This window comes from Hetaerina americana, unplaced genomic scaffold (assembly GCF_022747635.1).
Source record: "Hetaerina americana unplaced genomic scaffold, ioHetAmer1.1.p SCAF_214, whole genome shotgun sequence".
Classification (NCBI taxonomy): Eukaryota; Metazoa; Arthropoda; class Insecta; order Odonata; family Calopterygidae; genus Hetaerina; species Hetaerina americana.
The window spans coordinates 1-144,179 of record NW_027286780.1 but is presented as its reverse complement, the minus strand read 5'-3'; the positions used below and the strand labels follow the sequence as shown (position 1 = coordinate 144,179).

Below are 144,179 nucleotides of genomic sequence, written 5' to 3'. Positions count from 1 at the left end.
GTGCCACCCAAAATTTGGGAGGAGTACATCATCAATATAATCTACTGCATCTTCATATTCTGATGTGGGGGTTATTTTAAAGTAAACTCTAAAAGAATGCCAAGTTCATTTTTAAAGCACAGCGTAAGATAAGTGATGAGGTGGTATGCTGGAGGACCTAAGAGCTCTACATTTCATGATATAAATGGCTGAAACGAGCACGGATATGAAAGTGAGTTGGCATTAACTGAGGGCAATGTGGTTAGGTAACTGACGCAGTCTCCCTGGTCTCCATTCTTTCCCATCTCCTTGAGGAAGTGTGGATGGAGGAATAATGATGCCGGTGAAGAACTTCCCGTCTTGACTTAACCTTCGGGCCGGGCATCCCGATAAAAAAAAATCGCCAAACGGTGGAGAAAAATGAGGATTGTGGGAAGGAGTTGGAGGGAAGGAAGGCTATGTGTTTACAGGGGCACCGAGGCTTGACGGGCGGCGGGTTGAGGTAGTGGACGGGGGGGGGGTCCTGAGCATCCATTCCCACCCACATCCCCTTCAGATGGAGAGGGGTGGTGGATTCACGGGAGATGAGGAGAGGGGAGAGAGGGGCGGAAAGAGGATTCCACAAAGGCAGGAGTACGTGTCCTGGAGTCGCCTATTCCTCTGTGGGCTCGACTTCGCCCCGAAAGTTATTTCTAAACCGCGTAAATTTCTTTTCCTCGCATTAGTCACGCAACCCTTGGAGCGTGACGGTTTACAATACCGCTAACGTCGATGCTAATCACGGTTGAAGTAAACAAGCCGAATCGTTGTTATAAACCGGTTTTATTTCCAGAAAAAAGTCTTTATGTAAATTTAATTGCACGTGTATTTTGGTTGGAATGTTCAATCTGTCCTTGCGGCGAACGTACTTCCGATGGACTTTTTCGTACAACCGAACTCTTTGTTCCAAGAAAGTCTGTGGACCCACCCTCGGCGTTTGTGAGGTAATAGAACACATGCCTTTCTCGCTACTCGTGCATTTGATAGCTAATCGTATACACACCCTGACACTCATGCCACATTGAACTGCTCTTCAATTACGCATTCTTGGTAGTAATAACATTCATACATTCCGTTATTCTACAAAATCATGTGTGCCCATAGATCAGTAGAAAACGCGCTGTTATTTTTCCACAAAAACTATAAGAAAAAATCATTTGACTACATTAATAACAACGATGCAAAACACATAGGCTTACGAATATACATAATTTGCAATATAGCTCCGAAGGAAGTATTTGCCAATGAATAGAGCTGTGGCAAAGGGTTTCATAAAAAGTTAGTTGGGGTTGCTTTCCATTGCGATTCATTGATCGGTAAGCCCCAATAGGATGTGGTCGTAATGCACACAAGCATCCTGTGTATAGGTAGGAATGTTGGAGTGCACGAGTGTGTCGTAGATACCCTCAGTGGGAAGAGTTAATGTGGTATCGACTTCGTTTCGCTGGCCTTTCTGGAAGTTTCCAAGGCGTGCGTTTGGATTCCACTGGACCTGAGTATTCCCAAGAATTGACGTACTTAAAATGTAATCCCAAGGTTTATAATTCAAAATAAGAATGATAGTAGGTATAGCATAAATATTTTCTCCAGCAGGAAGGTTTCGTCGCTCACAGGGTCAATGTAATATAAAGCCATTGTGGAGTTAAACTGCATTCAGATAATCATTATTTTGATTAAATTTTATTCAATAAAACTGGTTAAGGCACTGAAATGAAAAACATCAGATTAGGACAGTTTATTCATTATTGTAATAAAGGAGGGTTTTCGAATGCAACAATGCCTAAGTCCATAAATCATTCGCCTTGACCAGGATCCCTGTCCAGGAAAAATTCCTTCTCCCCCTAGAGAAGACGGTGGTTTTACCACCGAAAATTCGGAATACGTGTGAGTCTCATTTTTTGAGTTTTTCTGTGCTTGTTTACTTGTCCTATCTTGATGTACGTCATTATTCAAATCCGTGAGACTTTCATTCAAGTTATATGCATATATATATACATATATATATATATAATAATTATTATTATTAGGTAATCTACCGGTTCAGGTAGGTTTTTGGATGGACACAGCTACTAAATAAATAAATATATATATATATATTATATATATATATATATATATATATATATATATATATATATATATATATATATATATATATGTATACATGCATCATATTTAAGTCCTCCAGCCCGATCCTCCTGTTTGTGCCACACCTAACAAAATATCGGACTTAGGCTCAAATGATCCAGGAGTATTCAGTCCCTTTTTGTTCCTGGATCCTTTCCCATTGAAACGGAGACGAGAGAGCTTTGCGTGCACTATTTAAGCGATTTTTGTCGAGATAAATGCGACTGGAAATGATGTTCCTCACGTCTCCTATTCGGTCTGAAAGATGATCTGTCAGGTTGGAGCGATGAAAGGTTTTTGGGTGGTCTGTGGAAAATGCTCCTTAAGAAGTGTATCATTAGCAGCTCTCTGATCTTAATAGCCTTTCATCCTCCAGGAAGTGAAGACAAAAATCACCTCAAGACGTTCTGGTGCTCAACGAGTCCCCGTAACAATGGTGGAGAGCTCGTGAATCGCTTATTACGTCATTACGGCGGAAATATTCCGCCCACCCGAGCGAGCGTAGGAATAACGATACACTTAAGTTCATCCCAGGCACGCGGCGGGATAAAGTTCAAATGAGGGGAAGGGTGTGAGAAACATTCAGAGCATTCGCTCCTCCTGAGAGACTCTCTTTAACAACGTTATGCGGTTTTCCACCGATAACCTTCGTGGCTGAAAAATAAAGTTTATTCTTGGCCCGCATCGTCGGGGACAACATCGAAGCAGCAACAAATAGAAGTCGTAGGAAATACACAAATATTTTCTAAAGCTTTCCCCTCACTCATTCACACATCCTATGAAACGTTCCTCGCAACTCATCTGCCAGGTGTTATTCATTATAATTTTGCGTCACGGATCAGAGTGAAACGTTTTAAGAGGAACACTTCACATATCTTATTCTCATTACTTAGGATTTTATTTCATTCAACTGAAGATATCAAAGTTTCGACGTTTGTAAAATATATGTTTTAAAGGCAGCATTGCATTCGTGACATGTAATGATATAATGGATGGAAATCAATGAACGACAGCAGGAGTCTTCCAGATTAGGGTTGGGTTTTTTTTTTAAATTCTATAATATTGGGGACAAAATTTATCGATGGGACGTGAAATTACAGTTTCAAGCGCTTGCGAGACGAAAATGAACGCAACAGAACTCAAGCGATGGAATTTAAAAATCCAAACGACTAAAAGCGTTGTGTGTGTATGTAAAAAAACCATATGAATGCTAGTGCATTACATTTATTCATTACCGCCGTGTATTCTAATCCCACGCCTCCCGTCCGTCTTCATCCAATTCCTGAGCGAAATATTCGATCGAACTTACACGGGCTGTAATATTTAAAATGGTGATTTAAATTCCGATCTGGAATGAATGGAAATGAATGCGATGATGAATGGCGAGTCGTAATGAGTATGAATAAGCGGAAATCAATGGAGGTTGTTATGGCTTCCTCGTCATGAGGTCTGCTTTGAAATTCGGAACGAATTCCTTTCGAGCTGCCTTCATTGAGAGTGAGATTGTGGCCGTGGAGCCGAGGGGGTGCGTTTCAAATGGGGATTTTTAAAGCCCTTCCGTGGGAACGAATCACCGCTGGGGAACGTGTGAATCCACTCCAATAGACCACTAGAATGCATCGCGGTCATCAGTCGCTGAAACAACACGAGAGGGGACGCCCATCCCGCACGCAACGACGCTGGTTTAAGCAGGCGGAAATGAAAGGAGCGTGGAAAAGGTGACGAGGCGGATGTATTTTATTCCTCGTCCGTCAACGTCATGTTTAAAAAGCATTGGGTTTTTTTTTTATTGTGTGGACTTTAATTGGAGGCAGCGAGCTATTCCGCAATGTGATACGCTGACAATATCGCCGAAGAGATATTTTTCGGTTCACCAGTATATATGCACGGAAGCGGGCTTCTACACGGTAGTGGGAACGGATTTTAAGGAATGGAAGCCGGTGCTCACTCAAGGGAGAGCACTGTGTATATACGTATGCCGTTAAAACCAGGAAATACACTTTATATCGTGAGCTATTCTCCATTTTATTATGGTGCGAATCTTACAGATTAGATCAATTAAAAAAATAACTTTATTTTCTTAACTTTATTTTAAAATGATAACTTTTATTTTCTGATTTAGTTATATCATTTCATTCAAGGTATAATATCTATTGAAGGAAGGTTTTGAACGTTCCGTAAAGACTTATATCTTCTAATCATCACGAGAACTTCCTTTTGTTAGCCCAAAATTATTTATTTCTTAATTTCTTCGTAACTTCTGCCTGCCCTCTTATTATACGATTTTGCATCTAGAGATATAATCGTTGAAAAAACGTTTATTTTTATTGCGGACATAAAAAAAATCCTCCCCTGACTAGCATACGTTCCGAAGATGTTAACATAATAAAATATTCAGTTTATTCTACGTTAATTTGACACTGCAGCCCTGCACCTATGCTTTGCGAAGAGAACCATTATTATTACAAAATATTATCAAATAAGTATGCTAATAATTATCACCATTGATACTAGAAACATTTCGTCACTCATGATTATTCCATTCTGAATCAAAGAACCACTGTCTTGTCGCTTGGTCAGTTTTTTGTCGAATGCATGAAATAACTAGACACGTGGCGACTCACTTCATCGTGCCATTGACCGTGTATCTCCTCAGAATGATGGCATTCGTGTTCTACACATAAAAGCTATCCTGCGACATTCTTTTAATACTTATCGAAGGAAAATTAGTCTATTACCAGGATAGGATACATGAGTTTTCGTTTTCTATGCTATTGAGTATATGATAATCAATCCCGTTTCTATAGATAATTTTTAGATGAAATAATGAACTCGATTTCTTTCAACTTATCTTGCAATTTAAATTATTTATTTATTCTGCAGCTATTCCACCCTTGCGAAATAGATTGTTTTTAGGACGGAACATATTTTATTATAAAATAATTAATTTGCGAATTAACTTCATGCGATGATATTACTATTTTTGGTTAGCACGCCAACGTTTACTGGATCAGCTCTTATACGATAGACGAAAATGTTCCATCAGTTTGCCGACGCTAACTTAATCGATGATAAATGAAAAAAATGCAAAAATAGTGACAAAGAGGGAATCAGTGACGGCTCTCTATCTCTTCCTATTACCGCTTGCAGCATCCCTTTGCCTCTCATCCACTCGTCCTGCTTCCTCCGAATATTTTCGAACAACCGTGTCTCTTCCCCTAACATGCCTTGAGCTTCATTTTTGTTTTCCTTTCTGCTCATTTCACTTTTGCCATTCTTCTTCACACCCACATCTCTAAATATATCCAGAAATAAATAATGAGTTATTTTAATATGAAGCATTGGGTTTTTTTGGATATTTTTTTAAGAATATTTTTTGGTCATGCTACGACTAAGGAGTACAGAAGTGTGGAGTGCTAAGACCTATTAAATACCTAATCTATCCCTGAAGTAGTCTGCTGTTAGAACTTCTATTACTCCTTAAAAATGTTTTCTCTATAACATGGAAAAAATGAGCCTTTAAGAACTGTTTACATTGAAATGGACAAAGTAAATGATAAGAATTCTTTACTATTCAATCGATCCTTTTTAGCTGAGCCTTATCTTCCGATTTGAAGCATCGAATCCAATTAATAGCATCAATTTAGTATCAATGGTATTTATACTGCCGCTTTATATTGATTTTCCTATAATCATTTCAAATGTCGATCCCGCCTATCTTCACGCCTTAAGAAAACTTCTGTGCTTGCGGAGAAGGTGAATATACTTCGTGCTTCCTCCAGATTACGAACCTACGAGGGTCATCCGGAAAGTAGTACCCGTTCGTGCCGCATGAAGTGCTGACGACGCGAGTAGCCGCTGGACGAGGTCAGATAGCTTCAGTGGCTTGTCTGCCTTCTCTGAGCCAAGTTGCGTGACGCTAGCATTGCCTGTGTTGTTTCTGTGATTGTTTACAATGTTTAAAAAAATTGAGAACGCCGCCAGTTGTGAAGTGAGGGCAGTGATTAAATTCCTCAATGCAAGAAACGTTCGCCCATGTGATATTCATCGCCAATTAAAGGAGGTGTATGGAGACAATGTAATGGACGAGTCGTCTGTTCGGCGGTGGTGTCGCAACTTCAACATGGGGAGGGGGAACACACACGACGATGAGCGTTCGGAGAGACCGTCTGTCATTACAGACCAACTGGTGAGCTCAGTTGACGAATTCGTGAGGAACGATCGGCGCGTCACAATTGATGACATCTGTGAGCATTTTCCCAATGTTTCTCGAACAATTGTTCATGAAATTGTTAAACACCATCTGCATTATGCAAAAATTTGTGCAAGATGGGTCCCTCGCGTATCTCAATGAGCTGGCGGCGAAGGACTATGCAGCAGGAATACAGAAACTTGTCACACGTTATGACAAATGCCTTAATTTGCTTGGAGATTATGTTGAGAAGTAGTTTAAAGTATCCTCTTTCAAATAAAATTTTTTATGTTTGTTAATATTTACTTTTGTCTTTTTATTTCACGAACGGGTACTACTTTCCGGATGACCCTCGTATTTCGATGATGCATCCCAGAAGTTCGGACTGGCTGCTGCCGAGTTGGGACGCTTTGCCCGCTGGCGGTCTCCCTCGTTGAATTCAGTGACCTCCACTCAACACACCATAGGGAAAAGAGCGCCCGAGTTGAATTTTTACCTGTTTATCTTTCCGCGGCCATCTCGATGCCAATTATAACACAGCCTACGCAACGCGCGTCGACTTTCGGGCGAGTACGCACGCACAGAGGGGGAAGCGCGGGGGGAGGGGAAGAGGAACTGTTACTTAATCGCCGGAGCGTGGGACACGCTGGGAATGTTTTCCACTACACTTGGTCCCTCCTCGCAATTTTTTTCATCCCTCCCCCATCCCCTCCCCTACACATTCCCACAATCCTTTCCGACTCGTCCGAAAGCAGGACGACCCAACAGGAGGCCTTTACTCGCTAATGTGAGAGGATGAATAAAAAAAACACCTCGTCGGGTGGATGTTGGCAATGGGTGGATGGTAGGGGGGTGGCAGGGACGTTGGGTGGTGGTTGGGAGGAGGACACCCTCGGGGCGACGACGAGAACGACCTGGAAACGGGTACGTCTGGGTCGGGGGAGGTACAGGTGACCGGGCCCAAGCGGAATTATTCGTGAAAATACGAAGGGCTGAAAGTAATGTGTACAAACACGAACTGGTCGTCTGGAACCGTAAAAAAAAAATATCTGATACTGTTATGCAGTTGACGTGTTCAAGAAATTCCAAAAGATCATTCTGTTGGAGGCAATATTTTACACGTACCGTAGCCATTAACGGTTCCAGGCAGTTACTTTACGGGTGCTTCGAAAATTTCTCCAGTGTGGCGGACCGGCAGTTTAATTTCAAGGTGGGAGGACTCACAGGGTTACTGACTGAGAAGGGCGCATTGTATAATTTCGGAAAATGAGCTGTTTTCATTGGAGCCATTGGAAAGGCTCACGGTGTTTAATTCAGAAAAAGAAGATTCTTCTGAAATAGAAGATAAGCCTCTGAAAACGTTTTCCCACTCTGGCACATGACAGGCCACTTTAGTGAAAAGCGCTTCAAGCTTTAGTGTTCGCGTTCCCCTGAATGTTCGTTGATACAACTGAGGGCAAAGGAAGAAGTAACGAAATTAGGAATTTTCATTAAAACAATTGACTGTTCTCCTCACGCGGACAACTAAGGAAGTGGATTGTATAATATCGAAAAATAGCCTTACAACATTTTTCCTTCGGAAGTAAGTCTTCAGGAATTTTCTTCCCAATACTTCAGCACAGGAATAACCCTTCGAAGTGCTACTTCTGGGAAATTAAATGGAATTTAAAATCAAGCCTTTCATCTAGTTCTGCGAAATACTTCGCAGACCGCTGCAAGGGTGTATGGTGGAGGGTGTTAGAGTGCCAGCTTCTTGAATATACACTTAGACATAGAAACACACTCGCACATACACATAAATACACATAAATACACGTTCACTTCTAAATATCGAGCCCATTGAGGCTTTTGAATACTAACTGGATCCTTTTGTTTCGAATCCTGGTGATGACTCCGAATACTGCGAGCTCATCCCAAGCCATGTAATTTTTTTTATGCCAGAAGTTATTGGGGAAGCTCATGCGGAGATAGGAATGGAACTCGTCTCCACACTATGCCACATACTTACGGATTGTGTTAGTGCCAGGTGAGGTTCTATTTATAAAGTCGTATATCAAAACGAAACTTAAGGTTGATGAAATTAGCAAATAGAAATTAATTTTTTCCCTTAAAATCGCCTTTGAAGTCATTAAATTGATAAGGCTCGTGATGTCAGTCACACGTGCACCTAATTATATTTTGTAATCACGATATGCCTCTTTGTAACGACTGTAATATTATCCTTTCACTTTGTTCTTTCCGAGAGATTTTTATTGACATGATATAGAAAAACGGAAAGTACCCCTATATCGCCGTATTTTGTAACACTTTGTGCTGAAACAATTTGAATAGTGAAACTTACTGAGCGTACCTAAATACGTAACTCGAAGTGAGTCTTGAGAAATATTTCAGTCACATTATAAAATGAAAATAGTTGGAGTCCATTTTTTATCGCGGGCTATATTTATTTCTCGACAATAGAGCAGGTATTTCATCGAAGTCGTATAGAGGGTAATTAGCTATACTTGGAGGTCTACTTTGTGGCTATATTGGAATGAAATTCTTGTTGAATTTTACCGGCGATGAAAGTTCCTCTCGTACAGAAAGCATGCATGTTTAAGCATGAAAACTGAAGTGCACGTAAACGCATCCATCCCCAAGTTTATGACCCTGATATACTTCGCTGGCGTTCTCCAAGAGCTCGTTTACGTTCTAAAAATGTTCATTACGAGTAGTGCACGCCTCGTGTGGAATCGTCCCATACCACACGCCCTGGCGGTGGCTTGCGGGATCCCACGTTAATGTGGATGGAGATCGTTTGTGTCTTGATTGCAGTACAAAAAATAAGTATACACCTGTACAAACATGAGGTACTCACGCTCAAATTGGTGTGAATAAAATTCTTTCCTGCAGCACGTACTTCAAACTACATAAACGTGATGATATTACTGAGACTGAATGGTATCATAAATTCTGTCCACACTGGACAAATATTTAAATAATTCATTGACATATACTACATTTATCATGTTTTTAGGCTTAAACTATTGTGATCGCGACTGGTATTTCCGTGGTTCCATTCAAGTATATCATCCAAAAAAATAATTTCGTATTATCATCACGGATTAATTTGTGGAAAAATTTTGCAATAAAGATTAAATGAATTCGAATCACGTTCTTTCGATTGTGCCTACACAAGACATCGATTATACAATTATTATTACGAGCTTAAGGATTACATTTTTTTTCGAATGGGCATACAATTTGGATGGCAACAAAAATATTTTTCATGGACCAGTTGTCGTTGGAAGACTGAAATGCGTATACTGCGTTGTAATTTTAAAATTCAGCATTTAACATGAAATGTGGTTTCTAGTGAATTTAATCTGAGGTAATTTGAACGCGTGTTGGCCACAAAATATATTGTACTGCAGTGCCAAGAGGTTTCTTTTTTGTAAATTACGATCTTTTGTTGCATAACCAGTAGGTAATATGAAAATTTTACTTTTTATATTATATACATGAAGGATTAATTTTTTATCGCAAGATAGATGAATTTAAAGTGACATTGCACTGATAAAAATGAAATAGTGCTTTAAAGATTATCACTTAAAATACTGAATGAGTTTCCAAATCTTAATGGCTCAGTAAAAATATCAGATTTCCCATGAGAATGGGTCGGGGTCGTGGTTTCTCCGCAATTTCAAATTTTTAGGAATTCTGGAAGAGTTTTGTTATATTTACGAATACGCGGTTTCCCACCCAACACCCTGACCTACTAATTATGGAACTCTCGAAACTTTGACCATTCGGAGAACCTTCTAACCGAAAATTACGTTACTGGCAACCTTGAAGGGTTCTTAAGAGCGCCTTCGATCCATAAATTTTAAATGTTTGTGTTTTCTCTTGAATCTAGAATTCTTGCGTTTAATAAGTGCTGTCCTTTCAAATTCGGATAAGGTCATCGAGGTCATACGACCACACCAAAAAGTCAGCCCAAAAAAGTCCAAAGTGAAGATACAATATCTTTGCTCAGGGATTCGATCCCCGACACCATGGGTTTGGAAGATGGCAGAGTTACCCGCCAGGATGACCGGTGGGCGCGGCTTCTAACAGAGACCGATACAATTTTGTATGTAAGCAAGGTTTTTCGTGCTTTACATTTTTTCTATGGCTCACAATATTCAATCATATAATCGTAATTCCAGAGGGTAACGTGTTACCACGAACGTTTCCAATCCCACCGGAAGCAATGAGTGTGAATTGGATATAAGAGAGCCGTGAAATATCTCCCAGCATTTCCGAAAATTCATCCCGCGAGACGCACGGAATCGTTCTCTCACCACCCGGCAATTGTCACGAGAAGGAAATCAAGAATGGGGGCTGAGGATGAGAGCAAATAAAAAAAGAAACAATCGAGGGAATACCACAACGACCGCGGACCATAGCGACCGCCTTTGCGTCCCGCCGCCTCGACGGCGCATGCGTGGACTTTCCGGGATCACTCACCTTTCCCGCTTCTCTGGGAAATCGGAAGGATCGTGGGTGGGTGGGTGTAAAGCGCCTCTCTCAGCTTCCTCTGTCCCTCTTTCACCGAAACCCGGCGCACAAGATTGCCTGCGTCTTCTTCACGACCAAAACACTGGCAACAAACGGTGTGGGCGAACCAAGACTGACCACAAGGGCAGAGCAGGTGAGCGTATTTATACCCCCGACCCTGGGTTGTACCGTTCCTCAAAGGGGGCAGGAGGCTCCGCCGGTGAGAGAGACGACCGGATTGGTGTTGGGGAGCTCGTCTTGTGCGGTGGGGGGGGGGTGCGGGGAGGACGTTTCTTCTTCGTCTTCCCGGGAGTGTGAGGAGTTCGGGAGAGGGAGGGGGTATGGGGAAGTGGGAAGGAGCGTGGCCGGGGGGAGTCATTGCCTCCATGGGAGGGGTAGGAGGAGCATGAGGGAGGAGGTGGGGGTCGAGGAAGAAGGATTCGTATCACGCGTGAAGGGCTGTGGGTGGGGAGGGGGTGACCACGGGTGGAAGACACTCAGGAGGTGGCCGGGATAGTTTGCCAAGCCGAGGGCCGCATAAATAGTCGAGATATTAGCGCCTTTTCAAAGGCGGAGCCTTGGCCACGAAAAGAAAAGCTTTTCTCTCCGCATTCATGGTGCCGGAGTTAATTAAAACGAACAATAAACGAATTGCGACAACAGAGAAGGCCCCCTTCGGTTTCCTTCACCGCTTCCTTCGAGTTTGCACTTGCGTTACCGCTCCTTCGGCGGAAGACTGTACCACGCTTCTTCCGCGAGCTGGAATCTTAATTTATGGTACTCTTTTATCTTTCCATTAGTCTGTCACCCTCATGATTGTGCCATTGTGGTTGGTGTGGGGAAAAAATATTCTGCTGCCCTTTCGTCGGATTCAAATTCACTTTTCTCAGGTATGACTCTTGTGAGCACGTCGTGAATTTTTGCGGATATTGTCCTCTTCATGATTTTTCATTCGCGGAGTCATCATAAAGATCTCTTTTTGTTTGTTTCCATCCGAGGCTCTCTCAGTGGAAGGGCGCGAAGCACCTGGCACACCCATTCAAACTTCCTTGCGGGACCTCGCTCGTATTTCCTCGAAGTTATTCTCCTGGTGACGGACGCTCATCATCCAGCACGCAATAATTTATGTAGTCTGAGTCAAGAGCGGATCTAGACAAAATGTAATGATTGGGGGCCTTATAAAATATTATTAACAATAATTTTAAAACTTATTTCCTGAAAAGGAAAGTTTAAATCTGTTTCGAGCGTTTCGACTGGGTATTTTCATTATAAATTGTATTAAAGCCAAAGACATTCCTCTAATAAGAGGCCACATGACCCAACCCCTCTGGACCTGCCCTTACTTGAGTCGCAGAATGATGCCCTAGAGAAAATAGCGTGAAGTAATACATCGGAGCAATGAATTTATCATATACTGTTGATAGAAGCGTGATTGGATAACATGGTTAACCTTCAGTTACTCTCATAATAATAATGTAATGCAATTAAGTGGCTTTGAATATATTAAGATAAACCGTTACCCTATGGAACCGGTGTGTAGATTCATATCATGAATAACCTGTTTTAGCCGATGCAAATTTATCTGCGGATAACGAATGCTCATAGATTTCACAGCCGCTATCTCTCTCATCAACGTAAAAATTTAACGTGTCTATTCGAGATCGAAGACTCAATGCATTGGAATGATTTCCAGGATTAAATTAAATTGCAGTTCGACAGTATGCTAGTGCAAAAATCAAAGTAAAATTATCAAGTACAAATAACTCTATTCATACCTGTAAGTGTATATAAATGTATAAATAGATTTATTTGTACAGTCTGGCCTCAGACAAGGCCGAAAGCTTAAACTTTCTGAAATATTAGTGTCTTTTTACGTGTTATCTATTTTATTTTTGTACCATCGAAACGTTATATGTATGTATATATATATATATATATATATATGTATATATATATATGTATATATATATATATATGTATGTATATATATATGTACGAGGGTCATCCGGAAAGTAGTACCCGTTCGTGAAATAAAAAGACAAAAGTAAATATTAACAAACATAAAAAATTTTATTTGAAAGAGGATACTTTAAACTACTTCTCAACATAATCTCCAAGCAAATTAAGGCATTTGTCATAACGTGTGACAAGTTTCTGTATTCCTGCTGCATAGTCCTTCGCCGCCAGCTCATTGAGATACGCGAGGGACCCATCTTGCACAAATTTTTGCATAATGCAGATGGTGTTTAACAATTTCATGAACAATTGTTCGAGAAACATTGGGAAAATGCTCACAGATGTCATCAATTGTGACGCGCCGATCGTTCCTCACGAATTCGTCAACTGAGCTCACCAGTTGGTCTGTAATGACAGACGGTCTCTCCGAACGCTCATCGTCGTGTGTGTTCCCCCTCCCCATGTTGAAGTTGCGACACCACCGCCGAACAGACGACTCGTCCATTACATTGTCTCCATACACCTCCTTTAATTGGCGATGAATATCACATGGGCGAACGTTTCTTGCATTGAGGAATTTAATCACTGCCCTCACTTCACAACTGGCGGCGTTCTCAATTTTTTTAAACATTGTAAACAATCACAGAAACAACACAGGCAATGCTAGCGTCACGCAACTTGGCTCAGAGAAGGCAGACAAGCCACTGAAGCTATCTGACCTCGTCCAGCGGCTACTCGCGTCGTCAGCACTTCATGCGGCACGAACGGGTACTACTTTCCGGATGACCCTCGTATATATATATATATGTATGTATATATATATATATATATATATATATATATATATATATATATATATATATATATATATATATATATGTATATATATATGTATGTATATATATATATATATGTATATATATATGTATGTATATATATATATATATATGATTACTTCTATATCTTCAGAGGAAGACGGATTGTTTCCGTCGAAATATCAAGAAAATACGTGTGAGTGTTCTCTTTTTTTGTGTTTCTATATTATGTGTTACTGTGTATTGTACTATTCGGCACTTCCGTGTTACGTCTATGAAAGCCCGGAGGAAATTTTAGTAGTATACCCGGAGGAAATTTTAAGAGACACACGGTAGGTTTTTGAAGATCGAAATGAAAAAGGAGAACTCATTAAAGTGGCTAGATTTCCGAATAATCAAGCTTTAAATAGGCATTGGTATTGCTATTAGTTGTGAGCGAAATGCAGAGTCATTGTGTTATGCGTGCAATGAAAATCAATCATCACAACAAGAAGGTAATCAGTACTCAGGGAATAGGCAAGTTAATTTAAACATTAATATCGGAGGGAATAAACTAGATAATGTAGAACCAATCACCCACGTAGAAAATGTGTGAGACAAAGATAGGCAAAGCAGTTCGAGCGTTATTAGCGGAATTTTTAGATAAAGACGCTTTAACAGGAAGGAGAAGGTTTCTGATAGGGATATTTTGAGTTAAGATTTTCAAATAAAAGTCGATTACAAATTTTTATATGCAGGGCAATTATGAACAGCCGGGGAACTTGGACTTTTAGGCAATACTTTTAGGCGTAGGTTGGATGCTTTAGAAATGGGGGGTCTTGGAAGGAATGGAAAAAACTAAAATGGAGACAAAATGAACCACATGAAGGAATTCTAAGCAAGGTTAGTGTAACAGAGAAGGCTGTTGAGAGGAATTGGAAGAAGTCAGGACTCGGATTTCAGTTACGCTATATTAAACTTAGATTCAGATTTAGGAATAGCGTAATTGATTCGAACAATTTCCCGGGAGATGATGCGAATTCTGATAATAATATAAGGCTTATAAAGTGTGACGTCAGATTCATGAAGATAAAACAGGGAAGATGGATGAGGAAATGGAATGTGCAAACATTAATCGAGACGAAAAGGAAGGAAAAGAGGAAGCAGTGGAAATATTAATGAGTGAGGACATAGAGACGGGTAATGTAGAAGGAAGATGGTTTTCTAAAAAGGGATATCAATGCCCGCGAATAAAACTATAGGAACAGTAAATAGGAAAATGACCATGAAATCATGGATTTCAGATGAGTTGATGAAGAATATAGACATGAGAAGGAAATGGGAGATTGTAGACACAGATGAGAAAGAAGGAAGTAGAAAGAGTTGAATAATAAACTGAGGCAGGAAACTAATACGGCCAAAGAAGAGTAATGCAGGACGCAGAGCTAGGATATTGAGAGTTTATCAAGGAAGGGTGAAATGTGTGCTCTCTACAGATAGGTTGAAGCACTCACTGTCAGGAAGTAAGAAAGGAAAATCTGTGGACTCTATTAAAGATTAGGCAAGAGAATTTATTATTGACCCAGGAAAGATTCAAGAGGGGTGGAAAAAATTATTGAGGACATATACGGTAATAATATTAAGCCAACAAGCTTAAACATGGAAAGTGAATAGGAAGTAGATGAGGATAGCTTACAGGTAGGTCTAGACACACTTGATGGCGTGATAGATAAGGGAATTGAAATCAAATAAGGCCGTAGAGGTAAATAACATTCCGGCGCAACTACTTGAAGGTTAAGGAAAACGTGGAAAAATAATTCTATGGACTAATTCGTAGCATTACTGTAGGAAGAATTTGGCCGGAAGACTTCGTCATATCAGTGTTAGTTACTATTCCAAAAATGAGAAAGGCGGCCTATGTGAGGAAAACAGAACAATAAGTTTGGTTTCGCTCGCAGCTATAGAGGTTTTCAGGATTATTAACAAGAGAATGGAGAGCAGGGTAAATGATTACTTTGGGGATGATCAATTTTGGGTAATTTCATAGTAGTAATGAAGACACTAATAGAGAGGAATATAGAATACAATCAGGGCATATTTTCCTAATTCTTAGATTTGGGAAAGGCTTTTGATAGAGTGTATTGGGAAAAATAATGAGTATATTGCAGAAAATAGGAATAGATTGGAGGGACAGGAAGCTAATCCGCAACATGTACGTCTCAGACTGCTCAGGTGCGAATGGGGGACGGAGAGTCTGGATGGGCAGTGTTAGGAAGAGGTGTAAGGAAGAATTGCCCATTATCGCGGGTGCTGTTCAACGTAAACATATGTGGAGGAAATGATTGAATACGGAAAATGCAGAAGCAGTAGATGGAGGGATAGGGGATTTGTTTGTAATCTGCATATGTTTGTCTCAGAATGCTCACGAGTGAGTGGCGGATTCATTGTAAAGCCGTAGGAAATGATCAAAGAGGCATGTGAAGGAATAGAGATGGGACTGATATTCGGTGGAGTAGACAAAATCTGTTTGGTTTGCGCTTAAATAAGCTTTAATTAGCCATTTAACCAAGGAGTTACACGAACTTGTTGAGTGCATTAGAAAATCAAAGTGATAGGCATGAGATAAGAATCAATCTAAGTGAATCAAAGATTATGAGGCTTTATAAAAGGAAGACGGCTAAGTTAATATCTGAGTGCCAAAACTATAGCAGGTGGTGTTACCTTTTTTTTACCTTTTTTGGAATATTTTTGAACTAAGATGGTGTATGTAGTATTTATTTATTTAACGACTTTATTGAGGCGAAATTGAGATTTCATAGTCCTTATTTCACCTAAACCTTATAAATTACATTGAAGACAATCACAAACAACAAAGCTTTAGGAAGAGGAAAATCCATATAGGCGGGGATCGAACCCGCGACCTTTGGGTTGCTGCCACTGGGGCCGGCAATAAGAGGTAGAGACACGAGAAGAAGAATTGTGCTAGAGAAAGAAGCTTTCACAAGACTTAGTCGATGGCAGAGGCGCTTAAATAGAATGTTAAGAAAATATTAGTGGATATTTTTCGGGGAGGGGAAGAATAGGTCTGTTGGACGGAATCAAGGTAGGTATAGGCACGCAGAATAAAGGACGGGTTTATTCCAGTGTGGAGTTTCTATGTTGTCTTGCAAGGCAAGGATAAGAAATGTAGAGGTGTCAAGTAAGTATCCAACCAAACGTACCTCAAACAGTAGAATACCACATAATTACCGCGCATACCACACAATTACTGCGTAACTATGTATGATAAGTCTGGAAACTTAGAAATTTCAACTCGAAATTAAACTTTGCAAGTAAGTTCAATCCTGCGGTTTTATACTGCTATGGTAATGAAGGCAATAATCCCACACAACTTCAACGGGCAGGACTATTTCTATTACTAGAAAGATAAAAGTAGAGCAAATGAAACGTACTCCTGATTATCTTAAACATTAGTTTTGCCGTCGCCTTCATGCCTGATCAAACCCCATGGGTATTTTTATTCGTATTATACATGTATATGGAAATTTTACCTTGAAAATATGTTTTCTGCCATTTAATATTCAATGCTGCCGGAATTCGTGGTCTGTTCAAAAGTTTCCCGAACTATGTAAATAGCACCCTTCCAGTTGGTTACTTTATAATCCGATTGGAATCGTTGTGAAACTTTCCAAAACACTATCTTTAACCTTTTTTGTTGATATCTTGTTTTGCTGATTACCTACGGCCGTTAATGTGAAGCGGTGTTGGTGGTGTGCGGCGTAAAATCGGATCCGCGGAAATTAGCTCTTTGAAGGAGCAGCGATGTTCTGTGAAATTCCGAGTGAAATTCTACCAATACTCTACAGAAACCGTTGAATCTTTTGCCGAATCTAATGGCGAGGATGCTATGAAACGTACCGCGAGTTATGAGTGGTTTACACGTTTCAAAAAGGGAAGACGAAGAGTGTTCCGGAAGACCATCAACCTTGACTGATGACCTGAAAATGAACGACCTCGTTCTCGCAAATCGACGTTTGACTGACAGGGAATTTGCCAATTTGAAATATTGATGATGCATCGAGTCGCCGCCAAATTCGTGCCTCGCCTGATGACACCAGACTAGAAACACAATCGAGTTCAAGTCGTTCAGGAACTATTTTATAGAGCTGAAGAGAATGAAACCTTCTTATCCAGGATCATTACAGGTGATGATTCAAGGATTTATTAACTATTATTGACCCCTAGAGTTGTGCTGGTGGGAGCGGTGATAATTGCTCCTGGTAGGGCCACCCAAGCCAGAAAGGTCGAAGGTTAGGAACCAGACGGAAGGTAGTCCACGCAGTGTCTATGCCTCAATGAAGCGGCTGCAAAGGCGGACCTTAGTGTGGCGGCCATTGAGTGATGGTGTCAGGTTAAAAAAATTACTGAGGAAGGCAACGGGAAACCGCCTCAATTTTTTCCGAAGATTTTTTCCTGGACAGTATACAGAATATGAGTCCTGGCAACTACGGGACTCGGCTCAGTCGGCCGTGTGTCCTACCCGGCAGCGGTAGAGGCGAGGCTTCCGCGGTCGTCATCTCACGAAAGTCGTGAAAAGCAACACCGACAGTAGCAGCACGGAACACGCAGCAGAAAAAGACCGGTTAATTATCTAATAATAGTTATGTTTTTTTTGGTCGAGGTATGTTTTTAATGGACATAAGTACCAAATAAATACCTTGTCTCTCCTAACAGAACACAACCCCATATCCCAATTTACAAAAAGTCCATCTTCATCTCCGTATACTTTCTTCCTCCCTTAATTCCGTCCATCATCCCTATCATATTCCTGCCCCTTCCTCGTTTGCCTTACAATCTCCGCAGTCTTCAAAATCTCATTGCCAATCAATATGCTTTGCATTCGTTTTTCTTGTCTCCTTATGAGTTCTCCCAGCGATCCCCACTCCTTCTCCCCCATCCATAGCACTTCCCCATTTGTTTTCCTTTCTTTTCACTCCACATTCTCCATCCTTCTCCCCACCCACATTTCAAAAGCCTCCATTCAACGCCTATCATCCTGTTGCAATGACCATGTTTCCGCGCCGTATATAACTACACTCCTTACCAAAGTTTTAACGAGCCTTTTCTTAACATCCCTACTCAACTTGTCAACTGTAATATATTCTCTCCTGCTTGTGAAAGATATCTTTTTCTAGCGCAATTCTTCTCCCTACGTCCCGACAACTTTGACCATATTGTTTCAAAAACACTTTCCATGCACGTAAATTGTTCCCCCTGCTTTGCCCTCCTATTTTAATGTTTTACTTAGCCTTTCTCTTTCTGAAAAACCGCGTAACTTTTGTTTTATGTTCATTTATTTTCATCCCATACCTATCGCACTGAATTTTCAATGTACTCAGCAATGCTTGCAATGCCGTCTGCCAGGCAAACTGAAGCTTGATCATCAGCAAACCTAACTGATTTTGCGAATTCCCCACCGAATTACATTTTTATCTCCAGTTCTTCCCATGCTTCTTTGATCATTTCCTCTACATGTACGTTGAACAAAACCGGTGATAATGGACGACCCTACCTTATACCTCATCTTAACATTGCCTCTCCGGACCCCACTCGTACCTGAGCAGTCTGAGACATGTGCACATTGAGGATTAATCTCCAATCACTCCAATATATTCCTATTGTTTACAATATATTCATTAGTTTTTCCAAATCCACTCTATCAAACGCCTTTTCGAAATCTACGAAGCAGGCAAATACGTCCTGATTGTATTCTATGCCCTTCTCGATTAGTGATCTAATTGCTGCAATAGCATCATGCGTGCCCCTCCCCTTACTGAACCCAAACTGAGCATTCCCTGAGTACTAATTTTCAATACTTTCCATACTCTTGTTGATGATTGATGGATAAGACATTGCAACAAAAGCGCAATCTTCACAATGGATTTTTGAAACCACCCCCCACCCTAAAAATGGTCGAAAATTTCGCTCGAATGTCCAAGTGATTTTGACTGTTTTTTTTCGATTCAAAAGGGGTTGTGCATCATGATACCAACCTGAAGGCCAGACAAACTACACGGAATACTACCTGGGGGTTAGGAAATGCTTATGAAGGAGAATCAGGCGAACATGGCTTGAACTTTGGTGGGGCGGCGGGTGGTTTTTTCACCACGACAACGCGCCAGCTCATTCTTCTCTCACAACTCGAGTGAGTTTTTAGCCAAAACCAGACCGCTGTGCTTCCCTACCCAAACCTACTCAACAGTAATGGCCCCATGTGACTTTTTCCCATTTCTAAATTAAAAACCCCGGCCAAAGGAAAAAGATGTATCACTATACTAAGAGAAAAATTTGACGGAGGAGCTTACGAGCATTCTGGAAGAAGCGTTCCAGGACTGTTTCAAAAAGTGGTAACACCGTACGGATAAGTGTATACGTCGGGAAGGAGACCACTTTGAAGGGTAGCCTTGCCAATAATTTGTTAATAAGGTTTTTTTTAGTATAAAGTTGGGTAAATCTTTGAACAGACCTCGTAATTACTCGTCATTTGTAGCCACAAGACTAATAGCATGCTTGGACTCAATTTCAATCCAATTCGAAACCAATATGCCCTTCACAGACGACTTCTATATTTCAATGACTGGTGTGCTAGCATAACTTATGTACTCTTGAAACTACGGGCTATTGTGTGTATATATATATATATATATATATATATATATATATATATATATATATATATATATATATATATATACAGTGCTAAAATAATTATATGCGCTAGCGTTGTATGCCATGCTAATTAAAATTACATGAAGCTGAATTCTTAATTCATAATAAAGGTGCGGGTGTATATCCTTTGTTCACCTCGTATAATTATTCAAGCATCAATAGCAATTTTAAAATTTCGTTTCTTCGCAGGATATATAAAAGGACGAAAAATAACTATTTATCATGAAATAGTTTAGACTTATGGATGTTACATGCAATTTCTACAATTTTCAATTCTTCACGCATCGTGAGAACAATGTACGGTGGGACGGATATAAAGCGAAATAAATCTTTGGATATAGAAAGCCTTCATTTTGGTAGATCAGTTTGAGATTGTCTCTCCCCTTCTATCTAACACCGTCGTAGTCGGGAAGCGGCAAAGAGGAGGAAGAGTTATGCAGGGCTAGTCGTTGGGCCGAGCCTCAGGTCCCCTGGGAGGAAGGAGACACCAGCATTTGTCATGTGAGAAACTGGTATCACACGAAACTACTTGGGATATACTAAGGACGGACAGGGCGGAGAAGAGGCCTCTCCTTCACTTCTGCGGGTCAGAGAAAGAAAACCCCTTCGCATTCCGATTGCTCTCCCTCGGTTCGATCGAAGATCCTTTCTTGAAAATGGAGATAATATATCCTTGGCTTCCTTTTGAAAGAACCAACGTCAAGCGCGATATCACTTGAGAAAATTGCGATCGAATGTGAAATGTGTTGCCCGTTTATCAGTGGCAGTGGTCATGGATTGTGATATATTTACGGAAATTGATTTCTTACACTTTGGCCGTTTTGAAGGGAAATTTTTGCTTATTAAGGACTTTGAAAAATGTATAAGTACTAACTAGGAATAGGAGAAAGTAATATATTCTCCGTTCAAAATCGAGTGAAGAAGTAATATTTCGTCGGTTAATTTTAGAATATTTAAATCCAATGAAAAAGCGTACCTGTATTTGAGACCATTTGTTACTTGTGATGGCCGTGAAATGATGATTTTTGAATGTGTACAGAATAATGAAGAAAGAGTTATATTTCTAAGGATAATGGTTGGGATAGCTGGAGCATGTCGTTCAATGCATGTAAAGACAAGGTCAATCTTTATAGGCTTGTGAAAGTAATGCATTTTGTTACATACGGATACTAATCTGTCAGGAAACATTCATGTGGGTGTTCTCATTAGACATAGCTACAGTAGGTGCACCACGGAACCCCTATTTTAAGAGTCCGATCAATTCAAAACTGTTTTTTCCAAAAAGTATGCTCAGCTTCATTTCAGGATGCTCATCATTTCTTCAGGTGACTTCAAATAAATGTTTGAAAGTTATATTTTTATATTTTGTAGTTTGTGAGTTTTTAAAATTTTTCCGTATTTTACCAATTAGTTTGTGCATTTTGCTGTGATATTTTAACAACATTTTTTTCAAAATTGCGGTGCGGAAAATCTTAATTTTCAAACACTACGCAAGGAACTGAAGAGATAGAAACGTGCGAAATATGACAGACTGCAAAATAAGAGTAGAAATGATACAAGTAGAAGCCATCTGTTAGTTGTTAGCATTCAAGGGAAAGCGTTAGAGGATTTCGCGTACGGAAATTGCAGTATTCACCCACCGAAGGTCATACTCACAGGTTAGAGCAGATCTCACCCTGTACGTAGACCAGCGGCGGGTGACATTGACACCCTAGGGGCTACAGCACAGAAATTGGAGTTTTCCAGGAATCATTTCAGTCATCACCCGGATTGACAACCTTGACTCTCCGTTAAGTAGATAAAAACTCCTCCCAGAAGTTTTCCATCATATTGTAGCAGAATGCAAGTAGTGAGAACTGAATGAAACTAAGATGTAGAAGAAGGAAATATCAAGGGGAATTTTGGTAATTTAAATAAAATGAACGAAGGAGCGAACGATGATTTCTATTAAGTCAAATGTGATCTTTAATATTTTTTATTCACTTAATTTTTATCTTCAAAAATTTAACTTAATGCTATAGCTATAAATATTTTAAATTTTTATTTTTTTGTGATGCTTTATCATAAGCTTAATGTGCAATATTACTGTGGTACAAGTGTCATTGTTTTGTCACCTGTATTGCATCAGTGGCAGCCGTTGTCAGTTTAATAAAGTTTAGTTAATCTACGTATGATTCGGGTGATGAAAAACGCTTACGAGGAATATGTTTTTTCACATCGGGGAACAAGAAACAGGGGCTAGATCTGAACAATTGGGAAGATGACGAAACACACCTATGATCGATATTCGCGAGATGATCGAGATTTCGCGGTGGTTTTCGCAAAACCCATCTATTTCAGCATATTAAATTTTCTGCAGATCTGATGTTACTCAACTTTTTTCGGCGATATTCCCTAGCAAATGGCAGCTGCAGTGTTAAGAGTAGTGAATGTGAGTCCTACCGTAAAAGTAGTGGATGGAACCCGGTTCCTATTCCTTTGAAATTGATTGTATCCCCTCTTCAAACATTCAAAACGACCTTATACCTGTGCGTAAGTGGAGAAAAGATTCTTCCTTCGGCCCCTGTAGCATTACATAGAGCTCGCTGGACGATTTGTTCAAGAAAAATCAAAATATCAATGCAGCATCGCTTGTTACCTCAATCGTTGCTGTCAGCGAACTGAACATGTTTCAACTTGCAACGGCGAGGGCTGATGCAATACTGGAGTTAAAATAATTATATTTGTGCCACTCATGTTTGCTTGATGAATTATGCACCATAAATTATGAGAATACAAATGTCATGATCACTCTTCATTTTACAGGTCTCGCAGGTGATGTAAATGGGAAGAGAGTTCACAAATATAAAATACATCACAAATATGCACGATATATCAATTGAAATTGTACAAGTTGCTAATTTCAGCCCAAGGTTTAATGTATTCTAAAACGCAGGAACTTAAATAATTAACAGAATAAAAGGGTTGTAGATATATACATAAAATGTATATATATATATATATATATATATATATACATATATGGTTGGGTGTGTGTGTGTGAGCATAAAATATTATGTAGTGTTATCGTATCATACGATGAAATGCTGTTAAAGAAAGATATGTACCTTACCTTATTTATAACTCAGTCTTTTTATTGATGAAAATACCTTTGTAGGAAGTAATACATTAATAGTGTATTAAAAATAATATATTTTAATCTTTTACGCACAAATTATGGACGTGAAAATTAATCCTTCAAAAACCTCCGCAGAAAAACGCCCGAGTAAAGTAATATATATGCGAGAGTGGGAATGTGGCAATACGCGGAATTATTAAAGTAGTTTTATTTGTAATAAGGAAGCATCGGACCATGCGAAATATTTATATGCGATTCAAATATTGGGCAATATCACTCATGAAACGATGAGAATCTCTGGGCATTCATCCCGGCAGCATTCATCCCTGTGAATTGTATAAAAGATTATTCAGAGTGGAAGGCGCTGAAGGAGTTATTGGAAAAATGGTACTTGAGTCCGTTTCCGAGTCATGTTTTTTCCCTCCGACGTTTCCAAGTTCAACTTTGTCATCCATCGTCTTCGGTGGAGGGGTCTTAGTTGAAAGGAACGGGTATCTTCCGAGGAGTGTTTGAAGTACGAGTCAGAATAGGAAATCCGTGAAAAGGGAGTGGTGTTTAGTAGCCATGCCAGCGAAAGAGACAGAGGGCTGCCATTTCTACATATCATTCACCTCTTTGACGGCCTTGGCTACCCACTCCCCCTACCCCCAGGTACACTGGGCTGCTTTTGTTAGTGGATTCTCCACTCTTGGACGGCCGTCCAGTGAAGTTAAATGCGAGCCCCAAAGGCATTAGATTAAGGTGTGGGCCCATTACCATTACTCTTGGGCTTGTTTTGTTTGATTCTCAAACCGTCATTCTTGGGGATATACTATTTTTCTTTTTCGTCGGTTGTAGCTATTTCTGCATCAAATCTTAAACTGCAGGATGTGCTCGCAGCTTCTAAACGTGAGAACCAAAAGTCATTTCCATGTATCATATGAAGAATCAAAGAAAGTGAATGATGGATTCAGAAATATTTTGATTAATGTCGTTGGATTGTAATTGTAATTATGTAAGAAGTGGTACTATACGTACGTGAGAAAATTCACACCATCCGAAAATAAATTTTCTTCATCCGATCACCCTCCCTTTGTATCCAATATACTGACACGCTTTTGTTTATGTCTTGCTACGTATAATAGGGAATCCAAAATTTGGCAATATTTTGTCACAAAAATTAATATTTCACAAAACACATGCAAAGGTATCATGCTCTTCCAACATGAATTCTTTTGGTGTAGTCGAAAGTTTACATGCTATGTGTGGGATCATAAAACAAGAATCTTGATATGTCCATGTAATCAAATATATTTCGCTCTTTATTACATCCACTCCGTGATATGTTTGTAAAGGTTTTGGAATGCAAGGTAGCTGTTGTTTGAAATGTGATAGAAGCAACGTGAGTGAATGGGATTAGCTTGCGGTCATATGGCCGTCAAGATGTAAGTGGACGAACGAATTGGTAAATGAGCAAGCCGAAATCAAAGTTGTTTCTAGCGACATTTCAATTCTCCGACGATAAAACGCATTGGGTGTTTGATATCACCCCTTTGTTGGATATTTGCCACTGTCTTCAACTGAATAAAAAACGATTTCACGGCCTTGATGCGTAATACTTGTACTTTATTTTCCAAAGGATCTTTTCCCTAAGTTCTTAAGAATAACAAAAAGATTAAGATAAATGTTGGATATTCTTAACAGCAACTGTCTCTGCATCGCAATGCCCTCTATTTACCTTACAATGGAGATCAATGAATAACACAATAAAATCTATATGTGAAATTTATATAGAAGATGTCACCTTGGATGATCTTGAAATTGCTCAAATGTTTTGTCGGTTTGTATAGAAGCTGAAGCTGAAATATTAATTTCATCATCTTATGGCCTATTTAATTTATATGAATTCATATGCAATTTATAATTTACAAAAGTAATCAACGTATTTAATCACAGAAGTGATGTGCCCCAAGGGATAATGTATTTTCACACTCAGGAAACTCGCAGTTTGCGTGATGCAATTGGGTTTCGATGAAATTTTACATGTTTCAGAATAAAAGACGCCCTGGGCTGAAATTTTTACTCATGTTCTTCTTTGATTCATAATATGTCTCATGAATCTTATAAATGCAATGTTTTAAAGGGTGGATCGAACATAACTACAAACTAGGTTCGTGCATTGGGACACTGCAATTATTATAATAAGGTTAATATTGGTAACTGACAGAACGAGCTTTTATAGGAGATGTATTTCAACTTGTTATTTATAAAATTTTAAAATTCGCTATTTCATTTCCTTAGTGATTCAGATTCATAATGTCAATCAAGATTCATAGATTCATAATGTCAAACAAGTCCGAGACCATTAACAATCAAAGATGAAAAAACGGCTTTGTATTGTTTGTCTTGCAATGAAATTGATGAAATCAAATGCTGTCCTATTTGGTTCAATCAAGGTTTTTGACTCCTTGAATCATCCTGACGAATTTGCGACGGCTAAACTCTCCCAATCGGTGAGCTGCTGTTTTAATTCACATTTTCCCGATTTCAACCAAACAGTAAAAGATAATATAAGAAAGTTTCCAGGCTTTTTCCTACCTCATTAGTGGCTCCTCAGGGCTCAGTTATTGGACCGGTATTATACTCTATACCTATGAAAGAACTTATCGATAGATATCCATAGCGAAGAAGTAGATAAATCACTGCGTTATCATTTTACGCTGATTTTCTGCAAATTCACGTAATTATTCTCCAATCGACATTGACAATCTTGCAAGAGTGAAGGCTTTGTTGGACAGGGATCGCAGATTAAGTGTTCTCATGGTTTCTGATGAACCTGGCATCCCTAAAAGTGATTTGCATCGGCTTGTGACCGAAAATATGGTCATGAGAAATGTGCGGGAGAAGTTGGTGCCGCGAGTGCTCTAGGACGATGGAAAAGGAAACTTGCACGCGGACCTGCATAGAGCTTCTCAACCATGGGAGTGAGGATTCAGATTTCTTAGACAATGCCCCACCAGACTTCTTCCTCTGCCCCCGCCTCAAATCCGTGCTGAAATGATGTCACCCCGACTCGGTGGAAGCGTTACAACAAGCCGTGACGAGGGAACTTTTCAGAATCCCGGGCGCCGTCTTCCAGAAGGCGTACGAGACGTGGAAAACCCGCTGGTAGTGGAGAGGACGCACAAGGGCACCCCTTCGAAGACTTTTCATTGAATGTATCAGTTCTGGCAATAAAATTTTTTCAATCGACTCAATCCTACTACTTTTGGGATAGACCTTCTATAAGGCGAGGAAGGAAGGAAGTTACTCGCAGGCGTTCGAAGGATACAGTAGAATGGGGAAGATACAGAGGAAAGAGGTGACAGGATGGGGAAATGCTAGGTAGAAAATCGGAAAGTAAGCTGCTTTGGTATGACATCAAAGTGAGGAGAGAATATCTGTACTGGGGAAAGAAAAATTGCAGGAAAAAAGGTTACATGCGGTGTGGAATTGCTATGGAAGCCCATAGCGAAGCGTGATTCTTCTCAAGACTCTAAACCCAACTTTAGCACAGTAGGTAACCTTTATTAATAGTGATTGCCTTCCGTATTTTTAAAATTTTCTCATATGATGAACACCTTCCGCAAAGTTAACGTCGCCAGACATCCATTATACGCGGAGAGCTCTCTTGAAATCACACAATGGACGGGAAACACCACAGAGCGATTAGATTTGGTTTAGGTACGTTCGGAGAGAGCTTTGAAAGGGATCCGGAGGTTGGACAGAGCAAAAGGGTGGATCGAGATTATGAGAAATCCATTCCATTCGCGGAGAGAACTTTTTTTTTAAGGTTCGAATTCCGCGTTCGTGATCTCCCCTCATCTCCGCGCCCTCCTCCTCAACTCCATACAATCCTTCCCATATCCACCGCGATGTGATTTATGTGATTTTTACGGCAGGACCGTTGAACCCCCTCCCCCCAGGGATCCCGAGTTGTAAATTTAGCGATACGATGCATCTCGACTCAAAAGGCTTCGGAAACGCGACCCGTTAGCTTTTTGCAGAGGACTTAGTGCAGGATTACACAGTTGTATCGAAAGGAGTCACAAAATCAAAATGGAAGCTCTTCTCTGTCGTATTTGGCAGTTTTTCCGTTAACCAAATGATCCGCCGAACCTGTATTCCTATAATAAAAAGGAAATTTATTAACTGCTAATTGCCGATAAAAATAGGTGACAGTTTGAGAACTGCTGGGTACCGTAATCAAGCATGATTCCTTGGAATTTGACGTGCAAGAATATATTTGAACCTAATGTTGAATTGATGACATTATAAAGTAATTATATATATATATATATATATATATGTATATATATATATATATATATATATATATATATTTAAGGTAATCTACCGGTTAAGGTAGGTTTTTCGATGGACACAACCACCAAACAAATATTTTGTGACTACTAACAAAACACAACCCTAAATTCTACTCTACACCAGGTCCCTCTTCATCTCTGAGTACTTTCTTCCGCCCTTCATCCCGTCCAACATCCCTATCCTGTTCCTTCCCTTTCCTCTTTTGCCCAACATTCTACCCTCTATCACAGTCTTCAACATCCCACTGCCGGTCAACACCCCCTTCATCCACTTTTCCTGCCTCCATAGGATTGCTCCCAACAAACCCCTCTCTTCGCCCACCATACCAAGTACTTCCTCATTTGTTTTCTTCTCTGTCCATTTCACCTTCTCCATTCTTCTCCACACCCACATTTCAAAAGCCTCCAGTCTACGTCTATCCTCCTGCTTCAATGACCACGTTTCCGCGCCGTACATAGCTACGCTCCATATCAAAGTTTTTACGAGTCTTTTCTTAACATCCTTGCTCAAAGTCCCCGTCATCAACTCCCTCCTCCTCGTGAAAGCCTCTTTGCCTAGCGCAATTCTTCTCCTTACGTCCCTACTACTTTGACCGTGTTGGTCCAAAACACTACCGAGATACGTAAACTGTTCTACCTGCTCTAGTTTTTGCCCTCCTATTTTAATGTTAAGCTTGCCCTTTTTCTTTCTAGAAAATCGCATAACCTTTGTTTTATTAATATTAATTCTCATCCCATACCTGTCGCACTGAATTTCCAATTCACTCAGCAATGCTTGCAGCCCCTTGGCTGACTGACAAACTAAAGCTTGGTCATCAGCAAACCTAACTGATTTTACGAATTCCCCGCCCACTTTCATTCCTACCTCTAGTTCTTCCCGTGCCTCTTTGATCATTTCCTCTGCATACAGGTTGAACAGCAACGGTGATAATGGGCAACCCTGCCTTACACCCCTTCCTAACACTGCCCATCCTGACTCCCCGTTTCCCACCCGCACCTGAGCAGTCTGAGACATGTACAGGTTGCGGATTAGCCTCCTTTCCCTCCAATCTATTCCTATTTTCTGCAGAATACTCATTAGTTTTTCCCAATTCACTCTATCAAACGCTTTTTCGAAATCTACGAAACAGGCAAATACCTCCTGGTTGTGTTCTATATTCCTCTCGATTAATAATCTCATTACTGCAATGGCATCACGCGTACCTCTCCCCTTCCTAAACCCAAACTGATCATCCCCTAAGTAATCATTTGCCCTACTCTCTATCCTTTTGTTTATGATCCTGAGAACAACTTTAGCTGCGTGGGATATCAAACTAATTGTCCTATAGTCCTCACATGACGTGGCCTTTACCTTTTTCGGAATCGGAACTAAAACTGCTCTCACAAAGTCTTCCGGCCAGATTCCCTCCTCATAAATGCTACGGATCAGCCCATATAGCCTCTTCCTCCCACATTTTCCTAAGCATTTTAAAAGTTCCACGGGAATGTTATCTACCCCCACGGCCTTATTTAGTTTCATCTCCCTTAATGCCCTTTCTATCTCATTGTCTAGTATGCCTGGACCTAAGCTGTCTTCCTCTACGTCATTTTCTTTTTCAATGTCTAACTGTGTTGGTCTGAGTTCTTTACTATACAGTTCGTAGTATATATATATATATATATATATATATATATATATATATATATATATATATATTTTCATATATACTTACATATATGTATATATATATTAAACTTGGACAGCAACAAACAATATAAGAACACATAAAAAGAACACACATGTTATTTCCTAATAATTTTGCTCCGTCTTCCTCGGAAGAAGCAGTAGTACTACTGTGCGTATGAATAAATAAATATATATATATATATATATATCCTTACGGTACAGTAAGTTATATATATATATATATATATATACAAATATTATCGAAATAGAATGCTCTTCGATGATGCACAAATATATAAAAATATTGGTATAGATTTTTAAAACACAGAAACACAAAGAAAGGACACTCATATATATATAGTTTTGAAGTTTCAACGGCATGGCCGTCATCATCAGAATGTCGTTCTCGGGGTAAGGGTGGAAATGATATGTGTGGGAGGGGTGTCATATACATGTGTGTGTGTGTGTGTGTTTACATATGCACTTGTGTGCAGACTCGTGTATATACGAGGGTAGGCTGAAAGGTTTTCGACCTAACAAAGATACAAGGCATTTTTTCTGAAATTTTCTGAGGTCGGAAACTTTTCAGACCACCCTCGTAGATCTACACACACACATATTTATAACACATAACTTGATTTATTTTTTTCTAACAAAAATGTTCGGCTTTGAATTTTCCAATTTCAACTGTAGAAAGTTTGAAGCAAATTTATCTCACTTGATTGGTGATATGTAATTCCATACACGTTACATGTCGTTTTGACGGAGGATAACACAGTTTAATACATGATTAGTTCAATAAATATTAGCCAAAAAATTGTTTTTCGCATAATTATTCTGCAAAATTAACTGTTTTGCTATATTGCAAAAATAATGTGTATTTTTTACATGTCACTAGTGCTATAGATTTTACTGCAGTATTGCTTCCGCAGGAGCTACTTTCAAGCTGAGATATGTTAAGTTACGGTGATAGGGGTAACACGTGACGCTGCATTGAAATTGTGCATTGGCTGAATAAATCGTTAGCGGATGCTTGTGTGACCCTGCAGGAGGCTTTTAGGGGGTGCGGGGGTTCCTATATTAAAGTCTGAAGACGGTTTTAAACGCTTAGAGGGGAACAATCAATTTCAATGAAAGATGGACATGTGGCATTAATTATTGCTCTTATGGAAGTAACCTTTAACACTACTGCTCCTATTGTGAGAGAAAAATCGTTGAATGTCGTTGACGCAGTATCAGAAACACTAAAATTTCATTGGGTGCCACTTTTCTGGGTAAGAAAAATTTCTCATAAAAACGTGTTTGTGAGAGTTGGGTTCCAAGAATTCTCATACTTAGCCAAAGGATGTTCGCGTGTTGGTTTGGATGTAGTTGAATTTGATGCTACAGGAAATGAGGAGTTTCTTTCGAAGGTTATCACTATAGATGAAACTTGGCTGTATTATTTTGACCCTGAGAGCAAACAGCAAAGCTCTATGTGGAAATCTCCGGCATCACCAACGCCAGACAAAGCCAAAGTGGTTACTTCTATCGTGAAAGTTATTGCCATATATGATATTTTCGATATTCACAGAATGGTGTATGAGCATGTCGTACCGGCTTGCATACAACTGTGAATTAAGCATACCTTAGGGATGTACTTGGAATTCTCCAGGGTCATATCAATCGATAAAGGTCACATTTCAAGGCAACAGACTGGATGCTGCACCAAGATACGAGGCCGCACATTGTAAATATTGTTGCTCTTGAATATCTCGCGAAAATCACTGTGAAGTGAATTGGTTATCCTTCCTATCATCTAGAACTATCCCTAAGGTACTTTTTTGTGTTCCTCAATGTAATGAAACGTCATGGAAAGGGTTTTTCACCATCAGAAGCAGCAGTAAAGGGTACCTAGGCGACTTTCAAGGACTTATCAAAACATGCTGCCAGTATGTCTTCGATGATTGGAAAATAGTTACAAAATGTGCTTGCATCTAATAGGTACTAATTTCAGAAGGGCCATCAAAATTTTAAGGATCATTAAAGGCGATTTGTTGAAAAGAATATATGATCCATCTTAATGGAACATATCTCTTATTTAAGTATAAATAAATACAAGAAAGGAAAATTGAAGGGAAGATCCCGCGAGGAAAACCAAGAGATAAATTCGTTGGACAAATTAAGGAGGATATAAAACAAAAAAAGCTATCAGGAGGTGAGGGAATTAACGCGGAATAGAGAAAAATGGAGGGCTTAATGGACCAATTTTAATATTAAAATACTGATAATAATGAAATAAATTCATTTGGAAGCTCAAAATGAATATATGGTTAATTGTTATCGAGCCAAGAGTAAAAATATAAAACGTACTCTAGATCCAACTATCTAGATTGTACAATTTACCATGAATATAGCTGGATAGTTTATCTAAATTAGGGTATCATTTCTATCAGCAATTGGGTATCGTTAAACAGCTTGTACCCGCTGCTTGAGCTCATAAAAATCCGCATGTGGTTGAGAGTGGAGTTGAGAAACGGGTATTGCTCATTTGCATTAATTAAGTATGAAAATGGTAATTATATTTTTATCAGACGGATATAAATGTAATCTTAAATTGGATCTGATTTACGCTGCAGTACCTACCGTGAGGAAACACGCTGCTATTACCACTTCGAACTACCACAACCTTTAGTCTATTTTATTTGTAACAACTGAGTGTATTTGATTTGAAGAGACTGTAGGTATAAGATATGATTATTTGCGACCAGTTCAAATAAAGATTCGATGACTTGGTTTCCACTTAATTTCAAGGGTAATGCTAGGTATATGGTACCGTAATATATATTCCATTACAGTGCTCGTCGGCCTGAAACATACTATTTCTTGCTTATTATTTAATTTCAGATCTTTTCGTGGCATCCGCGTATAACTGTAAACAAATTAATCATGTACAACACACCAAGATTACTTACAGTTTTCACATTTGCCTTCGGTATTTAGCTCGTATTTTTTTCAACCGGTTTTCGAATTAAAAATGAGGAATGCCTCTTTAGTAACTACATTTGCATTAATAACAGTTAGTATTCCTACTGCATCTTTGCGAAGAATCCAAAGTGGTTGATTATTAATACGGTATCTTTTAGAATGCTATTATTTAAGCAGAATTAACAACAGATCAGTTCGCACTGCACTAAAATGAATCAAGTCTTTAAGAGATTGGATGGGAGTATTATTTTCTCGAATCCATGCAATAAAAATGCTTTGTGGTGTCCCTCTGAAAAAAAATGGGAAGAGCAGGAACGTATTAAAAAAATGGCATCGGTACTTAAAAGTCGAGATCGAGCAATAAGCGCAAAACTCAGAATGCCATGCTGATGCGTGTTCTCCATGTTACTATTTCGAGTGGAGTCAATGACACAGATGGAAAAAATAGTGAAAATTGTCGAAGCAATAGAGATGAAGCGTCATAGATGAATACTACGGTAATCATTGACGGTTCATGGAGCTAACCTGGAAATTCTTAGAAAAATATCCTTAGATATCCTAAGAAAAAGAAATATTGGGCCAACCAAAACAAGGAAACTTTGATATTTAGGTTATAACATGAGAAATTAACACAAGTATGATTTATTGCAGTGCATAGTGAAAGGGGAGCGAAAGGAGAAGATTAGGAGAAAGAGGATTGTCGTGAGGGGTAGAATACCAAGGCTAAAGGACTTGGAAACCTGGTTCACCATGACAGTATGTAGCTGCTATGTATCCGTGAAGCTGTAAATAAAGATAAATTTGCCAATATTATCGCCAACGACTGGAACAGATAGGCACACAAACAAGAAGATCTTCTAGATTAAATTTTTTCCCAGAATCTCGGAGATTGTAATGCGTGTATTCGTTCTGTTTTAGGGTGGCCGTAATCTCACGATCAATTTCGGAATTGGAACAGATACTTAGAATGAACTGATCTTTTCAGTCGACATCACGGTATCAATACGTAGTCATGGACACCTCAAATTTCTCACCGTCAAATTATCCTTCCAACTCGCTAATAAAAATCATTGTTCTCTGTCATATACATGTACATCATTTAAATTCCAGAATTAGGTTTAGTTGGTGTTCAAGGTGCGTGAATAGTATTTTACCCCCATCCCTCAAAGTTTATTATGACATTCGCGAATTTGGAACGTGTAAAATGACTGAACCAAATAGACTTTAGGGCTGTACTTACAGAAAGTTAGTAAAGAGAAGAAGAATTATGAAAAGAGAAAATACTCGTATGAAACAATATGTTGCCGCAAAAGTCTTGCTTGCGTCAGTTAATATAAATATTAATTTTCCTTTTTAGGTAGGTTACGAAACAATAAATAACATATTGACATAAGTAAACATATTGAAGTAAGTCATCTGATTTACATACTGCCGTGGTCTGGAAGGGATTGTCGAGGCTGTGAACTCATGAAATTTTAATGCCCGTTCTTGTGCTTCTCATTCATTCCGAGTGCGTATTAAGTCCATAGCTTCCTCATTCAGTTAATAAGGGAAATAAGGCACTAGGAGGGATAAATATGATCCGTTGTACCTCAATTGCCACTTTCCTTTGCTCCAAAGGCAAAAAAATTCAGATTTGCTATAGTCTACCTTTATTTACGGGGTGGACAAAAATACTTGAAAATGAAAAATATACGAGTCTCAAGAAGGATAATTTTAATATCAGCCTTGCTACGTAATTTTTTTATTGATGTCGAGAATAACCGCCATTTATGTTGGCAACAAGCCTGGGTAGCACTAGCGGCTGATAGGGATGGACCCTTTATTTCTTGTATGACACTTCGATTTATGAAACGGTAATTTTAAGTAATATTAAAGATATTATGAACGGAGGGAGGGGACTAAAGGTGTAAATACTAGAGTCCCTCGACCTAAGAATTTTTGAACTCTAGGATACGACCTAAATCTTACCCTTCTTGTGGACGGTAATGAATTTATAGCATAATTTTAAATTAATTTAAATTGCCGTTATCACATGACATAATGTACAGTTGAGAGTGGGTCAGTCTCATGTGGAAAAAGATTGGGAAATGATTAGGCTTCAATATGACGCCCGTTGTCAATTTTCCACGATTAATGCGATAGCAATTTTGCACTAATTTATTCCATACATTTTTGGGATGAAAATAAGACAAAGCTTCTGACACGTTATTTTTCACCAATAAATTTATCCTCCTTGGGATCAAGCCTAAGGATCCAAGTATAATCCTAAATATGCCCCATATTCAATGTCATTAGAATAATGTGTATATCGCGCCTCAGCTGGCTCCGTCATGCTCGCGCAGTGGGAGTGGATGTGAAATAAATTGGATGTAGGTGTGTGATTGATGGCAGGAGTCACCTGGAGACCGGCTAACTAACCAACCTGGCTTCGTACACGGCCAACTAGAGTTCACGGTCCTTGCAAGAGTCTCGAAAGTCATACATCATCAAGCTGACCGGAAAGTGGAAGGATGAGGTCACGAAGGGGACAGTGTAGTACAAAAGACGTCGAAGGGCTTCCGACGGCAACTCCGCCAGACTGCAGAGGGCACTTGAATAATTTATGAGTGCGTCACGAGCACCCTCCCTACTCCCCACCCACCCACCCACCCTCACCCTCCTCCCCCCTCCCCACTCCTCGTCGATCCCATAGAAATCGTGCACAGCCAAAGCACAGTGTGGAACATGGCACTTGTACGAATTATTAATAGACGCCGACACTCACCAAGGACGCGGGGTAATTTCTCCACTGCAATTGGAAATATCACCCATCAAAGGAAACGGCTCCGTGCTTTTGCGCACCAATTATACACGGATCCCTCCTTGGATGTCGCAGAAGTCATTCTGGAATACTCTCTCTTCCACGAATATTTCCGGTTAATATTTTTCCCGAAAGTTTCTAATCCTGAAACGAATTTTATCTTTGTAAACTGTTCTTTTCGCTACGCTGAGGGCATCGGCTTATCATTTTTTCCCTAATGTCCAATGCAGCGATGTGTGAGGAAATATATGTATTGTACTCATTGAAACTGTTGACATTGGGAATAAATTCCCTTGGTAATAACACCAAGAGTATTATTAGGAGTCAAGCGGGCGGATGCAGCTTAATACACGATTGAGTGGAAACGTGAAGCATTAAAAAGAAAAATCGTATGATTTGCCCTGGAATCGAATCTGTTTCACCGATTTGTCTGGTGCTCAGACTGCTTCGCCCACCAAACCGTCTCGGAGGTAACTGATCAAAACTCGCGACGGGCGGGCAATTGGGAGATCCTTGTGAGCCATTCGTGATCCAATCAGATAGCTTTTTCATGGCGGTTAGTATTCACTCGTGCGACATTGGGATAAATTGAGTTGGTTTTCATGAGTATAAGTCACTTCGGGCTACCGTTTTCATTTACTTTTAAGAATTTTTGCTGGGTAGATTTTGCTGGGTGGATTTTGATCACGTGAGAGAGCGAGGAAAGGTATCCCACCTTTCTCGCAAACCCGGCGGCGGTATTTTCTGAACCTTGAAGAAAGGCGCCAAAGCGATCACGTTGTTTTAAAGTCCCACAAAAATAGACGACTCACTTCACCCGAAGAGCTCCGTGGCAATCGGACTATCGATCGAAACTCGACTCCCACCGGGAACGGAACCCGATCCCCCGGCACACCAGGAAACCGGTACACTACATGGTAAACTAATCATAATCCTAATTAATGCTAGCCGTCGATTAAAATTAATCCATTTTATAATCCTCACTTTCAACTCAACATAAGAGGTACTTTCATGTTTCAATGGATGAAATGTTTGCGAGTTGGGTTGGATACTCGCTGACTACATTCGGTAGCAAAAATTTCATCAAATCGTTCGGGCTTTTAAGCGGACGGCAGGGGGATCCAGTCAACATTTTCGCGTCCCAAATGTTTCGCGTTAGCTCTTTCAGTTAATAATAAATGAAAAAAAATGAGTCGGCGGGCGCCGCAGGACTAGGAACTCCGCAGCGTTAAAAATAAAAATCTGGAGGATGCGTCGGTCACTTCCCTCCGTAACTCTCTCTCTCGCTCAGATGAGAGTGCTGCCGCCGGTCCGGTGTGAGTCGCCAAAGTAATGAGTTGGTTAAGCAGAGTGGCCTTGACTTCTTAGCTCATAGCCATGTGAAGATGGCGAACACCATTTCCCTAGGAAAAGAAGAAACTACCCGTGAGGAATTTCACGACCTCGCGAAGTTCATGAATAATGACCCGTCAATATTCAAATGAATGCCTTTGGATTCAGAGGTATGGAAATGGGGTGAAAGATGAAAATAAATAAATGCTCCTATTAGAACATGTCGGCATGTCGTGCGTTATTCTAGAATACCTCCTTCCATCCTTCCTTAAAAAAATGTCTCATCGTAGTAGGTGTCCGCCCCTTAAAGTCTAATTGAGTGGTGGAAAACGCCAAAGGTAGTTCTCAAAATTTAGTTGTCCTCAGCCCCTTCTAATACCTAAAGTTTATAAGCATCTTAACGAGCTTCGGTTAATACCGACACAATTAATAGCGTTTTGACTTGAGCTAAGAGTTCTGGTTTTTTTTCTACCAGAATTCATGACAACTACCGTGGACAATGAGTCAATAACGATCGACTAGTAAATCATGTGTACTAATTTGTTAGACTCTTGAAACGATTCCAGCAAAATTTTTCTTTTCCTTTGCAGTGCATCTCAAAATACTATTTTATTATCTTGTGAATCCGTAATGTTTGACACGCATTATGCACAACAGTCTGAAAATAAAAATTGGTTTTGGAATCGTCGAGGAATAATGATCGAGCGTACTGGTAAAAAATACAATGGAATGCTGACCGAGAGGCAATGGGATGCTGAAAGCGATAGCACTTCTGGGAAAGAAAGGTAAATGGAGGAAATGAATGGGCATTTTGGATGGAATTAAGGGAGGTAGGAAGTATGAAGAGCTAAATGACGAGTTTAGTGATATGGGGAAGAAGAATCAAGTTTTAAGTTTGCTGCGTCTTAGGAGTAGTGTGTAGTCCCAGGGGCCGTCAAAAACCTACCCTAAATCTTTAGATAAATTATAATAAAAATACTAGGGAGGTTATTTTTCTAAGTTCGGCCCGATAAAATAAAGTAAAATTTATTCGTTGTAAAAAGTTTTTATTGTGGTTTTAGTGTCCTGCAAACCTGCTTCACTTTTTCACATACACAATCTCCGTTCACCTCCAAGTACTTTTTGTAACGTTGCAAAGGCTTATTTAATCTCTCAGCACAGTTCGCCGCCTGGGAATTGAACCAATTGTCAACTGTGGGTTATTGAGTTCCTCGTCATCTTCAAACCGTTGTCCTCCAAGCCACGGTTACAATTGGAAGAAGAGAAAATAGTCGCTAGGTGCAAGGTCGGGACTGGAGATAGGGGTCCAGAAATGCTCGTCCACTCTACATTATTTGACCTTTGTGTTGGCCAGCAAGCATTTTTGGTGCCCACCTTGCAAATAGTTTTTGATATTAGTGATTTTCTGTAACAACTGTGCAAATAGTGGGGCGTCCAACAAGAGGAATTTTATCCACCAGAACAATAATTCTCAATCGTCGATCGGATCGCAGTTCTTGGTCCACTTGTTGAATGATTTCATTGGTCTGGATACTGGACCTGCCACGCCGCCCTTCATCGTGCATATTCGTGTGGCCGTTTTTAAAGTCTCGATACCATTGTCTAAAATGACCTTCACTCATTACTGTTGGCCGATAAACTAGGCACAACTCCCAATGAATTAAGGCAGTTGAATATCTTTTTGCACGCAAAAATCTAATCACAGGTCTCACTTCACAACTGGCGAGAGGAACGATTTTCACGGACGTGTTGCTATCTGCGTTTACCGACAGGGAAACGGCTACTAAATTAAAACAGTAACTTCTGCTGCTTCAGAAGCAACCCTGAGAGGCCCTGAGACCCTGAAGAGGCTTGTTGCCTAAAACAGGGCTTCCCAGTAGGTGCACTACACCTACTTGGATAAAAAAATATATATTGAAAAAGGATTATTGATGTAGTGTGCCACGTCAACTTTTTAATAATAATATCTTTGGTAATGGTCAGACATCGCAAGGTTGGGTTGGCAAGCATTCTCTCTCCTGTTCAAATTTCTTTGCAGGAAAGAGAAATGTGACAATCTTTTGACATTCACTTGTACAAATATAAAAAAAAAAGAATTTAAAACATGTTAAGAATGGTAAGGGCAGTTTTCAGCTTGTAAATGTAATATTCTTTTGGCCTCTAAATGAATGCCTGTTGGTCGTTGACGCACATTCGGAAACTCCAGAATTGAGAAGAACGTACGAAAAGTAAAATAATATTCAGAAATATCTTTCCAAAAGCACGCGAGTGGAAGTTATAAATATCTTGGAATTTGAATTTATAGCCTGATAATTGTAGCATTTGTGCGGCTGTGATCCCTGGATAAAGACGCATTTGACATATGCTCCGTTGTCTGGACTAGAATATCTAAAACTTCCAACCTCACCTTCCTCCGAAATCCATTGTTTTACGACTCGGCGGAGCGCCACTAAAACATACGATAGATTTACACCCCTGAGTAGATAACACTCCGCAGGTACTCTCACTATCTGCAGTAATTTATTTATATATTTTTAAAGGTCCCGTTCAGTGCGAATCGGCATTGAACGATGCCAACACTCAATTACACGCGGGACGCCTGGAAGAATATGAGCGCGTGATTTAACCAGATTCATCGTGCGCATCCCCCGGCTTCGAACCCTTTTTGACGATGCCCTCGTGACGGTGAGCACAAGGGGAGGGGGGAGGGGAAAGGAGAGTAGTGAGAGGGAGAGGGGAGATGGTCGCTAGCTACCCATTCCCCGACATGCCCTCCCTCCCTCCCGCAAGGACTGTTCGTGCCCGTAAATGGCGAAGGATCCTGCATTCAAACACGGCCGGCCACTCCGAGACCCTCAATCTGTAGCTCTTTGCGGGAGATGCACTCGTCTCTCTCCCTCTTCCCTTTTTTTTCACTTACGTCCGCTCGCGCTGTCTTATTTTTGTTTTTATCTCTGGGTAACAAAGGTAGCAAACATCTGAACCTGGCGGGGGGTGCGGGGGGGGGGGAGAGGAAGTTTAACGTGGGAAGCCCTTGGCGATTCGAACATGGCGTGCCATTCCCCATCGCCCCAGCGTGCCCGCTGGGGCGATGGGGAATGGGGAAGGTCCCCGCCCGATGCTTGCTCGGATGAATCAAAGACGTGATTAGCGGAAAAAAGAGCGTTCGGTGTGAGTAGGTCTCTGAAATTCACTCCCGGTCCCGGTCCCGATTCGCGTTCGTTCGAATTCTTGCGTTTTGTGCAGCACAGTTACGCTCTCAGTTCCCCCGCTTACGCAAGTACCGCGAGTTGAATATTTTTCAAAGAATTCCACGCCGAAATTATGGTGTTCGAGTAGTAGTAGTAGTTTTGAGGGGAGGCGACCGACAGCTAAGGTCATTAAAAGATGGAGGGAGAAGGATTTGCTACTTCCTGGCTGCGTAGGTTAATAACCTTTCTGCTGCCTCTTTTTGAACGAGTATTGAATGATGGATCACGAATTTCCCGGTGGCGTAATTGAAAGGTTTCGTGTGTGTTTTCTTTGAATCTTTCTTCCGTCTCGACTTAACGAGAGGTCGATGCTTTAGTCTCCAAGGGACCCCATTATTAGGGGACAGATTCATGCGTCATCGAATTTGCACCCTACTTTAAGCCGGAAGCGGGAACTTAAAAAGAAAGAAGACAGCATTCGCAATTGAAGCTTCAACCAAAACAGCTGACAATTTTCTTTTTATTTTTGAAACTGTTCTCTCGAAGCAAAAAGATTTACACGAAAAGACGCGACGAAAACTTATACTATAACATAAATAAAAATTGTATTGACGCGTGTCCTGGAAAATTGTAAAGGAAGTAGAATTAACTTCGATTTCGGTATATATTTATGTGGATTTGGAGAAGGGTTAGAAATGAATTCGATAGGAAGGCAAACAAGGGGGGTTTCAATGATGTAGATGGCGAGAGTAAGTCGATATAAAATATTAATGGAAGATAACGAATAATTTGTACGGATAAATGCAATTATTTGAATTGGTAGTAACCTACGAGCTTAGTGTGAGTTTGTGATGAGCCCTGGCCCAACACACCACTGCACTCGTAAGCCCTTATTAACGAACTATCCTTAAGCTCCAAACTGCATATTACGATAATTCGTAATTTGGCTCTGCATACTTTATAACTCCCACAATTCCGCCCAAAATTCCTATTTATCTCCTCCCCTTACCTTGCTTTCGGAGGATTCCCTGCTCTAGCACCGCTTTCGGCATCCCATTCCATCTCATTGTCAGTACCTATCTCCTGAATCTACTTGTCGTGCCTTCTCCGAAATTCTCCCGATAACCTCCTTTCTTCCCCTACAATACCCAGAACTTCAACGTTGGCTTTCCTTTTCGTCAATTTCATTTTCTCTCTTCTTCTCCACGCCTTCATCCCGGAAAACTCCATTGAACACTCATCCTCTTGCCTAAATGACCAAGTTTCCGAGCCGTCCAAAAACTACGTTCCAAAATGGACGGGACAGATAAATGCAAAAACTTTGGAAACGCAAACCTCACGGCACGTTCGTCAAAGACCATGGGACTCTACATCTACCAAAAAATGCAACCTAAATAAAGGAATTCCTTGCGCAAGGCGTTTGGGTGCTGGAAAAGTAGGGAAACAAGGGAACTTCATTGTCCTCTAATGTTGTTTGCAGAGATCCAAATGGAAGGGAATCAGTAGAAATCCGTTAAAACGCGAACAACGCGATAATGCAATAATAAATATTGAATCGAATTAATGATTTCGATGCAACAATATCAAAATGTAAAAATCATTCGCGTTGACTGGGAGGGTTCACTACTGGGATGAGGCGAATGATTTTTACACCTTGAAATTGTAGCATTGTAGTACCCATTAGCGGATGACTCCGTTAAAAGTTACTGTTACGGCATCCCTCTCAGTTTCTCAGAATACAAAATAATAATAATAATGATAATAATAATAGACATCATTTTTAGCATACAGTTTCAGGCAATTTTTCGAACTAAGGATAGCACACAGATATATCTGTTTCCTTAAAGAAATAATATTATCACATACACATATGTTTTGGATTACACTCAATTATCTTCTGAGATCATTCCCTTCGATTTGATATGTGTAGTGTTGCATTGAGTAGACCTGAGATTCATTATGGAACATAGAAGAGACTTGAGAATTGGCCTTTGGCACGCCCTTGTAAACCTGTTACCGAGCCGTAAGTTGTGAGCGAAAACAAGCCATGGCAGGACGTGAAAACTTCAGCTCACTCGTTAGAGACTTCAAAATAATAGGCGCCGTCAAACACTTAGCTGAAGTCAGACAGGACGTGCAAGACGACTTTACGTTTACCAACAGAGGCCGGAATGTCATCGGCTACCATCATTAAAACTGATTTGATGATATACCCTTTGCGGAATCCTGATTGGAAGTTTCGAGCAACTTATTACATTGAGAGGTAGAATTTGATAATAGCACCGGCTATCTTTTTCTTACAAAAAATTAATTATAAGGCACTATCAGTAAAAAGATGTGATGGCAATACTATATAATTTAATACGAACTTCTCGGGAGGTTTGACAGTGAATGATGAGTAGACTGGGTGTTAGTTAAATAACATAAATGGATGAAGCAGGTCGTGGTTAGTCTAATAATTTAAGATCTCCATAGCTTTGTCAAACAGAATTCTTAATGAAGCAGTTATTAATGATAAAATTAATATAAAAGTAGAGGTGGTGGCTAAAATAGTGACTTTTATACGTCTCGTAGATGATAGATGCACGTAGGGTTGTCCCTATTCGGGGGATTAGAGATTTCTATTGTTTAAACCTGAAGCTGTAGAGTTTTGTCGGTGAAGCTACAGGGAAATTCGGAGAAGGTTCAGGCTGAGTCGGGAGGTTTAGCTACTGTTAACAATGTGTGCGGTGGTTTTGAGTCGTGCGTATTAAGCTCCTCAACGGTAAATGTGAGCTTTGGGGCATCACGTCTGGGGCTTAGTGAGCTCTGCGCGCGTCACAGCTTATTCCTTTTTGCTCTGGCGTTTGGCAATTGAGGCAGAGGCAAGGGAAGGATGCGGGAGTGAGGAATTGCTTTGAGGGTGGGAGAGTGGCGAGGGAACAAATGTCCATCGCCGAGCGGAATTCCAGTATTAACCTGTTTTTTTTGCGGAGCTATTTCTATAATGCATGCAACTCAACTCGCTTGTTCGCGAATTGAAGCGCATGAATTTAAAAGTCTCTGGTATGCTCATTTTCCAACAAGTATGTGTCACAGATTACTTGATTTATTATTTTGGTTTTCGAACGTCTTGGCGTGAATTTTTTTCACGATCGGTAATTTCCCCCCACCCTCTCCGGTCTCCCTCTGAGAAGGGAATCTATGTCCAAGTCGATACAGTAGTGCATTGAATAAAGTATCGTTTTAAAAATCCCATCTAGTTATTTTATAAACCATTCGCTGCTTTTGAAATTTACAGCTAAATGTAATACGATAATAGTGTGACCTTTTGAACTTATTTTTCTGCGCCAATTTGTATGCCTCCCATGCAAGTCAATGTGAGTTACTTGATTAGATGAAACCCGCACATGTCTGAATTGGGAGTAAAATATTCTTGAAATGCATAATAGGAGTAGTGATAGCATTAAAGATATAGCAATTCCGTTCGTAAGATAATTTTAGACTCGCGAGTATTGATGTGCACAAGGAGTATTGAAAGGCATGACAAACAAAAGACAAGTTTCACGAGAAGGAAATCATTGTATCGTACGTCTATCATCGGTCCTTGATTACCAACATGCTCACTCCTTGTGGGACACTTGTTCGTTTGGATTCCCTTAAATGAGGGAAATGACAGATTCTCCTTCTTACAGGAAATAAACCTTTCAAGACGATTCCTGCCTCTATTTTTTTGAAAATATGTCTCTACACCCTAGCCTTCACCAATTAAAATTGGCAATCCCTCCACTTTCCACTTCACCAGGCCCCTCGCCGTAAAATTTCAAAGCTGTTCGATTCCGACCGTTCTTAAACTTCTAGAATCATCCATTCAAAGTCCCTGGACTAACTCGTCCCCAAATTTAGTTCCTGTCACGGAAATCAACTTAGTCTATGCCTGGGAGAGCCATATATACAAAGAATTATCTTGGTATTCGTCCGCATATTCGTCTTGAGACATTTCCTATCAATAACCCGAAAAGCGGCATTGATAACATCAGCCGAGCTAGATAAGTGACAACGGTTGATGGGTGAATGGTGAGTTTCCGGGATATCGTCACCACTTGGTTCCAAAATCAGGCGTGCCCCATGAAATTGAAGCATCAATAAATTATGGAAAACTGAGTCCAATCATAAATGTATAGAGTACAAATGATACAACTTCTGCATAAACGATCATTAATTGCCTGTTAATTTTACGAAAGTTTCATCCAAATGAGATTTGATGCCATTCCATTAAGTTAGGGCGAAAGTATTATCCCACATAACATTGACCTCTGTGAGGATATGGATTTATTTTTCTCCGAGCAGAGGCTGTTGATGAAATAAAAGGGAAATACGAGGGCTATTCGAAAAGTAAGATATCCTATTTTTTTTCATGAAAAATCAAATTTATTCTCAACTTTGTGTGCATCGTAGGAAAGGCTGGGCATTTAGCTATTTTTCTACATAGTCGCCTTGACGATCAATCACTTTTTGTATCCTTGATGTGTGTGTATTCGAAATCAGGATTGAAGCTCGGAACGTTCTTATATACGAGAAATACACAGTTTGTTCCCGATTACTGAAGAATTTTGGAGGATTTTACTTAGTTCGGAATTCTGTGCCGTTTAAATTTTCCCAATACTGGACACAATTTTGTAAGTACTTATTGGTATGTCACATGGAACATTGGACCGAAATGCTTCGGAGAATTTTTCGAAATACAATTAAGTTGACTCGCGATTAAAATGTACGCGAATTGCCGACTTATATACATATTAATTATATAAGTCGGAAATATATATCTGACATTTCTCTTAGCAGAGGAGAGGGAAAGAGCAGTGGAGTGAGTTGGTATGAACAAATTGTGGGATGTATGGGAAGAGATGAGGGATGTCTGTTCCCTCCACTGCTGAGAGAAGATTGCTATCATACCATTTTATGACCACGTTTTGCTATAGTGTTATGATGAGAGGGCCTCGGATGTCAGAATTTCCTACACTTTCGAGTACTTTGTGTTATGTGTGTGTATGAGAGAGAGAGTAAATGTAGGAGAGGTGTCCGAGAAATTTCACGACACGGAAAGAATTTTATCGTCTCTCACTTTAGATAGCGTGGATTTTTGATTAACCTTGACCCCACGAAAGTTTTCCTACCCTTGGAAGTTTTCAGTTTTGATGTGTCTGTCCTGGGTAGGTTTGATCTTGCAAATTGAACATTCAAATTTACTCTTTAAGACTATAGACTGTGTAACCTTCATTTTTCATGCCTGGATAGGATATTGTAAGAAATGTTTGGTGAAGTTACTACTTCTTGAGCATCACCGGGATGCTATTCAGAGAGACCCAAAACGCCACCCACCAAAAATGAAATTTGCGAAACAACACAAATATATAGGAATGATGATGCAGGTGAATTAGTGTCCACCTTATTCCAAATGAATGAATTTTGCCAATCATTTCATTGTTTAAAGTTAGAATATTCCTAAACTATAAAAAATATGTTTTGCATTTTGCTTTCTTCTTGTAATAATTTATTTTTACTAATAGATAATTTCAATTCAAAATATTTTTTACCTATTGACCGTAATTTTTTGTCTTTATCTTAACCACTTTGCTAATAACTGCATGTTGAAATAATGACTTTTATAATAGTATGTGCATTTAATTAATTAATTTTTCGTCGATGATTTCCCCCTGTTCAGTGCTAAGCAGCAATATTTCATGAGTGACCTCTTCTATTGATGTAAATTTGCAAGCTATCTCTCTCATTCAATCTCTATGCTACCTTCAAAGATACAACGAGAAGTTCTTCATTTAGCACAACCCTTGGGCAGTTCCCCGAATTGATTGCAGTGGCTTGGAGGGCTCTTTCACATTCATACCAAAATTCATGGTTTGGAATTCAATGTTGCTTATTAATAGGTTCCTGCTGCACAGGTATCTTCATGTCCCTCTCTCATTCTTTTTTCATTCAGATAAGTAAAAATGAGCATTTTTTCATGATTATGCATGCATTTTTTTAAATTTTAACTACAAAAAGGTTAGCTATAAAATCTTTTCAATTTGAGTTATTTCTTTCTAGCTTAAAATTTTTCAAATATTTAAATGAATTCGAGATCTCCAACCCATACTGTTCGCTATACATTGGGAATAAGGACAGGGTTATTTGTGTCGTAGACGGTTCCAGATTTCTTTTGAATTCTCCCATATAAAATTTGGGTATCCAAAGTCTGGGAGTGTTTTCAAGTTGGATATAAATTGTGTTCAGTTTATAACCAACGAATTCATTTAAACTAAAGCATTTATAATGATTTCCCTAGACATTTGTGCAAATGCATCAAAATTTTTACTGTAAATTTTGTGAGTCCATTTAATATCATTTTTTGCATTACAGCAGTTATGATATCTTGATAGATAGATTTGGGCGAAATTGAGACCAAATGGTCCCTTCTTGATAGCATATACGCAAGCCTTAATTCACTTTTATTGCCAAAATCAGCTAAATATTCTTTGGGACATTTTTGGTTTCTCTTCCCAGCAAATTACATACCTTGAATCTACAATGCAGTAATCAGCTAGGAAGTCTAAAAGTTAATTAGTAAGAGAAAACATCTGTTGACATGGAAGTACATTAGCCATCACATTGTAATGAGTGTACTTGAGCTCCAAACACTTCCTTGCAGACACTTTCATCAAATAGTTAATAAGGGTTTATTTCCACACTACAATGTTTATAATTATTACTCTACTAATCATTTGAACAAATGACATTTGCTCAGCTGTATTGGAAGAATTAGTAATTGCAACCTAATATGCTTAATAGTTCTAGTTTTGATAAAAAAATCAAGTTTTCATATGGCGAACTATTCACCACTACAGTAATCAAACAGAAGGTTGGTTTGATAAGTGAGGATGGAGTGAAAATTTATGTAGTGGATTCTTGAAAAATGATTGTCAATAAGACTCAGACAATAAATCCACATTTACCTTTAATCCTGGTTGAAAAACTTGCTCAGTTATCAATCAATCAAACAAATCAGTGAATCAAAAATATCCTTATTAAAAAACTTTATTTTTCAAAAATATTAATCCTTAGGCTTCCGCGCCGTCTATCTGATGAATCCATGCTCATTTCCGGGAATTACCGTCGCGTAGTTTAGTTGGTGGACAACTGTTAGAAAGAGCCAATCAGAGAGCTCCCGGCCAGCCAGCGTCTCCTATATATAGCGGCCAAAACGCAACGCACATCAAAATATTCAACGCCATTCTAACACTGGGCTACTACCCATTGAAATGGAGAAGAATGGTCACGGTAATGCTCCCTAAACCGGGCAAAGACTCCAAGAAAGCAGAAAACTACAGACCAATCAGCCTCACAAGCAATCTGGCCAAATGGTTCGAGAGAATTATAGTAAGAAGAATGACAAATGTATTTGAAAACAACGGTGTGTTGCCCCAACACCAGTATGGATTTCGCCCAGGGAGATGCACGGTAGATCCAATGGCACTCCTCACCACCGAGACAGCAGAAGCCATCAACCAAAGAAAATTCATGGCGGCCCTTTTCTTGGATATCGAGAGGGCCTTCGACCATGTTTGGCACAGAGGGCTGTTTTATAAGTTGTCAATGATGCAGGGAGTCACCCCCACACTCATGCGACTAATGAATACTTTTCTCTCCGACAGGGCAGCCAGGGTGAAAGTAGGGAAAACCTTCTCCTCCACCTTTTTCCCCGCAACAGGTGTCCCACAAGGCACCGTGCTGTCGCCGCTGCTCTTCGCACTATACTGCTGGGATATGCCGACTGACAACAAACCGAAGCGCAAAGTGACAACAGCGCAGTACGCAGACGACACTGCCATTTGGGCATCGGCACGCAGCGCAGACCTGGCCATTACAAATCTACAGGAGCAAACACTTGAGTTAGAAGAATGGTTCAGGAAGTGGCGATTAAGGCCCAACCCGAACAAATCTACACTTATGTTATTTAGGAGCCACTTGGACCGAAGGATGGTAGGGTTGCCACTGCCCACCATTGGGCTATGGCGACACCGAATCCCGACGTCCAAATCAGTAAAATACCTGGGCGTCACATTGGACAGCCACCTCACCTTCGGCGAGCATATCTGGGATGTGTGGGCAAGATGCAGCCGCAGGAGTGGATTATTGAGAGCTGTCAGGGCGAGAGGGAAAGGGGTCTCCGCAGAGTGCGGCCTGCTCCTATACAAGGCGTTTGTTCGTCCGGTTATGGAGTACGCCGCTCTGGCAATCCTTCCCTTTAATATAACCCACATGAATGTATGGGCCGCCCTGGAGAGGAGAATCCTTAGATAGCTGCATCTTCTAGAACCAACACACCCGAGCTCTGAAGTCTATTCCACCACTAATACTGAACCTCTCCTCCACAGGCTATGCCGTCTACGAGCACGTGCAGCGAACCGGATTGTCAACTTCAACGAAACACTGCTAAAGGAAATGTTGCAGAGTACCAGTGCTGTCCTGGGGAAGCGCCCAAAACAGAAACTCCTCTCTCCGGCGCGGATCATATGTGAACAACTGCATCTATACTACCCAGATATACAGCTGCCACTACATCGGATTGGCTACCCACTACCGATTCCAGTGACCCTTCGCCCCTACGAAGACAACCCCCTAGTCAAAAAGAAAAGAAGAAAACGAAGGGAGCAGAGAGAAGAATCAACACAAAAACAAACCAGAGCCAGTGTATAAGTGAATGTGTCCAAAGACGTTATTTAACTATTTATATATATATAATTATTTATACTTATTTATTTATTTATTTATACTTATTTATTTCTGTTATCAAAGTTAAAGAAGTGTTGTCAAAGTTACGAAGAACGTTATCTTTTGGCGGCCTGCGGAGGGTTTTACGGGTTTCCCCTCCGCCTAGGGCAAATGCCGGGCCAATGCTACCCCGTGAAAAGAGAAAAGAGAAAATTTCTGCAATGGCTGATCCAAAGACATTCGCCAGCAATTTTTAGACCCTGAAGAGGCATGTTGCCTATAACAGGGCTTCCTTGTCAGTTGTACAATACTGTTATAACTCTGTTAAATTTATCTGTTAAATGTCTATATTTATTGTTACCTCTGTACAACTACTTGGAAAAATAAACACCTTTTGAACTTGAACCTGAACTTGAACAACGCACATCACTTCGACCTGAAGACGCCTCCAGGACTGGGAGCGAAACAGTTGTCCACCAACTAAACTACGAGACGGTAATTCCCGGAAATAAGCATGTTTTCAAAAATATTGTTGATTTCCCTCCCATGGACTACCACCTTGACGTGGTGGAAGGGTTCGTGTGTTGCGATGACCCCTAGAGCTGTGCTTGCAGGAGCAATTATCATTGCTCCTGCCAGCACAGTTGCTAAGACGCCTGACCCTAGTTGTGCAGCCAGTGATGCAGGTTGAGTGATGGTGTCACATTAATAACACTATTGAGAAAGGTAGCAGGAAACCACCTCTATTATTAATCCAATGGTTTTCATGACAGACAGTAAAGAGAAAATGAGTCATGGCAACTACGGGACTCGACCCAATCGGCCGTGTGTCGTGCCTGGTGACAAGAGAGTCAAGATTTCGGCAGTCGTCAACTCACGAAACCCTTGGAAAGCAAAACTTACAGCAGCAGCACAGAAGACACAGAAGAAGACCGAATCAGTTAGAAAAGGAACTTGGAACGTTTGGACAATGTTGAGGAAAAAGGAAATATATGTAGATATTTCAGGTCTATGCAAGGTCAGATTGAAGGATAGCGGGGATTACTGGAGTGATAGTTACAGAATGATTTACAGCGGAGGGAATGAAACAATTCACGCCTCTAACCTACAACAGAGGGGTTACTTACCAATACCGCTGGAAAAAATATTCCCGCTATTTAAAACGCTTAAAAATCGTGCGAGAAAGCGAAAAGGGAGGTTCAGGAAACTTCTCAACAAAGAGTAAAATTGAAGGTCATCGACAAGCCAAGAGTTGTCTGCTCGCGATAACCTGGCCAACACTCGCTTGTCTTCTTGCGCCTTAAGGTCGTCCAGTCCAATTGAGATAGCGCGAAAGGTGATGTTTACTCCGGGAGGGCAATGCTGAAATGGTACAGAGAGGGAAAAGGGAGAATGGTGGAGAGGAAAGGCGAGTTTTCACTCTTATACTCGAGTAGGCGAGCTTGCTCCCATCTGTTTGATTGCACCCGATATTGAGCTATTTCAAAATTATTTTAGGTTATGCATATATTCGGCTCTCTTTCTTCCCATCCCCTTCTCTGTAAGGGTCTGTGATAAATTTATCTCCATTTTCCTCACCCTCACATATAAAGCTGCGCAATCATCATTGTATGGAATTTGTACCTTTCCACCAAAGAAAAATAACGAAGCCACACAATTTTGATGGAAGCGCTTTTCACTGCCATCATCTACAGCTGATTTCAATTATTTTTTCTGCAATTAAATTTTAATTTTAGTTTTATTTAGTACTCTGCGAGTAATCACTGCCCTTGGTGCGTGACGGTGGGTGATTACACTCCAGACTACCCTTGACCCAAAACACCTTTCCCTCCTACAACGGTCCGGCAAACATTTTATTCTGATCCCTTATCGTTGGTGGGAAAAATTACATCTTACATCTATTTCTTCTGCACCTAATATCTCAAATTTAATTGGTATGAGATCTCTCCTACCGTGCAACGATGGGGCTTGTAATACAAGTACACCACCAAGTATGGTATTTTTTTGAAATTAAATGAAACAAAGGTTCCTACACTCTTTTGAAAGGCTTACAAGTTCTTGGACAATTCTGAGCGATATTTTCGTACGTGAACATTGGGCCAACGTCGTTCTTTGGTGATAAAAGCTCACAAAGATTTTCTTCATTAAAATTATTGAAACAATGCAGTAATAAATCTATGGTAAGATTTTAGGCCCGTACCGAGAGTCACGTTAAGTCTTCGCACTCATTTGCCGTGATCGCTTGTACTTCCTACAGAGAGTGGAAAAAAGCCTCATCCGAATTCAAAACTTCCTTGTTTGAACGACCAAAGAAAGGGAACCTTTGCCTTCTTCGCATAGACTACCTTCAAAAAGGAGATATAAATCCTTCCTACCTTCTCACCTGTGTCTGTAAAGGCTCGCTTCGTAGGAAATACCCTCGGTACAGGCCACCCCACCCATGTCAACAATAAGGAGACTTAATGAAATGGTCCACACCACCGAAAATCCTTGGGTCAAATTTTAAGTATAGCAGCCCCAACTCACTCCGTTTGAAAGGGAAGCCTACTTACTTGGGACACGGCTTGAACCACACTTAGTCACTGCGATACCATGGTCGAATGCACCCGCGCTCATTGAAATCACTCCCACCCCTTCACTTATTTCCCCTTCCACGTTCGAAGCCATCGGATAGGTCAACGTGAAAGGACCTCCACCCCCAACAAACTTATCCCCCCCTTCCTTATCCCCTCCTCTTCACTCATTTCACCATTCCAACGCACTCATCGGCCAGGTCTTCTGGAGTGGGCGAGTTTTTCCCCTCTTTCATTCTTGTCCCCTCCTCTCTCCCTCTAACCCTCCTCCCTCACATCCCCTCCCTGTCCCAGACGGGCGTCATTGTCTCCCAGTATACTTGCTCGCTCTCCGCCACTTCCCGTGCCCGCATCATCCAGCTTGTAAATACCTGCATTCCTCCATATCGCCTTTTTGCCTACATTGCTTTCCTTCGCTACTGGCAGCCTTCCTTCCTCCCTTCTCTCGAGTGGAGGTCTCTGGAAGCATTCTGTTCGTGGCTGCGGAGGGAGGACGAGGAGTCAATGGCGGAGTGAGGGAAGATCGAGCCGCTCCGGTGGGTCAATGGAATTACTGGATGCTGCTCCGCGCATTCCAGGTGGACTTGAATGAGTTTCAACAACTCTCGCCGTCGATTTTTATCTTAATAATCGATCCGAAGGGATTTTTTTAAATATGACAATGATTGTACAGCTCAGGATGAACTCTCTTAGCCCGCGTGAACCTCTAGAATCCAGTAAATGGGAACATTCAAAACATATCTCTGTCTTATAATATTTTTTTCCTCAATTTATGAATACCACATAATATTTCTATTTTAATTTCAGATTTCTCCAAATATATCGACTAGGATTTCATTCCGGGGACCACTTGACAGTGCGTAAAATTTCGGTTTTCTAGACTACCACGTCGCATCATTCTATTGGGAATATTAAATTAATACGTTCATCAAATTTTTGGAGCAGTTACTTGGCAAGGAAAGATCCAGGCAGATAAGTATGCTCATTCTTGTCTCTTTTCATGTACTCAAGTTGAAATTCGTTCTAAGTGAAGATAATTACTCGTCGAATTATATATGACCTGGTATAAAATTTGTAACTTATAACAATCGTTACATTATATCAAATTTTAAAGAATTTTTTTGTTTTCTTAGTTACTGCATCATCAGCATAACCCTGGTGTCACAATTTGTGTGCTCTCAACTGAAAGAAGCTAACTCGGATGTGTGCTAGACCATATGAGGTTGGCTGAGGCAGAAGAGGGACAGGGGAGAGAGCAAGATTTACACTGCAAGTAATGATGTAAGCTATTTTCAAACTTTATATATTTTATCCCTTATGTGAAAATTTGGAGGTATGTATTTGACTTCAAGATCTTTGCAGTGCTTCTACAAGTAGTAGTGAGCGTTTTATATAGTTAGTGGCATGTCCCAATCCAAAGAGGACAATTGGTTCTTCAATAAATTGTAAGCATTTTATTTTGCTATTCAAATTTTGATTGGGTTTTCTTTTTTTCTTTCTCAAATGAATATTTCAATCGAAGAAAAAATTCCAAATCAATCTCATATTTCCCTTTAACTGGCTGGATGCAAGTTATCTAATGTGCTCTGTGAAATGAAGTTTTCTTTGAACCTTTGCATAAACTTAAGTTAGAACACAGGTGTGGTACTGTCTTTGTCTTATAATTTATTTTACAAATCACAACAAACCTTATGTTGATTGAGGGATTGTGGTTAGGATATTTTCTCTCCAATGAGTTCAAGGATGGTTTGGACACTTTTTCTAAGGAATTAAGGAGCTGTTTATTGAGCTATTGTTAGCAAAAGGTTAAAATAATCAGAGTTTATTTTAAATTCAATGGTCTTCATGGCCTCATAGTAATGATGTGAAGATGTCTCTGATTTTCCTTAGTTTTGTCCATTTGAATTTTCACTTCCATGAGTTTGTGGCTTCTATGATGAGTTTGTTAGAATCAGCTCTCAATGTTCATTAAGTTTGCCTTTCCAAATTACATCTCAAGTAAAGGCCACTCTGCACACAATATGCAATCACCAAAAAAGAGAATTCCTTGTTTTTTCAATGTCTCAATTGTGTTATTGCAAGTGACAGTTGAGTTCTGTATGAATGGGCAATGTAAAAGACTTGCCACATTAACCTTTCACCTTGTAAATGCCTCCTGGGATGTTTTGAGTTACAAAATTCTTTGGATCAATTGTAAAACTGCTTTCAGACCAGATAGACCAAAGCAGTTGAAAACCGAGGATGACTAATTCATCATTTCCCAGTCATTACCTAACCCTCTGTTACTTCAATTAACACCTTAAACTCCTCTGTTACCTATTTTCTTACCTCTGTATCAGCCCCAGCCCCATCTCTCCGCATCCTTCTTTCAAATTTTTGCTTTTTTTCTGTACTTGCCTATTTTTTCATTACCTTGGTTTTCTCGGTCATATTGTCCATGAAAGTCATTCCATCTGCTGCAGAATCTCACCGAAAGGTAATCTATAATGAACATGATGTTTTGCCTTTCAAGTGATGATTCCTGGAACTTGCATGTCTGCATTGAAAGCAATGATTAATTATAGCTTACTTCTTTTGAAATTTCACTGTTATTTACAAACTCTTCTTACTGACATTTATGCAGACTTGCCTGGAGTGAAAATTATTATACTTTATCTGAGTTGAGAGAATTATTCAATCTTACTTACTCAAAGGGATCATTGAGTTACAAATCAGTTATGTCTATAGACTTAAACACTCTGGTTCTCATGGACGTATGGATTGTGATCCCAAATGGGGCTTTTGAAGGGTTTTATGTGGGATTGCCAGCTGAAATATACTAAAAATGGTAATGGTTTTTAAGCAATTTGGATTTCAATCAGCATCATGGTTTGAATAATATCATAATTTAAAATATTTGGTAAAACCATTAAGACAATTCAAAGAGCAAATTTTCTGTTACTTCTAAGAGGGAAAAGAGTTCTTTGCTACTCCCAACAATACTTGCCTTGGATATATCCTCCAAAAGTGTTCTTAAATGTTTTAGCACTGAAGTGTTTTTTTATTTGAATAGCTGAGGGATTGAGAGATATGACCAGAGTTATTTTGGTATAAGGCTGAATGGAGAAGGCAGAAGGGAAGGTGAAAGACTTGTCATGGGACTTCTGAGGGAACAAACGAGATGCAGTTGGCAGGGCACCTTCTCCATCACAGTTTATTTTTCTCCATTCCTTCCATTTCTCCCTTCTTTTGCATTTCCTGTCTTCTCTAAGCCCTCCATCACCACAATTCATTGAGAGAAAATTGGTGATAGACAGTGGATTGGTGCTGTTTGGTGTCACATCAGTTGTATTACTGCAAGGAATATGATCATGATCTATTTTCATAATTTCTTTGACAGAGAAAAGTTTTGACTATAGATTTTTCATATCCTCTTGGGAATCATGAATATAATTTCTCTGGACAAACTTTTTCCCCTTAATACTTGCAAATTTCCACTAGGTAGGCCATTAAATAAAAATTTTGATGAAAAAAATAAATGGTTCACCTACATGGGCTAGAGGGTATTTGTAGTAATTAAAAAAAAATTTTTGCAGTCAGAGTTAAACTTCAAAAATGTCTGATTTTGGAATTCGTTGCCGTTGTAGCTTTCAAATAGTGATGTAATGGTTATGACTTATCCTATAGCTGCTTCTGAAGACTGATTGTTGCAGTGTAACAGTGGTAAAAGCAAGCAGTTATAGCGATCACCTGCGGGCAGTATTCATGGCAATGGTGGTGAATTTTTGAAGGAAGTGGGTCTCACTATTGATTAAATAAATCCCAATATATAATGATTGTTTATAATTTGATACCCTCTGTTGATAGTGCTCAATTAAATTTCTTTTCGTCCTTGTTGAGGACATGAATTTCACGAAAGTTCAGTGACAAGAGCTTTAGCCAAGGGATATCACAGATTATTTCATGTGAACCTTGGGTTGCTTCCTCATGTGATTCCTCCAGAAGGATATAAATGTCATTGAAATGGTAGATTTTTGCTACCTAATGAATGGCAAATATGGTAACGGTGGCAATGCTAAGTTTCATCTGTTAATCTTAGTTCCATGTCCAATCCAATTTGTGCCAAGTATGAACAAGGAGATATTCAAATTTCAAAGAAACTGCGGGAGATGCCATAACAGCGACTTATAACAGAGTCATCTGCTAATAAGAGTATGCGTTTCAATGCAACAATTTCAGATCGTAAAAATCATTCACCTGATTTTTACGCTCTAAAATTGTTGCATTGAAGGAGAGATTCTCAAATGTGTATTCGAAAATGTTAAGAGACAATAATTTATTGAAATGAAGATAGTTGGATCTGTAAGGGGGTTAAAAACTGTTTCTTTCCTGCCAGACTATAATTTACTTTGTGTGAGAAACTGCCTCATTGATCTGAAATCAAAACAATGCAATTTTGAAGGCTGGTTTGATAAGAGAGATCTCCTTAATTTAATGAATATTACTTGAACCATTCGTGGAATTCACTCGACAGGATAATAAGAAAGGCCTAGTTCCATTCCTTGAGCCAGCTCTGGTTTCCCAAAGAGATCTGGTTTAATGACTAATTGCACATGTAATCAATCAGTCTATATCGGTCTATGAAGAATTTTGAATGAAATAATTTTCAAATATGCACATTTGTTATGCTAAATTTTGTTAATCTTAATGGAAGGTATTTTTTACAGAAAGTGAGTCAGTGTCAGTTTATAAACTAAATGCTTTCAACATTTGTAATAAGTGTCAAAATTTTGCCGGTCTGATGGTAAAGGACTTAATTAATTTAATTAAAGAAATTAAATGAACCTAGTAGTCTGGGAGTAGTGCTGGTCTGCTGACTGGAGGGCCTGGGTTCAATTTGGAGTCATGTCTCTAAGGCACCCTCGGCTCCAACCAAGCTGTTTTTTTAGGGCAACAGATCTTCTTGGGAAACCATAACCAGCACAGGGAAAGGCACTGACCCCCCCTACCCTGATGTGTGAATTTTGACATCCCATTGGCCTTAGTATTGAGTGAACTCTACCATCACTAACCAAACAGACCTTCGGGTTGGTTACTGTAATTTTTTGTGGTTTATATCACTGTGTTGCCAAGTATTTAGTAGTTTTTCCTGGTGTGGCTTGATTATTCCTTTGTTTTTATAATTAACAGATTTATTCCTATTTGATGTAATCCAATCTCTAACATGAAGCATGTAAATAAAGACTTTTACTATCTATTTGTAGAATAATGAAATGCTTTAAGAAATATTTAACAGGCAGCCATTCATATTTTTAGCTGCCAGAAACCAGCTGCAATCGATAGATCAAATGAACAGAAAGGTAGGTAGGTGACTGTGGTTGTAAATATTACAGCCGAGTTTGAGCTGATTAAATTGAAGTGTGATTTAATGTTTAATTATTCAAGTTGGAAATACAGTAAATAAACCCTAGAGTTTTTTGCAATAAAGTTACCATAGTGAAGAATATATTTGAGTGGCTCTTCAAAATGGTCCTCAAAAACCCATGACACCCAAAGACTCTTAATCACTCACTCGTACAAAAATTGGCGTACTTTCATTCGATTTTTATTTCAAATGTTTCTTTGAATTAACAATTGCTGGGTATAAGGGTTAATGTTCTCCAATCTTTCTAAGAGCTTTTTCCCCTCCTCTGTTTTCCACAAGTTTCTCAAGGTCCGATTCTTAAATCTTCAAACTGGATAATTGAATCTGAATGGAGAGGTGCAATGAATTATGAAGAGTATTGATCACATTTTGAAACAATCTAGCATTATCCACTCCTACTTTGAGTCAAATTTTTTTGTTTTGGCAAACAAGTTCCCAAAAAAATTCCAATTAAATTAAGATTAAACCCTGCCATTTGTATAAGATATTATTTAGATCTGTAATTGGCAGGTTAATCTGGTCCAGTAAATTACAGTTCATTAAGTTTTGATCCACTGTTACCCAATTCATAATCCTTATTTTGATGTCATATTCGTACAAATCAAACCTACGACTTGATTATAATCTTATTTGTTTTAACTTCCTTGGTATCTTATTTTTATTTGATTGCTACATTTCCTACAGTTCTTTAGCATAGGTCTAATAATAATAATTATTATTACATTAATCTACCGGTAAAGATAGGTTTATGATAAAAATCAGCTACCAAACAGTGCAGCAACAACTTCCTTACCCCATCTAACTAAACAACCCAACATCCAACCCTACAGTAGACCCCGCTTCAATTTATGCATACCTCCTTATTCCATTCTGTCTAATATGCCTCTACTATTACTTACTACCCCTTCCTTGCCTAACAATCTCCCCTCTATTACAATTTTCAGCACCCCATTGCTAATCAAAGAGGTCTGCATCCACCATTCCTGCCTAATTATTCCCAGTATTCCCCTCTCTTCTCCCATGATTTATAATAATTCCGAGTTAGTGGGCTAATAATATGCAGTTGGGAAATTCATTACAATCTAAATTCCATATGCCTGTGTAACTAATCAAATTAATTTTTATTAGGTTTTTAATTTGAATCCCATTGATATGTAAGCATAAATAATTTCAGAATATGACCTACTTGGTGACGTAGGGATAGTAGTTTGTGAAGTAAATTTTATAATACAATGAAAAGCATACGTAATAATTTTTCCACATTGTGTAAGAGATTAAATTATTACTTCAACTTTTCACATAGACAAAATATTCTCTGAAAATTTTCAAATGTACGAAATTTGAATTTGGGCGAAATCCAAATAAACTTAATGGGAGCTGAGGTGTTATTAACCCTGGAATATAAGGGACATGGGTTTTGTCAAAGCCAAAGTCTCTTCAGAAACAGTTTTGTCTGCTGCATTGATTAAGAAGACTTATTTAGCCGACACTTTTGTATTCTATTTCTTTGAAATTAATAAAGATTTTGAATATATTCTTGCATTATTGATTTTCAATTATAATTAAAATTTTTACCATGGCTGGAGTAATAATGTGAAAGCTGTAACCAGTTCAATGGATAAAATTATGGAGAGCAACTGTACCATTAAAACAGTGTTGAAATCAAGTTCTTCAGGAATTTTTTGGAAAATGCTTTTATTAAAGTGTTTTGGATAAAATATAACTCTGCCTTACTGCACAACTGCCCGATTCCGTTGATAAAAAATTTAATAAATTACTGAATATAAAGTAGGAGATATTACAACCTATAAGGGTTGCCGCCCCATTATTAATTTGAGCATTTAAAAAAACCATAAACACAGTAATCAACCCGAAGGTTGGTTTGGTAAGTAATGGCGGAGTTCATCCAGTACTAAGCCCAACGGCATGTGAAATTCACACATCAGGGTAGGGGGGGCAGGTCCTTTCCCTGTGGCGGTTATGGTTTCCCAGGAAGATCTGGTACCCAAAAAATCTCATAGCTTGGGTGGAGCTGCAGGTGCCCAGAGACTTGCCTGGGAATCGAACCCGGGACCGTCCGGTCAGTGCTCTACCCCCTGGAATACCTCGTTAATATTTAAATTCCTTATGAAAATGAGAATGTGCAGGAAGTAATCGGAAGGGCGCGTTATATTTATATTAAACGTGCCATAAGGTGGAACGAATCCCATTTAGCCAGATACGAAATACACAATGCATTTTGAATGGTCACGTAAAAATTGAATTTCGAAATAACACATCGGTGTCTCTAGTGGGAAAAGGATGTACTAGGATGTGCTGGTAGTTGAGAAGGTGACAAATAGTGAAGGCATGCGCCATCTGTTGGCTGTATCTTCAACCAATCCGTTAATTAATTTTTGGTTCATTAATTTTCAGTCAATTGTCGCCAGAGATTTTGACGGTGGGTTCAGGACGCCGCAGGAGATCAGGAAAACAATTAAATATTGAATATTTTTGTGAAAAGGGCTGCCATTTTTTCCGGCGCCCCGCCGCCCGGCTGGAAAAAATGGCAGCCCTCCTCGCAATAATATTCAATATTTAATTGTTTTCCCGATCTCCCGCGGCGTCCTGAACCTACCGTCAAAATCTCTGGTTAACATTTTGTGCATAATAGCGAATCGAAAATATTTTGCAAAAAAAAAATTTCGGCTGCAAAAATAAATCGTAGTAACATGGTCTATAGTCTCGCTTCCGTATTCCACCTCTTATCCCCCAGGCTACCGGGTTTCTTGTAAGTTTTGGGTTCAAAACTAGAACATATTCTGCAAAACTACGGACTTAGCCGATTTTTTCTCAAAATCAACTCGAACTCGGCAAGGCTCTCTCACCCGACTAATCCAAGGCATCTGCCTGCCTGGACGCTTCTCTCGCTGGCGAGGGGCTCTGGACTTAGAATATTTTTCGCTGGTCTCGGGACTTATACGAATATGAATATTTTCTCGGGGAGGCTTAGCACCTCACCTTGAGCCTCACGATACTCAGAGACGGCTCGTGAGCGGTTGGCCCTCGATGGAGCTACTCTTTCTTTGAAGCGTGAGCCGGTTCTTGGAATGTTATATTCGATACCATGCTTTTTTGCATCTTATTATTGGACTTCGTTCAGTTCGGTGCATGACGTATTTTTTACCCGGTGCGGGCAAATGAAGCTCATATGTTTGTTGTAATCACGAAGTACCTCTTCAAAACCAAAGAACAATTGATCCGAGTGCACACAATGTTGCTATGCATCATAGGATATATTTTATTTACAATAATATGACAATTTAGGCTGCCAACATAAGGATTAAGGCATCTTTTCATATTTTACATATGCTACTCATATTTTTTACGCATATTAACTATTTAATGCTGATAATTGAAATAATGCCTTTCGCGGTTTTTTGGCTTTTAAACAATCATTTCAATAATTTGTTTCGAATAGATATTTGCAGGAAATTACGACATTCCATTTTAGACAAGTTAAACTATATACTTGTAATTCTGGTTCAATTCATAACGGATTGAATAACCCGCATTGCCGAATGTATGGCAGAGGTTGTAATATTCTGACGGCCATATTTTCTGGCGATTGTTAGAATATATTCATTTACAGTTATCTGTACTTAAGATAATTCAAATCATTTTTTACAGTGCCCAATTACGCTCAGAAAAAAATTTTTAGATGAATTCTTGTAGTTCTCTTTAATTCCTAAGCAGCATATTAAGGAAAAATTAGTCATTCAAAAGTTACACAAAGGATTTAAAAAATAGACAAAATTATTGTTTCTCTTATCTTTATTACTCAAATAAATTTGTTGAGATAAAATTTGAATTAGAAATTGCATCAGTATTCCAAATATCCTTTTTTAGCCAAGACATTTTACTGAAACACCCTCATAGCCACTATCCACAAAGTTAGTGGTGGAGGAGTTCCAGTCTATTCAAAGGCTTCATTTAAGGCTGACATCCACATGAAGTGCACTTCTTTAGATGCTGACAGCACTGTCCAACTTGGCACCACCGAGGAAATATACACCTTTGTTCCTTATTTTCTTCGATGAAAAAGCTTGCTGATCAACCTTGATTCCCACGGATGCTCCTCATCTCACCTAGCATAAGCATCCAATGGGAATAGAACCTGAGGGAAAACAAAATATGATTATGAATTTTAAGTTAATGTGTTTTTTTGAACTAATTTTAGGATGTTTTAAGCAAAAATAAATATTTGTGTATTCAAAATGGCTAAAGAAATTTTTACAGATTTAAGATTGAAAGATTAGTTCCCCTTTAAAAATAAAAATGGAAACTTTCACCTGAAATCAATACATATAACCACATTGAAATACCAGAGATATTAAGCTTTAATTAAAATGGAAATGAATTTCATACAAATGGTATTTTAGTGAAACAAATGCAATGCTTTCATGCCAATTTATTGGAAATTCTTTGATTAACAACTGCTGCTACTTCATTTCAGCATTTTATTTATTTAAAACTAATGAGTTGAACACCTTAATCAATGGTTTAGAATGGTTTGCTGAAATGAATAACTTCAGATCATCACCCATAAATACCATGTAAGAAATTTGAATCTGAAATGCATTAATATGTTTGTGCATGTTAATCAAATGAATTTTTTTAAAGCATTAATATTGCAAAGATTTCAAAATATTGTCATAAATGTGGAAATTATAACATTAAGTTATAATAACAATGGAATCTCTTTCCTTTCAAGAAAAGGGAGATGAGGTACAATGTAACAACATATTTCACTGTATCAAAACTTTATTTAATGAAAAATCACCCAGGCTAATGATTAAGTTCACAACATGCTTTACAGACTTGCTGATGGATTCATAGTTTTTTTCTAAAGGAGCTCCAACCATTGCTTCCTCTCACCTGCCCATGTGAGCTATATGTATGTCCCAAAAAGGTGACCAAATATGAACCAAGGAATGAAGAAGATTGGGATGTAGGAATTAGGACAGAATGAAAGCAGAGTAGTGTGTGCTGGGCGAGTCCAAGGCAGGAAAGGTGGGAAAACAAAGAGGGTAAACAAGGAAATGTCTTCCCAGTTGTCAATCATAACATCTACCTTGCTTAATATCCTTTGGAAAATAGCACTTGTTCAAACAAATTGTGTTGTTATACCATCACTTAAAACAGTTGCTAATGACAGACCCAGATGGAATGACAGATGGGAATGAAAATTAAAGAAAAGCAGAAAAAAATCAAATGGGAATGAAATTAAAACAAGTTTGCAGCATGTTAGGAGAGGGGGGAGAAGTTTTTTGGGAATAATTTGAAGAAAGTGGGAATTATTGCAGGGCATATTGACTGGAAATAAAAACTCTGCGAGTGATAGAAGGGAGAATGCCGGGTATAAAAGCTAGAAAGAAGTAAGTTAGATTTATGTTTAAAGGGTGTGTCAGCAGCTAAGGTCATTTTGCATCACTGTCAATTAATTTAAGAAAATAATGCTTGTAGGGAAACTAAGGCATTTTAGATTAAAAGGCAGAATGAATGGAAAGAGTTGATACTTTGGATGAAATTGAAAGTAGGTGTTAAACTTGTGTTATGGAAAACCTGACGCCCAGTAGACATCACAGCTTTGACAGAAATGACCTAATGGCCATCACGGGAGGAAAACCACTAGCAAACATCCATAGCAGAATGTCTCCATCACCGAAGACCATCATTCATGGGAGAAATCTTTTAACCATCTGGTGAAATCACAAATTGCCTCAAAAATTGGAAAGAATGAAAAAAGAAATTGCACATATAGTAACTAAAGCAATGAGTGCACAAATAATATTTTTATCATTCACAGACCATACATATCATGTACGTCAGAGTCTTCAAACAAAAATTTTCAAAATATATTTCAGCACTATGAACATGCTTAAAAAAAGAGTATGTAATAAAAACTATGCATTATGATTACTTCGTGTGAAGGTTTGCATGGCATTGAATTGCTTGTCTTTGCATTTCCGGGTTCTCAATCCAAGTTCGTTGTCTTTAGGTGATGACAGTTTTGCTGGCCATCCTGCCTTCAGGTTGAAGGTATTATTTGAAGCTCTTGTCCGCTTTATAAATGGCTGGTAGTCAAGTACTGCGCTCTGATTGGATAGTCCTTTTCTACACACTGTTTAATGGATATCTCTCGTCCATGTTGATATTTCTTGGTCTTGGACAAGAAAGCTTTGAGAAATACCTTCCACCTGAAGATACAGGCAGGATGACCAGCGAAACTGTTATCACCAATAGACAGCCAATGTGGATGGAGAACCCAGAAATGCAAAAAAAAAAGCATTACAGTTATTTGTCATTTAAAAATTCATTCAATGAAAAATTACACTTCATCAGAAGGAATTTCCCGAGTTTCAATTTGAAACCACACTTTATTACTCATTTTCAATGAGTTTGGTATTGTGTTAAATTATTACACCCATTACCATTAGGATTTCATATGAAATTGCTGATTTATGATAATTTTTGTGGATGTTATGATTTCTAGTTGAATATGAATAAATATTGCCATTTGCATGAAAGATATGGATATTATTTATGATTAAGATAGACCGGGCAAATATATATTACATAGAAGGAATGGTAAGAAAATTTAAATTTTTTGAATAATGCCTATATGGTTGAAGATAATTTTGTACGACATGCATCCAGACTATCCCCAGAACACTATTCCATATGATTCCCCTGAAGAAAAATGTAGAGTGATACACGAGTTTTAATAGCCTCTAGAGACTTGTGCAGGAACCAAATAGTGTACATCAAAGTGTGCAGTTTATAACAGATAACTAACATCAATATTCCATGCACCAGTTTATTAAACATGTTGACCTAAAACCTTGATATTGAATATATAAATAATTATTTCTCATTGAGATAGGTAGCTAAGTATGTAGCTGAGACAGTTTCAGCTACAGTGATAGTGTTAAAAATTTACTTAGTTTGGTGACCTTTAGTGATTTAATTAATTTTTCTATTGACATTTTGTCAACATGCATTTTATAAGAAGGAAATTGGCAAAAATTGACATAATAATTAATCCATCTCACAAAAGGTGATTCTTATTGAAATAATTTTTCAATGCAAAGAAAAGATGAAAGAATAATAAGAGCAACTCTAACATGACATTTCACATTATTTAGAGTAATTTAAATTTTCATTAGCTTTCATAGTGATTTATTTATCTCTTAGATAAATTCGTCAAGTTTTATGCATAACATTTACTGTGGGTAAAAATACTTTGTTAAATTAAGGTGAGGAATTAAAGCTAATTCTGATTTTATTGGAATTTTTTCAATTTGGTTTAGCTTAACTCATTTAAAAATATATTACACACAAAGCAGGGGGTGTGGTAGTCCAAAGGGTAGCATGTTGGTTTACTGCCCGGGAGGCCCGAATTTGATTCAGAGCGATGCCTCTTGAGACCCTCTGCCCTTCATTCATTCTGTGTGATTTTTTGGGTACCAGGCCTTCCTGGGAAACCACAAAGTGGCACAAGAAAAGGAACTGGCCCCCATTATTACCCTGTTGATTAGTGAATGTGACATAAAATTCAGCTTATTACTAGGAGGGTATATCAACGCCAACCTACGAGTTTATTAATGTTGTTGAATGAAGATACTTAGTCAAATTTAAAAATCAAACTAACCAAATGATTAAGCAAGAGTAACCACTATGATCAGCACAAACATTGATTTTTATAAATATGAGAGTACAACTCACCTCACAAAGGCCTAAGGCATGAAGTTTCACAGAATACCTTGCACCCGGTTGCAAAGGTGTTTGGCAAATTAGGGCATCATGCCAAAATTAAGGAACAGATGAGGCAGTTCATTTCCTTCGGCTGCCTGTGGTTTGCAGGTTGAGCCATCTGAAAATAATAGAATTACAGTAAAGCTGGGAATTTTCCAAATAGACCAGGAATTAGGCCTGGCCTTCTGAGTTAAACTGATCTCTTGGCTACCACACTTCCCAGAAGAAATAATTGCATACTCAATTTCCACCATAAGATTATGTTAATTTAATGATGAAAATTGACTTTTTTCAATAAATAATAAGATATAAACAATCCTGTATCATTGGGATGATTACAAAATGGGTTTCTTTGGTTACTTTTTGCATTGTTTTTCCAAAGATTCGATGCTTTCAGCATGGGCTACTCTAAAAAAAAGCCAATTGGAATCTGTAATTGCACCTTAGGTTTCATAAAACTGATAAGTTTCAAAGTCATATTAATACAAAAAATCTACACAAACTCACTTGATTTAGCAGATATTACATATTTAAGTAGTGGTGTCTCAATCTTTGGCCACCACCAGAAATAGGTGTTATATTTTACAAGTAAGTTTTCACTGTGGAATGATATTTTAATCAGGTAAAATATTTCACAATAAAAGGAAAAACATACTTTTGACTGATATTACTAAATAATAAAACTTAACTCCTAAATAATATATTGGTTCTTCGGGAAATAAAAGTTTCAAGTTGGTATTGGAAAGAGACTAAAATACAGCCACTTCACATCTCAACTTCGTCAAAAAAAGAATACCCGACACATACTACAATAAATCCTTCCGTTCCACATTCATTCTACCTCCCTCCATTCCACCCAACATCCCTAGTATATTCCTTCACTCACCTGTCTTGACTAACGTTCTCCTGTTTAATACACTCAATATCAGGCTTGATTGCATGGAAATTTGTTTTTGAATGAAAGGAGAATGCAATGTATTTCCCGAAAGCTTTATTTGCTACATCTAATTTCAACACAGGTATCATCTAAAGGTACCCACAGATAATGAATTTACATTGAAATCAGGTGTCGTTAATGCAAAGTTTTGTGGAAAATAAACAGTAATCTTTTATTCATTGGATCTATAACAGTGTCTACGTTTACACCATTTCTATTTGCCACGACAAAATATAAGTAATTCATCATCCTACTTATAGTACTTGGGAAGTGAATGAAAATATTTGACAAATTGTCACAGCACAGCCAGAGCAACCTTAAGTTCTAAGATTTTACCCCTATTTTCTCCTCTCGGTAGCAGGTGGACATTTTTTCAGGGGATTTTCCTGCAATAGGCCTAAGATGAAATGACGAGGGAAGCTTGACATTTTTCAGCCCCGGAATGACCATCTGAGGCGTATCTGTAGAGAAAGCAATTTCAAAATAGTATTTTTTAAGACTGACAAAATTAAGGAATCTGTGGCTAATTTCAGCCAGCTGCACCGGTTGCTTTGCTATCCTTATAAGGATTCCTGGGAAATACATTCTAGTCGCTCGCAAACCCGACGCTAGATTTGAGCGCACGGCCTCAGTGCTTGGATGGCGAGCACGATACTAATTAGGGTGCCACCGTCGCGTACGAAGGAATGAACTACAAAACTCAGGTTTAATTTTAATCTACTTAACCCGCGAACGAATCGCGCAGTCCCTCCCCATTTCGAATCACATGCCAAGCGAGGGGTAGACCAGAGAGTAATCCGATTATAAATTGTGGAGCGTCTTCAATGGCGAAGAATTGGACGGCGCAAATCGAAATTTCAATGTGTGTAGACACAAGAATTGGAAGCTACCGCGGCCGTGATTGAAACCTCAGTATCGACGAGGATCGACAATATTTATAATTTTAGGGGAGGGGGCCGAAATCCGCTGTCATTAGCGCCATTAGGGGTGGATGGGAAACGAGGAAGGGTGGAGAGAAACCTGACGTCGGCAGTAGTCCACTTTCAACGAAAGGCGCCGAGGGGTCCGCAGTTTAACGTATCAAACGACGGACGGTGTACTCATTCCGAGTGCTCTCCACAAAGCACCATATTAGGGATCGAGACACCACTGAAAAATGCCTGCCTTACTAGGATTCAAACCAGGATACCTCTGGGTGGGAAGCCAGTACGTTACCCACCACAACATCCCGATCCCCAATGATGACAATTACCGGACCATCATTAATACATCACCAGGACAATAACCAACGACAATCGAGTCAAGCTGAAGATCGGATTTACCGCGTATAAAAACTCTTTCATGCTCCGAGTATGTATATCCGGATGCCAGCAAGAGAAAGCACATTTCAAAATTAATTTTGTAGGCTGAATACATACGTACCAATATGCAACCGTCAATTTTGGAAGGTGGCCCAAAGATATAGATAATCGAAACCTGGTAATTTGAAACTTGATACACTGAACACGTTTATGAAGATGCTTAATCTACGACTGTATGCCACTCACCAATGCTATAGAATTGCCCGTGATTTCGACCGCTTGGTCATCTCCTGAGTAGCTCGATGATATGCCCTCACGGGTTCCACGAGCTCCGGGACAGCGATGAGACCATCCGCTAGATTTAAGCATAGTAAGCAGCGGAGGAAAAGAAACTAGTGATGGGCCAGCCTGGATGAGCCGACTGGCTTATTCCAGCTCTCAAAGCTAACTGACGAGACAAAATGCCCTTCGGCATGGCTGGGGGGAATTTGAGGGGAAGGTGGGGAAGGCTAGGGGGGTTTATTGAGGGGGAGACTTCGCACATGAGAGAGTGAAATCGAATTGGTACAACGGAAAAGGAGGCGGAGGGAATTGTCAGCCCATTTCAATTCCGAAAGTGCGCAATTCGCATATCTTCGCAGGAATTTACACTGGAGCGAACTGGAGCCCTGCAGTTAACCGCTCCCTTCCTCGCCGAAAGCTTGGGTGCCCAGTGCACAGCTGCCTCCAAGACCACCAGACAATGTAATTGCGTGCCCCTTCAGAAATGCGCGCGCGTCATTAACCGAGCTATCGTATGACCAACCAGTGAATCCAGACTTGGGTCTCATTGCTAGTCCATGACTATACCAATACATGCCGTAACACACATGTCAGTAAATGGTAATGCTAATGTCTTGCGACTCGGAAAATAATTTGCAAGTTCCAATTAAATTGGCGAAAATTTGCTGTAAGGAAAATTTCATCAGGAACTCGGTAAAATAAATATGTTGGGAACTACTTTCCTCAGCAGGTAGTATGGACCTGAATATTTCCTTAGTTTTCTTTGACTTTATTACATAAGGGCATGGCACCTTGCACATTACGGTGAGGGTGGGTTTGATGGAGGATCAGAGTCGAGGGGGAGGAAGGGTTGAGGCACAGGCATTGCTCATCCCGCCGCAAAAGTGCGATGAGCAACCGCGTCCCATCCGACGGACTGTGCAGTACACAGGGATATTCTTGGGTAGCATTCAATATCTCTTTCGCGGTGATTCAATCATTTCTTTGGTTGGTCTCAATCCCCCTACCCTTATGCGGGTAGGGGTATTGAGAATTCTCCCGCAGTATCCTTGCTTGTTGTAAGAGGCGATTAAAAAGGCGGGGAGGCATACCCGAAAACTTACCCCTGGTAAGAAAGGGATTCCAAACAGTCTAATGGATTTACTGTCTGCGTACGGCCATACCATCTAGCCTGCAATCCACATGGGTGTTTGCCGCACCTGGGAGAACCGTAAGCGAGAGAAGGGAATCCCGGAGGGAGGGCGCTCTGGTTCCCAACCCGGTTTTGGAAATCTGGTATGGACCAGGGAGTAATATTCCTCTCCGGCCCTGGATTTCGGGAAAACGGGTGTGCACTCCCAGTCAATTGGCATTCGCCGCGTTAATACTATATATTTTGAAAGAAGATTGGAAGTGGGACCTTTTCTTTCCGAAATTCTTTCATTAGGTCCTCCAAAGTCATCGCTTCAAAAACCGAGCATAACGTTTCTGAACATGAGGTAGCTTGGGATGTACATGGGTTTGGTGGTTTTTCTGCTCCTTGGGTCTATTCTTTTCTGCACTCAACCTCTCTCATTCTACTGACACTTTGCTATGATAAACTTAGTGGCGTATCCAAAATATTAGAGCAGCTAGGCTGGGTGCTTGGAGCGAAGGTTAAATTACAGATTAAATCTCTTGCACACATTAGATGGACATCTCTTTAGAAGCGATGTTGAAAATGTCCCCCATCATACTACGGTAGGAGAGATTATGCCAATAAAATTAGAGAGATCAAGAGTAGAACAAATGGATTTAAGATGTAATTTTCTCCACGAACGATAAGGCATCAGAATAACATTGTCCGATCGTGGTAAGGTAATATTCAGGTTCAAATTAGCCTGGTGTCTATTCACCCCCTTACACACACCCTAACATTGGCTTGCAGGGTACTAAAATAAACTAATAGAAACGTGGAACCCATCATACCAAAATTTTTCCACACCTGACATTTCGTGCAAAATTTAAAACAATACTTTGAAGTCTATGGCCTCAACAGGTTTGCAAATTTTTATTCGTTGATCACTCAAAAACATACGGTGGATTGAGTTGTATCATGAGATTGGTAAGGCATATATGCCTCGGAATCTCTGATGGTATGGGAGTGATTCGGGATTTCCAGGAGGGGCGCGTGCCTCTCCCCTTCATAACCCTAACTGATCATCCCTTATGTAATCATTTGCTCTGCTCTCTGTCGTTTACTTAATGATCCTGAGAACCACTTTAGCTGCTGCACTTTATCAAACTTATTGCTCTGTAGCCCACACATGATGTAGCCTTCACCTTTTTTGGAATGCCCTTTCTATCTCATCATTGAGTACACCTGAACTTAAGCTATCTGAATCTACCTCATATTCTCTTTCTGTCTACGCTTGCTGGCCTAAGTTCTTTACCTTACACATCTTCTATATATTCCTTCCATCTTTCTTGGATCCTTTCTGTTACAACTATTATTTTACCCAACTTATCTCTAGCAGTTGTCAAAAAGTTTCCCTCCTTACTTCTTGTTAGTGTTTTAATCTTCTTGCATAGCTCACCAATATCACCCTTCCTCTGCAGACTTTCTGCATCCTTGCACTGGGTCTTCCACCATGCTATTTTTGCTTCATTCATTAACCATCTCAAATTATTACTTAACTCTATGCGCCTCCATTTGCCTCTGTGTTTACATTCTTCCATTTTCTTCTCTCATTTATCTTTGTAATCATCTCATCCATGATTTCCTAGTCCTTTTCATGTTGACAGTTCCTATAATTTCTTTTGCGGCTTTCAATATCCCTTTGTTGACACATTCCCATTTTTCCTTGCTAGTAATCAGCTCTTTTCTCTCATCCATGATTTTCTCCACAGGCTACCGATACCCCTTCCTAGTCAATGATTCAACATTCCACTTCCTAACCTACCTAATCTTTTTGAATCAGATGCTACATGTCATCACTATAAAATTGTGATCAGAGTCCACATCTGCTCCCGGGAAATTATGCTAATTAATTGTTGTTCTTAAATCTGTGCCTAACCATAATGTAATCTAACAGATACCTTTCTAAGCCACCTGGCATTTTCCATGTATACCTATGCCTTTTGTGGTGCCTAAACCAAGTGTTGGTGATGACTAACCTGTTTCCAGCAGAATTCAACTGCTTTCTCCTCACGGTCAATCCATGCACCTAAACTGAAGTCCCCCACCTCATCACCACCTCTTCCTTCACTTACCATCACAGTCCAATCCCCCATCACCATCAAATATTTCCCTGCAGGAACACATGCAATTACGTCCCTTGACTGATCGTATACCCTATCAACTTCTTTCTCCTTATGATTGCTTGGTGGCATGTGGACCTGAACAATGGCCAAGTTCATCAGTTCCAATTTGACCTCCAATAGTAATATTCCATCCGTTGCTGGCCCTAAATTGACTACATTTCTTCCTTTTTAATCAATATTATGGCAACCCCTCACTGACTTTTCTGTATAACTTGATAGCTAATAGTTATGGTTCCTAACACCAGCTATCCTTCCATCTCACCTTGTATAGACCTGAAACATCTATGTTTCCTCTTTTCATCTCTCGCTTTATATTATCTAATTTTTCTGTCCTCAGCATTGCTCTAACATTCCAAGTTCTAACTAACTAATTAACTAACTATATAGTTATTCTAACTAATGCGATCTTTGTCTGTTTCTTCTGGGCTACTGCTGTTGGTTTAGCTCTGTGTGATGACGATTGAGGAAGCCTTGCCTCCCCCACTGCTGGGCATGACACACGGCCAATTGGTTCGAGTCCCATATCCCATAGTTGCCAGGACTGATTTTCTTTATACGATCCTTCATGAAAATATTGTGATTAATTATTGGGGTGGTATCCTGTTGCCTTCCTCAATAGTATTTTTAAAGTGACACCATCACTGAATGGCCGGCCCACTGCGGTCAGATGCCTTTGCAGCCACCTTACTGAGGAACAGATGCTGAGCCGACTCCTTGCGTATTGCTCCTAATCTTCGACTCTCATGGGTGACCCTAACAGGAGCAAAGCAAATATGATTGCTCCCACCAGCAAAGCTCTAAGGGCCATCAAAATGTATAAGCCCTTCCATCATGTCAAGGTTGTAAACCATGGGAGGGTGAAAAGGGATAGAGGAGTTTTGTAATCAGGAACCCAAAGCAAGGCATAATTAATAGTTAGCAAAAATGACTTTATTCTTCGATACTGTATGAACATTAATCACTAATTGATGGAATTTGTGACAACTTGTTTCAACATAATGTAGGAGATCATTATAAACCATCTGAATACATCATAGAGGAGTGAAAAATGATATAATTTTACCCAGTCCCACATATCAACATCAAGCCATGCAACCATTCATTGTAAATGATTGCAGTATTTTGGCTGAATAATGCTTCTGGTACCTACTAGAAGTCTCTGATGGCCAGATTTGTATTGGTGTTGAGTGGATAATCTAAAGTACAAAGATTTACACAATGAGGTAACTTCTACCAAGTATAAAATCTTAATATGAGAGCCATTTTGTCAAAAATATGCCTTATCCAGCCAACTGGAAATCCAAAACACTGAATCTTCCAATCACTACAAAATGCATGATCAATGCAGGTAAAATATTCTCTCCCTTGCAGATCTGCAATGTATCATATTGTTAAGCCATATATACATGAGTAAATCCAATTGTTTTTGCTTTATGTGCAATATTATATGCAGTCATGTGCATGTGTAATTGCATATTACATGTGACCAAAAATTGGAAGATTAAGGCTCAAATCTCAAATGATTATGTATCACTTGGTGAATTACCACATTATCATGCATTTAAACTTGAACAGGTGAACATGACTCCATTTAACATTCTGTTGCAATATTTTGTGTGTAATTATTAGCATTAGATATCTAACAGGTGAGTTTTCAGAACATAGACATTAGGAAGTGCAATATCCCTTCAGTGATGAGAATACAGTTGCCACTTACACCATGAACCCATATGATTAGTTTGATTTGTTAGATGAAATATTCTTTCAAGTAACAGTATTACATTGATTGAAAAATTTAACAATCCTTTATGTTACAATATCATCTTCATATAATTATTTATAAAAGGTGATATTCAAATTTAATCATTAAGTTATGGTTGCAATGACCTGCTTTGGCATGAGGTAGTCCCAAGAATTAAAAGAATAAAATATCAGCAAGAATATCTCACGGCTTAAGTAAAATGAGTTAAGACGATCCCAAACCAAAAGAACAATACATTCAAACAATGGAATGCAAGGTATGTGAGTGAAAACTCAATCCTATAATAATCTGGTTAACAAACCTCTTCAAGAGAGGCATAAAAACCCAATGCATTTCCATGATGAGTCTATTCAGAGGTTCACAGTTATGAAATAAATAATATATAATACATTTTAAAGAGTCTAGATCAGGAAAAATGACTAAGTATTTCCAGAAATTATAACTGCAGTTTCACACTTGCATTTTATCACAGCTCTTTCCTCTTTTTTTTATCCAAAATGGAACTTCTTGGACTCTTCATAGTCTTCAATGTAAAAAATTTCAATAGACAAAAAAAGCAAACACCACAGCCATGCAGAATATGGAGTCCTGCAATGATAAGCAAAAGAGATAAATGACACTTCACAAACTTTATACCCATTCCACTATGTCAGACTTGTCAATGATTTGATCAATTATTCAACAGTTCTGTTTTAGAAACCATAAACATAGAATTTTACACGAACTGGAAAGCCAGGAGTATTTTTTTATAATGCTACTCAAGAGATCAAAGCCAAAGGTATTTATAATGCTACTGAAGAGAATAGATTAACATAGTTTCCTCACGTTTACAAGCAAGCCACATTTCTGCCAGGCAATTCTTCACACATTTCTGGAGTAGATGTAAAATTTCCCTAAAGGCTGTATGCAATTCCTTTTGAAAAAGGTCCTTGCAGCATCATTTCACAATGCAGTCCATTACATAACCCAGACAATGTGTTAAGTAAATACCTTTTGACAGATGTAATGCAAAACCTATAATTAATAAACACCATGACGTGATGCACCACTATAAATATATTTTAACCAATTTGCATGCATTTAACTGCCACAGTAAAAACAAATATCTAATGACCAGTTCTGCAAAAAATATGTTCATGATTATTTTACCTGCTGAATACAGGAGAATACCTCCTTGAAACATGCAGGAAGATTGTTACACATTAATGCATGCACTCAACAAGAATCAACTCATACAACTGTATCAGCTGAGTTAGTCATTTTTATGGGGGTAAATAAAACATATGTGCATATATAATAGTCACTTTCTATAGCACAGATAGAGAAAATGAATCTTGGCAACTATGGCACTTGTCACACTGGACTCTGTTTTGGCTAGTGGCAAGGGAGGCAAGGCCCTATAGTTGTCATCACAAGAAATTCTGGCACAACTCAGCTGAAAGCAGAGATAAACAAGACATGATAGAGGACACCAACTGTTAAGATAGGGATACATAAAATTTTAGAAAAATTATGAGAGGGGAGCCAGAAAACATTAGAATACTACATCCATTATAGAATATTACTCCTACCAGAACATTAATGATATTCTATTATCATAAAACTAATCCACTATGGTATACACAAATAAACATACTCTCTTCCAATAGTGTAATTTTCAAGTTAAAGAAATGAAATAAATAACAGGATGATTACCGATAATAGGAAAATAATCTGAGCATAGGTATGCTGTATGAAGCACATATTATTATGCTTTTTTAATTCAGCTATAAACCTAACTTTTGAAATTGCTTGAATGGTAACAAGGGAGAATTAAGCTAAAAAAAGCTCTCAGCACTGCCTATATTCGCAAATGCTGCTATGATAGCAGTGCGTAGAGATGCGACATTAGGGTGCGTCGTCTTATTGGTAACTCTTTCGACTATGCTGCAAACATAATAGTCGAGGGGGTTCAAGTCTGGGCTACCCGGGGGCCAGAACTCCTTTGACCAGAACATGTAAATATTTTCTGAATGCTAGTTTTGGACTAAATGACTCATATTAGCTGGTCCACCATCCTGTTGAAAGACATTGTGTCCCCCTGTGGCCACAGTTACCATCGATGGTTTCACAACATTCTTCAAAAGTTGCAGATAGACTTATTTTGTGATAATTTGCCACTTTTCAAAGTAACGTGGCAGCATGCTATCACCCTCACTGGACACAACACCCAGGATGTGAACACTAGCCAGAAACTTTGTTTGAGCTACAATTGGGATGTTTTCGGGGTTGTGGGAGAGTCAGTGATCATTTCTACGGTTGATCTTTGTGTCAACGGTGAAAATTTTTCATCAGAAAAGAATTTGATTCGCCCTGGGGCTTCATTTTTTAGAAAACACAATAGAAGGTTGCAGCGAGCAATCCGCTTTGTTCTGGCAGCCTCAGACAGTATCTGTCGCACCTTTATTGTGTATGACTTGTATCATAGGCCTTCCTCTGCTATCCGATGCATTGTTTGCTCACTAATATTCAATTCTGATGCCAATTTCCTCAGCGATCGCCCTGGGTCCTCTGAAATCAGCACTTGAGCCTTGTCGATGACTGCCGCAGTTTGTGACATGCATTTCCTTGAATGAGGTTTCCTCCCTGGGTTAGCGAAACCTTCCCCAGACTTCTCTGAAGCACTATCCTTAGCCACAATATCATAAAAGTTGATTTGTGATACCCAAAGAATCAAACTATTGCAATGGGCGAACACCCAGCGCAAACACTTCCGATAATAGTGGCTCTTCGATTGTACTCCGAAATTGTACATAACATCTCGGTCATTCTGAGGTGATGCCTGTCTACTAGATGCCTATAGTTTTCAAGAACGCTGATGGCGACCTCCAGTGGAACTACAATATGGTGGTAAATTCAAATTGAAACTTTCCCGGAGATAGATGCCGCACAGTATAGCAATTAATGATTCTAACAACAAGTAGGCAGTGCATGGTTAAGCAAATTTTCATTACAGCCCACATGTAGCAGATTTGTAATCCTATGGGAAAGTATAAATAATTTTCCTGAAGAAAAACGTGATGAGAGTAATAGAGAGAATATAATACTATCAGCATGTATTTTATTTTGTTTCACAGATTTTGAGATGGTGTTTAATACACCATACAGCCCCAACTTTGCAGCTAATGATACCACCTTTCTCCAAAACTGAAAGTTTTTAGGCAAGAACAAACTTTGAAAATGATGATAAACTGAATGTGGTTCTTACTAACTGGTTCAAAAACTTGGGTGAACCGAATACGAAGCAGGGAATCAAACAGTTGTATAATTCTATGATGAGGGTTTGAATTTGAATAACGATTATCCAAAAAAGTAGCTTAAGACTCATTTAAGTAATTAAAATAATTTGTTTCAATATATCTACTACTAAAGTGTACAGAAAAAAGCATCATTTACTTTCCAAATGACCCATTTATATGCAGAGGTTATGGTAGGATTTAGGGAGGTAGAGGAAGGGCTGGAGACAAGATTGAAGTAGATGGTGACTATAAAAGCAGTTAGGTTTGTGAAAGATCAAGCTTTAGTTAGCCAGTCAGCCAAGGAATTACAATCATTACCAAGCACATAAGAAATCAGTGTGATAGATATAGGATAAGAATCAATGAAAACAAAGATTGAGATTTTCGAGAAGAAGGAAGGCTAAGTCAAAAATTAGAGTGGAAAAACTAGAGAAAGTAGAACAGTTTACATATCTTGGAAATGTTTCGGACCAAGATGGTTCACATAATAGGGACATCAGATGTATTTGGCAAAGAAGGTTTCACAAGGGCGATGAAAGAGATGCCGAGTAAAGATTTTGACAGGGAAGTCAAGTTGTTCGTTGGCGGTGGGGTAACATCCTCATCTGCCAAACTAAGGGTCGTGGGTTTGATTCTTGCTTGGGTGGGTTTTTCCTCCACCTACGGCTTGGGTGTTTATAATAGTGTCCGTTGTGATCAATGTTAATAGCCTGATGTAAAGGCCAAAAAGTACTGTTTTCGGACTAATGCTAAATAAATAAAATGTTAAGATGTCAAGAACAGATTAGTTGTTTTGAAAGATGGTTTAGTATGGCATGGAAATATGGGTGCTGAAGCAAGACTATTGGAAGCTTTTTAGATGCTGCAGTGGGAAATATGGAAAAGGTAAAATGGATGGAAAGGAAATCACACAAAGAAGTACTCACTATGTACAGGGAGGAGAGAGGATTGTTGAGAGAAATCCAGAGGCAGGAAAGATGGATCCAAAGCATTTGATTGGAGGTGAGATGCTGAAGAATGTGATACAGGGGAGAATATTAGGCAAGTGAAGTGAGGGATGAAAATTATATAGATGTTGCATGGAATGAAGGGAGGTAGTACGCATGTGGAATGGAGAACGGATGAATGCAGTGTTAGGCATCAGGTTGTGTCTTTTCAGTGTTAACAAAAACCTACCTTTAACAGTAAACTGCCAAATAATAATACTAATTAAGGTAAAAGCAACCATATCTCCAAAGTCATTGTCACTCTTAAAGGATTTTTGGGGGTTATATTGGGATATGGTAGTTATGGTGGGCCACGGTAGTCCTGGGGCAGTCCTGAGCGTTGGACTACTGATTGAAGGGCCCGGGTTTGATTCCCAGGCAAACCTCTCTGGGCACCCTTAGCTTCACCCAAGCTATGTAATTTTTCGGGTACCAGATCTTCCTGGGTAACCAAAACCGGCAAAGGGAAAGGCACTGGCCCCCCTACCCTGATGCGTGAATATCACACACTGTATAGGGCTTAGTACTGGGTGAACTCTACCATCACCTACCAAACTGACCTTCGGGTTGGTTATTGTGTTTTGTATTGAGATATCATTACATTGTTAAATTTGAAAAAGTATCAAACCTGGCAGACTGCATAGCCATCTTAATCATTTTTTAGGTGGCCAAATGGATAATTTTAAAATTAAGCAAAATATACTACTTAGAAAGCATATATAAAAGAATTAGGCCAACCATAATTTCAAGTGCAAAAGTGACAATACTTTTTAATCCAGGGCATTATATTGTCTAGAGTGAAGTACTGATTGTTGTAGCATGTAGTAATCACTCAATTACCTGAATCAAACTTTCTGCACAAATATATATGATGGAATCACATGAATACAGAATTTTCAAGTACAAATATCACAGTAAAAAGATTAAAAAATCTTTATCAAGAAGAAATTGTGAATGAAGCAGTCCCTTCTGATGCCTCAACCCCAAGTAATAATAATTTCATTGCTACAATCAATATCAATATTATTTCTTCATTAAGCCAATGAGAGCCAGAGCTTAGATCTAGCTTTTAGAAAATTAAAATGCATAATTGTCAAATCAACCTACTCTATTCATAACAACAAAGGTTCACAATACTTCTCTACTTTAATATGTTACGGAACAGAGTTGACATTTAATGTAAAATTGCAATGATACAAATAATGGAATACTTACTCCAATATAAACATCTGAGGCATAATTGTCACAGTCAGCATCCCACAAGCATCGTGTCCCTGTTCTTACACCAGCTCCAATCTGTTCCCCCAGTATTACTTGAACAACATATTTATACCGTGGAAATCCAAGTTCTGCAGAGGAAATAATTATTGTCACGTTGTTTATTTTAAACAATATTTGTACACTATATGTTAGTGTGGACAGTACATGAATCACTCCACGTAAACAGGGACATACCATAAAAATGTAAAATACTCGCCATTTTACTTCTCAATGATACAGTTAGAAAGTCCAGGGACTATTCTGAACAATGCAATTACAATGCAAACAGTATTTCCACATAGGTCTAACCAATGCACAAAACATGGTTTTCAAGCAAGTGACAATCCTAAAATCATTTGAATCCAGAAAACCTAGACTTTTATGATTTATTCAAGATATTATCATAATGAAGAATAAAATTAAGACATGAGTCGAGGACTATAATTAAATCTTCGGATCACTCAGTTGAAAGTGAAATACAAGAGATTTTGTTAAACTCAATAAAACATTTTTTAAGGTTCAACGTTAATGAATGTGATTCATACCAAGATTGTAACTTGAGCAAAGAATGCTCAAATTTTTCACACTTCCACAATTACAGATTTAATTAGGAGAAACAATTTGAATTCACCAACTAATAAAAGGATTATTATTTTAGGACAGTACACAAACTATAATTTTAGTATCAAATGTAAACTATTCCAAATATCATTAATAAAAATATTCAATAAATTGTTACCACATTTACAGAAAATACTTTGTGTTTTTGGCAGACAAAAGGTATTGTACCATCGTTAGTTCAGCACATCTCCAAATTTTACAATTGTTTTCTCTCAAATTGAAAATATGTAGTCCAATATTATGATTGTGTTGCACAAATATATCTGCAACTAAAATTTAAAACACTTCGCATATTTTAAAATAAATTTGAGGCCAAAACATTACTTTGATTTTGCTTCTGATGCCATCAAGAGTACCTTTCCCATTACCCAAGGCAAAAATGTGCCCAGGGCACTCAAAACCTGATGTTTCTTCCATAATAGCAAGCCTCTGTTTCAGGGCAGCACCATCATAAAATATTTTTAACTCCATCAAACTATGGAAATTGGTCTTTAATTTGTTAACAAAGTACATTGAGAGAATATTTATCATGTTACATGGTTAAAAATTAGGGTAAACTGGTAAGATCTTATCTCCAAATAATGCTTAAGCTGTAAGTAATTTTTGTTAATTAATAATTATTATTAATTGAATAATAATTGTTAATATTTTGTGGAGACTTGATTCCATGCTGATTTATATTTGTCTGACATTTCATTTACAGTTATGTACCGGGGGTTTTCCCATACATAAATGATTTTATTATTATTATTCCAATATTTGCGAGAAAAACTTTACTTTTCAAGGAAAAAACCTACTCGCCAGTACTGGCTAAAGGTGTATCAATCAGGAGTCATGAGTCAGAAGAAAAAAATGTAAAGAGTTTTGCTGTCGGGGAATTTACCGACAAAAATGTGAGGTGCTCCTGCCAAGTCACAACAATTGATGATGATTAATATGAAGTCGACAATTTGAGAAAGCAGGATGAAATCGTCATGTTATTTATTTATCCTATTATGAAAGAAAAAACCCAGATTTTGAGAACTGATATGATGAGTAGGCCAGCAACATGAATTTTAAAAAGAGATGGCTATATTTACCACAACCTTGATCCAAGCAAATGCTTGAAAATGTTTTTTTGTAAATAATTTAAAATTTTAAAAGATCTTTCTAATTATTAATTGAGTAGATAAAATCATGAAAAACATTTTTTTGTAGTGTTTACTACCCCTTCATTGAAAGCGCTTAGCTGTGTGCTTAGTATTATTCTGGAATAATAAAATACCAAATTGTTAAAAAAATACAGTCTAATTATTTTTGAGAAGTTTGAAATTTTGCACTTGAAGAAAATGCACATAATTGTCAAACGTCGAATCCATTACCACCATGTCCTGTCCATTACTTTCACTGTAAAGCACAGATAAATGATAACATAAGACAGAAGGATTCCATGACACTAAGCCAAGTAACAAGCCAACTTACTCCTGATTTTTCTTCTCTAATTGTGGCTCGACAACAAAAAAAATGTATACATATCATATTTATAAACACCATACATCCTTAAGTCCCATTGGTTCCTTTTCTTGTTTTTGTAGATGAATTAAAAATTAAGACTAACAACTTTATTCATTCATAATAATGGGATGTGAAGTATGTGCCTAACTATGGTTATAACGTTTGCTAATGAAGTTACAAAAATAACACGGGTAGGCAATGAACTTTTAAGATGTATACGTTAGTCTCATCCTACTTTTCAAGATATATCATGGCAAAGATAATATGGAAAAAACTGGAGGTAGAAATGGAAAAAGGAGGGGAATCCATACTTACAAAAAGTTACAATGTTAAAAGTAAAAGTTACAATGATTGCTCAGCACATTATGAAATCAAAGTGATGAATGAGCTGAGAATCGATCACAACTAAGGCAATAAGTTTTTCAAGATAAAGGAGGGATAAGTTAGACATTAAAATAAAAGGGCATTAATTGGAAGTCGAGTAGGGATATCGAAGCGAGTAGGGATCGAGTAGCGATGTCGAAGATTCTAGGAATCTTTTGATTTGTGGGTTAGTAGGATGAAAAGAGTGAAATTAACCAAAATGAAAACAAAATAAATTGTACCATGCACAGTGGAAGAGGGTGGCTCGTTGGAGCAAAGGAGGCAAGAAAATTGTATGCTAAGCGCGACTGACGATGGAGCATTGAATATAGTGACAGAATGGAGAACGTTAGACAAACTATGAAGGAGTATAAATAGGATAAGTATGTTTGACATGAAGAAGAGGGGCAGACTGCATTCGGAAAGAAAGGGTTCATTGTAATTTTTGGTTCTATGCTGTACCTTTCTAAATGAGACTAATGAGGCGGCGGTTGTTTTGTGTCAATCCAAAACCTGCCACACAGTAATTATGTCCCATCAATTACCTACATGCTCTTTCATAACTTACCCATGACCTTCCGCTTCACAAGCTGGGCAATATTACTCGACAGCATGGAGGGGTCTGAATCAGCATAAATTTTTCCTACAAGTTCCTCTCGCAATACAGTGTGTATGATATCTTTTACTGTCGAAGGCCTAAATCTGGAAACACACAATGGTGATTAGAAATTCATATTCCAATAAAAAATTAGCATATACGAAAGAGTATCAAATACCTATCTCTTATATGTGGACGCATTTTAAATTGTCCATCCGAGAGATCACCTTCATTTCTTGAACGTTCAGAATCTTCTGTAGTCCCACCTCCATTAGAAATACTCTTTTCTGTGTTAACGTCACCTCGATCGCCACTTTCCATTTTTCTGACAGAATCCTTTCCCTTACACTAATTATTATTCGAAATGATACGAAATAAAATCGCAACTAAGAGAATCCCCACTTTTTCAATGGTTGTATCACGACCTGTTTGTTTACCATTATTCTTTTGTTTTCGCGGCTAATCTGGTTTACGGAAAAGTTAATAGATGGTATAGTTGAAGCAGGCTTCACCATTAACCCGCGAGAATTTAAATGCTCTATTTACTATAGTTTCATTTTAATTCTTTTGGAAAGTAAATACTAATTTAAAGATGATGTGGTAAACTATTCGGTCCGAAAGTTTATCGGAGCTGTCTAGGTTCAAGTGATGCTAACAGAAGCTTTATATTTTTGTAATTATATAGAATTAGAGCATTCCAACTATATACGTGTAAGCATCACAAACTATGTAAAATTGCCTCATCTGTATTGCTTAATATGACATCCCACACAAATAATATATATTGAGAACAGAAATAACATCATATATCATAAAGCAGCATTGCTGTGCATCAGTTGTTTCAAAATTTGATCAATAATTTTCTTCAAGTGAACAATGGCAATAACATTGATGACGTTGATTTTATGTTAATAATCAGCACTGAAAAAAGCTTGGAATCTAAGCTCAACTTATTTCCTTTAAGAGCAGTTTTCAGATCCTCATAGCATTTTGCGCCACGATAAAGTCCATACTAACTTTTTTTTGTCTATATCATTTGTAACTGTCATCAATGCACTCCACAAATATATCTTTTGCCAATTCTATTCTTCCCCTAATATCACGACTCAAATGTCCACTTTACTCCCAGTCACAGCCTCCCTAATGCTGGGTACAATACCCAACTAATTTGGCCAAGTCCCATAGTTACCAGGATTCAGTATCCAATTAATCCTGTCCATGTTGCCATGGCCCTGGGGTCATAGGTGATAATTGCTGTCAGGCAGGATTTGCAAACCAGGCGTGGGGATGAAGAAATAAATACTTACAATAGCATACTTTCAGAATTAGTTCATTTATTCGGAATAACTAGGGTTAGATTTTGAAGGCTTTGAACCATTAATAGTAGGTGCAGGGGTGCTCCTGGATGGCAGTGTTGCCAATGGCCAGATGTAGAGCAGTTGTTAATGGAGCAACTGCAATGGAGGGTGAAATAGTATCTCTGACAATGAAATATTCCAGAGGGTTCCATGGGAGAGGAAATATAGGATACTTATGATGTCCATCCCTAGGCATCATTTACAGGAGGTTTTGACAGTGGCTAAAAGGACCAACTCATTTGGGGTTTAAGAGTGACAGTGCATGAAATGTGAATGTAATACTATTTGCTTATCCAATTAATTGTTGAACCTTTAGGTTCATTAGATATATGTCTCTCTGACCTAAATCATCCCATTCGTAATAAGCCTCTTGAAGTGCCTGAACATGACCAGTCATATCCTAAATTTACTATTAGGCTGAGTGATCATCTTTTGGCCAAAGAACTCCTTTGAGCAGGGGGTTTCAAAATGTCACCTTCTATTGTGCTTCTTCACCTGGAATCACAATTTCATGAACTTCTCTTTCTTTTCATTCTTCACTTCTCCTGTAAACAAACCATACTGTTGAGCACCTCTTCTGGTTTGTTTTGGTTCAAAACTAGGTATTCTTGGGGTCAACCAAATATGTATTAATTATTTTAAGCTTTTGTTTCAAAATTTGGACCTATATTGAAATAATGTAGTAAAATTATGTTAAGTGAACATGTGCATTTATTTGGCATAATAATTTTCAGAGATGTTTTATAAAGGTATCTTGTATTTTCAACTTGAATGTAATGTCTTTTATGATTTCATCTCAAATCAGAAAATTCTTCATTTCATTGGTTTCTACAAGTTTCTACAAGTTTCTACAATTTCTACGTTATTTTGAGAGTGATGCCTTCAGGTGGTCCTGTATTCAGTGTTTGAAAGTTTACAAACAAATAAAAGTTTTCATGGTTAGTTTTTGTTTTCATAATGTTAACAAATGTTTTCAGAGTATAAATGTTGATTTTAATACCTATTTTAATTTGACATTAGGGTAGGCAACAGTTGATTTATTATATAATGAATTCAATCAATATATTAGTAAAACACACCGAATGGGGTTTGCAAACATTAGCAATTCTAGTGCAAATACCATTAACAAGAGTTAATTTGAGTAAAAGGCTGTCATGAATTCAAGAAACTTTATTTTACTTTGAGTATGCTCCAAATCTCTCATTTTTGTCTTTCAAAATTGCTTGTAAATAATAATAAACAACTATAAATATTTTTAGGCTCTTCATTTGTGTCCTTGTGATAGAAATTTTGCTTCTCATATTTCGATTTTACAAGTTAGACACAATTATTATATAACATCACATATGATATAACAATTTGCATTCCATTTTCCATAGATTGAAACTGTTGTTTAAAAAGTCTAATCTATCTTGGCCCATCACATTTCAAGAGGTCATTTAAAAATATAACAGTTTGTGTGTATTTTTATTTTATAATAAATATTGATCTCAGCCTCAAAAATTTTACATCAATCATGTTTCAAATCATGTAATGAGCAGGATTAATTTGAAGATTTTTAATTAACATGAGTTTGTACTGGTGGCTCTTGAAGTGGGATTAATACATGTATGTTCATTGAGTTTCACTTTGGGATAGGCCACCATCACAACCATTGATGATCAGAGGTTGGGATTTCTATTAATTAAACCATTTCATAATTACTCCATCACCTGAAATAGGTGATTTAAACTTCTTCATGTTCCTAAAGCACTTTCACATAGTTCATGATTGTTGTTTATTTAAATGTTGAGGTTGGAATCACGTTCACCTTTTTTTTGGAATAATCACAGCTCATTCGATGTAGGATGCATCCAGAATTACAATGAAGGCCTTCTCCACTTTGTGAGGTAAACTTTCAATGTGCACGGAAAAGTTCTTTCTTCATTACGATGAAATTCTTCTATGCATCAGGATCATAAACTATTGAAGATTTCTTCATTTCCACCATAGGCATGATGCCATTTTCCTAAAACAAAAATATGTACAAATATTACTACCATATATTTTTTAATTTTTCTTAGTGAGTGAATATTAGATTTGAGTCCAAATTATTTTTAGTTTGTATACCTAGATCAATCAAAGGTAAATAATTTTATGATTGAAGTTTTATTTAATATAACTCATCTTATGAATCACAGGCAACAGTAAACATATTTGGCAGAAAAATATTTTTAAATGGGTGAAATATTTATTGAAATCATTATTTAGATAGTATTTATTTGCTGATGAAATAACGCCAGAAAAAATATTTGACAAAAATGAATAATTCAACTGTAAACATCCAGATGTTCGGAGGTTTTGGTTTTTTCATATTTATGGTTTTTACTTATAGTTTCATTAAAATATTATAGATTATATTAGTACAGTATGTTGCTATGTAGGTGGTTATGTGATATAAAATCTTAGCTTATTTTTTTTTCTCAGTGTAAAAAGACATTTCTGAAGTAAATGTGTGGGTGCATGTTTATAAAACGTTTAATATTTGTTATTGGTGGGTGAGCCCTAGGATCCTGGTCATTTCCATTTATCTATCTCCAGATCTCCCAGGCGAAGCACCGTTGGAGTTACACGACACACGTACCTAATAAGGGTTTAATCTGAGAAGAACAAAGCAGTTTGACTCATCAATCACCATGAATTATCCTCAATGATTAGAAACCATAGCTAAAATGTTATATTTGAAAACTTGTATCTTAATAATTTCAAAATACATAAATAAGTTCAAAATATATCAATTAAGATGAAAGAAATGTATTAATTTTTATTAATATTTAGAATACAACTACCTGTATCACAGCACAGAAATATAAACTTTAATTTAGATTATTTATTTCTGATTTCACGCATTAATTTTTTGTGCAATGCCAACTTAAGTTGGTAGGTTTTTCCTGTTCCAAATTTAAGTAATAGTGATTAATTTGAAATTCATTATAATTGATTTCCATATAGAGTTAATGTTTACATTACAATTCCTACGTATAGCAATATTTTTGGAAATGTAGAAAGGTCTGAATAAAGCCAGGGAACCTTTGCCTTGAAAGGTAGGTACATAATATTATCATACTCTATACTCCTGCTCTCCTTGGACAGTTTAAATATAGAAATTGATCTTGTAAATGGTGGTTGTGTAGAGCAATAAATGAGAGCTCATGACTCTCGAAGACTATAAATCTGTAGATAAATGTAATGTTGAGTTACAAGAAATAATACTACCCTACCAGCCTGGGTGGTATTGGAGTAAATGACCTCTGTTGTTCCAGAGGTTAGGTCGTGGGCTTGAATCTTGACTAGGTGGGTTTTACTCCTCTTGCTGCTTGTGTTTGTAATTTTCAAATTAATGTTGTTTGAATGGACTTTAAATAAATAAAATTATAATAAAAAAAATAAAAAAAATGAATAATTGGTATATTGAAGAAAATATGTTATTCTATTGCCTACATATTAGTAGTTGTAGACAATATAACCTTGATGGCATTCAGTATAATTATGCATAGCTAACACTAACAAGAGTACATTTGGTTATAACCCAGAGCTCACCGCATGTGGCTTGGGATCTGGTTTTAGACTGGCACACCCTTAGGAAAGACTCTTGGTTCATTTGCAAAGCATGCTGCTTTCTTTCACTATAGAGGGAATGATATGGTGGCAATGCCAATATCCAGATCATTAGAATAGCATCCTCAAAATACATGGACGGTATGAAATAATGTGAGATTGGTGGCCAGATATGAGAGAGAAATAGAAAAAAGAGTTTCCTAATAATTTAGAATTTTTTAACTGTTTTTATCTTGAGATGTAATGGCATGAGGGAAATATCTTGAAATAAATAGTAAAGTGGATAATTGTGAGCAAATATCGATTGAAATCATTCACACAAAACATATTTCACTACAGTTAATCTGTATATGCATTAGAAAATATGATATTCCAGGTTTCAATTAACTTATAGAAGTTATAAACGAAATTTCCTTTTATTTGCACCTTGCACTATATTTGTATTGAAGAGAATGTCTTTAGTGAAAGTGGAGTGAAAACTTGAAAAACCAGCCTGGATAAACCAATGCTTTTCCCGACAACAGTGAAGTATTTATGCTGACAGAATTCAACCTGTGGCACAAAATCAAAGAAATCTATTGCCTAATCCTTCTGCGGATGTTAGGAGTGAAGTAGAATGCTATTCATATGGAACTTTTTATATAGCCATATACTTTACACCTCTGACTTGGGCTTTGGGCACTTAGGGATTCAACTTGATGTATAGCTTCCCATTGCATTTAGATTCTTCATTAATGAATTCATGTTGTTGTAGCTACTCATTAAAAGTGAACTAAGCCATAAAACCTCTGCTTCAATATCAAGAGTAAAGGATGGTTGAGAGCAGCATGGAATGCTGCATGCACACAATTGTGAAATGGAATGATTAGGAAATATAAAATAGATAAAATAAAAAAAATGAGCTCTACTTGTCAAACAGAGTAAAAGAGCCTGAAGCATCGACAAATGCCCTTTCAATGAAATTTCATTATGACCTTCCTACAACCCCTAGAAATTTTAAATATGTAATCATGCTTCCTCCTGATTTGAAAGCATCTCCTTCAAATAATTTCAAGTGTAATCATAAAGCATACTCGCTCATTAAACCTTAGTACTCTGCGGATGAATTTGTTGCAATATGCAAAGAAAAGTCTAAAATGTTGTGTGTAAAATATCCCTATGTAATGTAAATAACCTTTCTTTTCCATGTGATTCATACTAACAAAATTGATGTATATTTTTTGTTTTATGACAAAACCATGTTATATCAGCTTATGGTAAGTAAAGCAAATAAATAAATAAACTAAAAATCATATGGACACAGTACACATTTAAAGTCATCATTGGTCTCTTTGATTTTTTTGAACTTTAGTTATGATAAAAATGATTGGGTGTTTACCCCATAAACAGCAGCACAACAATCAGGTCCAGAATAATTATGATAAAAATAAGCATTATACTATCTTCAGGTTGAAAAAATAGAGGGAAAATGAAAATATATAATACATCTAATTGTAACATCAAAATGGTGTTAGTAATTAACAAAGTGGAGAAGCAGATGGGGCCATCTTTTGCAAGACATAAGTGCATAATAGATATAGTTGTAGTCTATTAAACTGCCTGTATTTAATAAAGCTACTTTATTCAAAGAACCAGAAACAGAAAGTAGGTAGTATGAAACAAATAGGATGTCTCAAAACAATGTCCTTGGTCTGACTATGATTAACTCTTGCAAGACATGGAATACTAAAGAGAGAATGAAAAATATACTACCATTATATTATCAAATAACGACTGAAGTCAACCAAAATACAAGGAACAAATTAATTTACAGATTATGAACATTAATTCCTCAGGATTTATTCATGCTTTCAAAAATAGTTTGAAAGTTTCTACTTAAGTAGCAGTAGTTATTAGGGGACACAACTGACAGCTAAGAATATGTGTGCCATCAGAATAGGTGAGTAATTTGGTAGGGGTAATTCCCAGTCAATAGTGGTCAGAAGCCTGGCCTTGGCATTTACCTAATCGTAATGAGAGGTGCCAAGGGTCCAAAATGTAAAGCCCCATCCAAAGATGGCATTCTCCACTTGAAGTGGTCTTCACATAGCACCCTAAATGGGATATGGGATACCAGTGAAAAAGCGTAAGACTTCCAGGATTTAAACCAGACCCCTGGGGTTGTAAGCCAATAAAATAGCCACTGCATCATCTTAACCCCCGGCTTCTAATTGATAGCTGTCTTAATATTCTTCCTTGACTCCTCTCAAAGGTAGAAATAATATTGTTGGCAAGAATTTAAATCAGGAAATGTTGAACAGACCATCAATATTTCAATCAGAGTACCACTGGAGGGGAAACATGGGGAGAAGCAAGTACTCATCAGTAGAGGATCTAGGTAACCTTTTGAAGGGGAGGAGGTAATTAGGGGGGTTCATTTTAATATATGAAAAAATAATTTTATAAACTAATATACATTTGAAAATCATGTTAAATTTTAAACTGATCACAATAATTTTAAGACCAATATAGACTCTGAAGAAGATAATTTATTTGGGGGACAGCATTCATTCAATATTAGTTTCTGATATATTATTAATGATTATTTTTAATTTTATCAGAGGCAAACATTTTCTCCAAAGGGGGCATGACCTTCTTCCTGAATCCATCCCAGTCTTAACATACTGATATTACGATTTGAAAGAAAATTGGTGGGATTTAAGTGACTTTTCCAATATACTGATTACCTGCTTTTGGAAGTAGTTGGGCATTGTAGAATGTATCTCCCTAATGGATGGAGCAAATATTGGAAGAACCATCTCCAAAATTTGTCCAATATAAAAGACTTTGTCCAATATATGAACACCATAGCTAAACATTTGCTTGTGACTTGGAAATGCCTCTCAACTGGCTGTGTACTTAAACCCATCACCATTCATGCTTCCTCCTTCCTTCTGGTGGGTATTTGATTCACTAGAAGTGAATCACTGCAAGAGACCTACCCCACATTGTCACTGAAAGAACTCATTCAAGGTGTACTTTGCTTAGCCACCAGAATATCATTGACAACATTGAACTTTTTTATAATTTTAAATGGAGTACAACTTTCAACTCTGCGCAAGCTAAGGCCACTAATATATTTGTCAAGGCCTTAAAATATGGACTGATAAACATCTTATATATCTTCAAGATACTTTTACTACATTTTCTTTTTTTCAAAGAATAGTAATTATTAGATAGACTTTCAAATTATGCTAACCACTAGTGAATTGGAATAATTTAAAGTTATAACTTGGTAAGTCATTTCCTAGAATCACATTTCTTACATGATTTCATTATAATTGGCTTTAATTTTGAAGAGTCTAACATTACAAAAAATTGCTTAAATGAGATAATTTCAGCATGACATTTTTACCCATAGCCTATGAGTAATTTGGGATTAATTTTATTATTCTCGATGATTCAATGAAGTGATTCAATTGTATGCAAGTGAGACTTAAGCTCAGAAACTGTCATTAAATTTGACCTAGGCTGGATATGCATGCCTCCGATGACCACCTACTTAAGTTAAAGCCTCCTTAGTTGTTATGAGTGGACCTTATAATAATAATAATAATAATAATAATATTTATTGGTTCCTATAAGACATGTTTGTAACAAGTATGGAGCACATTACATTGTCAGCACATATTCTTTGCAGACATCAAAGTGGGTATAACAGAGTCAGCACATATCTCATTAATAAAAATATAAATAAGTGCACTGAGTAAAAAACCCAAAATGGGTGTCGGAAGCAATAAGAGGAGTATGTTCATAGCGTAACTTATGCAGAATTACCTAGAGGAATTGACATGAATTCATCAACATAATAGCATGATGATCACAAAGGAATTGATATAGTTTAGACTTAAATAACTAACAGTTTTATATTTCCTTTAATTTTTCTCGATAGTACTTTCAAGAATTTCACCCAGCATATCCAAGGTATATAGCAAATATGGATGAGTTGTGGGCAGTTATTCTACCATTTCTTGTGCTATACCTACATATATCATCATTGGCTTTCAAATTGAACATGACTTTGTTTTTCTGCACAAAGATTATATTATGGAATATATACAAATATCAAAGAGTTAGAATGTTGAAACTTTTAAAGTAAAGTCTAACGTTAGGGGGAAGTCCAATCTCTCCAATCCCTTCATATGATATGCAGTCTCAGAACTTCGGTCATGTATCTCACAACTTCTGGCCATGATTTGAGATTAATGTGAACTGAATGTGATTAACTGAATGTGTTGGTCTGGACAAGTTGAAACCATCACAGTTCACTACAGAATGTCCACTTAATACAAAAGACTTTTAAAAGTTTCAGGTTTTTTAATATTGTAGAGTGGTATCACACTTTACCATTTGTGGGTTTTAACCTGTAGATCTAAGGTACCTGAGTAAAACCAGTTGCAATTTCCTTTGAAAATAAAGATCTAGCATCCATCTCACTTAACCACATTTTAAAAAGTTAATTATGTACCCACCTGAAACAAGTCAATCATTTTTACTCTCTACCTATTGGGGAAATCTAATAAGCTTTGTGCTCTAGAATATACTAAATAAGCAGCATTGAATAAGGAGTTCTAAATCTCATAATGGAGCTATTCTATTTATTTTTACATTCTGAGACAATAAGGGATCAGACTAGTGTCATTCAGGTTTGTGCTTTTTTGAGTGGAACTTTTCTTTATGAATGGAAGGTTTAGAGACTTACTGATAATTTAATATGTAGCGTAATGAGAGATTGATTTTTAGGGTGAATGTATTAAAGAGTTGGAATTTATTTTAATGAAGGAGGGAAATGCTTTTCAAGGAAATGTTTGAATCTGATGTCAGTAAAGGAATAAGGTCATTGGGATTATTCCTAAAATATAACTGGAGAGAAGTTACATTTGAGAAAATAAACCATTAAAATGGAATTGTTCTAATAGAAACATTTTTCTTATGATTAATACACAAGCCAAATTTAGCTATACATTTTATTTTATCTAAAAATGACTGAATGAATACAATGTTAAAGTAATAGGCAAAAAGATGTTATAAAATTCCTATAATGAGATTGGACATGTTTTAAAGTGTGACATCAAAAGCAAACAAATTACAAAATTTAAATGAAGAATGGTCATCAAAATATTTAAAATTATTTTTTAAGAACAAAAATATAATTATTGAGGATGATATATTGCTATACCAATTGATTTTTCTTGGAGCAAGTAGTCTCATGGAGTGAAATTATTTATGTACTTAGTTTTGTTGTCACTCATATCTCACTGTCATTCTTGTGCTTTGGGAAGCTTGTAATTGCTGAGAGCTACATAATAGGTATACTCCATTACCTGAAAGCTTAAGATTATGTTTCTCAAATAACAGAAACTGTAGGTTAAGGTAGTGTTTTCTTTTATTTTATTAAAACCTGATTTATATTTTGACATTGTGTGAACTCTTCACACTAAATTTAAAATAATTACTGCACTACTGAATATCAAATAAATAGGCATGGATTACGTTGAATTTCAAGTATCTGTGCCATTTAATAAACTACATCTAAAGGGGTAAGACATGCATAAAAATTTGTTATGAAATATGCTGCTGATAAATATATGCATGAAATGTTTGCAAATAAAATTTTCAGGTATGATGGAATTCTCTTAATTAGGTATTGATAATTAAAAATACTTAGATACTTGTTAAGGAATGTCTTTGTGATTATTAATATAGATCCTCATATGCCAGCCAATTGGGCAGAGAGATGCCTAATGAAATTTGACATGTGCATCTTGAAAAAACAACAAATGACAATGACTGAAATTCTTTGAACATCTCAAAAACCTAATCCCTTGTGTATATAGTACTACCCTAACATTTACTCATATACTATATGGCTATTTTTAATGCTTCCACTTAAAATACTCCTACGAGAAAACTAAAAATGAATTTCTTGCAGCCTGTAAACAAGTAGGCCTAAGAAAGGAAAGCAAGGGATATTTCATTACTTGAAAATAATTGATATTGCTAGAGGCATTGAAAACATCCTTTACTGAAATATTATATAAATACATATGGGTCTTTATATTTGCCGTTGAACTCACCAAAGCCTATGGTTGTCATCTTTCCAAAGACAATGAAAATAAAATGATGTAATGGCTAAAAACCTATTAGCCTAATGAGACATGTTTTGCAAATATTTTTAGAATTAAAGGATTGAAAATAGACGGAAGGGATGGGCAAGATGCATGCTTAATCAATTATGAAAAACATAACCAGGGGCAATGTGATAAACATGCTGATATTCAGAAAACCTCTTGAAATTACAATTAAGAAATGTGAGTAATCAGCAGAATACTGTACTAACACCTCTGGAAATGTGGATACCAACTGAAATGCTACTTAGTTGATTTGAAGCATTAGAGATGCTTCGAAGCAGAAGATTTCTGGAGATTTGGTTGATGAGAGAATGGAAGAAATGAAGGCATCATGACTTGTGCATAGAAAGAGACCTATTCTATAAAAACTATATAAATCCAAAAAGGGTTTATACAAATTTTGAACAACGAACAATACCAAAAAAAAGTCAAGATATTTACTCTTGTCTTTTGAGAGAAGTTTCATAGAAGGTGCAGTGCTGGAGTAAGAAGGATCTTCTAAATGAGAAATAGCAATGATGAAATCGATAGAGAGTACCTGATATGAAATATTTGGATGAGAAATATAAAGAATGCAGTTACATCTTTTAATGATAAATGCTAATCCATGGGAGTGATCACTGATCATCTGGTCAATAGCTACAGCTGGATCATTAGTAATCTTACCTATGTGAACAAGCAGTGCCTCAAAAAACTGTAAATGGCTATCATCCTAATCCATTACTATTATGTGTATCACAACTTATAGACAACTAAACTTCTGAAGAGCTTTATATTTCCCTAAGGTTTTTCTTGAAAATTCTCTTTGTTTCATATTAGTCATGTAAACGGATCATTGATGGAAAAATTATTATGCAAGATGTGAACAATAACTTCACATCAATTATTAATTAGAGAAATGGTATATCACTATCCAAGGAGAAAAACTAGAAAAAAAATCTGAAATCACACAATAGCATGAATGAGATGAATTTGAGGTTGTACAGGCGGTACTCAAGGACAGATTTATCACAACATAGTAGGTTCTTTAATATGTATATGAGGACTTAACTCATGACTCTATAGTATTCATTTAATGCTACTTTACCTTTCTTTGGGATTTGGATTGATTTATCCAATAATAAGCATAATTCTCTTTAATCTGTCTTCTAGTTAGACTTTTTCCTTATAAATAAATAATTTTAAAAAATCTTTGCTCAATTTTTCTTTATACTCTTCAGTAAACCTGTGGAGGTATTATCTATCAATACAGCCTTATTCTCCCTCTCTCATAACACTTTTTCTATCTCAATATGCATTATTTCAGGGCCCAGCCATCTTTCTCCCCATCACATTGGAACAATTCAGATATTATATAATCCTATTGTGTTTGCCCATATTTCCCACAGTCTTTTTCCCATCTTGCTATCTTACTCCAGAATGTAAGCTGTTATTTTCTGCATAGCATTTTATTTCTCTAAAATAACCAACCCATATCTCTTTAACATTAGGTCAACATATTCTTGGCCTCCCCTGAATCTCTTTTGATTCCATTTAGATCTTTCTTGCCTTTTACATTATGGTTGGAATGGCTTTAACCTTGTACCATGCTGACCATTCTTAAACTTCATGCTTCATAACTTTCTCTCTGAAATTTCTTCAAATCTTTGCACAGCCCTTTCTATCGCCTTCCTGGGCTATATTATTTTTTTGGTTATGCTTATTGTATATATAATTATCTGGTTCTTAATATATTTTTCTCCCCTACTCCATTTCCGCATTCTTACACTATCCTCTCTCTCTTATCTTTAATCACCTCTCCTGTAATTCATGGCTTCTTATTTCTTATCATATTTACTATTCTGATGGCCTTCTCTATATGTTCTGATATCCTTATTTTAAAGCCTACCCGTCTTTCCTCTAATGTGTTCCTCTTATCCTTATTTGAATTTATATTAGACCACTTTTGGAATTCCTTCCTTTTTTCTAGTTAAAGCTTTTATTAATTAGGTGGGCTTGTATCTCTGCTAATAAAATTCTGTCACTCAACTACTTTACATAAATCACCCTTCCTCCCAGTTTGCTACTCAGTGCTTAAATTGACTCTGAAGTGTTGGATCTCCTGCCCTCCCAATTAATTCCTCTTCGACCATCACTACAGTAATCCTTGCTGCCTCTCCATCTCAATTCACCCAATTTTAGCCTATTGACTAATTTTTTAGTCTGCAGATTTAGCCTACTTTTGCCATTTATCTTTTGATGTTTTTTAACTTCGATAGTTCTCCATTCCATGCCCTTATTCCGACAGTTGAGGTCCTCATCCATACCTTCCTTTCCATTTCTGTGAACCAAACCCTTTGTTAAAGGTAGTGGTAAGGATTTTCTGCAATGATTTGATGAGATAAAAACTGAGGAAGCCTTTGCCCAACTGTGAGACATGGAAACCACCTCACTAATGGATTTTGAGTTCCATCATTGCCATCCCTATGTTCTCATCCATTATAGTTTCATGTTAGAAATAATCAAAGTGGTTTCCCATTGCTTTCCTCAGTTGCATTTTTAAGATGATACATCACTTTTAATGGTATCCCCCTGGGACCTTTGAAGCCACCTCACTGAGGAACAGATGCTTCCAGGACTAGCTTTTGATTGATTCCTACCCTTCAACTTATCATGCATGGATGACCATTATTCCCATTAGTGCTTATCCCTTAAGATCACTAAAACATGCCAAACATACAACCATGACAAGGCTGTAGCCCATAGAAAAGGTTAGACTTCATGGTCATGCATTAAAAGTCATTATGTCATTCAAAGAATTACAACTCAATTTTGGAAGAATATGTACACTATTGAATAAAAATGTAACCTACAAAAAGTAATTTTGTCTGTAAAGTTGTTCATAAATGCTTTCAATACATGAAGTTACTTGCATGACTGATGGATCAGCTCAGTGACATTGGCAAATAAGCTGCTCATAAGGACTGATAGATCAAACAGCTCAAAAATGTCAGTGGACCAATCGGATAGTGCCACCTGTGTCTTTTGTGATTATTATTGTTTTTCAGGAAACTGAACAGTAGGATGAGGTGTTTTGCCCATTTTCACCCATCTGCACAAGTTATGCAAAAGATATTAGGACTCACAATGGCAAAAGGTAGACAATAAGACAGGCAAGGTGGATCCTTCTCATAAAAAGGAGCATACACTGTGTGTTAAATTACAGTTAACATATTACCTATGCATGAATATGCACACCCTTAAAAATGATCACAAAAATAACTGTAAGTATTTTAACATTTGTGGAGATGGCTGAGATACAAAAAGTGGACACTTGCAACATATTTGTTGAATATTTTGGTGGGATGACCACTTTTCCATTGGGAGGCATATGTAAAAGCATTATAAAATCATGAGAAAATAAATTTCCTGCCTAACAGATAAAAAAGTTTATTCATTTTGAAAACTGGAAGATCCCTGCATTCAATATATGTCAATAAATCTCTGCAATATGGTGTCAGTATTAGTGGTATAATATGCCTACTTTCATGAATAAGGTATGGCATTATATTTTAGGGTAGCTCCTGTCAAGTAACCAGAATATTTCAAAGCACTTTTTTTAAAAAGAGCTATGAGGGCTATTGCCCGGGTAACTAACCAAGCATATTGCAAATCATTCATTATCCATAAAATATAGTCACTCTACCCTGTGTATTGATCCTGGAGACTGTTGCTTTTGCAAAAATTCTCATAAATCAATTCAAACTAAATAACCAAAAAACGAGTACCACACCTGGCAAAATGAAAACATACATTAGGGAGATATATGAAATGGCACTAGCAAATAGGTGCCCATACCATACAGCAACAAAAACATATTATTAGCCACACAAGGGCAGAAAACCTACGAACAATATCTGTCAATCCAAAGGTCATGTAAAAAATTATCTATTGAAAAGGTCCTTCAACACTAAGTACTTAGGAGTTTTTTAGCAAATATGTCTTCTGTAAAATCAATTCATTTATATGTATATTCAAACAAATCTTTTTGAAAAACATACAGCATTGCTTTATTCATTTTGTAGTTGTGTTTTGAATATATTTATGATACCAGCCATTTAAATAATTTGAGTTGCCTAATGTCTATACTTGTAGACCCATGGCAAATAAATATTATATTATATGGATTTAATTTAAATTGTCTTATTTAACATATTTTAGATATCATATATTACACTTAATTTGATAGGTAAAAACTGATTTTTTTTCAGCTGAGAAAATTATGCACTAGTTGTAATGAAATTCTCATGATTCACTTGACATCTTTGCAAAAAATTTTAATTGAAGTAAGTTGTGACTTTCATTAAGATTATTCAAGCATTGCCCTGCACTATGTGACCAACCACAGCTGTCAATCCATTGACTATTCTGGTCATTAAGTCATACTCAGCCCTAAGGTAATGTGGAATTCACACATTTTGGCCAATTATTTTTCCTGGGCTCCTGTGGTTTCCAGAAAGTTATGTTACCCAGAAAAATCACACAACTTAGATCTAGCTTGGGTCTTCCAGAGTCATTAGCCAGATTTTAACCCAGGACCCTCTGACCAGTAGCAGAATGCTTCACCTACAAGGCTACTGTTCCACCATACATGTGAAAATTTCTATCGATATTCTTATGCATATAATATGAATCTGGTGATGATTAATGTTTATATGATATAGTAAATATAACAGAACCATTAAATTTCATTCCTCTGGTTGAATTATGTTCAGGACCTACAGTTTCACTCCTCACCCCGTTAAGATGGTGGGGGACATCAAGGCCAGCTGGTACATATGTGGTGCCAGGTGAACACCGAGAGCAGGAACGGCGGAGAGCTGGACGCTGCCTTGACCCATGACACCGTACTGCAAACCTTAGCTCCTCTGCCATCTCCGAGCACAGAGATTGCTGCCATGACAAAATATTGGGTTGTGTGGGGGGTTCAGGTAGGTTGGGGTTATTGAGAGGAGTGGGCATAATCGGGGAAGGTTAATAATGATAGGTTTGGGCCAGCATATGCCTTTTGGTTCTCGAGTAATGGATTGGTTGATGTGAGTGCAAATACAAAGTTATGGGAAGTTCTAATGAAAACTGAGGGCATATGCCAAGAAAATGGCTAAATATTTTTTTTAGAACATGAAGTTTAAGTCTGCCAGTTAAGTAAAATTTTGAATTATCAGTTTTAATTTTCTTTATTAGAGAGAGATAAAAAAAAAACTTTTACATGGAGGGATTTTGGGAAGGATTTATTAAAAGCTAGCGCTGAAAATGCTAATGTTGCAAAACTAATTTGTGAAGGTGGCATGTCTTCATCGAAAAATTTTACATATAGTACGGGATGATTTACACATAAACAGAGAATTCATCAAATGGTTATTTTTCAGTCCAGCTGAAAGAATTGAAACACTGATAAACATATCAAGATAAAGATTTGCAAGATATATAAACATGTATATGAATACATATATATAAGTATATAATATCAAAACTTTAGGAATAGTATTTATAAGCTGCCATAAACTTCTTTTTTTCTAAATTAAATCTATTGATATAATCAAATCTGAATCACTGCCATATACATTCATAGATATGTATGCATGATGGTGGTAAGTATATATGTATGCACATTATAATGAATATACATGTATACCTGTATATATTGTATGTGTGTCCTGCTTTGTCATGATCATTTGTTACACATGAGACCCATCCTTTTTTTAAAAATTAGTGATAGATTTTAGAGGTTTCGAGGCCCTTCTCTTAGAACTCTCATATAAAAGGCACAATGATGGTACACAAAAACTTTAAAAATTTCAGAATCTTGCGTTAAAGGATTTTCATATGTATTAGTTTCTATTATTTTGCTGCATTATCATATAATTTATGAAAATGAAAAAATGAAAAAGGAGGATGAAAACTAGAAATGTGTTTTGATTCCTTTTTAGACTACTGATATTGTGTCTAATGTGAATATGTTATGGATGATAAGGGTATCTAATAATGAACTGAAAAACCGTATTTTCCAATTGATAACACACACCTTATGTATAATGTGCATGCAGAACTTTGTAATTATCATGAATTTGTATAGATACCGCGCGCCCAGGGCTTCATGTAAAAATTATATGCAGTGTGTGTAAAAATACATCTATATCGGATGTGTTTGTCCAAAAATATGTCTATGTGCTTGGATTTTTTCAATTTTCTTTACATAACGTGCATTGTCATTTTTTTGATCATCTGAACTTTTTTGTCTAGGTAACGTGCTTGTTATCAATGGGAAAATTAGGTAATTTGTCTGTGAGCATGACTGCCTATGGCTTCATCTGAGAAATAGTGGCATGCCTAAGTACATCCTGTATTCAACAACCATGATTAATTCTGAGAGGATCTTCTAAGAAGACGAATTAGTTCAAATTTGTGCCACAGAGAGATAAACAAATTATTGTACATTATGACTTTCATTTCAGTATTTAATATAGTTTGGCACTGCCCTCAAGTGTATATATGACTGTATATGTATGTGTAACATATATATATATATATATATATATATATATATATATATATATATATATATATATATATATATATATATATATATATATATATATCAAACTTGGACAGCAACAAACAATGTAAGAACACATAAAAAGATCACTCACATGTTATTTCTTGATCATTTCGATGGAATTGAGCTCCGTCTTCATCAGAAGAAATAGAAGTCCATCCTATTTCTTCTGTTGAAGACAGAGCTGAATTCTGTTGAAATGATCAAGAAATAATGTGTGAGTGATCTTTTTATGTGTTCTTATATTACTTGTTGCTTTTCAAGTTGGTTATTAAACACTTCCGTGTTACTTTGATGAAATCATATATATATATATATATATATATATATATATATATATATATATATATATATATAACACTTTTTGAAAGTCTAACGGACGTGAATAATTATGTATAACACTTAGCATTAGTGGATACAGACAAAAACACAGAAACACACAAGTGTGTTTGTGTGTTTCTGTGTTTTTGTCTGTGTCCACTAGTGCTAAGTGTTATACATTTTATATATATATATATATATATATATATATATATATATATATATATATATATATATATATATACTCAAAATAGCATGAAGATAAATAATGATTGATTAAATGATGTTAAGTCTGAATTATGGTAACCAGAGACTTCAGTAACAGGATGTCAGTAAGGGCAATAGATCTCAGAATTGAGAAAATGGCTAAAAGTATGATTAAAACATTGTATCCATTTCAAGATCTCCTCGGCAGAAACAAATTTATCTTGAACATTGTATGAGTAAATATTTTCCAATGAAATATTAAAGGAAACAACCACATTACATAATCATCATTCCAGTCAATATCATTTCAATTAACCCAACACAAACTCTGCTATAAATGTAAATTAAACTTTGGCTTTGGAACAAAAGGACCAATGAAGCTATGGTATAAGTATACCATAATTTTCTAATGGCTATCATACTTTGTTTGGTAACATGAAGCTGTTTTATTCAACTAATGACTGAATATATGTATTGCAAAAAAGTTTGAATACACACTCAGTATTTCTTAATGTTTTTGGCAAAGCCATGAGGATAATAAAAGTTTTTAATGCTTGCAAGTGGATGTTGTCTGATGTATGTACTTTCCTTATCATATTGTAATTATATGCAGAAATAATGATTATTATTATTCAGTGAAATTATAATGGAAATACGAGCAATAGCCACTAGCAATGCTGCTTATAGCTCAAGGATGCTCATTCAACGGGAAATTTAAAGCTTGATAAAGCATGATTGCTATGACTCATACCTTGAGTTCAGTGATGATGGAAACAAGGGTGAATATATGAGCAGTCAGTTTGACATTAACTACTCACCCCAAATTTTCACCTTGAAATAGTCATACACACATGAATGAACACTTTAAAATAGAATGCCTGTCCTTTTAATCAAGCATATATTGGTTAACATTAGCCAGCATTTTGAGCAAGCTTGATGGGATTAAGGGGGACGAACATGTAAATTTTGATTAATCACAACTCAGTGAATTTCTGACTACCCAAACATTTTTTCATTGTGTCATTTCAAAATCATTATAATGCATCTAATGGTGGTCCAACAGATAACTGTCGTGGACTTTCAAAAAGGATACATTTGGTGCCACTTAATTTTTTTTGAAAATATAACCTAGAGACATATTCAAATACATATCAAATGTATTTTTGAAAAAATACTTTTTATTATGAGATAATAAATAAATGCCCGAGTATCTTAGGGTTACTATAAAATGTTTTTTAAGTAGTATAGATAGGTAGGCACCACTTCATGAAAAACACTCTGAATCATGAGATAGCTCAAGTATGTGAGAGCATTAAATCATTGGATTAGAATTTCGCAGCTAGTATATAGATCTTAGTTAATGGATTTTTAAATTTAGTTGTGAATTTATAAAAAACTTTAAAAAAATTACCTATGGTCCGATCCCATATATTTGACCAAGTTGTGTAGTAGATATATTATCTGTATACTGTGAAAGCTGGCCTAGGTAAAAATCTACTTGGGAAAGATCTAACTAGCCTCAAAACCATTATTTGGTCAGCTTGTTGGTAAAATATATACATATACATACCTATACAATTAATTAATACAGGGCCACTGAAAACTAATGCTGGCAAAGCTCTCTCATATATTGAACATAACAACCTGAGGGTTAACACTAAAAATATAACCCTTTAACATGAAGGCAATAGATTTTTGAGGTATTACAGACAGGTAGAAAGACAAAAAGATGAGAGAATAGCCCTTTCAAAGGAAAATACTTCTCAGTGGCAACTAGTCAATAATTTTATGTTTACATTTGTGGAGGTGGCCAATATCTATTCAATGAAAGCTTCTGTAATTTATTCATTATTATACACCATGGTCTATTTCATCCTGAGGCATTATCTAGTAAATTTTGAAGTTCTGGATGAAGTTTATTTGAAGTGTGGGCAGTGAAATAATGTGTTTATTGAGTGGTAATGGTAGAAGAATTGGGAGAAATGATAACACAATAGGTAAGGAGTGTGCATGAATGGGAAAGGGTGAGCAGGAGTGAGAAATCAAGTAACAAATATATTAAGCAGAAGGGAAGGGAAAATCCAGGTTTTGTGTGTGAAAACAAGGTGCTGTTATTTAAATCAGAAATGGGTGAAGGCTGGAGGGATATACCTGAAGGGGTCAGCTGGAAAATAAAGTATATAAAAATGAAATATGAGGATGTGGTGGATGGATAGTTCTGGAGGCATGGGCAAAAACCTATATCCTGGTCATAGAAGATTTGACAAGACTTTCGACTTGGTCATCAGGAGAGTAGAAACTAATCAGAATCGTCTCTTTTACCTTCAAAATCTGATTCACCCCATAATGCCCTTCTGGAAATTTTGATATGTTACTCTCTTTCCCATCTGTAATATTCTTCATACCTATATGTTTCACAATATCAATGTACAATGTGTTCATTGATGGGTTGAGAAGCTATATTCATTCAAAAATCACCGACTACTTTAGCCCACCATCAATTTCAAGAATCATTTGGAGACATCATTTGAAAAATATTTTAATTCATCAATCTTTTAAAAATATTTTGGAGTCAACTTTTACAACTAATTGTAAGAAGGATGTGTCATTTCAACTGTAATTTAATAATCATTATCAAATTTGTTTTTCCCTTTATTTTCTCACTACATCTGCCAAATGTAACATAAATAATTGCAAGTGTATACGGCTCTTTCATGAAAAGGTAATAATATTCCTATCCAGTAGAATATTTTTTCTTTTGAAAACAGGCAAACAATGAAGATATTCCACGCAATATTGCAAATGACAAGCAAATAACAGCTTATATTAACTCAAGATGTGTACAGAAACATTTTGAAATATTCTGTGGATATTGGCTTTGGGGTAGAATAAAATCATGTGCAATTTTAGTAGAATGACTGGAATTTATATTGTATTATTGATGAGTAAACATGGTCCCTGCCCGATCTCACCTGATATGAAATTTTCTCTACAAGTTTATTTCTGCGACAATAGGAAAAGACGCTGTTGAAAGTCATTGGGGAATTTGTATGATGGGGCAATAACTTTGACCTAGAATTAAGCATAGAAATTTAGAGGAAGGTAAAAAATATATATAACGAAAGGAAAGAAGGTTGATGACCTTAAGAGAATGATGGACTTGCACAGTGTGGACAAAAGGTTTATGAAAGACATTACTTCATCATTTCAGAGCTCTTTTCATGTGATTTTCCTATGCCTAAAACAGCTTCATTGATAAAATAATTTATTATCATTGCAATTTTTCAAACTAGTTTAATACTTATCAATGAGAGTGATTGAGACTTCCTTCATATTCCTCCCTCACGACATTCATGTGTTACCTGTTTCTCTCATCGCAAGAGAATCTGTGAGACTTACATGATTGATCCTTCAATGATTCTTGACTGTTCACTGGGACCCTTTTATCCATGTCATCATGAATAAGACTTTAATTTTAAAGGTTTTTAGATATATTTATTATTTGCATGTAAGCAGAATGAAAGGAGAGTTTATTATACTGTGAGGCAGTCAGGTTGCATCTTCTTAGGCGAGGTGAAGCAATGTAGGGGTGCTTCTTTTAAAATCAATCCAAAAACTAACTTAAATGGCAGACTACTGAATTTGTCAAGCATCAAAACTCTATTTAAGGTACTTAGATAGAGTTTTGATGCATTTAATGGGTTGAGGAATATAATAACAGTCTGTTTTGGTGAGCAGAGAAAAGTGATGTTTATTTGAAGATTCCAGCAGCATAAATTAATTAATCTCTGTTGTTCCTTTTGGTTTCATTGTGCTTATTGGCTTCGGTAAACAACAGTTTTGCTTGTGCTCCATTTAGAATCTCAAGGAAACAGATAAATATCTGTAGTTTTTGCTGCCTTTATATTTATTTATTTTTTAATTTATCATTAGCTTGATAGCTCTGACAACAGGACACAATAATACTATGTAAAATTTGAACTAACAAAATTAGGTGTGAAAGCATCATACTATATATCAAGTTAGGGTGAGTAGCTTTTTTACACTATCATACCATGAAATTGCTAATATGCTTAAAAAATAAATTTGATCATCATTTCATGGCAGTCTACCTATTAAAGAGAGGTACTGGATTGGCTACTTTCTTCTATATGTCACAAGAACTTCCTTTTGATTGCCGTACATTATTTCTTTATAACCTCTGGCTGTCTTCATTCTGTCTAGAAAGACCACTGCATTCCTTCCTCCACCCCATTTTCCCTCTATTCTCCCTTCTATCACAATCGTCAGTGATCCAATACCTTTCAGTATTTCCTTCATCCACCTGCTCTGCCTTGTTCAGATTTTCCATGGCAACTCTCTCTCTCTTTACCCACCATTATCCAAACTTTTGTCAATATCCTTCCTCTATATCCTCTATAATCCCCATTCTTCGCCATGAGCCTCATTCTCTTGCCTCAAAGAAAAGGTTTCAGATCCATGCAGGGCCACTCTCCACTTGTTTTCAGTAATATTTCCAGCACAAATTTACTTAGTGTACCTGTCATAAATCTTTTCTTGTAAATGATTCATAGAGCAATTAAATTCTTCTTTCCTCTCTTCAATCTATCTAGTGTGAATTACCCTACCAGAAGCAATAACCTTAGCTCTTGCCAGTTGGGTGAATTTGGTTGCTTGGTGTAGTGATAGGATGATTTTTTCCACCGAGATAACCCGGTTGCTCCAGTTCTCCACTGAAGCCTTTCCATCCTTGGTTTCCTGAGATCCTCCTGAATATGCTGCAAAGCCTGTTGAGATTAATCCTAGTCTCAATTGAATCCCATCCTAATACCTTTAACACATCCATTACACTCTTTGTTCTCCTATGCTGACCAAGCACATATCTCACAGCCTTACTTGATGAATTTTCTATTTTTTATTTGTCCCATTTTCATGGGTCCTACACAGTGGTGATCAATGTGTAACCCTCTTCTCTGTTTATGTTTTTGGGCATTTTCACTGTCTTGATTGATTGATAATGGAGATGAAGACTCTTGCAATTTTCCACTTATTAAGTTTCCGTATCTGTTATTATGAAATAGTTCCACCACATCACACCTGAATCTGTAGTTTATCTTGATTGCTTAGCATACAAATCTAAGGTAGTTTCACTCATTTTTGTCTATTATTCTTCCCTCTTCCGATTTGATGTCATGCCCTGGCTCACTTGCAGAGATGGATGAATGGCTTATTCTTCCTTTCTCTTTAGTTTTTTTCTCATTTTGACATTGATTAAATCTCAAGTCCCACTGGTGAAGGCACTCTGGCAAGAGTGATTTGATGAGCCAAGAGTAACAGACAAGGCTAAGCAATACTATCCACAGATAATAAAAGAAGTAACTGAGATAGTGAAACACCATTAAAACTTCACAGTAAAGATGGCTATCTGTTGCACAGTGCATTGATAATCATCCAACCAACTGAAATGCAGCCACAAGTCAGGCTTATGTAAATTAGGAAAATTTGCAGAAAAATACATTCAACTTGAAGACTATAGCTGAAATTCTGGCAAAATGTTGTAAACCCTGTCTTATTAAGAATAAATAAAGGAATAATGTGTAGCAGAGAAAAAGGAATTTCTCTAGATACTTAGAAGTATAAAGTCATTGGGCACCATCCAAAGGTTACCTTTAAAGTAGGTTGAATACTTTCAAAGAAATAATGTTGTTTATCCTGGTCAACTAGCACAGTGGAAATCCAAGGATAATGCAGGATCAAAAAAGAAAAGTTTCAATCCTCTGGAAAGCCAAGAGATATGTCAGGTATGTTTGTGAAAAGTTGGTTAACTATAGTGTAGTAAAAGAGGACAATTGAATTGTCACCTTTTGTTTGTTTCCAGATCTTAAATCTACATATGAAATATATTCCAAAATACCAAATAAAACATTCTCTGAGTCCTGCTAAGACATCTCACCTATATTCAAAGATGTAGATAGAGATGATATAGATGTAGAGCTTAGTAAAAATTATTGACCAAGACTTAAAAAGACGTGATAATATATTTTTATTTTTTCAAGCTGTTACTTCTTCTTTCACAAATTACTTGTTACTCAAAACTCATTTCCAATACCTACCTTTTGTACCAATAATAATAACCTCACACATTTCACAATATGTACTCATGAGGATTTCTTGAATGAAGAATATCCAAAATCCATGCTCTCTCTGAGTATTGCATCACAAAAATCAGTAATGGGTGCGCCTAGTGCTTTCTTTTGGTAGAAAGATTATCTAACTATGTATTGACTGAATAGTTAATTATGTTTACTTGTGCAGTTTCTCAGTTCTATGTCACTAGATAAATATTTATGCAATTATTTCTCAAAGGTCAGGATCAAAGAGACTATATGTATGGAAGTATTTACTATCACTAACTTCACATTATTCATCTACTTAATTCCTTATTCCCTTGAAACATGTATGTAAAATATGTTAACGTACCATAATTTTGCATTATCTTAAATTGGAAGGTTTTTTTCTGATATTCTATCCTCTGATCATTCACATACTAACTAAATATGTGAAGGAGATAAACTGGTTAATCTATTTAATATTTTCTAGTAAACCTATTAAAAACTTCACAGATAGTTTTGCATGCTGCAATGGAATAATATCTGATCACCAATAAGTAATGGCATACTGCTGTCTGTTGCTAGTGTGCAAGTTGAAAAATATGTGTGATGTCTGTATTTAGGTGCTAAAATATTCTATAATATAATAATGTAGTGGATGCAAGGCTCAAGCAAAAATGTTCAAGAAGCATCAGTTTCCAGAAGGCATTATTGCAGATCAATAATTCTGTGGCAACTGGTGCTCAAAATGGTTACTTTGTACACTTTAGGCTTCAATGAAAACACAGTTTGGAACTATGAAATTAAAAATTAATTTCTTTAATTTTTCTATCAGATGATAAAATACAATTTTGTCCCATGAAGTACACATGTACCGATAAAAGTTATTATGGTTGTTGTGCCAATGGAATATGATTATGAATGAAATGATAACACTCAAAAGTGAAACTGACTAATTGTTTGGTTCAGCATGAAAGGTAAGCGACAAATTTATAATTCACAAGTAGTAAATAGGATGCTAAACATTGATGTGTACTGAGTAATCCAAGAATCCCACTACAGTAGTATCTAGAGTTCTTAACAGGTCTTAATGTTACATGTACATTGAAAGATTTACATGTGGATGGTGATTGCTACTTTTCATCCTTTACACTTTAATGTCCTCATTACACTTTAATGTCCTAAGTTCAGATTAGGGTTCCTTTATATGCACTACATTCTTCAAATGACTTCCAGATGTTTATGAGCCCTTGGGGAGAGTATGGGAAAACATGAAATATTTTTGAAAAATTGGCCGCGAGGTGAGTTAAGGGGACAGAGAGTCAGGTCACAATACGAGGTTCATTAACTCAGTAAAGGTGAGGATATCTTGCTGGTTAGAAAAGGACCGCTGAGTAGTATTGCATTAGGGTGACTGCTGATGAACTAATTTTGAAGAAATGGTAAAAATCATTGGCCATGGAATAAATGTCGGAGTCCACACATGCCACTACTTTTGTCACAACCACTCCTATTATGGAACTGACACCAGTTCAACCATAGATTTGATTTAATAATGTAGTTTTTAATTGGATTTAATTCAATGACTGAAACTGCTGCATTCTATAATGTATGCCATTATGTTCAATAATTTTAAGTTTCATGCTATACAGGAAAATAATGTTTAGAGAAAAAAGAGATAACATTCTTAATTAAATTAATTGCATCAGGTATGAATTTGTAGAATAGAGCCATCATAACTCATAACATAATACACTTGGCGATGATTCCTCACTGTATGGGGCACAGTGTAAGATAATTAGTAAGTGAGCATGCCAATAAAATTTCCAAAGGGTACTCAACATTACTTGAGTAATTTTCTGTCTAACATTAACAACAGCCTATTGTAGACCATTATAAAACAGATGAGACCCAAATTTTACAACAGTTAAATGGATGTAACCTGTAAATGAATAATTTATGATTGAATATTGTACTACAAACATCTATTCTCATAGATGTTAGGCTGGATAACAAGAATGCAGCTTATGACGGACGGGATGTCACTTTGATTAAGTTATATACGACTCTCATATGAATTTTCCAAAATATTTCCAAATTCATTGAACAGTTGAAGCCTTAATGGGTGAAACTAGTGGTGCCATGAATTATGTTTTTTTGTAGAAGCATCACCAAGAGTATTAGATATACACTATGACGAAAAGTGCAACCTTATTTCTCTCAGTTCTCTTGTTTGATGTGAAATATTCCCAGTATCTAACATCTCTGTGTACATCTTCCATTATGTCTCTTTCACTACTCTGATGAGGGATTCTGTTTGTGAAATGTTATAATGCTGGATTTGCCTACCCTTGTAATCACGGATTGCAAATGACAATTGCAAATTTATGGCTGATAAGTACCCAATGGCATATTCTTCAAGCCAAAGAGGTGTTTTAAAAGACAGAGCTGATGAACTAAAATAAATAAAAAATATTATGTACTGAACACACTCCCAATTCAAGATGAAATGATAGCAAACAAAAGGTCATTTGTCATCATAAACACCATGCTCTCTTGAAAGTAAATTAATTTTGATGACATTCTATCATAAGCTACCCACAGATCTTCACAAAGCACTTGAACAATTTGACACCAGCATCACACACATCACAAATCATAACATGAATCGGTGGAAACTAAATGTGGAGCATTAACTTTTGGAAATATCCAAAATTATGAAATAAAATACAGTGCTTGACAACATTCATAGACATGACAAAGAAAACCCTATAGTCATATTCAAGGAACACTTTAATGAAGCCAAATTTTAGCAAGTGGTGTTGCCTAAATACATGTTTTGAACTGGTCAACCTGTCCTCTTCTTACCAGATTTAACCATTGAAATTGAATGTAACGTTCTAAAGTTGTGCCAGTAACAATCTACAAATGCACACAATCACAAAATCTTAGTGGTGCTACTTTCATCTGTTTAATGTCACTTTTAATTTGGGTCTGACTTATAAGTTGAGCTGCATAAAAACCATGAAACAAACACATGGACAAATGGGCACTTCGTGTCTTGTTTCTCCACCTACTCCCATTATCTTTCTATTCTCCACTCCCTCCAGCTATTTTCCCCTCTCCATATGAGGACATTTACTTGAAAATATATGGTCTTTGTCTGACCCCTTTCCATATCAAATTCTGTTAAAAATCTCTCTCCCCATTGGCAATTGCAGGTTAACTGAAATATCAAAATTGGAGTTTCGCCTTCCTTTGTGCCTAATTCACTCAGGAGTGGACAACTTTTGGTTGCATATGTAACATACATCTTACTGCCCTAAATATATTTCCCCAATGGATGCAATGGAACACCACTGTGATGCAACTTCCCTTTACTTCACAAAAGAACATTACCAACAAGAAAATATTAATTTTAAAAATATTTCCTTTTTTCAAGAATAGCAGAATATTATCACCAGGAAGTAAGTGTACTTCATTGCGTGTTTTAACTGTAAAACTTCCTTTTCTCTTACCTTGCCCTTAACTTCTTCAATCTTTATGGAGAACATTTAAAAACATCTCTGTGAGATTCTTTAACAATCAAATATATCTTTAACAAAAGTTTGTGCAGATGCCAAGTAGATATGTACATTTTTCTGATTGAATGTTTTCCTGGTTTTTATTGAAATGAAACAGTTTGGTAGGGTCAAAATCCCTGTCACTGGAGGAGAAATTATGGATCAAAATTTAACTGATGCCCGAATTGGATTAATTGTATCACATTAATGTTTCATTTTAATAAGGATTACATAATCATTCAATAATTACGGTGGATATTTTTAGTCTCATAATGGGGACACATTTAACTGTATATGAAATTCCAAATAAACTGTGGAAGATGCCGCAAAAATGACTTTTAATGGAGTCATCCACTAATATGCATTTCAATGGCTAACAGAGTCATCTGCTATGGGTTTACATTTCATATACATTTCAATGCAACAATTTCAGAGAGTAAAAATCATTCACCTTGACCGTGATATTCATATCCATATCACGGTCAAGGTGAATGATTTTTACACTCTGAAATTGTTGCATTGAAATGTATATGAAATGTTGACCCATTAACTTTTTAACTGCTGGTGTTACTTTAAATCATACATTCCTAATTTTTTGGTCAAATTTGTTTTCAATAAACTCTCAATCAATCATTAGTAAACAAAATTTTATGAGGTGTTCAAAAATTAAGAGAAGTAGAATTTTTAAACAATTCAATAATATTTAAAATAAGCATAAAACTCTTGAGTCTAGAAACATGAGGCTCGAAAGGTTGCAGAAAATAAGTCATGCTTATCAATAAAATAATAAATAGGTACGTACAAGCATACATAATTGTGTTTTAATGGGAAACAAAATCTCTCATGAATCATGACTGGCTAGATTAAAAATGATTCAGTTGACTTCTGACAGATTAGTCTATCCTTTATAAATTTATGGATGAAAAGTTTTGATGCAGAATAAAAGTAGAAATTATATTAGTGTCCTTGGTTTTAATCATTTTTACTTAGACAATACCAGTTTATCACAGACATGAAAATTATAAAGATTTTTCAGTCACAAAAGCATTGGCAATATTTATTTACATGTTTCATATGTGATCAATACCAACTTTCATCAATGCTTGAATGAAATATGTATGATTGATTACATAAACTTTAAAAAAATCTTGGATTTTGCTATGGGTTTTGATTGGCATTTGTAAATTTGTACATAGTGAATAGTAAGAATCTATGAAAGCAACTTAATGAAAATTTAACTTTCTTATAAATTGTGCACATGAAATGAGTGTAGAATATTTATCAATTTTTTGTATACAGTAGACCCATATAATTACATTTAACATCCTATTTGAATAGCTCAGTAGCAAGAAAATACAAGAAAAAGCATACAGAAACAAATCAATATACTAAATTAAGTGATGACGTGTTACATTCAATTGAATTAATGATGTGCTTTATAATTAGGAATTAATATACATTATATAAATGTCTCAATCACATAGATGCCTCTTTGATAATAATATGCTCAAATATGTTGTAGAAACATAGCAATCTATTTAATATTAATGTCATTCAACTTTTCTTTCACAAAAACATTTATTCACCAACATTCTTCTTAATAATTCTTTGGACAAGGTACATATTAAATCTAAATTACTATTTCTATTAAAAATAACACAAATAAAGGTGATGTTCACTTTTAAATGGGCCTACTGTATAAGTTTCACTAAATCTGATTCTTTTCTTATCAGTATATTCCAGCCTAAACACCTTGTTTTAGAGCATGTTTATGTAATGAATAATCCATTCAAGTAGATGCTTAATATTGATCAGCATGCCTGCACACTGAAGTCAATATAAAAACAAGTCCATTGCCTAATATGTATACCATTGACTGAGAGAAGAGATCATGATCTCTTTCATGAGACTCTGTTCAATGAAACTACCTAATGTACTAAATGTTTTGTGATAAATTCCATCTAAATGTTTTTTTATAAAATAATTTTAATAACAGACCCTTATTTTGGTCTCCTTTCATTTATTTTCAAACAATGTGTCAACATGGTCTTATCAAACATCATAGGAATCAAATGAACAGGTCACTCACACGAAAAAAATAAAACTTACTGAAATCTTATCATTAATTGTTTTTGAAACTGTAATACAAAACATCATATATTTTTAAAATAAGGAATATCCACAAATATACAGTAGATCAGTGGAGTTTATAGATGGATTCACATAATTAAAATTAGCTTTGTGCAATAATTTGTCAATGAAAATTTTTATTAAAAATATGTTATAAAACTGATGTAATTAATAAAATGCATGGTTAATAAGGGTAAAGTTTTTGTAAAAATATCGTATCACAATTTCATTTCTGGTTGCACTAGACTAAGTTTCAATGTCAATTAAATGTAAATAATAATTCAATGAAGTGTTATCTAGTGCAAATTCATTGAAATTACTTCCTAGTACTCATTTATAAATTGGGTTTTCTTATATCAATGTATAAAATTTTTTGTGTATAAAAACAGCAAACATTTCTTCTTCATAAACTGAATCTTCAAATTCTCAGTAAGTATAAAAGCGAGAATTTGGGAGGAACTGAAATATTTTCACTCAAGAAATTATGCCGAACATTCAATTAATTTTGTATTTCTCCACTTTCCAATTGTTTTGCCCAAAATGAATATTTTATCTCGAGAGATACACCAGGAAATGAGTCATTACAGCCATGAAATGGGTAAAAACTATTTATGGGCATTTATTTTTTTTGTTTTTTTCCATTAGAGATGATTTTCATTCATGAAAAATCATAGAACTTTTACATTTTAATCTAAGTGAAGTACCTTGTCGGCGAAATGTCAGCCATTTTTTGGCAGTGATCTCTACTTTCTCAAAACTCTTTGTGTTCGTGATTTCTTAAGAAATAAACCTAACTGAGCATCAATATAACTTGTGCACGTCAACTTTCTCAAAACTATCATCATCATTATTCATCCATTAGAACAAATGATAACCCTCTCCTCATGTTGCTATGCTGCCCTTTTGTCAGCAACTACCGATAAACGACTGCAAAATGTCAGTGTTATATATCCAAACAATCTCACATCCACATGGGGGGGAGGGTGAGATGATAATAGTGAGGAGAAGAATAATGGCCGTGTGGTGAGGTGCATAAGAGCACATAAGACTGCACACATTTTGTCTAGTAGAAGTATTCGTCGTTTGCAGAGGATCCAGGCACAGAAGGGCGGGGGCGTTGGAGTTTGGTTTGGGCCGACTGCCAAGAGAGAGAAAGAGAATGGAGGGGAGGAGAGAGAGATAGAGATTGTGTTGGTGATGGAGGAGGGGGTTTGGAGTGTGGGGGAGGGATGGTGGGTAAGGAGGAAGGGCAAAGGGCAGTGGGTAGGGAAGGGGAGAAAGAGAAACTGTAGTGGCCAAAGATGCACTTAGGAAGGACGGCACATGCTCTTTAACTTTTCATTCTCATACTCATTACGGGATTGTGTGATGGTTTCATGATGGAGGAAGGTAAATTCTGAATCATTTATATATATCTGGTGTTTTTAAAAGTTGAGGAATTTTTTTTCAAGAGGGAATACATGCTTCAAGTTTGGCCAGCTAATGATAATAACTAGTTTAAAAAATTTCTCTAGTCCTAATTAAAAAAAACATATTTATGCTTTCTATGAGTAGGTAACTGTTGTCAAGGAATTTCTTAATAAAAAAATCATGCATATGTAGCTGCAAAAACTCATATGAGCCTTGAATTTTTCCTTTGTAATCATGAGCACAAGTTATAATGAAAGGCATGGTCATTAATGCTATCAGAAAACATGCAGATTTTACTGTCAAAAACTGATTAAAAAATAAAATTTGGCATTACTCACTCTATCAGTCTGAGCATTCTTTCTTGAATTCCAGCAAAATTCAAGAATGGCGACCACAATTGCCAAGGCCAGCCCACACAGAAGAACAACAAAAACTCCACCTGGCATACAAAGTAAATACAAATAAAAAATAATGTTTTTGTAAAGTCTACAAAAGTCCACTTCATTGAATATTTGACAAAGTTTAATATAGAATTTATTATATACTATTTTCAGTAGATAACCTTAAAAATTTGCTTCATCACATGACAAGGAGGAATCTCTTCCTTGTCATGTGATGAAGCATGCTTGGAAAATGTTTTAGTAAAATCTAAAAATCATTAATCAATAAAGGTAAATCTTAAAGCATAATGTGAGAAATTTATTGCTTCTTCTGCCTGACAAGAGTCCAGGCAGATTAGATCAATTATGATCTAATGCAAAATCTAGATTGACCAATCTAGTCAACAGGACCTATGACTCTGGCATTTTGTCTGAACAACTACTAAAGAAAATTGTAGCTCCATTATCAAAGAAGTCCAATGCAAGAGATATAAATAGGCCAATTATTTGCATCTGCTATTTTTAAAAATCTATGGCAAAAATCTTGAAATGCAATTAGGAATCTAAGGATGACAAGTGAAAAAATGCATGTTTTGAATCAGGACCTGCACATATTATGTTTTGTTGATGAGAAGAAAACATTTCACAGGATCAAGAGGAGTGTGTTGTCCAGAGTTTAAAAATATATCAGAAAGAACTGAATGGATAAAATGATAGAAAGGACTGAATTATAAATGGACAGTATACAAAACAGAAAGTGGTGATAAGGCTTGGAGATGATGAGACATTAGATATTTACTCGTAGGGGACAAACAAGGGCCACCAACTCTTCAATATTTATATTGAAGAGCTTACTAATAAGACCTTAGGAAAAGCAAGAGCTGTTAATAGCCATGATATGTGCAGATACTAAAACATCACCGCTGGAATCAGAAGAGGAGCTGCTAGAATGTGTGAGGTAGAGTATTTTAAGAGAGGAGAAATAATTCAGAATGAGCATAAATGTAAGAAATACCGAAGAGTTGAGAGTAAGTAGGAATAAAGCAATCATTGATACATTTACTGAAGGAAAAACAATTGAGCATATGAAATCGTTTCAGAATTTGGTAAATTTAGTCACTTTGGAATGGAAGCTGACTGAGGAAATACAAAAGAAGATATCTATGGGTAAGGAAGCTTTTGATAAGGTGATAAGACTTTTGACAGCAAGAAGAATTCCAATAAAACAGAAAAAAAGAGATTGTACATTGTGTATTATAAATGTGAAACATGGATGCTTAAAAAAATGATAAAAAGTATTTGAAAAGTTTCAAAACATGGTTGCGGGTAAAAATGCATAATGTAAAGTGAGATAGACTGAGAATTGAAGAGGCCATGGTGGGAATGGGAGAGGAAAGGAAACTGCTTAGATAAATCAAAAAGAGAAAGGCATCAATCATTGGTGTCAATCATTGGTATTGATAGGAATATACATGTTACTATACTTGTATGCATTGTGCTGACATTTCTTGCTAAGAAGAGTCATGGAGGAAAAATTGAAGAAGAGAGGAAGGAAAAGAATGAAAAATGGAATGCTTGATGGGATAAAGAAAAGGGAAAAGTTACAAGCAAATGGAAAAAGATGCCTAGGACAGAATGCAATTGAGTATATCCAAATATAAATAGTTGGATATCAGTTACCCTTTGAACAATGTTCCTTGAACTTGACCAATTTGTATGCAAAGTATATTTCAAGCAAATACACTTAATAAAGTAATGAAAAATAGTAAAAATCCTTAAGAGTGCTTCTAGTCACCCCAGATCAAATCCAATCAGCTCAGATTATTTTTCCTCCTCACAAATCTTATTTTAAGTGGCATCATTTTTAATTGACTTTGTAGAAACATTAAGTATTTTAAAAAATACTAAGACTAATTTGAATTTGAGAAAAAAACTTAAATACCAATATTTTCTACTCCTAGTGCATTGGCTTTTGATTCCTTGTTCTTGTCATCTCTATTACAAACGTCGCCAGTATTCTTCCACCATTTGTCATACAAAATTTGAATAATACCCTTTTCTTGGAGTTCTAAAATGGCCAGTGATATCTTGTCCCTCCATGGTGAACCTTTATTTTGAAGATAAAATACACATTTTCAAATTTTGAGCCGTAAGAAATATATTGAAACTCAAATGATATATTTTTGTTTTTCTTAGAGACTGAAATAGACTGTGTGATGAATGAATTCAATTATTACTAACATTGATAAATTTTGATAGTTTTTCATGCCTAATTGGAGAAAAATAATGATCAGACTGGGGATTTATGGCAATTAGCATGATATCACTACATTTAATTTATTAAAATCCAATTTAATGGTGATATCAATTTTATTCAAAATGACTGAACTTCATATATCTTAGTTCAAAACATGTTCAGTGAATGTGATAGTATTACAGCTGAAATCATGCCCATCAAAGTTGCTTATTGAAATACCTTTTGGAGTTGCAATGCCATATCCTTTGGAATCCAGAAGGCCACCAATTTGTGTTAAATTGCAATCCCTTTGAACTGCGTAGTCAAGCATTGTGGACTCCATTAAGAAAGCATAATCTCCTTCTAAGACTCTTTTTACTCCTTCCTCATATGTAGATACAAACACAGCAGGTCTTTTACTTTCCATGAATCTCCACATTTTTTGGTATATCCCAATCTTTGAATCCTAAATAAATTATAATGAAATATTAGCAAATTATTTTATGCTTCCTTAGGTATTGCATCATATGTGCCTAACATTTTTAAAATGAGTATCTTTGAATTAGGTATCAGTTTTTAAATTTCCATGCTCTCATCAATTTAGGATACTTGACCTTTGAATTCTTTCATCATGCATTTAATATTACTAGAATGGCAATGGAATTTTTGTCGATGAAGCTATGTGAAGTGTTATACTAATGGTAAAACGCCTGTTATTTCTCCTCTTGCTAGGATAGTTAATGCTTGAAATAATTATTCTAAATTAAAATCTCAAAATAAACGAAAATTTGATGGTAATAGTTTTATTTTATAATGTTTATAATAACATGCAGATATTATAATGAATATTTTACAGAATGGAAATAACATTAATGTTGTTAGTTAAGTTTATGTTCCCCCTAAGTATCAGGTGTCTGTATGAATTTCATAGTGAGAAAAGTTACCTAGTTTGATTAAATAGCATGAATAAACAGCTTTTCCTTCAAACAATGGCTTGCTTACTTTAACTCTTGCAATTCCATACAATCACTCCCTAAAATTTTTAACAATGACTATTTAGCATCAATTAGGTATTTTTAATAGGTTATTCTAATAGGTTAAACTATGAGATAGGATTTGCACGTTTTGTGGATTGCATAGCACTTGTTTTGCCCCAATCCTGTCACTGGATATGCCACCATTTAATCAAATGTTTTTATCCATATTCAGTCTATGACCTATGGCCTTCAGGTGAAATGCTGTTTATGATACTCACTAACCAACTTAGTCAATCCACCCTTGAAGTGCAATTCTATTCTAATACATAAAAATTTAGGGTTAATCAGAGTTGATCATTGATTATGGATGATGTCATTTCTCAAATTTAAATCTTCATTGCCATGAATAAAAATTAAGAATTTGTTAGTTTGTACAGTTAAAACAAAATGTATCACCAAATAAGAATGAAAATGGAAACAAACTGTAAAAGACCACACAGATAGATAGACTTTTAATAATTGGATGGCAGTGGATACAACAGCATCAAAAAACTCAAATAAGATACTATTTAGTGCAAAATTTGCCATATCTTATAAACTTAATACAATCAGGATGTATTTGCCTGTTTTGTAGATTTCAAAAAGGCACTTGATAGAGTGGATTGGGAAAAAAATAATGAATATATTGCAGAAAATGGTAGCAGATTGCAGGGTTGAACTTATAAATACTCTTTAATTATCATTTGACCTTGTGGCAAGAATTCATGGTGCACTATGTACTAATCAAAATTATGAAATTCCTATTAGTTTTTTAACACACTTCATATTATAAATGACATTAATAATTCCAGAAATTGCCTACGGGTCACCATGTAACTTACCCTAAAAAATGTCATGGTTGAACCTCCTTCCAAAGTGCCATATGGAATTTCTGTTTGTTCAGCCAAATCAGCTGCATTCTCGATGGGTGTTATCATTCTTTCTACTGTGAGGAAAGCAGCCAGATTGGCTGTGTACGATGAAATTATAATAAGTGTGAAGAACCACCAGATGCCGCCAACTATTCTTGTTGATGTAGCCTGTTTTTACGGTAAAACATACTTAATTAAAATCCAATGTACGTAGTGAATGTAATTGGAACAAGTGATGGTAAGAGTTTCGGGATAACACACCTACAAAACCCTCCCCAAAATTTCACTTCATGTGTTGTTTCATTGAAGTAAGTTTTACAAATTGACTTTTTGAACTTTCAAAAATGATCTAATAAAATACTCAGATATCTGGATTTTCAATCAATCACTTCAATCATATTACATTTTTCATTCTTATTAACTTCATAAAAAGAATACCAATTGACATTATTTTCAAGTTAAAGCAAATGATAAAAATTATAAAATATTAAATGACCTGTAATGAAATTTCAAAAGGATTAATCTCAAGCATGCTACACCTGAAGAATTATGGAAAACATCAGTTCCTTAAAATTTATATAATAATTTTAATATTTATATAATTTTCAAGAACACATTTACCATATAATAGTGACATATGGAAATCTGACGATTGATTGGAGAAAAAATATTATTAAAATATGAAACCAATATCAGAGTATACTATATTCTGTTATAATGATGTGATTGAATTCATTTTCATATCAACATAGTGAGTATTCTTTATTTTATATTGCCTTATCAACACTTAATTGAAGGAGTAAAAACTATAAATTATGGGATGAAATAAATTCTACTTGATGAATTTCATAATATTAAATTTGATAGATTATGAAAATATAAACATTTAAACACTATTTAATTAAATGATCATTTGCACTTTTTTGTCTATATTGACTTGTATTTAACTCTTCCAAAATTAATTACCAATTAAAAAGAGGATTTGGGAAAGAGGATAAGGATGGTATATTTACCTAGCACTTACTTGGAATAGGAAAGTCATAGAATGATCAACATACAGAAGCTAAATGATTTTACAATGAAACAAAACAACATTGCATGAGGGGATGGATGAAAGTTAGGTTCCATTTTTGAGAAAGATTCAAAAATGGTAGTGGGCCATCAGAATGAATAGTAAGATGGGGAGGAGGAGTGATAAAGGCAACTGGAGGACAGGCATTGGAATAGCAGCAGACTCTCTGGGTCACATGATATTCAAAGAGACAATGCAGTGCTCAAGGGGAATTCATTATGAGCTGAAATGAATCCTTTTATCTAACCTTAACTGATCACCACTCTATCACTGATTTGGTGCAAGGTGGTAACTGTTAAAGCCCAACTTAAATTCCTGAGGTGAGACTCTGAATTAATTTATTAAACTGGTGGCTGAGTTGAGTTGCACATTCTCCATTTTTTAATAATATTTCAAACAAATCAAATGCTTTCAGAAACTGCATTATATTTGTGATTTTAGTTCATTTTACTACAGAAAGATTCAGTTCCATTACTAATTAAATGTAATCAATGCAGTCATTACGAGGGAGTAAGAGAAAGTATGACTTTAACTCATCTTAGAACTGAACAAAGCTGAAAATTATCATTGCCATTGTCTCTAATTTGTGAAAATTTTAAATCAACATTGAAGATGACTTCATCATATTATTATTTATTTCATCAGATTGTTGCAATCGGTAATGAGGCAAAGCTAGAGTTAAACTTCAAGAAACACATTGATTAGAATTGGAATAAGATGGGAAATGCTGATTATAAAACAATGTTAATTAATACAAAGATATATCATGAAAAACTAAGCCTCTTAATAAAAATCATGAGCTGGAGACAAATGAATGCTATGGAGGAGGAATTTCAACCAACATTGTATCCATTTTCACACTTTAGAATGGCTGGAATAAATTTCTTAGTGAAACTCTAATGAATAGTCTCAATGAAATGTTTTTGCTATGGTTCAACAGTACGTATTCAAGCATCATAGGGTCACTCTCTATGGTTATATATTTCCAATATTTTAGAATCAATACTAAATTTGTCGTTTACCAATAGATAATTATTTTAAGGACGTAACTACAATTTTTGCTACACTTAATGACTCAGTAATTGTATCCAGTGATACAGGTAGGTCAACCTGAGAAATGAGCATGGAGACTTTTTGAATATACTTTCCATTCATTATATTTTCATAATGGGCCGTAGATAATAATACGAATATGTTCCAGATTAATTAATGAAGAATCAAAGTAAGCAGCAGACTAAAAATGGAATTTAACTTTGAAATATTTTTTTCAAAAACAGTCATGTTCAGCTCAGGAATCATTAAATGCTTTGATTCCTATTTAACGGCATCGCCCACCATTATATTGACGAGGAATTGATTTCTATTCATGAATTTTTCTATTTAAAAGCCTAAAAATGCTTATTTTCAAAATATATGTTGGAAGTTAGGTTGGTGTAGGTGACAGAGAGTGGAAAAGTCATTAATTACTGGGATTTTAAATAACAGGTCTAAAGTATTGTATTGGTGAAATATAGTATATGTACAAAATTAGATCATACTAACAAGAAATGGGAAAGATAGAGAAGTTTTATTTCAACAAGCTACATGGATTACTTGGGAGGGTAATTTTTAGCATCATACCCTGCAAAGCATTTGAGAAGCCATCAGGAATTAAATATAAAGCTGAGAAATGATACATGACTACAATGCACAGCAAATACTATTTCAGTCTTTGAAAAATGTTCATTGTGTACAATCCAAATTAAAAGACAATAGATATTTAGTGACCCCTAAGAGTTATCATAAGAGGTGAATTATTTACAGGAAAGTGCATATGTTTCCAAATAATTTAGTAAAAGCCATGTATCCAAAATTTTATCGGATTGCAAGAAGCACTACAAGGAGTAGTTAAAAAGAACCCAAGGCATAAAACTAAATTGTCAAAAATATTGATAAAATTAAATAAAATGTAAATGAGATTGCATAAATCCAGTTATTAATAACACTGTGGATCGTTAAATATTCCAAAAATTTCATTGTTGTATAGGAATTGTATTCACTTTCAAATTTTATGGACATTTTATTGGTGCACAAATACTGTAATAAAATATTTTACCATGAGTAATAACTTGAAATATGCTACAAAACACAATACAACGAAACTTGAAAGTGATTGAGTTGAGAAAAATATCAAATGGTATGATATTTGTAGTTTGAAATTTAGCAATTAGGAATCATTAATGCTATAGTTAAAAAGAGAAATTTAATGTATGAATAATTACGCAGTCTTATGTATCTATTACTATTCAATCAGAAAATATGAAAGATATTCTTCAATCTTGTAAGCATTCTCATGTGGGATTTAGAGACTAGGGGATAACCATATTCATCAAAGAAAAATTTAAGGCACTAACCATTAGGGTTACAAGTGTACAAATGCAGGTGCTGCTGCTATGTGGGTGCATAGGAAATCAACATGGCGGGCGAGCCTTTTATTAAATGTTAAACAGTTCACAGTTCCCCATTTTTTCCGAAATTAGCAAACGACTAGGGAACTCAAGTGTCATTGGTTACCAAGTAAAGGAGACTCGCTTGACCCTATGATGCGTAAATAGTACCTTTGGGTTGAGATCAGATCCTTGCTGCATGAGAGTGCCGATGGTGAACCAAAAGGAGTTGGCGAGCGTGAAGTCGTTCTCGACCACTTGGCCGTCCCCGAGGCCGAGCATGTAACCGCCGCCGAGCCCTCCGTAGCCGCCGCCGCCGGAGCAACCGTGATCGTGGTCGAATAGGTAGGTCGACGAGACAGGATCCGGCACGGCATGCGGCACAGAGTATGTCGCCGTCTCGCAGGGCTTTGGCGGGGACCACTCGTACGGCGAGAAGCGAGCCACCACCCATATTGTTAGCGAGACGAGGACGTACGCCCCGAGCATGTAGAACCAGATGGCGACCGCAAGAGGATTCATGAACGAAAATAGCCGGCTGGGCATGCTCTCTGAGACCTATTCAAGTATTTATGAGGGACATATTTCACTTGACTCGCCGGTGCGGAGGGGGTCTCGTGAAGTTGAACTGCGCCATCCGCTCGAGCGCGGTTTCAATTCAATGTTCAAGACGGAACCTCTGCAATTCGACATTGAAACGCCCTTCATGGAGCTTTTGACTGGCGTTAGGAGAGAGGCGCTGCCGAAGCGCGCGTATTTGTCGTGAAGCTGTCGGAAAACATCTCACTCGCACATTCACACAGCTCGAGCAGGGAGTGTTGCTTTTAGGAAGGTTTTCTTTTAAAAAGAAAGGTTTCGGGTATTGGCTAATCTAAGTCTAGCAAGAAAAAAACAAACTGCAAACTCAGTTGGATCCCAGTTCCGTACTTATGTGGTTTGCAGATGGATTGCAACTTAAATACAAATTAACACAAATAGGTGATTCTACTTACCCAATTGACCTAATAAATACTTTCTAGTTAGTAGTTTCCGTTAGAAAAAAAGAAATGATGTCTAGAGAGTAAGTAGTTTCTCTAAGAAAAATTTCGTATTGGTGGCCAATTTTAAGGCGAATATACCACACACAACCAGATAATGTGGACGTTTGTTCAAATGCATTATCATTAGGTTTCTCGGTAAAAATTACATTATATGAAATTTAAATTGTTTTTAAGATTTAAAACAACATTTCAATGAATCTTGCCTAATTCTATTTGTACGCTGAAATGCCTACAATTAGTTAGTATATATTGGCAATAAATGTTAAGTACAATATTAACGTATGGGGTTTTACAAGATAAAAGTAAGCAGTAAAAATATTTGTATTTCCCTGAAAATGATAAAGACGAAAAATATATGACATTGAAACATTAAAATTTTTCTGTCCGATTAAATATTTTTTATTTTGTTTAAGAATGCTCTGGAATATTTAATGCTCAAATATTCGGATGACACTCTTTAATTTAGTTCAGGAAATAAACCATCTAACAATAATTATGCGCGGATATGTTTCATCGGTCTACAGATACTCACTGGCACAAGATTCAAGCAGGGTTTTCTTCTTTTCGATTATATTCGCACTTTGGAATAAAAAGTATCACATCTTTAAACCGTTTTTCGTTGCCAAAATCCGCCATCTGCAAACCACGAGGAGTGAGCAAACGTCTTCAGAGGCCGTAGCTGGGATGCAAATAAGCCTTTTGGTTCATCAAGCCATTTGGAAACACAACATCTACACGGACAAACCTTTGGGTTCAGCCCCGATCCCTGGCGCAAGAAGGTCCCGGTGATGAACCAGAACGAGTTGGAGACGGAAAACTGATTCTCTACGACGTCCGAGTCCGCAAGGCATGGGTGAGGGTTGTTCCACTCGTACGGGGAGAAGCGCGCCATGACGAAGAGGGTGAAGGAGACGAGGAGGTAGGCGGCCAAGACGTAGAGCCAGATCTCGACGGCAAGGGGATTCATGAAGGAGAAGAGGCGCGTGGGCTGGGATGTCGGCACCTGTAAAAGAGTGGGTGGAGCCGGGAAGGGACGCGTTTTTTTTGGGGCAAGGGATGTTCAAGAGAAGTTTTTTCGGAGAAATGCAGGGATGGAGGTTTTGAACTCAAGAATGGAAGCAGAATTTTCATGCTCTTGAAAAAATGAAGAACTGAATCTGAAAATAACTTGAGACTGTTTAAAAATGAGGAAGGAGTAAATGAATTTTGACATTCATGCATAGTCGTATTAGCAAAATTATCAGAATTTTATGAATTGTTTCATGAAGTGATAGACAAACTTCCTCCGTTTTTTGCATCAACATTTGTCGAATTTATTGTAAAAAAATTCTTTGTCGCCTTTTAAATTGCAGCAGGTAGGATTTAATGCATCCCTAATGTCGAACACTTCAATGCTCATTGACTAATGAACAAGCATAGTACTTCATACTAATTATTAAATATGTATAAATAAAAGAAGAGATATTGGCGATAGAGAGAAGAAACCTTTAGAAGAAAATCGCAAAAAATAAAGACCCATTAAGAAGCAATTGATCGTATCTGAAAACAAAGATAAAATTTTCACTAAGAATCCTTAGTTTTGTGAAATTATTTACGAAACTGTCCTCAGCAGCTTCACTCTGGATAACATACAGGAACCCCGTGAGTGTATGTTGCACGCAACACTCATTGTATAGTGGGAAGTATGTTACGCAGGATACAATTCAAGGTGCGACCGGTCAGGCGAATTTTTCATGGTTGACTTGCTTCCTAAAGCTGCAAGTCAATTTTCAAGTCATTTCAGTTTCCTTATGAACCTTTTGTCCTTTTGAAAAGCTTTTTATGATGTTTGAATATATTTTCTGGATACTTGTGAACTGACTATTTGCCACACATGCGGCTTCAAGCTAGGGCGCACACGTTCACAATTTTTATGAGAATCTATTATCATTTAATGATTTTTGAACTAACATTTTTCCCGAATGAAAGTATAGCCGAAAGATATTTCGAGGAAGAATTTTTTTACGCTGAACGCTAAGAAATTTTCTGTGCTGAAGTGAAGTCTTTCTATGTGAAAAAATTGAATTAATAAGCGCGAATCAGCAGTAATATTTCGAATTTGGGTATTAATTTGTTAAAGCAAGTACGGACTATTTATACAGTCTATCTTGCAAAATATAAGCTTAGAGAATTTCGGAAAATTTGGAAAGTTATTTTGATATTATCCAAAGAGGTGCGATACAGAAAGGTTTGAGTACCACTAAATGAAGCAATCAAATATGCAACGTCTTAGAATACAACGTCTCTACTTAGGAAAAAAGTCCTCGCTACTTGAATTTGCTCTTAAAATTTATCCGACGACATTTGAATCATATTTAAAAGTTATTTTTTTGGGAATTGTGGAAGATACACTTTTACCTTTAATACAAATACATATCTTGAAAACAATGCCACTTTTCCTATGCGTCAAATAGAATAATAGAATTCATGGAATAAAACCAGCGTCGCAGCTTTGATGGGATTTTACGATAATCTGAAGACTATTCCATACAATTTACACTAATGGCAATACGTATACACGGCCACTAATTGAAATGATCTGTAAAATTCCGTGTCCATGCATGAAAAAATGTGATTCAGATATCGCAAGCAAGATAATTAAAACCCATTAATTTCAATAAAACGAATTTAGAGATTTAACATTCCTGTTGATCGCATGATATCTGTTAAGGTTTTACCAAAGCAGCACCTAGAACGTCTGAAACAGATGACTTGTTAAATGTTGTTCATTCATTTAAAGATTTTGACCTGAAACTTTTTTAAACTTTGCCATAATTTTACTTTTAATAACTCTGGATATAATGTTTTACCAACTATTCTTTTGCGAAATGCTTCCCAGAATACTTCGCTAAACGAGTATTTAAACTAATTCTAGTTCTCAATATCCATTAACGAATTAAACGATATTTATGGACAGAACCGCCGTAAAAATATACAATATTTGTCTGTGAAAAACCTTCGTTAAACATCTAAATTCATAGATATTTAAGTTTACTGTTACCTAATTTTAAACTAAATACTATATAATTATTAAATATGAGAGATTTGACACGAGATAAAAATTTTACTTGAAGTTACTTCAGCTAATAACTGGCTTCATACATGCCTAAAAGTCGCAGGCAAAACAATATTCACATTTTGAAAGCGGGAATTGATCCAGGATTTTAAACGAAGGAAAATTTTCAATGGTTATATAAAGAAATGAATATTGTTTTATTTCCACCATTTCTGGATCGATCGTAGAAAAGGTTCTGTTGGTGGCATACAAAGGTAGTTAGCCGGCGGAAATAGCATATTAATGCAATTAATGGAGCATTTGTGGAACGTTTTGATTGTAGTTTTCTATTTTAATGTAGTATGGTCATATTTACTGTTTTGTAAAACTAACTGTATGGCTTTAACTTAATTTTATATCTTAAAATAGAAATACAGGAACAAAATTCACTGGTATGATTTTGTAAAGTTATGCTTTAATTAAGTCGAGTGAACTTTGATACAACAATGCAAATATATATGCCTTTGATACGTGCAGGTATCAGAGTATTTAGGCATTGAAAGTGCTACAACAATCTATGTCAATCTGAAAACTACTCTAAATAAAACAACAAAAATTGTACATGGGGAAAAGTAAAGCTAGTGGGACATAATCTATTAGGTTGAGGACATAAAGCGTAAAGATATACTTAAGCTGTTCATTCGCTCAAGGCCACATGCACATAATATTGCAATATGAAAATATACTATGGAAATTCCTCTTTAAAAAAAATTTAAAATGTAGATACTTGAATTGTTAAATCAGGATTAAGTTGCTTGCAAACATAATAATAATTATTATTATTAAGTTATCCATCGGTTAAATTAGGTAGTGGATGGAAACAACTACCAAATACATATTTTGTGACTCCTAGCAAAACGCAATCCAGCAACCTACTCTACATCAGATCCCTCTTCATCTCTGTGCACTTCCTTCCTCCCTTCATTTCGTCTAACATTCCTATCCTGTTCCTGCCCTTTCCTCGTTTGCCTAACATTATCCCCTCTATTACAGCTTTCAACATCCCACTGCCGATCAATACACCCTTCAGTCATTTTTCCTGCCTCAGGATTTATCCAAACAAACCCCTCACCTCACCCACCATACCAAATACTTCCTCATTTGTTTTCCTTTCGGTCCATTTCACCTTCTTCATCCTTCTCCACGCCCACATTTCCAAAGCCTTCAATCTACGTCCATCCTACTTTAGTGACCACTAAACTAAACTAAATTTTGGTCTGAACTGTGCGAATTGATCACACTGTTCCTAAACCTGTGCCCAACCAGAATATACTAGAATACTGATACCTTTCAGAGTAACCCAACATTTCCATGTATACGTACGTCTTTTGGGGTTTTTAAACTAAGTGTTGGTGATGACTGACCCCTGTCTCAAGCAGAACTCAATTGCTTTCTCCCCGCGGTCATTCCTCGTGCCTAAACCTTAGTCCTCCACCTCATCACCATCCATTACTTCGCCTACCGTTGGATTTCAATTCCCCATCCTTATCGAATGTTTTCCTACAGGAACACACAAGATTATGTCCTCTAACTGATCGTATATCCTATTGGTTTATTTCTCCTTATGATTGATTTGTGGCATGTATACCTGAATAATGACCAAGTTTGTCGGTTCGACTTTTATCTCTATTGCGGTTCTTCCTACCTCTTTATTCAATATTATAATAACCCCTCGTTTACTCTCGTTCTCCCCGCCGTACATTATTCTATAACTATCACTCCAGTAATCCCCGCTATCCTTCCATCTCACCTCACATTGACTTAAAATATTGATATTTCCTTTTTCCATCCCTCGCTTTATATTCTCTAATTGCACTAACATTCCAAGTTTCTATCCTACATAATTTGGTCTTCTTCTGCGTCTTCTGCCCTGTTGCTGTCGGTTTTCCTTCGCAAGGGTTTAGCGAGATGATGACCGCGGAAGCCTTGCCTTTCCCGCTGCCGGGCACGACACGCGGTCGATCGGATAGAGTCCCGCAGTTGCCAGGACTCATACTCTTTATGTTGTCCATCATTATATTGGGAATGATGATTGAGGTAGTTTCCCTTTGCTTTCCTCAATAGTGTTTTTAATGTGACGTCGTCTTTCAAAGGCCATCCCTCTGGGGTCAGACGCCTTTGCAGTTGCCTCACTGAGGAACAGACGCTGCGCGGACTATCTGGCTCCTAAATGTTAATATATATAACATGGGTGACCCTAACAGGAGCAATAATCATTGTTCCTGCCAGCACAGCTCTAGGTGGCATCGGAACGCACAATCCCTACCACCACCTCAAGGTTGTAGTCCACGGGAGGGGCAAACATAATAATAGGTAATATATATTAAACTAATATAAACTTTTTTACCCATTATCTGGTATAAATCTTTAATTTAAAATTATCCAAAAAATATGGAACTGCGGGAGATGCCATAACACTAAGTCTGAAAGAAGTCAATGCGCATAAAAATGCGACAATTTTAGTGTCCGGGATGTCTTTGAAGGTGAATGATTTGTACAATTTGATATTTCTGAATTGTTACTCAAAGAGTTTTGATTTTATGCAACATAAGGTTATCTTTAATTGATAGTTTTAAATCAAATAAGGCTAATTTAATTTGAAAAATTCGAGAAAAAGTCTTAAAATAAAAAAACGGCAGTGAAAAATTTCCCTTCTTCAGTCAATAAAAGAATTGTATAGGATACAGAGAATGTTTTAATATGGCATAACAAAGGTTGAAATAGTGAGCGTAATAAGTAGACCAAGAAATATTTAATTACGTTACCTTAAAAAGGATACCGATTCCCAGATTCATGAATGGCTTGGTGAAATCAATGACACTTTCTCGGGCATAGTTTATTGTCATCGACGCCACAGCCAAGTCTGCTCTCTGTGAATGAAAAGACAATATTGAGTTCAAACGTTTCCTTTATATTTTAATCAATACCTCTAAAGTAACCGACCCATAGAGAGGTTTTGATAGGTGAGAACAGAGATGACCTCTTACTAAACTCGTCTGAAATCCACATATTTAAAAGCGTAAGGGTTTCAGGCAGTTTCTTTTCTTGTGGCACCATTTGATTCCTAAAGAACTTCTAGTTTCTCGTATTAGAAAATCGCACCACTTGGATTGCGTAAAATAGTGAGAGTTGTTCAAAACATCAATTGATATTGGGATCTAGGTCCCTCCTGCCTGTAACCAAACCCGCCATCTGCTACTCATTTACGCCCTTCTCATTCATTAAATAAACTTAAATCAAATAAATTAAAAAAGTGAAAGATTAACAGATGTTTTAAACTTAAATAATTGATTTGAAATTGAAATAACGCATTCATAATTTCGAAAATGGTTTTGATAGACTTAATTATTAAACCGGAGGGTATTACATTTTCATGCGATTTCACTATTTCCCGCAGTCAAAATGGGGTAAGGATAGAAATCTGCCAGTTAAAGAGTATGGAAAAAATTAAAAATTTTAGGTAATTTTCTTGTCTTTATAATGCTCTTCAATTTTTAAAGGATACTCTATCTGTCTTAATGAAAACTGATGGAGATATTGCATCAACTTGAATGGGTCTCCAATGAGAAAATTCACTTTGACGAATAAAACCATCTCAGAATTTTTAAGGAACATTAAAAAAACTTACACATTTCGCAGTTTTAGCCAATGCCGCCGCTACTAGCTAATTTTCGTCTTTCCACTGGACTTATTGCGGGGCTTTGTCATTGGATCCGTCGCTTTTTCACCGATCTCGTTCCAGAGAACGTGAAATGCGTGTCTCTTACGAAGACTAGGTAACAAAGTACATGGGTTAACTATTATGGAAAATTATTTCTGCGGATCTTTCTAAAAGAAAAGGCACTCTCCAATGAACCGGCGTGCGATCGGCAACTCTCGGGAGTGAAACAGGAGCCAGGTATCATCTTTCGCTCTCTTTCACTTCATTTCATCCGCTTGCTCGAATTGACGTACCCTGGGAGCGTTTTAGTAAAGCGCGGTTCCTATTTTCACGGCGAGGGTTAATAGGAAATGGGGAGGGAGGGAGTGGCTCGAGCGAGATCTCGTACGGTGGAGCAATCATTATTTCTGTGCCTCACTCGGGAAGAGAGCACACGCATTTGGTGGCTTGTTATGTTCCTCAGACGAAAAGCTTTCATTCGCCAGAGGAGCCAAGAGTGGCATAGACTTCTTTGTAGAGGTAGCATTTTAACAGGCCGAAAGGGAAAAAAATACTACATTCCCCCCGGGAGAGGAAAAAAGTAGATAACGAACGAACCGTTGCCCCGGACACACATGGATCCCGGACGTTAAATGATTTAGTTGCCTCTCCCTCACCTCGCCTGCACGAAGCGAAATGAGAGATAATCTCAGACCTATGGAACGAGACCGTTTCAAATTTCCGCTCGCTCCTCTCATGGGAATAGAGCCTCGCACATTATGGAATGAAAACTGGTGTAGTAGTGGAATTTTCCCCTTAAGCGAGTATATGATTCCTCCGAGGGAGAATTTCTCTCTCATCGAGACGCATAATGTTCGCTTGCTATTACACTCAGCCGAGTTACTAAAAAAGAGACATGATTAAAACTCAAATTACCTGATTGCCGTGCGGTGGACCGCAAGACATGGGAGATAAGACGTTTTTTAAAGGTGTAATTAAAGAGAATTTGAAGGAGAGATTTTCAGTTTATTCGTGGAATGCCTAGGAATAACAGTGGAGAATAAAAAAAGTTGAACCTTCACCTAACGATTTATTCAAAGAAAAACCTCGCTTTCTAAGCTTATGAAAGCAATTCAATCTTTTTACTTGGGAAGGGGGGGGGGAGCAGGAGAGCTTAGTGGTTCTAAGAACTTTACCAAAAAGCGAAAGGTCCAAAGTCTCGGCTAAGGTAGCTTTCCTTACAAAGAAAATTATTTGGAACTCGAAGTCTTGGAAAAATAAGAAACCTATGTGAGAATCCTTGTGAGTAAAAGAGATTTCGGCGTGCTTCTAATAAAAAGCCTATTGTTAACCTAAAGGAAATTTTTGGAATAAAAGATTATATTCGTAATTCCTACAATGCTAAAATTGTATTTCACACTGACGAGAATGCGTGGCCGAGATGCACACATATTCAGTATCGCATAGTTTTCGTTTGCTGTGTATGTGTATGGATCTTTACGAAAAGAAGCACAAGATTGATAGAAGACATAGCAATATTTAAGTCAGCAGCCTGCCTCATCCAAGATATCTATTGTCTCTTCCCGATAAAAGTTGAGGCAGTTATTACTACAGATCCATCGGACTTTGGAAATGAACTTCGGAAGAGTAGGTGTTATGCTGCTCCGCGTCCATATTAGGTTATTAAACTGTTTTCATCCTCCTTTGTAGGCAACGGCACAGTAAAAAGGTTCAAGTTAGGGGACTCGGGAATAATATTAAATTGCATTAAGGCGTTTTAGTGAAGCCTCCAGGAGAAGGGAATAAACTTTGGCAACAAAACAAAAGTATAGATTAGGACACATAAAAATCATCTGCGATTCATGAAAGGAAAATGAAAGTTTTCGTACATAAGTCAATTTTTTAATTCACCACCAAAGTATGCATGAGAATTTACATGGAACTGATCTTTCCTTCAAGTACGATGGATCGAGAATCATAAAATAAATAATTACATCTAATAATACTCACAAAATTCTAATATTAGTTGGGGACTATTATTTTAAGTAAATGTATTTAACATAACACGATAAATTGGATGTTGAATGATTATGACAGTAATTGACCCCAGTGAGACAGGTGCGTGCGACACCAATGTTTACTGGTCACTCCTGCTTCATAAATATCATCTCGATAGCGAGTTATATTGACATTAAAAATTATATAATATGTATATATTTATATTTATATAAATTTATATATATATATATATATATATATATATATATATAAATATGTATATATCTTGACTGAAATCGCTCCTTGAACCTTCAATGCCGATTATTTCCACTTCGCTCTACTCCGGAAAATTTTGCCCACAGCCAAAACCACGAAGATGCTGCACACCCAAAGCCCAGGGCTACTATCAAAGCGTAGGTTTTCCGGTGAATGGCCGACGTGCAAACAGGAACTCCCAGATCCACGGTGGGATTGACGCTCGTGTTTGAGTAGCCATGCTACAGTCTGTGAGGGAGAGAGACCCCTCCCGCACCACTCTCATTCCCAATGCACCGCACTCCCAATCCCCCCACCCCTCATCATAGGCCACCTACCTTGTCCATAAGCTCACGAACGATCCCGTTCCACTGCCTCGTCTCCGGGTCGTAAACGCCGTACATGTGGTCTGGCACGAGGCGAATGACGTAATGGAATCCAACCTGCGCCGCAATCCACTTGAGCAAGTCTATGCAGAAGCCTTCGAAGCGAGCGTTGCCCGTGAGGTTGCGGTCCTCTTTCACCATTACGTAAGGCTTCTCCTGTTCGGGAGAGAGGGTGGGGAGGGGGGTGGGGGGTGGGAAGGAGGGGTGGCAAAAGCGGAAGGATGGAGCGGATTTGGGACACGGATCAAATGGGAGTTAGTACAATTTCACTTGTCACAGAAAAGTGATCGGACGTGCCTCTGAAATTTCCCAAATGCCTCCCTTGACTCTGCCACAGTTGGGAAGTAGTTATCCTCAAGTTTCTATATGCTTAGCGTAAACGCGCTTCTCCGTTGACCGCCTAGACCGTTCCCCTTCCCCGGATAGCGTGTTTAAATGGTAGCGCTGCACGTTTAAGAACCGAGATACGTAAGAGGTACTTCATTTGTGATTTCTATCTTTGCTTCAACAAGGTTGCCAGAGAAAATTATTATATGGGTAATGTATTTTACGTGTTCCCTGTAAGTGGGAAAGCTAGAGTAAACAGTGCATTTCATGTTAAAATATTTTTTCAATGACCATGGTTTCGTTAGAGAGAAACATCTTCTGGGGAAATAAGCATAGAGCTCACCCTTTATTATTATCATATTCCGGGTGGGGTGATGCTGCGGGGAAGAGTTGTGACACGTAATGGGGTGGGAAGGGGTCATATATCCATGATGGTCCACGGAATTTACCTACCTCGGTCACCTCCCATAACCTGTCTTATCCAACTTATCCCCCCACTCGGAATTCATGCATTAAGGGTGCACTTCATGTATTCCTCACCTGATGATGCTACTCTGAGGCTAAACCTTAGACTGTTGTATAAGACACATTTTAATATATTGACGTAGTTTTTCTCTTTCTTTCCAACAAATGAGTGATGGAGTTCCCACCAAATGGACTTCCACAAAGTCAGGTCTTTACTAAGTTTATTTGTTTACTGTGAATTAAAATTCCCTGCGGAATGTTTACAGTCACGTTTACTTCATATTCATTTATTTATTAAGTTTGAATTCATCCAAAAACAGTAATTTTTGGCCTTCACATCGGACTATGAACAATGATACATATAAAATGGAATCAATTCCAAACACCGTAGCCCTAGGTGTATTTTTCCCATCAAAAACCAGGTGGGAATCGAACCCACGACCTTTGGGTTAGCAGACGAGGACAGTACCCCGCCGTCACCTGGGCCGTAAAAGGTTCAAGAATAGCTATAACGTTTTCATAATTGGTAATAAAATATTCTATGTACTATTAATTTCAATTATTTTAATCATTTAAATATATTCTTCTTTATTTTCAATAAGTGTTCCTAAAAAATAAAAATTTTTATGAAAATAATATCATTGTGGAGGTTGAGATTCGAACTGGGAACGTTAGAATTTTGGGCCCACACAGAACCTTTCTCTTTCGGAACAATCCATTTTGGGACTTGATAGAATGAGCTGATTGAAGATAGTACGCGGCGAATTAAAATATTTTAAAACATTCTTAAATGTGAAAAATGAATGAATTAGATACAATAAAAGTGAGGCACCTGTATGGATTAAAATGAGTTCAAAACGAACCACTTTTTATAGGAAACATAATTAACTATCCGAAATTTCCAATTTATCGGAGAAACCGTGTTAAATGATGGTTTGCAATGAATTAAGCTAGAAAATATCACATTGACCATATGCAATAAAGGACAGTTAATCGTTAATCACTCGAAAAAATATTCAGAAATGAGAAGAAGCAAGAGAGTACGTAGGTGAGGCATTTGACTTGAAGTGAGGACGGTTGAGCACTAAAGTGCAACTAGCATGTCTTGATGATGAGTATGAAAAGACAAGGCATCTCAGAGTGTCAGAACAACTCATTTTTCAAATGGTCGAATGATTAATGATTATCAAGAGATACATACGAGTATTTCCTATGACCACTCCCCTGAGATACTTTAGCCATTTAAAACTGAGAACTTAGCTCGTGTTTGATCATAAGGTTAAAAAACCCACCTCCCTCGTCATCACGACCAGCGTAATGTTCGTTGCCGAGGACTCGTAGAAGGCCGACGCGTCAGTGAGGTTGATGCCAGTGGACGGAGACCAGTGGCCGACCTTCCTCAGGTGCTCCCGCTTCAGCTTGAGTAAGTCGAGGCGGAAGTTCGATCTCTTTCCCTCGTTGAACTCGATGTGGCCCGTCAGTCCGTGGAGGCCGGCCTGCGGAGTCGAAAAGACGTTAGTTGACCCGTTGACTACCCTTTACTTTGCGGTTGCATTTGATAGAACTCTCGGGGTTGGATCGGTCAAACTTTGAGAATAAAAATTAGTCAGAGACGGTTTGAATGGGGAGTGCAAACTTTACGATGCGGTTGAGCTATTAGCTGACGACTGCTATTGACAGAAGGGTACCTCATAGCATTAATACATATGCGGAGATACTCGTACAGTTCAGCATCTTTTTGGGCATTTTTATCAGCTTAGGGTTATCTTCCATTAATATAAAATATCAAGACATACTTAAAATGAGCAATAGCGAATGAACGGTAGGGCGCGTGATAAACTACTGGAATCAATCATGATACTCATGATTTCGCTGAATGAAACTTTCAGCGGATTTTGCGTTAATATTTGCACATATCCTTATTATTAATTTATCAATCCGTCGAGCATTCTTTCAGGTCGTTGATTATGTATAATCTTATCTATTGTACAGTAATGCAAGAGTTCAACGGGATTGTGTTAGTACTCTCTTTGGTATCACTACGAGAAGATGAAAGTTAGCATTCCATTTACCATATTTGTCCCCGATATTATCAACCAACGGATTATCTTTCATTCCTTAGCGTGTTACCTTGATTATAGAGCGGAAAAGGAATCAGCAGGGTCCGTCCGGTTTTCAAGAAACATAGCTTTGATCTCCATACAAAACTATATTCTTTGAATTCCTGTGACACGGTAGAAGTTCTGATTTTGAGCCTCCATTACTCAATTTGCTATTTTTATGAGTAGCACATTTTATTATTAATTAAGGTTTTGATGTCAAATTGTGTGATGATAGAATTATAAATCAGCATTATCCAAAGGTGGAATTCGTGCCATATTTGATTTGGGCTAGCCAGCGAATACATTACGAATAATCATTCACACTAATATATGCTATTCATATTTTAAGAGAAAATTGAAGTCCAACATTCATTCCGGCCCGACGTACAGCCCTTAATAATTCATTCTCTATCTACTCTATTTTATCTATCAATGATTATGACTAAGGTCAAAGAATTGATAAAATGGTGAATTATCATTTTTTCCGTTTAAAATTTATGAGGTATGTTCATAAAGTAAGGGCCGTTTGGTCGCAGGAAAATATACTCATATGAAACACATTTTATTGGCACTTCTAGTTTTCTACAAATCTACTTCACTTCTCTACATAATCGCCGTTCACTTCTAAGCATTTTTCGTACCAATGCACCAGCTTCTTTAACCCCTCTGCATAGAAGCTCGCTGCCTGAGAGTTGAACCAATTGACTACGCCGTTCTTGAGTTCCTCTTCGGTTACGAAACGTTGTCCACCGAGCCACTGTTTCAAGTGCAAGAAGAGGAAGTAGTCGCTAGGTGCAAGGTCAGGGCTGTACGGTGGGGGTGGGGGAAAAAACTCTCGTCCAATGGAAATTCTTCGCTCTTCGGTGAGCATTTTCGGTACCCACCTTGCACAAAATTTGTGGTATCCGAGGTTTTTCGTGACAATATTGTAGACAGTAGTACGTCCAAGTTGAGGAAATTGTTCAGCCAGGCCTTTAATCGCCAATTGTCGATCATATTGAAGTTTTTGTTCCACTTGCGAAACAATTTCATCGATCAGAATACTGGGCCTGCCACTTCGCTCTTCGGCATGGACATTTGTTCGTTCATTTTTAAAATCACGGCACCATTGTCTAACCTTCCCTTCATTCATAACTGTAGGCCCATAAACTAGACATAACTCCCGAAGAATTTCAGCAGCCGACAATCCTTTTGCATGCACAACTGGCGGGATGAACGATTGTCGCGGACATTGTTGTTTGCATGCACGGACAAGAAAAAGACTTCTGATACAAAACAAATGCTGCTATAGCTTCTCAATGAATCAGTAAATGGCTCTGCAGGAGTAAAACTGTGTTCTAAAGTGATAATATTTAAATATAAGCAAAAGGCCCTTACTTTATGAGTATGCGTCTTACAAAGACTTCGGCATTCTAATGAAAGTGCTCGGAAAATAAGCTTTACATCATTTTATCATGATCTAATGAACTTTAATATTTGACCAAGTAAATAAGGAATTTAAAAAGAAATTATTATCAATAATACACAGATAATTAAAAATTGAAAGCGCCAGGAAAATATAAGTTGCTCAAATCATTTCAAATTTAATTTTTTTGAAATAGCCTGACGTAAAGGTAAAATAGTTGAGATATACCTGAAAATTGAAATTGATACAGCCTAAGTTAAACCAAAAATTGTTAAGAGACATTTTAAACTCCAAATGATACCAGACAGGAATGGCAGGCAGACATATGGGTGCATGCAGTCCATAGAAAAGGGACATTGAAAATACTTAATTAGTCACGGTAGTCGGCAGGGGATATGATATTATAAATAATTATAAGCAAACATATTTTTATTGGTAGATAATAAGAAGGCTAAAGAATAGAAGCATGCTATGCTAAACAATAGAATACAATAAATATAATACTAAGAATAAAACTAAGAATAGAAGCTGAATGCTAAACAATGTTTTCTTTACTATCAGGAACTTTCTCTGATATTCATTACAAAGATATACAGATTTGAAGAGAAACAATTAACCTACACCAACCATTATTACGAACCATAGTTGGTTTAATATTTATCTTCAGCAAAACGTAACTCCTAATAATTTCAGGGAACGTCCATTACCATTAATAGGTGGATTTTTATGATGATAGATGCAACCTTTAAACGCATAATGTTACAACAATTAAGAATAGCATCGACCCAAATTCTCCGAGATCTTCATATCTGAGGTTAACGTGGTAGCTCAGACCGTAAAACGGCCGCTCACATAAGGATTTGGGGTTCTAATGCTGGTAATACCTTTGGATACCTCCAACTAGCCAAACCTGTACGATATTCTGGGTATAAGATCTTTCTGAGTAACCCCAAGTGGCATTGGGAAAGGGAACTTAAACTCCTACCTACAGGTAGAACGTGTGAATTTCAAACACTGTAGGAAAGTATGACCTAAGCCTTTCCCTCATCACCTAAACGAGCCTTGAGGAATCAGCTTTAGACAGTTGTAATAACTATTATGTAAAGGAATACTAGACGCACAGCTCCTTCTATTATAATTATTTTATGACAAGTTAAAACTGTAATGTTAAAGAAGAGGAGCAACAGTTTTGAATTGCTTCCTAGATTACGGGAAAAATGGAATTTTGCGGGAAAAATCCAATGAAACGCTTTCGGAGCACAAGAAAGACTCGCGTGAAACCAAATTTTATGTTATTAGGTACTTAATGTGTTGTAACAACCGTCATGGCCTCCGGGTTCTTTATGGGAGAATTTTAATTTCTGATAATCGTTAAAACTTTGGAATGTGACGGTGGGATATTAATTCATTGGTTTATCGATCTTTAAACCGTGAAAATTTATGTAACGCACACCACATGCTTTTGTGTGGATATGAAATCTCCATGATGATAACATGTTGAATTATAGCTTGGGGTAAGAGACGTAATTCCTTTTGTACGAAGTGAGTTAAGTGATAATGGCGAACACAAGTTAGAATTATCTTTTGAAATATAGGAGAGCGAACGAAGTAGAGAGAGAGAGAGGGACAAACGTATTTTAGTGCAACGGTATGGCTTTGATTCTGAGCTTCACCATGATTTAAGGAAGGGGATATAGACATCTTATCCAGAAACCAGAGGATGAATGGCTTTGGGTCATTAAGGGAAATTAATATTCAGACGACAGACGACAATCATTAGGCTAATCTGCAGTTAATATTCATGTAGGAGTCGACAAACTAAGACCACTGATAAACCAATGGGATCAATTAAAATTACATTATCTGGATCATGCTGACACGTTTTGATGAAAAGCGCATTAATTATACATTGTAATTTCAATAGTAATGTTCGATTTGGGGTTGGTTCCCACTGAACCAAGAGCTAACAATGTCATAAATTCACTTTGAATTATACAATCATACACTAACATCTGTCAAGGAGAATCAATGGGAATCCATTTGGTAAACACTTGAACTGTCGAATCATCTCATTATCATTTCAATGAATTTAATTAAGGAACTTTTTACAGTAGAACTTGAATTCAAGAAACGTTGAAAAAGTATGTTTTAGGCATTCAGTTTAGCTTGATATTACTTCCATTTTGATAAAAATATTGCGAAAATGTAATATTATATTCCCGTTCACTTTTACCAGAAATACTTAAAATATCTTATTTCTAGGTTTTTAAAAATTTTCATAAATACTAGTATGTTAGTAAATACTAGTTTTATTTTAACGACAACTCACAAATTACACAAACGGAAGAAATTACAAAGAAAAACGGGTACAAATTTGATAAACTGGCGGTTGCAAAAATTTGGCAATAAACTGATGCACCATTGGTCAGAGCTTACGCATTCTTTTAAGGTTTCTAACCAAACGATAATGATATGCAGATTCACTGATGCACTAACACCATTGAAATACATGTTTTACTGAAAAATTGAAAAATTCATCGAGGAATGTTTAAGATATACGCAATTTGAGGAATAAAGTGGGGAGGCATACTCTGGACTTTCACAGAAAAAATTAATAGGCAGGAAAATTATTGATACGCATTTATTCAAACGAAGCTGGATATAATGAAAGATCTGGTGCTTTCCCGGCGTATTAGTTGGGTGAATTCTTCTGGGGTCTTCCACCGGGTCAATGGCTCCATAGCTGCCGACGTTTCGAAACTTTTTGGCGGAACGGCAATCAGCCCTGATGACGATGACCGAGTCGGGAATCGAAACGTCGGCAGCTATGGAGCCATTGACCCGGTGGAAGACCCGAGAATAATACACCGAAGCTGGATAAAATTTGCTAAAAAATCATCAAATTATTCATTTACATCTTAATATGGAGCTTAAATTACTGATTAGATTCTAAACATAGGACAATCTAATCAGTGAATTTCATTTTCCAGATCAAACAGTATTAATTAAATGACGACATACATAATTATCTTCATACTCTACACAAAACATTTGAATTCCCTTCATTACCAAATATACTCAAAATTAAAGCTATAATTGTGCAAACTCCGTTTCAGCTACTTTGATTAATTATTATTATAGGTATTCTATTGGTTAAGTTAAGTTTTAGAATGACACAACCTATGAAACTGTTCAAGGATAAATTTGATGAGCATTTAAAATATTTATATTTTGAATGTTCCCAAGTTGCAAGGAATGAGAAGTACTATTTACAGAACAGGAAACGATAATAAATGTGGATAGTATGGACAAGTGGAGATTACTTCATGAGAAAAGAAGCAGTTTGTATATCTACTTTTGCCATGAATTCTTCAAAGACCATACGATATTTCTACTCACAAAACATGAAAGAAAAAGCTCGTTATATTATAGCCTTTTTTAAGGAAATAAGTCAGTAATCTTTAAATTACATTATATAAGAGGCAAAAAAGTCATGCAGGTTATAGCATATGGTATTTTGTGATGAAACGAATACTTAGAATGAGGAAAGTAGGATAAAAAAGAAAGGAGGAGGGAAAACGTGGGAAAAGTTCATTGGAACAAGCGAAGAAATCGACCGAAAAGAGAAAAAATGAAGAAATGGAAGAGCTGGTGGCTTAGGACATGGCAAAAGACGCATGATGGTTCCAATATAATCCCATGCGGCCTTAAGATATTGTTGATGATTTAATGAATTATTTAAAAAATATTGAGTATTCAAGAAAAGTTATATCATAAAAAATATTACTTCTCTACACATGAATATTCAGAGTTTAAGTGCCTTATATTTCAAGTTGATCAAAACCTTAAACACTAAAAATCGTTGATGCTTTGTTCATTCAGGTAATTATAATTTCTAAACATTGCGTTATCATTCCATTAGGCTAGTAAATTATGGTAAACTAAACGCTGAAGCAGGGCGCAGAATTTATTTAGGAAACATTTCAAAAGTTAATGCGCATTTGGTGTTACAAAATTATGCTCGTACTTAAGATAAAAAATATGGATTTTTTACGAGAATATACCTCTCATTCACATGACAACCACGAGAATTCTAATGAGTATGGTAGAATAAATGATTTTTACGTTGCATTAATGTATCTGAAGGTGTACGGTCGAATCAGATTTTGTATGCAGAGAGGCCCATGACTGGTTGACTTGACGATGATCTTCGCCCTCCCTCCAAGGTGAATGATGAGTAAATTCCATGCCTCAAGCAAACATCGCTTTTGATGCTCACCCACCAGGGTAAGCTCATTATAAATTTCATCGTCCGCAAATGTAAGTAGGCTCCCAAGTCACCATCCCACTTCCCCGTTATGGCGGAAACGGCCTTTGGGCTGGCTGTAGAGGTTTGTGGGAATTTTATATGAGAGAAAGAGTGAGCTGGGATGAAAGTTCATTTGCCTCGGAGTGAATGCCTAGAGCCCCATTTCACGGATCAAGGTGATTTAATGACAATCACATCTGTCATAATAAATTAGCAGAACGACGACATTAGTTGCATAGGTGGAGGAGATCAACTGGCTTTAACTGGCGCTTCGAAGAGAGAAAGCTTAAGGACAAATTCTACCGATGAGACATTCACTGCATTTTCACGGCAATATTTAAGTATATTTTGCTCTGACGTATATTTGTCATAATTATCCAATTAGTCACTTTAAAAACCCAATAAATTATGAACCTTTCAAAACCTCATCAGCTTGACGAGTCACCGATCTCGGTTATATAATTCATGAGTACCCATGTAATTGCATGCTTTCATATTATGTTATGTCTATCTAATTACATCGAGTTTATTTGCTAAATAGGGAATTTATAAGTAAACAGGATAGCTTGGGAGTGCCGCTACAAACCAATCATCGGATTGATAATACACTCTGATGATGCAATCATCACAAATTACGCCCATTACTCTTTGTTACGCAATTATCGTCTTACAATGAAGCCTGAGCCGTGAAAATATTGCCATACGAGATGAAAAATATTTTATTTTCAAATATATAATTCACCTTCATTCCATATTCCATTCCTGGTATTACATGAATTCGATTTGCGGCATTTTTGATACATATCTGTTTTGCTAATTCACTTCAATTTTGCTATTAACTAAACAAACTGTTGTAACTTTACGCAGAAAAGTAAGAGCTTGCGGTGAATTTTATGAAACATAAGTTCGCAAATTTTTCCCAGGACCACGCTCCTTTTCTCTGGTTGCAGGTTTCTTTTTAGTTAATATAATTTATATTTTGAAGGAAATCTTATCACTCTCGAGGTGGGTTTTGGAAATCTCTATGAGCTATCACCAATCATTGCGCACCAATAAACCCTTTTTATTACTTAAACATACTTTAGTCTTACACGTTCCTTCCTTCAGTTTCTTATGCGTACTTTCTAGTCCCATCCGTTTGCTTCTACCCCAGACCATCCTACTATATATATATATATATATATATATATATATATATATATATATATATATATATATATATATATATATATATATATTCTACCATCTCTCCCTTCATATTCTTACTTCTTTCACGAAATCGAAAGTCCCATACCTATCAATATATCCATCCTATCTTTCTGCCTTATGGTAATTCCTTCCAACAACTTCTAACATTTCTTTCTACATATTTTTTTCTATATTTTGTTCTCTTCATATTTTCCTTCCTCCTCACTTTCTCCATTTCAATGACTTTCTATCGAAGATCAGTCTCTTCACTCCAACACTTGAAAATCCCCTTGCCTCTGAGCAATCGCCATAATTTCGTTCCTTCGGATTGAATCCTTTTGTTGGATTAGAAAGCAATGCCGTTTTTATTGATAGTTTTCTTAGAGTAAAAATTAAATGCGTAAAATATCACATTAGTTTAATTATTATTCCTTCATTAACTGATTGACATTTATTCGAGTTAGTAACTGTGTTTATTACACAGCAAACTTATCGGTGACATTTTTGAACGCATAGACACTCTCGATCTACCGAGTGGATTTAGTTTTCCATCCGATACAAATCGATCATTCACGAGTCAAAACGTGTGTGGCCGGATCTTTATGCGGAAGGTGCCGAAAAACTTGCTTTCAAATGAACTAACTTTTCGCGCCCACCGAGAGCATTTATTGCCCCCGGGGAACGTTTCTAACAAGTGGCCCACAGATGCATAAATTAACCCGGGGTGCGATGACCGGCTAGAATCCACCGAGACGTGTGATTAGATGGATCGCACACAACCCCTCGCCTTGGAAGAACACCTGTTCCAGAGAGAGAGAAAGAGAAAGGGGAGAGAGAGAGAGAAAGAGAGGGAAGGCGCGACTCGGGTTTGGGAAGGAGAATTTGAAATCGGTCAGGGGGGTCGGATTGGAGGGATACGACCGGAAGGGTTCGGGGGGGAGGGACAGGACCGGAGGAGTGGGAGGAAGGGACGGTTACCGTGACGTGCGGGACTCACGATTCCGAACGGGGCGCCATAAGGCAAATCCGAGGGTACGGACAAGTGGGAAGGGTTAGGGTTTGGAACTTGGGGGAAAAAGTAGTGCGGGCTGCGTGGGTGGGATGGGAAGGTGCGTGGAGGAGGAAATGAGAAATGCAAATGCTCCGGGAGAAAGGCGATCGAGACCCGGCAAACCACACTTCGGGCAGGAAATTAAGATTCAAGCGGTGGGCCGCCAGTCCACCCGACGACCGCGGTGGCCGCCTCCGGGACCCACCTCCCGCACTCCTGCGTTGTCCCCCCAACCTCCACCCCCACAGGCCGTACAAACCAAATTAGAAAGGCTGAGCGGTTAAATAAAAAAACTAATGGTGACGGGACGGGAGCCTCTCAGCAGGCCTCTATCTTGGGGAACTGAATGTAGAACCCCATCCCCTTACGCCCGCGGTTCTATCCCGTCCTCCTCTCGAAGACCTCCTGTCTCGCCACTTCCCTGGAAGAGATATGGTATCTCCAAGAACGTTCCGACTCTTTTGACGCCACCCCTAATGCGTATTCCGTTCGAGACTGGATTAAAAGTGGGTGTTACCTCTGAGTCGGGCAGCCAAAGATTTTTTACCGATGGTGACTCCGACGCGATCTGTTGAAGAATGTAGGTAGTGAAGTCACAGAAGTTTATCGAAAAACGAACGCTCTCTGACTGAGGACCATGCCCTCACCAGATTTGAGACCGTCTGTTCGTTGGGTGGGGCGGAATGGTTTGCCAGTTGGCACCAAAGCATGGTTTTCGTTTGGGGCACGGTAGCTCTTCCGGTTGCTTCTCGATTGAGACAAGGCCAAACTATTTCCAGAAATTTCTCAAAGGGAATGTATTTCGTCTTCTCATATTTCCATCCCTCATGCCTACCTATACGTGACGAGTCAGAACGATTCGTATTTTTAAGAATGTACTCGTAAAAGAGTACGGAACTGAAGAGGTTTTTTTTGATTGTGTAGTAAGTCAAGTTTTATCGTGTTGGGTGAATTTAGGTCGTGGTAATTAGGCGTTTTACTAATGATTTTGTTTAATTCGCCGATCTGGTAAGGAGAAAGTACAACCGACAGTTTTGGGTTTAGCAAAATTAGAGATAAGGTAAAAATCAGTCATTAGGATTTTATGAAACCCATAGCATGAAATTAGCTTATGAATCGGTGCGTTCTGAGTGAAATAAGCTCGGGGGCCAACATTTTAACTTACTATTCATAGGATGGAGCACCAAATTTGAGGTACTCTTCACGAGGGATTCAATTGGAGATTGGAATATCATCAAAAACCAATCACTCCCCAGGAATCCAGGAACTGGCGCTTGGGATACATTATATGCACCATCGTTTCGAGCCCCGTTCTATTCCCGTCCCAACCCATCGCCCTTCACTCCAGTTCCGCCACTCAATGCCACCGGCGAAAGATACTCTCCCCGCCCACTCGGCGCTCCGCTTCCATATCGTTGAGTAACGCAGGGGTGAAAGCAGGTCCATCAGCCGAGAGAGGTGTACTTGATTGGACGAATTATGCCTTGGAACGGGATGTGTTTCTCACGACCCCGGCTCCCATTCCTCTATCCTCATTTTGCGCGCAAACTCTTCGCCTGTTTTCCCTCGTCCCCCTTCCCATCACCCCCATTCATCCAACTCTCTCATCTTCCAGACTCCGCTCCGAAACCCTCCGCAAACCTCTTTGAAACTGAAATCCGCTTTCCCTGGCCACCGTTCCGCGTAATAAGGCACCGCTCGTACGTGAGGCGTATCATTTCGGAGGAATCCCCTCCGGCTTTTAGCCGGAGAAGGCGGACTCCCCAATTATCCGTGTGCACACCTGTTGAAGTTTTTAAAAGGAAGACTCTCCCTTTCTTTGACTTTCGCGGAGGAAAGAAATGTCCAGAATGAAAATTTCAGCAGTGTGCGTTCCATTTTGAGTTCCCAAAGTATGTCCGAGCTCCCAATGGAAACCAGTGGCATTCGTGGACGTGGGCGGAAAGGTTTCAAATTTCTAGTCAAGTGATGTTTAAAAATTTCCTCTCATCCACCTACGGAGTTCTAAATCTAACTAATCATACCCGTGGGACCCTTTCATCCAAACGCTCATTACTAAAATAAAATATTACGGATAATATATGTATAAATACACTGCCCAGAGGACGGGAATCGCCGAGGAGGATTTAATATTGACTAAAATTAAAGGAAGCGGCATTAGTAGTCCAATTTAAGCAATATGGTAATGAGAGAAAAAAAAAGTTTAAAACTGTACCGCGTTAAACTGTATTTCGTTGGTCAAGCGTTGAAATATAGCTTTCATGATGCTTAAATGTAATCACAGCCACCAATGATTCAATATGCCTTAAAATAACTTTAGTCCCTTCCTTTAGTCGCAAAAATTTTGCTTGAACCTCGTCCTTCGTTAAGGATGTCAGCGTTTTTCTTTCTGTGTCGGTATTTTTTATTAATATTTGAATTCTCTTCTCATATCTATGAGAATATTAGGGATTTTGAGTTACGCAACCAAATTTTTGACTAGATTGTAATATCTCTTGATTAAATTAATTCATTAGACTCACTGCTTCGTAGATGTTTCCGAGGAGGAAATCCCTATCATCTATTCCATTGAATGCGCAAAGACTTGATGATATTCATCAATGAAATATTTATATTACAATACATACATAACTAATAGTGCCAACATTTATAAAATTTGGAAAACTAGTAAATAATAATAGAACTCGATCATATAGCTTTTAGCTCTCTCAGCGATGCGTATTTAATAAGAGCTATGCTTGTCAAACGACGGTCCTTTAAGTTTCTCTTTATTTTTGAGAATAGAAAAAAGTCACACAGGGCCATTTACGGCAAATACGGAGACTAAGACAACATTACTTTGACTTTTTTTGGCCAAATATTTACGCATAAGCAGTAAAGTGAAGCGAAGAAGCATTATAGTGGTGCAAGAGTTATGAATTGTTTCTCCTTTAATACGGGAGTTTTTTCGTATTGTTTCACGCAAACGGCGTTGAACGTGTAAGTATTTTCACTTTATTGATCCTTTGACCTTGTG

At 37.1% G+C, this 144,179-nt stretch overlaps 2 protein-coding genes and 1 long non-coding RNA gene across 4 annotated transcripts; 1 reads left to right on the top strand and 2 right to left on the bottom strand.

The window, feature by feature from the left end:
* The first annotated feature begins 51,569 nt into the window (after nt 1–51,569).
* Nucleotides 51,570–52,293, top strand: LOC139688671 (uncharacterized). Of its 2 annotated transcripts, none has more exons than XR_011700778.1 (3): nt 51,570–51,611; nt 51,883–52,051; nt 52,209–52,293. It is a non-coding gene; the product is annotated as an uncharacterized lncRNA (long non-coding RNA). The 2 variants fall into 2 exon arrangements; XR_011700777.1 differs by lacking the exon at nt 51,570–51,611 and adding an exon at nt 51,749–51,791.
* Nucleotides 52,294–71,031: 18,738 nt separating this feature from the next.
* Nucleotides 71,032–80,852, bottom strand: LOC139688672 (dynein light chain Tctex-type protein 2B-like). The gene is made up of 4 exons (XM_071586240.1): nt 80,619–80,852; nt 80,411–80,544; nt 77,320–77,453; nt 71,032–72,428 (listed from the first exon to the last, which is right to left on the bottom strand). Exons 1-4 carry the CDS (start codon nt 80,759–80,761, stop codon nt 72,381–72,383), a joined length of 459 nt encoding a protein of 152 aa, XP_071442341.1. The 5' UTR covers nt 80,762–80,852; the 3' UTR covers nt 71,032–72,380.
* Nucleotides 80,853–82,953: 2,101 nt separating this feature from the next.
* Nucleotides 82,954–132,604, bottom strand: LOC139688673 (glutamate receptor ionotropic, kainate 2-like; the record flags this gene model as incomplete). The annotated part of the gene is made up of 11 exons (XM_071586241.1): nt 82,954–83,806; nt 96,342–96,497; nt 112,240–112,340; nt 114,224–114,388; nt 114,758–114,983; nt 116,376–116,573; nt 120,075–120,461; nt 121,689–121,946; nt 126,803–126,907; nt 130,269–130,472; nt 132,401–132,604. Coding segments are annotated over 11 exons (2,070 nt in total), but the record flags the coding sequence as incomplete, so codon positions are not given.
* Between the last annotated feature and the right edge of the window lie 11,575 nt (nt 132,605–144,179).

Coding starts and splice junctions, on each gene's coding strand:
- LOC139688672 (XM_071586240.1), bottom strand. CDS start 80,761: ATGGAAAGTGGCGATCGAGGTGACGTTAACACAGAAAAGAGTATTTCT. Junction 77,454..80,410: donor TGTGAAGCGGAAGGTCATGG/GTAAGTTATGAA, acceptor TTTCCTCTGCAG/AACTTGGATTTCCACGGTAT. Junction 72,429..77,319: donor CCTCAGATGTTTATATTGGA/GTAAGTATTCCA, acceptor TTATCATTGCAG/GACTCCATATTCTGCATGGC.